The following is a 142965-nucleotide window of genomic DNA, read 5'->3' as shown; positions in this document are numbered from 1 at the left end:
GATTCTGTCAGTTTGTGGAATTACACACACACACACACACACACACACACACACACAGCCCAATTTTCTGTTATAAGCAGGGGAGGTGAGTCCTGAAAGAGATTTGCAGATGATATAAATGCATAAGAGAACATTGAGACTTTTCTTTCCCTTTGGCCTTATTGTTCAAGAATATATTTTTAGATTAAGTCCAAATGCCAGATTTTTTTTTTTTTTTTTTTTTTTTTTGAGACCGAGTCTCACTCTGCCGCCCAGGCTGGAATGCAGTGGCACAATCTCAGCTCGCTGCAACCCCTGCCTCCCAGAATCAAGCAATTCTTGTGCCTCAGCCTCTCAAGTAGCTGGGGCCACAGGCGCACACCACCACATCTGGCTAATTTTTGTATTTTTGTAGAGATGGGATTTCACCATGTTGACCAGGTGGGTCTTGAAATCCTGACCTCAAGGGATCCACCTGCCTCGGCCTTCTAAAGTACTGGGATTACAGGCGTGAGCCACCATGCTTGGCCTGGATGCCAGAAGAATTATTTGCAAAACAATTTTTAAATACTCTGAGAAATTATTGTTGTAGCATCTTTGTAAAGAAGCCAAAGTTTTATTATTGTTATTTTCCGTCTAGTGCCTTGAAGTTGCCATACATTTTGGAGATTCTATTAAAGCTATAAGCTCGTTTTGTTCTGATGAACATTCATTTGTTTTTATGATCAAGCAAACAGAGAGTGCTTTAACTGACTTAAGAAGGACCACACGGAAAGCCGAAATCCAGGACCAGCATCAAGATGCCAGCATGGAGACCCTGTGTGGTGGCTCATCCCAGAATTCTGGGAGGCCGAGGATTGCTTGAGGCCAGGAGTTCCAGACCAGCCTGCACAGTGTAGCGAGATCCCATCTCTACAAAAACTTCTAAAAATTAGCTGGGCGTTGTGGTGCATACCTGTAGTCCTAGCTATTGGGCAGGCTAAGTCCGGAGGATGCCCTGAGCCCATGAATTTGAGGCTGCAGTGAGGTGTGACTGAGCCACTGCCACTCCAGCCTGATGGACAGAATGAGATCTCAAAAAATTAAAATTAAAATTAAAAGATGCCCATAGGAATCTAATCTCCAATTCTGTGTGCAGACTACTAAAATGTCTCTCTTGCTAAAAGGAAGCCCTAAGAATGGCTACACAGGGTTTTTAAAGATTTAGCATGTCTTAGGACTCACTATGTGTGACACCTTCAGGCAGCCATAACAAAAAACTAGAGGTTTTCTGTAAATATATGAATAAAAATAAGGAATTTAGATTCCCTGGCAACTATGACCTTAAACTTTGTTTTCAAGGTGAAAAATATTCACATAAAATTAAGCTTTATGAGAACATTTCTATGATGATTTAATTTCTTCTCTCTTCCCCAGTTCCACTTAAACACTAATCCTAGCATCCTAAAACTGTTCTTCCTGTAGATGTCATGGTAAGTACCACACTTTTTATATGCTTTTCCATGAGCAGAGAACAATAGTAGCTGAGTGATCAGACAGTACAGAGATTAGCAGAGGAGTTAGTAAGAAGCTTTAGAGGTTTATATCTGTGGCTCTACTTGTCTAAATTTAAGCCTTTTTGGAGACAGAAACCCAGTTAACCAATTTAAGGCAACGACCATAACAGTTTCTTGATAATTGGTGATCTCAGTAGAAAGGGTACGTTGTAAATAAACAAAGCAATGAAACCCAGATTTCATTCATCCATGTATCCCCTACAGACCAGTTTAATGGAGATAAATTACCTTGTAGATAATGACAATGCAAACTTAACACACATCAGATCGATTGAGACAAACTGCTGTGTGTGTATCTGTGGCGGCCTTTACTTTGTTATCACAGATTTAGTTATTCTAAAACCCTTATTAAGTGCTCTGTGGGTTCATGGTGGCACTTCTCTAAAAATCTAAACGTCAATATAGTCTTTTAAATTACAGAGTTGGTGCCCTTTGTCTTATGAAGGGAAGGAGAACATAAACTCACTGCCTCTAGAAGATATGGGTAGAGGTGTTTAGTAAATAGTTAATGGGGCCAGGTGTGGTGGCTCATGCCTGTAATTCCAGCACTTTGGGAGTCCGAGGCGGGCAGATCACCTGAGGTCAGGAGTTCAAGACCAACTTGGTCTTGACCCACCACGCCTGGCTAATTTTTGTATTTTTAGTAGAGACGGGGAGGCAGAGGTTGCAGTGAGCCAAGATTGCACCACTGAACTCCAGCCTGGGCAACAAGAGCGAAATTCCATCTCAAAAAAAAAAAGGATCTTTTTTTCTTTTTGAGATGGAGTCTCACTCTTCCGCCCAGGCTGGAGTGAAGTGGCCCTATCTCGGCTCACTAAAACCTCCACCCACCAGATTCAAGCTATTCTCCTGCCTCAGCCTCCCAAATAGCTGGGATTACAGCCACCTGCCACCACGCCTGGCTAATTTTTGTATTTTTAGTAGAGATGGGGTCTTGCTATGTTGGCCAGGCTGGTCTCGAACTCCTGACCTCATGTGACCTATCCGCCTCAGCCTCCCAAAGTGGTAATACTACAGAAGTGAGCCACCGCGCCCGACCACAAGAATGGGTCTTTTTCATACATTGTACTGAGCTCTCCGCAGGCCCTTCCAGTGCTTCAGCTGTGGGAAGTTTTCCTGTGTTGTTTCATTGATATTCTCTGCCCTTTCTTTGTTCTGTCTGGAATTCCTTGAAATTGCTGGTTTGATTTTAACTCCCTTCCCTCCCTCCCTTCCTTCCTTCCTTTCCTTTTTTTTTTTTTTTTTTTTTCGACAGGGTCTTGCTTTGTTGCCCAGACTGGAGTACAGTTGTGCAGTCATATCTCACTGTAGCCTCAAGCTCCTGGGCTCAAGCCATCCTCTCACCTCAGCCTCCTGAGCAGCCAGGATTACAGGAGTGCCACCACACCCGGCTAATATTTTTTTAATGTTTTGTAGAGACAGGGTCTCATTATGTTGCCCAGGCTGGTCTCAAACTCCTGGGCTCCAGTGATCCTCCTGCCTTGGCCTTCCAAAGTGTTAGGATGACCAGTGTGAGCCACCATGCGTGGCCTATTATTTTTCATCTCTCTCTGTTTGTTCTAGTTCCTGGGAAATTTCCTCAACTTCATCTTCCAATCCACTTACTGATTTTTCCCCTCACATTAAAAACAGAGATTTTTCTTGTGTTTGTTTTATTTTATTTTTCCTTATCGCTGGGAATATCTGGAGATTTTTTTGGTTTTGAATATTCATTTATCCAATAGCATTTCAAGAGTGTAATTGCCTCTTGTCTCTGAAACTATTACAATATTCGTTTGTTCTTTTTTTTTTTTTTTTTTTTTTTGAGACAGAGTCTTGCCCTGTTGCCAAGGCTGGAGTGCAGTGCAGCAATCTTGGCTCACTGCAACCTCCGCCTTCCAAGTTCAAGTGATTATCCTGCCTCAGTCTCCTGAGTATCTGGGATTACAGGCATGTACCACCACACCCGGCTAATTTTTGTTGTGTGTGTGTGTTTTTTTTTTTTTTTTTTCCGAGACGTAGTCTTGCACTGTCACCTGGGCTGGAGTGCAATGGCGCAATCTTGGCTCACTGCAACCTCTGCCTCCCAGGTTCATGCAATTCTCCTGCCTTAGCCTCCCAAGTAGCTGGAATTACAGGCACACACCACCAGCCCAGCTAACTTTTTGTATTTTTAGTAGAGACGGGTTTTCTCCACGTTGGCCAGGCTGGTCTCAAACCCCTGACCTCAGGTGATCCTCTCGCCTCAGCCTCCCAAAATGCTAGGATTACAGGTGTGAGCCACACACCCAGCTCGTTCTTTCCTTTTTTTATTTCTTCCTTTCTTTCTTTCCCTAGATGTCTATTTTGTCTCTTTTTTCCTGCTTATTTTATTTTGGTCTCACTTTTACGTTAGAGACAAACTGTGGGATTATCCTTGGCTTTCTGTTCATATTTAAGATGAGACACTAACAGTCGGTCGGACCTGTATGTGGGGGTGGCGCTGGTGACTGGAGGACTTTGCTGTAGGGTGATGGACCGGGACCTTGGAGCACTCATTGGAGGATCCTCATTGTCAGTTTTATTAGTTCCTTTCTCCAGAGCTGATCTGTTTCCCCAGAAGTGAATCGCCCCATCTCCTGCCGCATCATCAGCTGTAACCCTGGCTGCCAATGTTCGGAGACCTCAGAGCGGGCAGACGGCCAGAGGTCTCAGTGTTCGGAGTGAGTTTCGCGTCATCCCTGGGTTTCAGGTGTGGTGCTTCCTCAGCTCCCACCTCTGGGCCAGGTGTTCTGAAATCCAGATTCCTGAACACCTTTTGTCTACTGTTCTGTTCCTTTTCTATTCTCTTTACCCTTGTGGATTTTTACTTTTTAAATCCTTTACAATCATTTCATTTGGGTTCAGGAAGGGATGGAAATGAATGCAAAGATTCCGTCTTCAACTAGAAGTCCTATACATTAATATTTTACTTCAAGAGGTTTAGTTCAAAGCACATCTAGATTAGGAGTAAAAATTGTTCTGTAAGCCCCAGTGAGCCAAACTAGGGAGACTAAAGGAACCTATTTAGCAAAAAGATTCTATATTCCACTTAAAGGGATCAAATAGCAATTCTAAGTAGACTGTCAAAAGCTAAATATATATATTGTAATTCCTACAGCAATTTTAAAACTTTCTTTGTAGAATTTCTTTTTTGTATAGGAGAGAGAGAAATTTTTTGTAAAGAACTAAAATTAGTATGCTATAGTATATTTCTTTGTATAGAATCACTATATAAAGAAATATATACCTAGAAAATCCTGAAGACAAGGAAAACAAGTTAAAACAATTTTAAAATAAGAAATATAATCAAAACCCAATAGATAAATTAAAATGGTATACTAAAAGTATTCAAATAATCTGCCCGGGCACGGTGGCTCACTCCTGTAATCCCAGCACTTTGAGAAGATGAGGTGGGTGGATCACCTGAGGTCAGGAGTTCGAGACCAGCCTGGCCAACATGGTGAAACCCTGTCACTACTAAAAATACAAAAATTAGCTGGGCATGGTGGTGCATGCCTGTAATCCCAGCTACCTGGAAGGCCAGGGCAGGAGAATCACTTGAACCCAAGAGGCAGAGGTTGCAGTGAGCTGACACCATGGCACTGCACTCCAGCCTGGGTGACAGAACGAGAATCCATCTCAAAATAAAATCAAATAGTATTCAAATTATCTAAGAGAGGATAAGAAGGGGCAAACAGAAACAACAAATAGAAGGAACAAACAGAAAACAATTCAATGGTGAACCCAAATTCAAGCATATTAATAATCACGTTAAGTGTAAATAGTCTAAATACACCAATTAAAAGACAGAATGTTTAATTTTAATTTTTAATTTTGTTTATTTATTTTTGAGACAAAGTCTCGCTCTGTCACCCAGGTTGGAGTGCAATGGCACGATCTCGGCTCACTGCAACCTCCACCTCCCAGGTTCAAGCGATTCTCCTGTCTCAGCCTCCTGAGTAGCCGGGATTACAGGCACACGCCACCATACCCAGCTAATTTTTTGTATTTTTAGTAGAGATGGGGTTTCACCATGTTGGCCAGGCTGGTCTCGAACTCCTGACCTGAAGTGATCTGCCCGCCTTGGCCTCCCAAAGTGTTGGGATTACAGGTGTGAGCCACCGCATGTGGCCTTAATTTTTATTTATTATTTTTTGAGACTGGGTCTCATTCTGTCACCCAGGCTGGAGTGCAGTGGTGTGATCATGGCTCAATGTAGCCTCGACTTCCCAGGCTCCAGCAATCCTCCCATCTCAGCCTCCTGAGGAGCTGGGACCACAGGTGCACACCATCATGCCCAGCTAATTTTTGTATTTTTAGTAGAGATGGGGTTTCACCGTGTTGCTCAGGCTGGTCTCAAACTCTTGAGTTCAAGTGATTCACCTGCCTCACCCTCCCAAAGTGCTGGGATTGCAGGCATGAGTCACCATGCCCAGCCGGAAATTGTTAAATGGAATTTTTTTAAAAACTCAACTCTGTGATGTCTATAAGAAAATCCACTTTATATATAATGATATAGGTATGTTAAAAGTAGAAAGATGGGGCCAGGTGCAGTGGCTCATGCCCATAATCTCAGCACTTTGGGAGACTGAGGCAGGCAGATCACTTCAGGTCAGGAGTTCGAGACCAGCCTGGCCAACATGGCAAAACCCCATCTCTACTAAAAGTACAAAAATTAGCCAGGCATGGTGGCACGCACCTGTAGTCCTAGCTACTGAGGCAGGAGAATCACTTGAACCTGGGAGGTGGAGGTTGCAGTAAGCTGAGATCATGCCACTGCACTCCAGCCTGGGTGACAGAGCAAGACTCTGTCTCAAAAAAAAAAAAAAGAAAAAAGAAAATTACCACAGATATAAACGTGAGCAACACCATCAACCAACTGGATCTAATTGACATTCCTGGAATATTCTACCCGAGAACAACAGAATATACATTCTTTTCAAGTGCCCTGGGTCATAAACCAAACCTCAACAAATTTAAAAGAAATTAAATCATATAAAGTTATTCCCTGACCACAGAGGAATTAAACTAGAAATCAACAGAAAAGTATCTGGAAAATCCCCAAGTGCTTGAAAGTTACACAACACACTTCTAAATAATCTGTGAATCAAAGTGGCTCACACCTGTAATCCCAGCACTTCGGGAGGTCAAGGTAGGAGAATCATTTGAGGCTTGGAGTTTGAGATGAGCCTGGGCAACACAGCAAGATGCCATCTCTACAAAGAATAAAAATTAAAAACAAAATTTAAAAGGTGAAAGGGGTTCCCCGCCCCCTTCTATTTTTCTTTTCTCTCTTTTTTTTTTTTTTTTTTTTTAAAGACATGGTCTTGCTCTGTCGCCCAGGCTGGAGTGCAATGGTGTGATCTTAACTCACTGCAACCTCTGCCTCCCAGGATCAAGTGATTCTCATGCCTCAGCCTCCCGAGTAGCTGGGATTACAGGCATGCTCCACCACACCCGGCTAATTTTTGTATTTTTAGTGGAAATGGGATTTCACCACATTGGCCAGGCTGGTCTCAAACTCTGGGCCTCATGTGATCTGCCTACCTCGGCCTCTCAAAGTGTTGGAATTACAGGCATGAGCCACCGCACCTGGCCAAAAAGTGAAAGTTTGGATGGAAATAGGAAAATATACAAACTGAATGAAAACAAATGTACAACATATAAAAATTTGTGAGATGCAGGTAAAAAGTACTTATCAAATGCTTATCTTAGCAGAGAAAAAAAGCTAAATTTCCACCCTAAGAAACGATCATAAGAACAAAATAAATTCAAAGCAAGCAGAGGCAAAGAAATTATAACTTTAAGAGCAGAACTTGACCAGGTGTGGTGACTCAGGCCTGTAATCCTAGCACTGTGGGAGGCCAAGGCGGGTGGATCACTTGAGGTCAGGAGTTCAAGACCAGCCTGGCCAACATAGCGAAACCATGTCTCTACTAAAAATACAAAAATTAGCTCAATGTGGCGGCACACACCTATAGTCCCAGCTACCAGGGAGGCTGAGGCAGGAGAATCACTTGAACCCGGGAGGCAGAGGTTGCAGTGAGCTGAGATCATGCCACTGCACTCCAGCCTGGGTGACAGAGCGAGATTCCATCTCAAAACAAAACAAAACAAAAACAAACAAAAAACAAAAGCAAAAACACAAACTCTCAATACTTTCTATAGCTCACTAATTCACAAACATACCTTTTTTTAACCATCCCCTCCCTTAACAAATTTAAATTTACATAATTGAGGCTGGGTGCAGTGGCTCACACCTGTCATCCCAGAACTTTGGGAGACTGAGGTGGACGGATCACTTGAGGTCAGGAGTTCAAGACCAGCCTAGCCAACACAGTGAAACCCTGTTTCTACTAAAAATACAAAAAAAAAAAAAAAAAATTAGCTGGGCATGGTGGCACATGCCTGTAATCTCAGCTACTCAGGAGGCTGAGGCACGAGAATAGCTTGAACCTGGGAAGTCAAGGCTGCAGTGAGCTGAGATCACACCACTGTACTCCAGCCTGGGCGACAGAGTGAGACTGTCTTAAAAAATAAAAAAAGAAAATACATAATTGAATTCACAAAACAAATTTAATTTCTATGTATATGAAGACAGACAAATGCAAAGAAAAATATTCTATGAAGTATTCTTTGGTTTTATAACAAAAAAGGCAAACAGATACTTTTTACATTCTTCTTGTCTTAATGTAATACATAGGACCATACCCACCTCTTTATTTGAGAAAGTATTTGAACAGTTTCTATTCTGGAGGATTAGAGATTTCCTTGAAGCCATGACTACCCTACAACTTTACACTGTGGTGGGCAGCAAAAATAATATTATGCCTGATCCCAAAGAGGAGACACAAGCCTTTCCAGAAATGTCTACACCAAAGATACACACCAAAAATAGTTTACTAATGTATATTCTCAGCTTGAGTATGTTGCCTGCTTCCACTTCTAGACTTAAGAAAAGGCCGCGTTCCTCACCCTCCTTCCTCCAGCATTTGCTTCATGCAGTTAAAATGGAATGAATGACTTTAGTTAAAGCATAAAAAGAGTCTCACTAAGGAGATACTAATTATAGCTGTTTTCACGAAGCTCTCAGAAACTCCAGCAGGGGGCTCATTCATTCCTGCTGAGCTGCTACAGACCCTGAGATTATGTTGGCTACATCAGCCTTAGAAATTTCTCACAGGCAACACTTCTCCCACACCCGCGGAAGTCATACACCAGTTACAGTGGGAGGGCAACTGTGTAGGTCACTACAAACGGAACCATTAGTTTCATCTCCATGTTCCCCACAAACATTTAAAATAAAATCAAGGCCAAATGCAGTGACTCACACTTGTAATCCCAGCACTTTGGAAGGCTGAGGCAGGCAGACCACTTGAGGTCAGGAGTTGGAGACCAGCCTGGCCAACATGGTGAAACCTTGTCTCTACTAAAAATACAAAAATTAGCCAGGTGTGGTGGTGCATGCCTGTAGTCCCAGCTACTCAGGAGGCTGAGGAGGAAGGATGGCTTGAACCCAGGAGGCAGAGGTTGCAGTGAGCTGAGACTGTGCCACTGCACTCCAGCCTGGGCAACAGAGTGAGACTCTGTCTCAAAAATGAAATAAAATAAAAACAAGCGGGGCAGGTGGAGCTCCCTTAATTCCTCCCTAGGAAATTCTATAAAGGCAGAGTAAAATTTAGAAAATCAAACTGGGGCAGTGGCTCACACCTGTAATTCTAGCACTTTGGGAAGCAGAGGCAGGTGGATAACCTGAAGTCAGGAGTTCAAGACCAGCCTGACCAACGTGGCGAAACCCCATCTCTACTGAAAATACAAAATTAGCTGGGCATGGTGACATATGCCTGTAATCCCAGCTATTCAGGAGGCTGAGGCAGGAGAATCGCTTGAACCTGGGAGGAGGAGGTTGCAGTGAGCCAAAGATCATGCATTGTACTCCAGCCTGGGCAACAAGAGTGAAACTCTGTCTCAAAAATTTTTAAAAATTTAAAAAAAGAAAATCAAACTGGACATCCAAATGATAATTAAATTACATATGTTCATTCATTACCATTGCTGTTACCAGAAAATGGGTCTTGTCCCAGACTCTAAGAGTGGACTCTTAGATCTCACTTTCTCGGGAAAGAATTCAGGGCAAGTTGCAGAGTACAGCAAAGTTAAGATAGTTTGTTAGAGACTATTATGGAGTAGGGCTTCCTCAGAAAGCAAAAGGAGGAATGCCCCTACTTTAAAATTTTTATTTATTTATTTATTTATTTAGATACAAGATCTCACTCTGTCACCGAGGCTGGAGTACAGTGGCACTATCATGGCTTACTATAGCCTCAATTTCCTAGGCTCAATCAATCCTTCCACCTCTGCCTCCCAAGTAGCTGAGCTACAGGTACACACCACCATGGCTGGCTAACTTTTGTATCTTTTGTAAAGATAAGGTTTTTTCATGTTGGCCAGGCTGGTCTTCAACTCCTGAGCTGAAGAGATCCATCCATCTCAGCCTCCCAAAGTGCTGGGATTACAGGCGTGAGCCACCATGCCTGGCCAAGAATGCCTCACCTTAAACATAGTGCTTGCTTATATAGGTTGTTAAGAATAGCATACTTCATTACAAAGACTTTTGATCAGCTTGTGACGGGCTATTAGTATTGTTATTTTCCTATATTACTACTGATTTCCACAAGAATTTATGTGTGTACTATTATCTTTAAAGTAAAATCTATTCTTAAACTAAGAATACTTTTTGTTCTTGAAATATTGGGACGTTTCCATAAGTTCTGGGTCTTTATTTGGTAAGTTAGCATCATTAACTCATCCCCTCAACCACAAATATCTTGTGACCAACAGTGTCAACCCCCTGGGAATGCTGCCCAGCAGGATTGGCTTTACTTAGCCTTTATTCAAGATGGAGTCTCTCTGGTCAGGACATCTCTGACACTATTAACCTTCTATCTCAATGTCTTTCCCTCTCTCACCACGCAACCTTAGATAATTAATTTGTTAATTACCAGTCTCATAAATGAAACAATGCTGACCAGGGCAAATGGCTGGTCTGGATGTTCCCAAGGATGTATTGCAGGCGGCAGGAAGGACGATGGACCCAGCATCCACTTTACCCGGGGACGATCATAAAACAATTTGCACCATGGTACTGAGGGCCAGAAGGCCAGAAGAGAGCCATGTGATCAAAATAATCTTTCCTAGGCCAGGCGCGGTAGCTCACACCTGTAATCCCAGCACTATGGGAGGCCAAGGCAGGTGGATCACTTGTGGCCAGGAGTTCAAGACCGGCCTAACCAACACGGCAAAACCCTGTCTCTACTAAAAATACAAAAATCAGCCGGGCGTGATGGTGTGCACCTGTAATCCCAGCTACTTGGGAGGCTGTGGCACGAGAATCACTTGAACCTGGGAGGTGGAGGTTGCAGTGAGGCAGGATTGTGCCACTGCACTCCAGCCTGGGCAACAGAGTGAAACTCTGCCTCAAAATAATAAAAATAATAACAATAATGTTTCCCACAGGTAAAATATTTTCAAGCGGAAGGAGTGGAAGTACTAGCCAGTCATATATAGAGATCATCAAGGAATAAGGATGAGCTTCCGGAAGCGAATTCTGGCAGCTGGGCTTACCTGCTACTCCCTGGGAGCTTTTTGGCGCCTTTATTATTATTATTATTGTTCTTTAATTTTCTGTCCTGAATAGCTGGGACTACAGGTGCACACCACCACATATGGCTAATTTTTTTTTTTCTTTTAGTACAGACAGGGTCTTGCCCAGGCTGGTCTCAAACTCCTGAGCTCAAATGATCCTCCCGCCTCAGTCTCTCAAAGTGCTGGGATTACAGGTGTGAGCCACCGTGCCTGGCTGAGATTTCATCAAGCTACTTAGAACATCATGCAACTTAGAATTTATGAATTGTTTATTTCTGGAATTTTCCATTTAATATTTTTGGACCTTGGGGCCTAACCAACACGGCAAACCCTGTCTCTACTAAAAATACAAAAATCAGCCAGGCGTGATGGTGCGCACCTGTAATCCCAGCTACTTGGGAGGCTGTGGCACGAGAATCACTTGAACCTGGGAGGTAGAGGTTGCAGTGAGGCAAGAGGGCTACTGAAACCTCAGAAAGCAAAACTGTGGATAAGAGAGGATTACTATACTGCCATAAATTTGCATTTTTAAAATAATTTCAAACATTGTATCCAAGTAATATGTGTATTCAATTAAAATTTCATCCCTTCAGTGTTTTATAAGTAATTCAAATACCAGAGTGGTAACCATCTTCTAAGAATATTAGCTACAATCCCAATCACTGTTTTTCAAAAAGATGTTGTCAGTCCTGCTCCTGAAATGTCTCTCCAACAGGTCTCCTCCTCCCATTCCCACTGCCCCAACCCAGCCAGGCCCTTACCTCGCACTGCTCCGGGACGCCAGCCTCCAATCTGAGGCTTTCCTGGTGTCTGGGCTTCCATGCAGCTGTCAGAGTGTTCTTCCTGAAAAGAAACTCCATCCATGCCATTTTCCGAGCAATACGCTTTACTGGGTTGTCCTGTAGCCTTCAGGATAAAGTACAGATTCCTAAGCATGACACCTCGGATGAAGTATTTTCCAGTCTGTTCCCTCCTTCCCAGATTACCACCTGCCCCTTTGACCCTGCCCTTTGGTCATTAGCTACAATCAGCTGCTCTCTCCAGCAAGCCTCACTAGCTCTCCAAGCCTTCCCCCATGATGCTCTCTGCCTGGACTGCCCTTCCTCCTGTTCCTCTGCCTACAAGATCCGATGTGCCCTTCAGCCTCCAATGTTAGTTCACCAAAATCTTCCCTTTGAATTACGAATGCAGCTGGCTGCAAACTCCTCCAAGTGACCAGAGTGTCCTATAATCACCTCTATGATAGCATCTTTGATTTAGGGGGTGATTTTTCTTTTTTTCTTTTTTCTTTTTTCTTTTTTTTTTTTTTTTTGCATTTCTGAATTTCCTAAGAGAATGTGAATTCCTAGAATCCTAGGAATTCTCATCTGATTTTTATTCCCAACATAGCACCATGCAAAGCAAAAAGTAGGTACCCAATAACTGCTTTTGGAATGAATGAATGAATCAATGAATGGTACCATGCAGCTGCCAAAGTGCTTTCTGCAAAGCAACTCTGACCTTGTTGCTCTCTGAGCTGTGCTCCTTCCTGGGTGATGAGGTAACACTGGAAGCTATTAACAGATAAGAGAGAAAAAAAAAGGAGGGGAGAGATCTCTGGGGCTCTGACAAATTACTTATTTTCACTGAGTTTCTGTTTCCTCATTTGTAAAACAAAAGTGCTGCCCGGATGAGCTCTGAAGGCATCTTCCAGTTCTCAAATTCCAGCCTGCTTGGCTCCCAAACAACTTTCCTGGAGTCTCTGGCAGCTATAACCCAAGTCTTAGCACCATCTAGTGATAAACAGGCACACAGCTGGGAGGGAAGGCCGGGGAGTGGGGAGGGTGGATAAGAGAAGGAATGCCAACCTTAATTATATTATGAGCTGGCAAGGAATTAGGTCAAACCTGCAAATACGAAGTTAAAACTAAGAGGCCTAACTTTATCCTGGGGATGGAATAACTAATTAGCTTCAGAACATGGATGAAGTAGACAATTATAGAATGCCTGAGACATGGAAAAGACAATAAAACAATTCCTGTGTACCCTGGCCCTCTGGTTATTTTATCAATTTACTGCTTGTTACTGTAATTAAATAGTTTTCTTGGGAGGACATGTGCTTTTGAAGGGCCTATGGCATGGGACTCTAATAACTCAATAAAACCACAAATTTATTAAGAATATATATGTATTTTTCAAATTTCTTCTTATTTATTTATTTATTTGAGACAGGGTCTTGCTCTGTTGTCCAGGCCGGAGTGCAGTGCCATGATCATGGCTCACTGCAACCTCGAACCCCTGGGCTCAAGCAATTCTCCCACCTCAGCCTCCTGAGTAGTGAGGACTACAGGGATGTGCCACCATGCCCAGCTAATTTTAAAATTTTCAGCCAGGCACGGTGGCTCACGCCTGTAAATCTCAGCATTTTTGGAGGCCGAGGCAGGTAGCTCACGCAGTCAGGAGTTTGAGACCAGCCTGGGCAGCATGGTGAAACCCCATCTCTACTAAAAATACAAAAATTGGCTAGACATGGTGGTGTGTGCCTGTAATCCCAGCTACTCAGGAGGCTGAGGTAGGAGACTCTTACCCCGGGAAATGGAGGTTGCAGTGAGCCGAGATCCTGCCACTGCACTCCAGCCTGGGTGACAAAGCGAGACTCTGTCTCAAAAAAAAAAAAAAAAAAAAATTCTTTTTTTCAATAGAGATTGGGGTGGGGAAGGTCTCACCATGTTTTGCCCAGGCTGGTCTTGAACTCCTGGCCTCAAGCGATTCTCCCACCTTGGCCTCCCAAAGTGCTAGAATTACAGGTGTGAGCCCCAAGTTCAACCTCTTTACCTTTATTGGAGTATAATAAGACCAAAATATGACTAATTAACACTATAGGAAATAAGGATAATTCTGAGAGAAGCAGCAAAACAGTAATAAGATACTAGTGTCCACATTCTTTTCTTTAAAACCTACGGACCTACACATTTTTATTAACCTAATATTTGCTAAATGACTTTCTAGTTGCCAAAAAACAAGAATCAACAAATCAACTGAACAAATGACAAAAGATAAAGAAACAATTGAGCATTGAGTAACAGAAACTATGTTGAGATTTTGCTATAATCTGTCCCCAGGGCTGTCCTGAGACCATTTTCTGGACAAAGCACACATGTAAAGGGGTAGGTACTTTATAGATACATTGAGCAATAAGGGTCCTTAGGCCAGGTATGGTGGCTCACGCCTGTAATCCCAGAACTTTGAGAGGCTCAGGTGGGAGGATCACTTGAAGCCAGGAATTTGAGACCAGCCTGGACAACAAAGCAAGACCACATTTCCATAATTTTTTTTTTTTTTTTATTAGCCAGGCATGGTGGCATGCGCCTGTAGTTCCAGCTACTCAGAAGGCTGAGGTGGGAATATCGCTTCAGCGCAGGAGGGTGAGGCTGTAGTGAGCTATGATTGCACCACTGCACTCCAGGCTTGGTGACAGAATAAGACACTATCTCAAAATAATAATAATAAAATAGGCTGGTGCGGTGGCTCACGCCTGTAATCCCAGCACTTTAGGAGGCCAAGGTGGGTGGGTCACCTGAGATCAGGAGTTCGAGACCAGACTGACCAATATGATGAAACCCCATCTCTACTAAAAATACAAAAATTAGCTGGGCGCAGTGGCACATGCCTGTTGTCCCAGCTACTAGGGAGGCTGAGACAGGAGAATCGCTTGAACCCGGGAGGCAGAGGTTGCAGTGAGCCGAGATTATGCCACTGCACTCCAGCCTGAGCGACAGAGCGAGACTCCGTCTCAAATAATAATAACAATAATAATAATAATAAATAAGGACCTGTGAGTGGGGAGCAAGTGAAATCAGTCCTACATTTAGGCCATTTCTAAAGTGAGATTCCATTGTAATGCATAATTACATTTGCAAGTCGTAATAACCTATGTCTGCATGTACATTACCTTATAAACCTGTTCTTATCATACCTCTTTGGAGTCTGATGGAATCTGTGTAACCATTTATTGACTGATACATTATATATGCAGTAATGATTATTGCATAACCCCAAGAACACAGAGAGTATAAACCTGAAAATGGACCATTTTACTGCAGTGCCATATTTTCCAAACCCAAAATAAGGCCACTTGTACTGACAAGGATGTGCATACAACAAAAGGAAAACGAGGTCTGATAACACACAGCGCCTCCAGGCCATTTCTCTCTTGGCACATTTATCACCTAGAAGTGTTTGAAAGAGGAAGAAACTGCAGAGGGAAAAAGCAAGTCAGCAATTTTTCTTTTTTTTTTTTTTGCCTGGAGTCAGAATCCAATGGTTGGGTTTTGGAGACTTTGAAGGAAAGTCTCCAAAGCTTTGAAGGAAAACGATGACTTGCTGGGCAGGTGCGTTTCAGACACTAACAAACATGAAAAAATGTAGGGAGTTACGGGTGATAGACTCATGAGACAGGTCTGTGCCTGATTTTTCTATTTTACCTGCTATTAACTATATGCCTCAACCTGTAAGCTTACAGATGCATCTCTTTTATGGCTGATACAGTTACATAAAGAATGATATGTTTCATTTGGATAAACTCAATTTTATCTGAAAAATTCAAAAGCATTTCAAACATACAGAGCTGAAAAACAAACTTTTTTTTTTTTTTTTTTGAGACAGGGTTTTACTCTGTTACCCAGGCTGGAGTATAGTGTCGTGATCGCAGCTCACTACAGCCTCTACCTCCCAGGCTCAAGGGCTCAAGATATCCTCCTAGCTCAGCCTTCTGAGTAGCTGGGACTACAGGTGTGTGCCAACAAGCCTGGCTAATTTTTGTATGTTTTGTAGAGATGGAGCCTCAGTACATGTTGCCCAGGCTGGTCTCAAACTTGTGGGCTCAAGCAATCCTGCCCTCCCAAAGTGTTGGGATTACAGGCATGAGCCATCACACCTGGCCAAAAAACAAATTTTAAACAAATAATAATTTTTAGTTATAATAATGCTTAAATAGGTAACCAAAGTACTTCAGGAGGTGATCCATTAGCCCAGCGCAAAGCCATCAGCTTCATCATAAAACCTTGGCAAAGAAAACACCTGCAATTCATTTCATGCCTCGTGATTTAAAATATATTACATTAACGTGAAAAATTATCTTCTGAACTCGCACTCATTGAAATGTAAATGTGCCCTCCTTTCCCCACGCCCCCGCCACTTCCCCATTTCATCCTGAAATTCCCATTTGTAAATTCTGTACATCCAGAGATGCTGTAGTCATTACCTCGTTTTTTGTTGATAAGTCTTCTCTGCCTAGAGGTTTTTATAAGAGTTATTTTTCCTGTAATGAATACTCAGCAATTCAGGCCCGTCTTTTCAGCTGGCTGGATGCTAGTGTCCCTTGATTAATGGACCTGCCAACTCGATGAGGTGATACCACACCAACAAAAGCTCATCCTAGAAAATGTCACCTCTTATCCTGGTTGCCCAAGCACTTCTGTTTTATGAGCTTTGTGTGCCTCCCAGATGTGCCTAGTATTTCATTTTTGGCTTTGTTAATAAGAAGACAAGTTAGATGGAAGCAGGTAATTGGATTATTTAATGCAGTAGAAAGAATTTCTTTTGTTCAAATGATGTGCTTCATATGATAGACTATTTTTTTTCTATTTTTCATTCCTGTCAGCTAAACTGCTAGTTAACCATTTAAATCAATGTATAGGTCAATACAAACAACATTCTTTTTTCTGCCTGGAGATAAAGCCTTACAGTAAGAATTGTTTGAGAAGAAAAAAAAAAAAGTCCTCAAATAAAAATATTTTGCTTTTTAAAAAATTTGCTTTAATAAGACAAAGACATGGAAACCCTAGTTAAAAGTTAAAGTTGTATACTTTGGTAGCAAATTTGGCTTCTACTTTTTTTTATAGAGACAGGGCCTTACTATGTCGCCCAGGCTAGAGTGCAGTGGCGTGATCTCGGCTCACTGCAACCTCCACCTCCCAGGTTCAATCGATTCTCCTGCCTCAGCTTCCCGAGTAACTGGGATTACAGGTGCCTGCCACCATGCCTGGCTCAAATTTTTGTATTTTTAGTAGAGATGGGAGGGTCTCAGTATGTTGCCAAGGCTGGTCTCGAACTTGTGGGCTCAAGCAATTCACCCATCTTGGCCTGGCAAAGTGCTGGGATTACAGGCATGAGCCACTGCACCCGGCCTAAAAAATATATATTTTGCTTTAATAAGATAAAGACATGGAATCCCTAGTTAAAAGTTAAAGTTATGCCTGGGCATGGTGGCTCACCCCTGTAATCCCAGAACTTTGGGAGACCGAGGCAGGCGGATCACCTGAGGTCGGGAGTTCGAGACCAGCCTGACCAACATGGAGAAACCCTGTTTCTACTAAAAACACAAAAATTAGATGGGCGTGGTGGCAGGTGCCCATAATCCCAGCTACTCTGGAGGCTGAGGCAGGAGAATCGCTTGAACCTGGGAGGTGGAGGTTGCAGTGAGCCGAGATCGTGCCATTGCACTCCAGCCTGGGCAACAAGAGTGAAACTCCATCTTAAAAAAAAAAAAAAAAAAAAAAAAGTTGTGTACTTTGGTTTTTGTTTGTTTGTTTGTTTTGTTTGTTTGTTTTGTTTGTTTATTTGGAGACAGGGTCTCACTATGTTGCCCAGGCTGGAGCGCAGTGGCTATTGATGGGCATGCTCAGGACACACTGTACCCTTGAACTCCTAGGCTCAAGTGATCCACCTCAGCCTCCCAAGTAACTGGGGCTACAAGTACAGGCTCCAGGTCCAGGTGCATGCGCTTTTTATTTATCATTATTATGGCCTAAGATGGTTACTGAATGTACTTTTTATGTTGTTGATAAGATTCCATTTCTTTTTTTTTTTTTCTTTTGAGACAGAGTTTCACTCTGTTGCCCAGGCTGGAGTGCAATGGTACGATCTCCACTCACTGTAACCTCCGCCTCCCAGGTCCAAGCAATTCTCCTGCCTCAGCCTCCAGAGTAGCTGGGATTATGGGCACCTGCCACCACACCTGGCTAATTTTTGTGTTTTTTAGTAGAAACGGGGTTTCCCCATGTTGGTCAGGCTGGTCTCAAACTCCTGACCTCAGGTGATCCACCCACCTTGGCCTCCTAAAGTGCTGGGATTACAGGCATGAGCCACCGTGCCCGGCCAGATTCCATTTCAGTAGAAGAATCCTAACTCTCAGATTGTAAATAGGCAAAATTATGTGCTACTCCAAGCTTCTGAATAAAACATTCTTAAGAAATTACTCAGGGCCAGGCGCAGTGGTTCACACCTGCAATCCCAGCACCTTGGGAGGCCAAGGCCAGAGGATTGCTTAAGTCCAGAAGTTCGAGCCCAGCCTGGGCAACATAAGGAGACCCCTGTCTCTACCAAAATTTTAAATATTAGCCAGGCATGGTGAAACGCGTGTCTATAGTCCCAGCCAATTGGAAGACCGAAGTGATCGTTTGAGCCTGGGAGGTCAAGGTTGCAGTGAGCCATGATTGTGCCACTGCGCTCCAGCCTGGGTGACAGAGCAAGACCCTGTCTCTAAAATAAATAAATACATAAATAAAGTAACCATGGAGCAGAATAAATTTCAAGGGGATTATGAAGACTAATGATCCCAAAGTTATAAAACAATGGACTGCTCCCAAAAAGGTATTCCACAATTTGAATAAAGGAAAGTACTTATGTAAGCACAAAATACCACGCTGGGGCCCTAATAAAAGAAGGAAACTTTAAAAAAAAAAAAAAAAAACCACTTCTTTCAACGCCTGGGGGGATATATGCAAAATATAGGCCTCAAAAGAAACAAAGAGTAGAGCATGAGTACATAATTTCCATAACCATACAAATCTAAAATGTAATAACATTTTTAAGAAAGGGTGGGCCAAGCGAGGTGGCTCACACCTGTAATCCCAGCACTTTGGGAGGCAGAGGCAGACAGATCACTTGAGGGCAGGAGTTCGAGACCAGCCTGGTCACCATGGTGGAACCCCATGTCTACTAAAAATATAAGAATTAGCCAGGTGTGGTAGTGCAAGCTTGTAATGCCAGCTATTCAAGAGGCTGAGACAGGAGAATCGCTTGAACCTGGAAGGCAGAGGCAGAGGTTGCAGTGAGCTGAGATTGTGCCATTGCACTCCAGCCTAGGCGACCAAGTGAGAGCTTGTCTCAAAAAAATAAAAAATAAAAAAAGGAAAGAAAGAAATAAAAGAAAGAGAACAGAAGCCCAGAACCAAGACAGCTAGACACAGCGTCCAATGGAGAGGAGGCTCTGAGCTCTTCCAGGGCTGGCAGAGGTGCATCAGCGTGGCCAAACACAAGGACCAGAAGGCTAAGAGAGAAGCAAGGACATCCAGGTCCCATACATACCAAACTTGACCAACATCAAGACTAAATGTCCAAAACCCAATTTAAAAAACCAGTGGGCTGGGTGTGGCGGCTCACGTCTGTAATCCCAGCATTCAGCAGTTTGGAAGGCTGAGGTTGGTGGATCACCCAAGGTCAGGAGTTTGAGACCAGCCTGGCCAACATGGTGAAACCCTAGCTCTACTAAACATACAAAAAATTAGCTAGCTGAGTGTGGTGGCAGGCACCTGTAATCCCGTCTACTCGGGAGGCTGAAGTAGGAGAATCACTTGAATCCAGGAGGCAGAGGTTGCAGTGAGCCAAGATCACGCCACTGCATTCCAGCCTGGGCAACAAGAGTGAAACTCCACCTCAAAACAAAACAAAACAATGACTAAGATAAATTACTAGAGGGAGTTATAAAAAAAAAAAAAAAAAAAGACAACATATGAGGTGTTGACAATATCATTCACAAACATTCCAATGGTAATGAGAACAACAGTATGCAGAAAGCATAAGTAATAAGACACTCAATTGAATGTAGTATGAGAAAACCATACTTCAAACCATGTTGAAGACATCACAGAATGCAGCTTCCTAATGCATGGAATATAGGAATATAGGATTTAAGCCAGCTGGGCTTGTTGGCTCATGCCTGTAATCCCAGCACTTTGGGAGGCAGAGATAGGCAGATCACTTGAGCCTAGGAGTTTGAGACCAGTCTGAGCAACATAGTGAGACCCCATCACTACAAAAAAATACAAAAATTAGCCAGGCGTTAATTAGGTGGCGCGCGCTTATAGTTCCAGCTATTTGGGAGGTGGGTGGTGGAGGGATCACTTGAGCTCGGGAGTCAGAAGTTGTAGTGAGCTGAGATCACCCCACTGCACTCCAGCTTGGACAACAGAGTGAGACTCTATCCCAAAAAAAGGAAAAAAAGAAAGAAAAAAAGATTTAGGCAAGCCGTCAGAAGAAACCAAAGTTTATAATACAACAAAACATTGAAGAAATGCAGTCTCTATAGCTGACCACTGCCTTGTTTTGTTATATTGTCCTAAAAGAGTAATTGTCTCTAACTGTTCTACAGTGAATCTTCTGCTAGGTGTTATACAAACACTATAAAGAAATTGCTAACGAAATCTGTCAATAGAACTAAGAAAAAAAAGAAAGACATTGCTAAGTAGAACAATTCTAAATCCTCAAGCATGCATAACTCTGAGCGCTGTTAGTTGTCTCCCTCAATGTCATATCAATTTGCTGACAAATTAATAAGATAGCCTCATTTTTTTTCATATTAACAATCTCATGCAGATATTTTTAGGGTCCTGCTCATTAGAACTGGGTAGATGCCCTTTCACTTCCTTCTAAGCAAATCTGAGAAATTCTGTGATTCAACAAGCATTATTCTTTGTTTCAGTTTATTGTGTTTAGAGGCATTACTCATATCTGGAGGAATTATCCCAGATTGCAATGGATAATTCAAATCTGAATCATACCAAGGTTCTAATCCCCTTTTCTAGTCTTCAAATAGTGCTTTTCTTTTTTCTTTTTCTTTTCTTTTCTTTTTATTTTTTCTTTTCTTTTCTTTCTTTTTCTTTTTTTTTTTTTTTTTTTTTTTTTGAGACAGAGTCTTACTCTGTCTCTCAGGCTGGAGTGCGGTGATGCGATCTTGGCTCACTGCAACCTCCGCCTCCCGGGTTCAAGTGATTCTGCTACCACAACTTCCGGAGTAGCTGGGACTATAGGTGCGTGCCACCATGCCCGGCTAAAAGTAGAGACAGGGTTTCACCATGTTGGCCAGGCTGGTCTCAAACTCCTGACCTCATGTGATCCACCCGCCTCAGCCTCCCAAAGTGCTGAGATTACAGGTGTGAGCCACCACACCCAGCCCAAAAAGTGCTTTTCCATGGTCATCGTGCAATGCTCCTGTGGAGTAATTAGAAATAAAAGACCTACAAACACATTCAGTTGTATCCTTTCAAGTAAATTTAGATTCAGATGGAATGCAAAGTATTATCACTGGTGCAAACTTTTGTGGCTCATACTTCCTCCTGGCAGCTTTGTTTGTTTGTTTGTTCGTTCGTTTGTCTTTTGTGGGTGCTGTTCATGACTAATTTGCCAAAAGTCATCCAATATATTATCATATTATCCTTCATTGAATTGAGGCCAATCTAATTTTTTTTTTTTTTTTTTTGAGACAGGGTCTGTCTCTGTCCCCCAAACTGGAATGCAGTGGTGCCATCACAGCTCACTGCAGCCTCGACTTCCTGGGCTCAAGCAATCCTCCCACCTCAGCCTCCTGACTAGCTGGGACTATAAGCATGTGCCACCACCCCTGGCTAATTTTTGTTGTGTATATATTTGGTGGAGATGGGTTTTCGCCATGTTACCTATACTGGCATCGAACTCCTGGGCTCAAGTGATCCTGCCACCTCGGCCTCCCCAAAGTGCTGTGGTTACAGGCATGAGCCAGCACGCCTGGCCCTGATTTTAAAACTTATTACTTATATTTTACTTATACATGGAAGTTTTCCATGGTATCTGAATTATTCTTTTGAACCTGTCTGGAAACACTTCATGTCACCCCCTCCTCTACCCACTTTTCATTAAGGAACAAAACACTTGATTTCAGAAATTTGGAAATGTGGCCGAGCACGGTGGCTCACGCCTGTAACCCCAGCACTTTGGGAGGCTGAGGCGGGTGGATCATTTGAGGTAAGGAGTTCAAGACCAGCCTGGCCAACATAGTGAAACCCCATCTCCACTAAAAATACAAAAATTAGCCCGGCGGTAGTGGCGCGCGCCTGTATTCCTAGGTACTCTGGAGGCTGAGGCAGGACAATTGCTTTTGTCTGGGAAGCTTAAGTTGTGGTGAGCTAAGATGGTGCCACTACACTCCAGCCTGGGCGACAGAATGAGACTGTCAAAAAAAAAAAAAAAAAGAAAGGAAGGGAGGGAAGGGAGGGAGGGAGGGAGAGAGAGAGGGAGGGAGGGAGGGAGGGAGGAAGGAAGGAAGGAAGGAAGGGAGGGAGGGAGGGAGGGAGGGAGGGAGGAAAAAAAAGAAATTGGAAATGTGAAAGGTGGGGGCCCAGTCTCCCGAGACTCTTGATAACGCCTTCTGGAGCCATTTGTCTAGTTAACTGCCTTCATCAGAAAGGATCCTAAAGCTTCTCTCGCCTCCCTCCGGGAGAGGGCCAAATGGCCACAGCCGGGCCTAGGTCTCTAGGCTAGCTCCAAAGTGCGGGGAAGACTCCGGCACTGTCTCCCTAGGTATTTACATGTCAAAGTGAGGAAACCCCAGAACTTGAAGACCCCTCCAGGTGGTTAAAGCTGAGACACCCGGGGCTATCTAGTTCTGGGTGAGGCTTTATTTACATATCAAAGAGCTGGGGTTAGGTTTCGGGCCCATTAAGTTTCCAAGGAGACCCTTTCAAAAAGGGAGGGGAATAGCTACCTCCTTCGCCTTTATAAGCAGGGAAACCTTGTCCTTCATCTATGGAGTGTCCGGCTACTTGCATGGGACGTTTCCTGGCCAGGAGTAAGGCTTAAGGGGAGGCTGGGAGTGGGGGCTATGTACTTATTATTTGCTAAAAGGTAATTAATATGAAATCTGTCTCTGATCCCAAACACCTGTGTGTGTGCATTCAGGATAGAATTAATAAAGATAAATATTTAAAAACCATTGGCAGGCCAGACATGGTGGCTCACATCTGTAATCTCAACACTTTGGGAGGTCAAGATGAAAGGATTGTTTGAGTCACGGAGTTCGAGACCAGACCCCCCCCCCGACTTGTCCCCACCACCCCCCATCCCCCCATCTCTACAAATAATTAAAAAAAAAAAAAAAAAATTAGCCAGGTGTGGTGGTGCGTGCCTGTGGCAGGAGGATCACCTGAGCTCTGGAGTTCGAGGCTGCGATGAGCTGTGATTGAACCATCGTACTCCAGCGTGGGTGACAGAGCAAGACCCTGTCTCAAAAACAAAAATAATGAAACACTGACAGGCTGGACGTGGTGGTACATGCCTCTAATCCCAGCAAGGAGGCAGAAGGATTGCTTGAGGCATGGAGTTCTAGACCAGTCTGGGCAACATAATGATACCCCATCTCTATAAAAAACAGAAACCACTAACAGCAGCCTGGGGTGGGTGCTTTCCCTCTTCCTCCACCAATCATGATTGACTCTGGAGGAGGGGGTGCCAGGATAGCTCTGGCCCAAGGTTGGCCCTAGAGGCTGTAGCCCTAATTGCTCCGGGCACAAGACATTCATCCTCACCTTGCAGAATTGCCAGATAAAATACCGGGCACCAAGTTGGATTTGAATTTTGGATAAATAACATTTTTTTTTAGCCTAAGTATATCCCAAGTATTGCATAAGACATACTTAGGCTTTTAAAAAACACACACACACACACACACACACTTAATTTTTTATCTGAAATTCGAATTTACGTGGGCTTTCTGTATTTTTACTTGCTAAATCTGGCACTCAACCATGGTGACCAGGGAAGAGGACCCCCTGGAGATGCCAACACCTTATGCCCATTGAAAGAATAATATAAGGGCTGGGAGGAGTGGCTCACGCCTGTAATCCCAGTACTCTGGGAGCCCAAGGTGGCTGGATCACTTGAGGTCAGGAGTTCGAGACCAGCCTGGCCATCATGGTGAAACCGCATTTCTATTAAAAATACAAAAACTAGCTGGAAATCACTTGAACTCAGGAGGCAGAGGTTGTAGTGAGCTGAGATCACGCCACTGCACTCCAGCATGGACAACAGAGCAAGACTCCATCTCAAAACATAAATCAATAAAATAAGGGCACTCAGGCCTTCTTTCTCTTCATTTCGGAAGAGATATTGAAGGAGATAGTGCTCAGGATGTTGAATCTAGGAAATGTTACTCTACAATTTTTTGGTTACGGTGAGTTTATTAAACATCCTTTGAATCTTCTTTTTTTTTTTTTTTTTCTTTTTTGTTTTTGACAGAGTCTTGCTCTGTCACCCAGGCTGGAGTGCAGTGGCATGATCTCAGCTTACCACAGCCTCCACCTCCTGAGTTCAAGCAATTCTCCTGCCTCAGCCTCCCAAGTAGCTGGGACCACACACGCGTGCCACCATGCCCAGCTACTTTTTGTATTTTTAGTAGAGATGGGGTGTCAGCATCTTGGCCAGGCTGGTCTTGAACTCCTGACCTCATGATCCACCCATCTCAGCCTCCCAAAGTGCTGGGATTACAGGCATGAGCCACTGCACCCGGCCCTGAATCTTCTCATAACAACCTGGAAAGATTATTTTCTTCCTCCCAACTTAGAGATGAAACACCTGAGGCCAGAAAGCAACTAGAACAGTGCTTGGCACAAAGAAAGAATTTTTTAAAAAAATATTTATTCAATGAATGAAAGTTAGCCAGGTACGACTGCACTGCAGGTTGGTGGCAGAAGCAGAACAGTGGCCTTCGGGGTCTTTTCTCATGAGACTGTTTCTGTCTCTAGCCAAGGTGCTGATTCCCTGAGAATAAATCCCTTTGCCTGTCTTAAGTATGAATTTCCTCATCTATTATTTGGGTCTGATCATTTGCTTCATGATCACGCAGCAGCGTGGACAAGACTAACCGAATGGGAAAAAGGTTTCTAAAGCCCTAAAGCACCATCACCTTTGTTCTCGGTCCAGTAGTAAAAGGCAGCCGTGAGGCAGGGTGTCCAAAGGGTTGTTGATGAGGAGGGTTCTGTCCCAGGGCGCTTCGCTGTGGTGTCAGGACAGGGAGGGAGCCGGGGAGTACCTAGGGGGCATGAGGCTTGGTGCTCCAGTTCTCCTTGCTGGTGAATTACTCTCTCACATTGGGCTGGCCATCCACAGACAGGTGTTTGAATTTCATCGTGGTCAAAACAGCCCCCTCAGCCGGGCATGGGGGCCCATGCCTGTGATCCCAGCACTTTAGGAGGCCAAAGTGGGTGCATCACCTGAGGTCAGGAGTTCGAGACTAGCTGGCCAACATGGTGAACCTCTACTACAAATACAAAAATTAGATGGGAGTGGTGGCAGACGCCTGTAATCCCAGCTACTCAGGCGACTGAGGCAGAAGAATCGCTTGAACCTGGGAGGCGGAGGTTTCAGTGAGCTGAGACCGCGCCACTGCACTCCAGCCTGGGTGACAAAGCGAGACTCTGTCTCACAAAACAAAACAAAACAAAAAACCAACCACACAAACAAAAAACAGCCCCCCCTCTCCTCTAATCCCTTTTCTGAGGGGATCTTCCGAGGTCGGGATTTAGAAACCACAAGTACCTATGCTAGAGCAAAAGTCACACCCAGAATGGGTGGCCTAGATCTTGAGTTTTAAATAATCAGGAAATTCCCAGAAGTACTTTTGTCTGCATCGGTTAGGTTTCTTTCATTGTGAACGACAGAAACCAACTCTGACCAACTTAAGCAGAAGGAAGATATACAGGGTAGCTTGTGTCATTGAAGGAAAGTCGACTAGGCCAGGAAGGGCAAGAACATAGGAGTAACAAGAACCTGAGCAGCAGGAACTCACGTCCAGTGTGATCAGGGGACTGAAGTTTTGAAGTTGTGATGCATCTGCTCCCATTTTCTTTTCTTTTCTTTTTCTTTTTATTTTATTTTATTTTATTTTATTTTATTTTATTTTATTTTATTTTTTGAGACAGGGTCTCATTCTGTCACCCAGACTAGAGTGCAGTGGCACAATCTTAGCTCCCTGCAACCTCTGCTTCCTGGGTTCTACCAATTCTCATGCCTCAGCCTCCCGAGTAGATGGGATTACAAGTGTGAGATACCACATCTGGCTAATTTTTGTATTTTAAGTAGAGACGAGCTGGGCATGATGGCTCATGCCTGTAATCCCAGCACTTTGGGAGGCCGAGGCGGGCAGATCATCTGAGGTCGAGAGTTCGAGACCAGCCTGACCAACATGGAGAAAACCTGTCTCTATTAAAATACAAAATATTAGCCAGGCATGGTGGCGCATGCCTGTAATCCCAGCTACTCGGGAGGCTGAGGCAGGAGAATCGCTTGAACCCAGGAAGTGGAGGTTTCGGTGAGCCGAGATCACGCCACTGTACTCCAGCCTGGGCAATAGGAGCGAAACTCTGTCTAAAAAAAAAAAACAAACTAACTAAAAACAAAGTAGAGACGAGTTTTCACCACGTTAGCCAGGCTGATCTCAAACTCCTGACCTCAATTAATTAGGAGTTCAAGACCAACCTCAGCCTCCCAAAGCACTAGAATTACAGGCACGAGCCACTGCACCCGGCCTCATTTTCTTCCTTTCCTTCTCCATCTCATTGCTGCTTTTACATTTTTAAAAATAATTATTTTTAAAATTGTTTTTAATGTATTTATGTTTGAGAGAGGGTCTCACTCTGTCACCCAAGCTGGAGTGCAGTGACACACTTATGGCTCATGGCTCACTGCAGCTCTATCTCTTTGGGTCAAGCAATCCTCTCAACTCACCCTCCCTAGTAACTGGGAGCACCACAAAGTCTGGCTAATTTTTGTATTTTTTGTAGAGACAGGGTTTCGCCTTGTTGCCTAGGCTGGTGTTGAACTGCTGGGCTCAAGTAATCTGTCCACCTTGGCCTCCCAAAGTGTCGGAATTACAGGTGTGAGCCAACACACCTGGTCTCTTTTTTTTTTTGGACAGAGTCTTGCTCTGTCGCCAGGCTGGAGTGCAGTGGTACCATCTCTGCTCACTGCAACCTCTGCCTCCCAGGTTCAGGTGATTCCCCTGCCTCAGCCTCTCGAGCAGCTGGGACTACAGACACGCACCACCATGCCCGGCTAATTTTTTTTTTTTGTATTTTAGTAGAGATGGGGTTTCACCATGTTGGTCAGGATGGTCTCAATGTCCTGACCTTGTGATCTGCCTGTCTTAGCCTCCCAAAGTGCTGGGATTACAGGCGTAAGCTACTACGCCCAGCCGCACCTGGCCTTTTTTTAGAGACAGGGTCTGACTCTGTCACCTAGGCTGGAGTACAGTGGCACAATCATAGTTCACTACAGCCTCAAACTCCTGAGCTGGAGTGGTTCTCCTGCCTCAGCCTCCCAAGTAACTGGGACTAGAAGAGTGCACTACCACGCCCAGCTATTTTTTGATTTTTTATTTTTTTGTAGAGACGGGGTCTTGGTATGTTACCCAGGCTGGCCTCAAACTCCTGGGCTCAAGTGATCCTTTTGCCTCAGCCTCCCAAAGTGCTGAAATTATAGGTGTGAGCCACCATGCCTAGCCCATTTCACTGCTCCTACATCAGGATGTTTTCAGCTGCAGGTAACAGAGACGATATGAATGGCTTTAAATAATAAAGATATTTCATTCTCTCATATAATGAGTAGTCTGAACACGCGTGGTTTCAAGGTTGATTTGGCAGCTCACACATATCACAGGCTGCATCTCTCCAATTTTTGGCTGTTCAGTCATGAGATGGCTGCTGCAGCTCCAAATACATTCTCACTTCAGTATCCCAGGCAGGAGAAGGACAACAGCAACAGAGCGCTTTCCATACTTGATCAATTCACGGGTTGGAACTGGGTCACACCTAGCTACAAAAAAGTCTGGAAAGGCAAGAATTAGGCAAAAAAGAACAGAGAGCAGTGATTGGCTTATACCAGGGGCTTCATCTTCTGGGGATGGGCATGCTGCTCTCCAAAGCTAAATCAGGGCTCTGTTAGCAAGGGAGGAGTGGGCCATCCTTCTTAAGATTCACCTTCCCAGGAAAGAGAGCCAACGGGCCTGGCTTAGGTCATTGTGTTGGAGTCACTACACATGACTGAAAGGTAATCTTCCAAAAGGGGAAGCAGAATTCTGGGGCTAGAAGAAGAGAGACGGAAGCTGAGTGCACAAAAGACATCTTTACCTCCTTCAACCACTGACCATTTCAGATACTGCGTAGTATCGCGACCCGGCCAGGACAGGCTATATCACCTGTGGGAACCAGTGCAAATAAAATGCAGGACCCATGGCTCAAAACTTATTCAGAATTTCAAGCACAGAGCGCTTCTGGACACAGAGTCCTATGTGACTGCACAGGACACAAGCCCACGAAGCCAGCCCTGGGCCTAGCCCAGAACTGGAGTGATTGCCCCAAGGAGAGTAAGCCTTGCTGGGGTGTTTTAGGGTCTGTTTTGTTATAAAATTGGGTTAAATCATTAATTGATGGTAGGGAAATCTGCGATTTATATTGTTATAATTAACATGTGTCCAGCCCTTTGTACAAACACTGTTAAAGAGTCAAGAAAAGAGGTGATCAAAGCCCTCTGTGTGTATAACCCTAGGCAGAGTCAGAGTTCCGAGAAGACAGAGCTATTCAGAGGCTTCCAGTCTATACCAGCTATCAGAGTAAGAGGGATGGTGCGTTGCTTTTATTCCTCATGCCCACTCAAACTTGGCAATTTCAGTCTATTACTTAATCATCACGGTGGCCCTGTGTGACTCAAAGTATTATATCCATCTTATAGATGAGATCATTGGGGCTCAGAGAGGTCCATGGTGTATGATCAAACTGGGATTGGAAGCCAGGCAGTCTGAATCCTTGCGTCCATGTTTATCAGCACTGTGCGTCATTGAACAAATCTAATGGGCTGGGGAAATTGTAAGTTGTCTTATAATAGATGAGATGGCACAGACATAAAGGGGCTTTTAACTTGAAGGGCTTAGAGTCCTAGAGGCCATGAAGTCTTTTGGGTTTTTTGTTGTTGGTGGTGGTTTTTTTTGAGACTGAGTCTCACTCTGTTGCCCAGGCTGGAGTGCAATGGCACGATCTCAGCTCACTACAACCTCTGCCTCCTGGGTTCAAGTAATTCTCATGCCTCAGTCTCCAGAGTAGCTGGGACTACAGGCGTGAGCCACCATACCTGGCTAATTTTTGTATTTTTAGTAGTGATGGGGTTTCATCATGTTGACCAGGCTGGTCTCGAATTCCTGACCTCAGGTGATCCACCCACCTCAGCTTCCCAAAGTGCTGGGATTACAGGCATGAGTCACCACACCTGGCCCTATTTTTTCTTTTCTTTTTCTTTCTTTTTTTTTTTTTTTGAAACGGAGTCTTGCTCTGTCACCCAGGTTGGAGTGCAATGACACGATCTCGGCTCACTGCAGCCTCCGCCTCCCAGTTTCCAGTGATTCTCCTGCCTCAGCCTCACAAGTAGCTGGGATTACAGACACCCGCCACCACACCCGGCTAATTTTTTTGTATTTTTTTAGTAGAGATGGGGTTTCACCATGTTGGCCAGGCTGGTCTCGAACTCCTGACCTCAGGTGATCCGCCTGCCTCAGCCTCCCAAAATGCTGGGATTACAGGCATGAGCCACTGTACCCAGCCTGTTTTTTCTTTTAATAGAGTTGGAGTCTTACTATGTTGCCCAGGCTGGTCTTGAACTCCTGGGCTCAAGCAATCCTCCCACCTCAGCTTCTCAAAGTGGCCATAGAGGTTTGATAAGAATATCATTCCAGCAATAGGAATGCAGGATGGATTAGAACCAGAAGGATGTCCGTAGGACATTTGCTGGAGTGCCTGGGCCAGGAAATTTACATAGTTTTTCTCACAAAGGTGTCTGTCACCCATGGCTGATTTCTGAAATGAATCCTCAAGCCAGGAACGTTTGTCTAAATACTTTAATTAAATGCATTGTAATATGAAAGGCAGAGTGTAAATAAAGTGTTCATGTTTACTAAGAAAACAGACTAAAATATTCCAGGTAGCTGAACACACTTTGATAATAAAATTTGAAACAGCTTCTTGGTTTTCATTCTATTTAAAATATTTATGTAGTTAAAAAAATATTGGCTATTTGTTTTCCATCTAAATGCAGGAACTGCTGAGACATTTTAAATAAGTAGAGATTGAACATACATAAATAAGGGTCCTGTTTCAGCTACAGAATTAAAATGCTTCTGAGCTGTTCCATTCATACCTCAGCAAACAACCAGTCCAATTCAATTTGGGGAAGAATGCCAGCCTCAAATTCAATTTATGTAATAACTAAGTTTTGTGAAAGTACTGCGTTAAAGGAGTTATCTCAGCGAAATTAAAACACTGCGAATCTCATTTCAAAATCAATTTTCTTTCCAGGACAATTCTTGGGAACCTCAAGAATCTCTTGCTTTATATCATAAGGAGTACACATTCAAGAACTGATATCTAAAAGAATAAGTACATTCGTATAAAAAAGATTCCTTATAAAATAGGATCTCACAGGGAAGGTGCTGTTGAAGCATTTTGCCATTTACTGAAAAGCAATGTGTTTGTTAGCACATCTGAAACACTTGCTAATGGTGGAAGCATTCTCTGTGCTTCGATCTTAGACTATGTGGTACAAATATACAAATAGTAAATGGAGACGAAGGAAAAATAACTGCCTAAACTCGCAGAGTTCCCCATTTAAAAGATATTTACCAGTGAAATTATGTCTGCACAAGATTGTTTTATTGCAGCATTATTTTTAACAGTGTAAGATTGGAAACAACGCAAATGCCCATCAATGGGAGAGTGGTTTAAATGTTATCATACATTCATACAACAAACTAGATTGCTGTCACCAAAAAAACAAGCATGCTCTTTAAGGATAGGGAACCATCTCCAAAGTACATTAAGTGAAAAATAACGGTGGCTCTAATATGTGTTACCACTTCTGTTAAAATTAAAAAGGAAGGGAAGAAGCAGTTACATATTTCCTTGTATAAGCATAAAATAACTCTGAAATGATACAGGAGAAACTGTTAACAGTGGTTGCTTCCAGAGAGGGAACCAAGGAAGCTGGGTACCAGGGCAGGATGAAGAATTTTTATTGGATATCTTTTTGTACCCATGTAAATATGTTATTGTCTATTAAAATACATTTTAAAAGCTTTTTTTTTAAAAAAAAAAAAGGTAAAATAATAAGGTCAATCACTATATTCAATGTGATGATTACCCGGATCATGTGACAAGCCATCAACTAGACAAATCTGTTTGTGACTCTGGGATTTGGAAATGCTTAGACCAGCCTGGGGACTCCCACATTCTTTCAATTTTCTGCAATGGAAATGAATGTTGTTTTTAGTGGATGGACAAATACATATAGACATTTGCAAACCTTAAAGGCCTCTGAGCAGCTCACGTTTTCCTGTAATTTTATATAAAATGGGCAGGACCTATTGGAATTCCAGGTCCTTTATGTTCACTGTTGCAGGTGGAAACAAATGGCCTAATACTAGAATGCTAGATTTTATTTTTAATCACTCACTCCCCCAAGAGCCATTCAGTATGCAAATAAAATCCTCTCGATAAATATTCATTCCCTGAATGATCCTTTTTTCTTTTTTTTTTTTCTTTTTGTCTGAATCATAAAAGCAACATGACATGATCTGGAAAGCTTTAGGGAATGTAAGTGCTGTCATCAGCTGGGAGATTTCATTTTCTAGGATTAATTGAAGTTGCTGCCACCATCTCTACAGCGAGAGTGTCAAAAGTGAGTAACGGACTGATCCCTGCTGGCGAATGGGGTTTCTCAGGATGATAGGCAGAGGATGCTCCTACCGGGCTGTCCCTCCTGGCAGAGGCAGAAACGCTAGCAGTCCCTGGCCAGTAAGTCCATTTCCCTTCTATCTGTTCTGAGATAATGGCATTGCACTGGAATTGAATAGAGTCTGAGGAAGATAAGCACTAACTACCCTAATGGGCATCCAGCCCCCTAGTGTGATTGCCCGCAAAGGAAAACAGTGTCCCAAGCTCAGCTCAGAACCAGGCAATTCTCAGCTGAACAGCTCGGCTGCCCTCCCTTCTTTGTTTCTTTGTTTGTGTACGTTGTTGTTTGCTTTTGTTTCTGCTGCTGTTTTGTAGAGATGGGGTCTCAACACGTTGCCCAGGCTGATCTTGAACTCCTGGTCTCAAACAATCCTCCCATCTCAGCTTCCCAACGTGCTGGGATTGCAGATGTGAACCACTGTGCCTGGCTATCTTTTAGTTCTTTGAGACAAGGTCTCACTGTGTCCAGCTCACCACAGCCAGAAACTCCTGGGCTCAAGCCATCCTCCTGCCTCAACCTCTCCAGTAGCTGGGACTACAGGTGCACACCACCACACCTGGCTATTTTGTTTTGTTTTGTTTTTGTTTGAGATGGGGTCTCGCTATGTTGCCCAGTCTGCTCTCCAACTCTTGGCCTCCAGTGATCCTCCTCCTTCGACTTCCCAAAGCACTGGGATTATAGGCATGAGCCACCATGCCCGGCGGTGAAGTATTTTCTATCCTTGAAATGTGTTAGACAAATTCCTGAGGGGAAACCCCACACATTCATTAACCCTTTACTTTTTCAACAAAGCTTCCCATATATTGGAGCCTCATTTTATCCCCCACCCATGAACTTTAAAAGTGGAACATCATTTTGTTCTTAAAAAAAGGAACAGTCAGGAAAAGGCAGGGCTCTCAACTGATACTGAGAGCTCAGGGACTGGAACACTTGATGAAATGTGTCGAGCTCAGGCCCAGCCCGCGAGGAGCTGAGTCGGGGCTGGCGTGCTGGCAGGGCGGTCAGAGCTGCAGCCACTGAGTCCACGACTGCGGAAAAGCATCTCCTCTTGGGCCGTGGGGGAAGCTGGGGCGCAGGGGCGCAGCGGGCATTGGGGGCACACCTGCCAGAACTGCGCGTGGGAGCCGCCTCACCACACCTTACTCCACCTTCTCCTCCTTTTCCTCCGGCATCTCCACCGACAGGATCTGCTCGCCGGGCTCCGGGCCTGGGCTCATGCGGATCCTCACCGAGTGCTCCTCAGGCTGGGCCGCCCCCTCCTCTTCTCCCTCGGGCCTCCCAAGGGAGGCAGGCGGTGGAGAGCGCGGTGGAGACCCCAGGGGTTCGAGGGGCGTCTGGGGCGCGGGTGGGTCGGGGGTGGCCTCCTTTGGGGGCGTGGGCTGGTCTAGGGCGGCCGAGCCTTCCTCTCCCGTGGCGTCTTGCGAGCTCTTGGCCTGGAATCCAGAAAGGGTGGCTCCTGAGGCACAGACTCTGGGAGGGGTCTTGGAAGGGTCTTGGACACCTCCCTGTTCCAGCCTTTTTGGGCCCCCAAAGAGGACAGCGGAACACACAGCGGGTGAAATCTAGTGGGTGGGGTGGAGCCGCATGGGGGTTATTTAGGAGAAACAAAGTACATTATGGGGAAGTGTACAGATTAAAAGTCCCGGTTGGATTTCATGAAAAGTCTTGGCATGTCTTAGATCTAGGCTGTGGGGCTGGAAGCTGGGATGAGGCTGTTGTTTCAAGCGCAGGGCCCCTCCCCCGAGCTGCTGAAGCAAGCCAGGCAGTGACTCTGAGGGAGTACCCACAAGGCCTCTGCAAAGGCTCAACCATCTGTTACCAGGGATGGGCACTCCTGGAGTGGATGAAAAAAACTCCAAGCAAACAGGGTAAAAAGTGATGAGGGGAGAGGCTGCTGGGGCTGGGCCCCCTTTCTGGAAGGTCTCAAAGGTTGAGATCTTCAGGGATAGCCTAGGACTGGGTACCCCTGGTATTGGGCTGCGCTGACCCTGTATGTGGAGACTTGATGGATACCTCCAGCCTCCAGCCTGTGCTGCCTCCCACAAGCGATGGCCATGGGCTTCGCATCAGTAGGGGACTGGGTAATTAAACCAAGCCTTTGTGGATACCTGTGGCCCCTCCCACTCTGCCTGATCCGATCTCTGCAAGGAAGGAAACTGGAGAGGGAGCAGCCCCCAGAGGAGGACGGAATGATCCTCAGCTGCCCAAGACCCGTGTGAAGTGGTGCTTGTGAGTTTCAAGTGAGAGCAGTCAACGTGCTTGTGCGGAGAGACCTGCGCCATTTGCTCAAGTCATAGGATATTGAAAGAAAAAAATGGAGAGGGGGCAGCCAAAATGCTCCGAGAGCCCAAGGCCTCTCTTGGGATATGCTTGCCCTTCTGTCTCAGTATTTCTGTATGTTTTGGTGCCCCTGTCCCACCCTTCCCTGTTACCCTAAACTCTATTCCTTTCCTTTCCTTTCCTTTCCTCCTTCCTTCCTCTCTCCCTCCCTCCCTCTCTCTCTCTTTTTTCCTTCCTTCCTTCTTTCTTTCCTTTCCTTTTCTTTTCTTTTCTTTTCTTTTCTTTCTTTCTTCTAAGACCGAGTCTTGCTCTGCCACCTAGGATGGAGCGCAGTGGTGTGATCTCAGTTCAGTGCAACCTCTGCCTTTGATCAAGCAATTCTCCTGCCTCAGCCTCCCAAGTAGCTGGGATCACAGGTGCATGACACCATGCCTGGCTAAGTTTTTGTATCTTTAGTAGAGACCGGGTTTTACCATGTTGGCCAGGGTGGTCTTGAACTCCTGACCTCAAGTGATCTGCCCGCCTCGGCCTCCCAAAGTGCTAGGATTACAGGGGTGAGCCACCTGCGACCAGCCCACCCTAAACTCTTGACGACGCATTTCCAGGGCAGGATGCTCAGATGGTGAGCACTGTGGGACTTCCTGAAGCATGGTGCTCTGGCTGGAACCAGCAGCATCATGGGAAGTCAGAAAAGTGCTTTGCTGTGTTCAACATGCTTTTCTAGAAGGCCTCCAAGGTATCCTGCTTGATCTTTACGACCTCCTGAGGCAACCCTCAGTAATTCAAGTCTCAAAAAGCTTGAGGGGCTTCCTGGGTCATGGAGCTAGTGGTGACAGAGCTTGGATTTGGACTTGTGTCTCTGGATGTCTAGTTAAGAGCTCCCTGCACTCTGCCATTCTGCCCTGGTTGTTCTGATTTGGAAAGGAAGTGCCTTTTAATGGAACACTCATGCAAGTTTAATTCCCATCTTAAAGCTGCCTTGTTGAAGAGCTACCACTTAGGAGCCACAAGCCCGCCCCAGCTGAAGCTCTCAGTGTGCTGAGGGCACCCTTGGAGTTCCTGTCTAGTCAGTCCTCACAGCAGCCAGCGCTGAAGACCCCCATTTGCCAGCTCCACCTTGACCTTGACAGTTTGTGAGCCAGGCGATCACATCTTTCCTCAGTCTGGGGCCATTGGTGGCTGTATCTGGAGAATGTCTTGGTACCCCAGATGGCTTTGATGTCACTCACCAGACTTCTACTGTCAAACAACCTCTGGATGGGTCTCCTGGACTCTGATACCAGGCTGGATTGAGACTGAGTTCACTGGGCTCCTTTGAACTCAGCTGTGTAGACTGTTAACCCCAGTCTGCCTAACCCCAGTCCCTCTCCAGTTCCCCAGCAGCCTTCCTAAGGGACAGCCATGAACAAACATAATTAGCGTAATTGTTCTACTTGGTATTCTTGGCTTTGGTCACAGAAAAAAGTCCCAGAACTAATTTTAATGTCCCCCATAGATTTATGGGGGTAGGAACATTAGGCACTGTGCCTGTGTGAGAGGATTTTACTTTCAAAGTTTTATTTTTCATTTTTTGAGACAGGGTCTCACTCTGTCACCCAGGCTGGAGTGCAATGGTGCAATCATAGCTCACTGCAGTCTTGACTTCCTGGAATCAAGTGATGCTCCCAACTCAGCCTCCCAAGTAGCTAGGACCACAGGCATGTGCCACTAAGCCTGGCTAATTAAAAACAAAAAAGAAAAAATTTGTAGAGACAAGTTCTCGCTATGTTGTTCAGGCTGGTCTTGAACTCCAGGCCTGAAGAGATCCTCTGCCTTGGCCTCTCAAAGTGCTGAGATTACAAGTGTGAGCTACCATGCCTGACCCAAATATCTTAAATTGCCACAGATACAGTATTAAATATGAGAACACACTGTCTTCTGGGGAGGGACATTTGCTTCTCACACCCTCTCCTCTAACCTCTGCAACAGTATCAAGACTGTCTTTTAGAGATCCTGCTCCCAGCCTACTCTCAGTCCAGGGGTGGGTATGTGACCCAGGCCTCTTTAGAACACCACAGTGCCCTGGTCACAGCGAATGGCTCAAGAATTGGCATGTGACCCCATTCTGTCCAATGACAGTGAGTCCCGGAACTTTTGCTAGAATGCCTGGGAAAAAGGTGCTTTCTTTCTGTTGGAGTTGCTATGCCAGGAGGATGTCATCCTAGAACTCTTGAGAACCTGCCTGGAGATAAAACCGTCGCTGAATAAAGCAGAGATGATACAATGGGAAAACTCATCCTGTTGGGATCATTCAGGCTTTTGGATCCAGGCTTTCCTGAACTTTTCGATTACTTGACCCCTAATTCCCCTTTTTCTCAAGCTGATTTGAGCTTGCACTCTGTCACTGGTAACCAAATGAGTCCTGACTGATAGAAAAAGGACGGGGAAGACCCTAAAACTAAATGTGTGGCTCACTCTTGGAGACCCCTCGGCCTTCTCCCTGGCACATATCCAAAATGGATGTGGTGGCTGGGTTCCCAACCACATTACCTGTTCCAGCAACTCTTGCTGCTTTGCAGCCACCTCCAGCGCAGCCAGTTCTTTGAGCCGGGCCCGGAGGTGAGCAAGTTTGCCGCCTTTTGCCCCCTTGTCGCCCATCTTTCCTGTCATAGCGAGGGCAGCGCTGAAGAGCTTCGGGGTGCGCGCCCGGGGCGGAAGGATCAGCACGCTCTTCTCCTCCTTGGGCTTGTTGTTGTTTCTCAGCATACGCCTGGAAGAAAGCAGCATCCACTTACATCACAGACGCACGCTGGGGGAAAAGAAAGGCTCGCTTGTGTAGCCTCCTTTAAGCTGGAGCGGTGTGGTGGTGGTGATTTTGGCTGGTGATTGTAGAGAGCCAAGTGTCGTGTTTAGTACTTTATGCACTGCATCTCATTGAAGAATCAGAACAACTGTAATGAGGTGGGTCTTACTGTCTGTTGTACCTTAGAGATGAGGAAAGTGATGCTCAGAGAGGTTCAAGAATAACTTGTCTGAGGTCACACAGCTAGGAAATTCTCTTTCTTTCCTTTCTGTCTCTCTCTCTCGCCTCTCTCCTCTCTCTTCTGAATCCTCTCCTCTCCTCTCCTCTCCTCTCCTCTCCTCTCCTCTCTCTCTCTCTCTCTCTCTCTCTCTCTCTCTCTCAGGGTCTGGCTCTGTCACCCAGGCAGGAGTGCAGTGGTGTGATCATGGCTTACTGCAGCCTTGACCTCCATGGCTCAAGCAATCCTCCCACCCAAGTAGCTGGAACTACAGATATGCACCACCACAACCACAATTTTTTATTTTTTTTTGTAGAGACAGGGTTTTGCCATGTTGCTCAGGCTGGTCTCAAACTCCTGGGCTCAAGCAATCCGCCTGCCTTGGCCTCCCAAAGTGTTGCAATTATAGGTGTGAGCCACCATGCCTGGCCTCTTTCTTTTTTTTAACCAGCAGAAGAGTTAGGAAATCCTGAAGGACACTTTCACATAGGGAATTGGGAATAAGATGCCCAGGTGGAAAAGGAACCAAAGCTCTTTCCTTCTCCTTCTGCTTCACCGTCACCTCCCCATCGTTACCATCACAATTATCAGCATGTATTGAGTGTCTATATGTGCCAGGCCCTCTGCTCCATCCTTTACAGGCACCCTTCAGTGGCCCCTATTACCCCCTTCCTGGTGTTCACGCCTCTGTGTGGTCCCCTTCCCTTGAGGATGAGTGGGGTATGTGTCTTGCTTTTAACCAATAGAATACAACAAGGGCTATCACTGGTGGAATATATCACACAGGATTGTGATAGAGCTCTGTCTTGCAAGGGGACTCTCCCTTGCTGACTTTATTTATTTTTTATTTGATTTTTATTTTAAGTAATAGAGACGGGGTCTCCCTGTGTTGCTCACGCTGGTCTTGAACTCCTGGGCTCAAGCGATCCTCCTGCCATGGCCTCGCAAAGTGTTGGGATTACAGACATGAGCGGCGGTGCCTGGCCTCCCTTGATGACTTTGATGTAGGGAGCAGCCGGCTGTGTTGGAGAAGGTCCACATGGCAAGCACCTGAGGCCAGCCACTGGCCAATTGCTAGTGGGAACTGGAGCCCCAGTCCTACAACCCCAAGGAACTGAATTACACCAACAGCCATGTGATCCTGGAAGTGGGTCCTTCCCCTATCCAGACTTGAGATGAGAGCCTGCTTGGAAGACACCTTGATGACAATCTTACAGAGGACCTAGCTAAGCCATGTCCAGACTTCTGACCCACAGAAACTGAGATCGCGAATGTGTGTGATTTTAAACGGTTAAATTTGTGGTAATACTGTTATGCTAATACATACTCTCTCATTTAAGTCTCACAACAATCCCCATAAGTAGGTCTTATTATTCATCCTCATTTCCAAATGAGGGTATAGAAGTTCAGAGGGGGTGAGTAACTTTCCCAAGGCCACACAGCTAAGAAGCAGCAAAGCGAGAATTCAAAGCCACACTTCTGACCCCGGTGCCCCAGATATTAATGATTACAAAGCGACATTACATCATTATCTTCCTGGACACTGACAAATACTCCTGTGATATGGGAAGGGCTGAGATGACTGTGCCTCCGACAGTTGGGGAAATTGAGACTCAGAACAGGGGGAGTGATGTGCCCAAGGTTACCAGGAAGTGGCAGAAGCAGAATTGCCACCCACGTCTAATGGTATGTACCCCCCTGTTTCTCTAGATAAGGGTAGATTTTTCCATCAAAGAGAGCCCTACCTTTTTACCGGGAATTTTTCACACTACAAACGTGTGGTAAGCAGTTTGTCTCAAGAACAAATGAATTCTGCCTGCAACCAGCGGGCCTAGACAATGAATTGGCAAATTCATTCATCAGGGCTCCAGCAAAACTTGTTTGTTTAAAAATGAGGCCATTACTGGCTGCTTATCTAATCAGAGGCAATGGGTTTAAATGGTGCATATTGATATTAATTGCTCAAGATTTGCATTTCTAGCTGGAGATCCCCCAGGAGAACACAAACATGATAATTCACCAGACGCCTCTGACACGCGCCAGCTCGGCACCGTCCCCCATGTTATTTGAGTCCATAATTCACGATGTGACAGCCCACAGGAAGGCTGAGGGTGCTGTGAAAATGAACTATCTTTTTCTTTCTAACAAAATAACTATTTATAGGACCTTTGCTGATTGCTAATAGCTGTCTCTGTTTGGAAACATTGAGCTGGCTTCTGGGGCATTTCCAGATTAGGGAAATTTGTCCTCATTTTCTGATAATGTATGCTTCCCTATAACTGAGATTGAGCAATCAGCCTGGAGCAAGTGACCCACATAAGACCTCTTCATTCTCTTTCTTGGAGTGGTCAAGCCAGAGATCTGAGCACTTCACTTCTTTGGGGACTCGGGTCCCCCATCTGCAAAGCAGGGAGCTTGGACAGAATCCCACACGTGGCCCTCACCAACTCAGATGTCCCCAGAACTATGGTTCTCAGATAGTGTATCTCCCCTGATGAGCAGAGCTCACACACAATCCCCTGCCTCTCTGGTCAAGCTGGCCTGGCCAGCAAACAGCCACTCTGATGACTCATGGCTGGGCCCCCCATCCCACGCCCCACCATGTTGCTGTGAGGCCTGTTAGCTCCACTCCTTCGCCTGGCTGCCTCCCACCCACACCTCAGCCTTCTCAGTATGGACACAGGTGCACAAGCACTGTCAGGAATGGGGGCCTCTGCACGGCTCTTGGGAGGGCCTTTGGGGTCCCATCTGATTTACCAAACTCTTGCCTAACCCACCCAGGAGGATGGGATAACAGCTAAAAGCATGGCTTTCCTGAGCTTTGTTCCTCCTGGTGGGGGCAGGGGCAAGAAGAGAGGGTGGGGAGACCTGGCACCAGTTTTCACTCACAAGCAGAGTTGAATCTCATGATTTGTAGTAATTATATCCTATGAGATCTCTGCAAACACCAAATTAGCAAATACGGAAACATTGTTGCTAGGGGAAATACAAGGCTAGATTCCTACAAATCTCTCATCACAACATTCGTCAACCATAATACATAAACTTGGCCAGGCGTGGTGGCTCACACACAGTCCCAGAACACTGGGAGGCCAAGGCGGGAGAGCTCTTGAGCCCAGGAGTTCGAGGTTGCAGTGAGCTATGATCATGTCACTGTACTCCAGCCTGGGTGAAAGAGTGTAACCCTGTCTCTAAAATTAATAATAATAAACTTGTCTTATGTGTGTTTCTTTTTAAAGACATTATTATATTATTATTACTATTATTATTATTATTTTGAGACAGAGTCTCACTCTGTCACCCAGGCTGCAGTACAGTGGCATGATCTCAGCTCACTGCAAACTCTGCCTCCCAGGTTCAAGCCATTCTCCTGCCTCAGCCTCCCGGGTAGCTGGGATTATAGGTGCCCACCACCACACCTTGCCAATTTTTGTAGTTTTAGTAGAGATGGGGTTTCACCATGTTGGCCAGGCTGGTCTCGAACTCCTGACCTCAGGTGATACGCCTGCCTCAGCCTCCCAAAGTTCTGGGATTACAGGCGTGAGCCACTGTGCCGGCTAAAGACATCTTATTAAATATAGATTGTTGTTTTATTAACATTGAACACACAGCCAACAGCACTGTAATTCATGCCTGAATGAAACTTATCTAACACTCATATTTACTGCATAAGGGACATTGCAGACTTCTTGTGCTTAGGAACACGAGACGGCACTTCAACACTATGCTTGGGGGCCATTTTAAACAGTGCAATCGCCAACAAAAAGCACAAAAATGAAAAAAAAAGTGGCATTAAATGGACCATAAAAATATACCTGTTTGCAGTACAAGAACTGAAACCAGAAGGCAGAACTGGGACTTCAGTGGGGAGCGTGCACTTGGGGTGACTCAAGTATTTTGCTGCTCTGGGCATGTCCTTGAATTACCACAAAAGCCTGTTAGTATTGATCTTGGCATTACGAGTCCATTTCAGTGAGGAGGCGAATTTGCAAATATGGAGTCCATGAATCACAAGGGTCCACTCTACCTCCCTGTCCCTCAGGAGAGGAGGCGCTGGCACGCACCACTGATGTGGTGGGGAACGTGGGGAGATTTGGTGGGAGAAATTCAGATAGACCCGGGTTTTGGAAGGGCCCAGTGGGTTCCTTGAGAGCAACCAGGTGAGTTTTGGGGCAGCTTCCTTCCCCAGGGGACCTCAGTGTCTTGTGTGCATGATGCTTGGACATCAAAACTACCTCCTTTTACCTTGAAGCTGCTAGAGGGCTCCTGTGAAAACCTAAGGAACTTCAAGTCACTCCTCTGTGTAAAACTCGCCGTGGCTCCCATCTCTCTCTGAGGTCCGACCCAATCTCTTCCCCTACACTCCTCTGATCCCACACCAAGCTATGCTAATTTTCTCACTGTTGTGCCACCCACACACTAAGCCTGCTCCTCCTCAGAGCCTCTGCACATGCTGTTCCCTCTGCCCAGAATGCTGTTCCCAGCCATCAGTCCGCCAGCTCACTCCTTTGCTTTGTACAGGTCTTGTTGAAATGCCACCTGCTCAGAGCAGCTTCCCCAACCAGCTTATCTCAGGCAACACTCCGTCACTTCCCGCTCCTCCCGTGGCTTTGTTTCCTCATAGCCAGACACATCATATCATCACTCATCTTTCCATTGTTGGTTCCCTGACTAGAATGTGAGTTTTGTTTGGTCCTTGCTGTGTCCCCAGAACTCAGCACTGTGTACTCGATACATCACTGTGCTGTAGGAATGGATGCTGGTGAGTTTCTTCCCTTTATTATGGCAACTCTCTGTGCAGTTTATTTCTGGTGTCATTGTATAGAATGAAGGGGAAGATAAGAATATGTGATATAAGACAAGGAGGAAAACCCAGATATGTGGATTAAAAAGGTTTTAGCCAATTGAAAAATTATAAGGTGAATTTGATGGCTACAGAGGAACAATTGCTTATTTATTTTAGACACAAGGTCTTGCTCTGTCACCCAGGCTGGAGTGCAGTGGCACGATCATAATTCACTTTAACCTTAAATTTCTGGGCTGAAGTGATCCTCCCGCCTCAGCCTCCTAAAGTGCTGCGATTACAATCATGCGCCACTGCACCTGGCCTGAAGTGATCGTTATTAACATGCACTGAGCTCTCTGACATGACAGGCACCCCACCGGAGACGTTCCCGCACACTATTTGATTTTCACAGCAGCAGGCCAAGCACAGTGGCTCACACCTGTAATCTCAGCACTTTGGGAGGCCGAGGTGGGCGGATCACCTGAGGTCAGGAGTCCCAGACCAGCCTGGTCAACATGGTGAAACCCCGTTTCTACTTAAAATACAAAAATTAGCCGGGTGTGATGGCACATGCCTGTAGTCCCAGCTACTGGGGAGGCTGAGGCAGGAGAATTGAATCGCTTAAACCCAGAAGGCGGAGGTTACGGTGAGCCAGGATTGTGCCACTGCACTCCAGCCTGGGCAACAGAGCAAGAGTCCATCTCAAAAAAAAAAAAAAAAAAAAAAAAAAAAATTACAGCAGCAAAGTAGGGGTTATGACCTTTATTTTACATAGGAGACAACTGAGACCAGAAAAGTTAAACAACTTCCTCAAAGTCACACAGCCAGCACCTCACATGGAAGGGACCTGAGCCCCACCAGCATCCCAGACCTACTGTGGGGTTCCTGCCACACCACGATGCCTGTCGCTCAATTTGAAACCTGATCTTAAGGGTTTGAAAACAAAAACTGGCTTTTCTAAAAAGAATGACGTGTTCCCCAACAATGCAAAATACAGATGCACACAGTTATTCATTGCACCACTGTTTGTAATTGCAAAATTTTGGAAATACCCTAAATGCCCATTTACAGGAATGTTCTGCCACTGTGGAAAGGAATGAGGAAACTGACTCTGCACTGATAGACGATGATTTCCGGGTTTTGTCGTCATGTGGAAACAAAGTAAAGTACAACAAGAATCTACAGTATGCCACATTTTGTGTAAGAAAGAAGAAATAAGAAAATGTTTGGGCTGGGCGTGATGGCTCACACTTGTAATGCCAGAATTTTGGGAGGCAGAGGCAGGCAGATCACCTGAGGTCAGGAGTTCGAGACAAGCCTGGACAACATGGCAAAACTCCATCTCTACTAAAAATACAAAAATTAGCCAGGCATGGTGGTGGATGCCTGTAATCCCAGCTACTCAGGAGGCTGAGGCAGGAGAATCGCTTGAAATCTGGGAGGTGGAGGTTGCAGTGAGCCAAGATCAAACCACTGCACTCCAGCCTGGGCTACAGAACGAGACTTGATCTCAAAAAAGAAAAAAGAAAATGTTTGTGGATCTGTCTATTTTTGCAAAAGTAAGCAGAGGAAAGAAAAGGCAGAAATTGATGCAACGAATCACGTAATAATGAGGGTTGCAGTCAGGGGGCAATGGGGACAGGGAGAGTTGGGACGCTTTTCTGAGTGCCCCATTTTGCAGAGTGTTGACCTTCAGGAACATGTTAATGTTCTACATACTTAAAACAAGAAAAAGTCAACAAAGATCAGGGTGGCAGGAGCCCTAAATGGAATGTAAACTGAAATAAGTGAACCTACCTGTATTTCAGATGAATAAAGTAACCACATTAAAGGGTGGGGGAGGAAGAGAAGGACTCCAGATAACTTTGAACATAACACTTACATCATATATACTCGGGCTAAAGACAGAAGAGCTGCATCCAGTACTGAACTCTACCTAGAAGCCTTACTCTTTGTTTTTACAGTGACATGGGCTGGAAATTCTGAAATGAACTTCTCTGTACTGCTCAGTGTTGGAGAAGAGATTTACAAGTATGAAAAGGGAGAATATTAGAATGAATTATAATATGTGGTAGCAGGGCATGGTGGCTCACACCTATAATCCCAGCAACTTTGGGAGGCCGAGGCAGGCAGATCACCTGAGGTCAGGAATTCGAGACCAGTCTAGCCAACATGGTGAAACCCCATCTCTGCTGAAAATACAAAAATTAGGCAGGTGTGGTGGCACATGCCTTTAATCCCAGCAGAGGTTGCAATGAGCTGAGATGGTGCCACTGCCACTGCACTCCAGCCTGGGTGACAAGAGTGAAACTCTGTCTCAAAAAATAAAATTAAATTAAAATTAAAAAATAATTAATTCTGTAGTGCTGGATTGAAATTGTTTTATAGATAGATCAATCAGTAGAAAAACAGAAAAATTGAAGTTGGCATATATATGTATATGTGTGTGTATGTATTTTATATATAGATATTATATATGTATTTTATATAAATATATTTGTATTTACACATCCTGGTGTGTACGTGGGTGTGTTTCTTGGTTCCGTCTGCTGCAGAGGCCTGTAGCACTCCAGTAGCAATGAGTGCTCCTACGACTCAGATCTTGGTTTCTAAAAACCATCCCGCAGTAAAAGGAATCAAGGCTCCTTGGAGAAAACTGCCATTTCCAGGATACCACAAGGGATGTACAAGATGAACCAGGGCATCTGGTTGTGGCTTACTGTTACTTGAGTAAGCAAGGAAGTGCTCAAATATGACAGGGATATCACAAAGGTCACAAATGAGCCACCTTGAAAAAGTGCCCAGGGCCAAATTGGACCAATTTGAGCATCAAAATAATAATTGTTAACAGAGTGTTCATGGAATCAAGTGAATCCATGCCGATATACGTTGAGAAATGAATAAACAAGTGGGAGAGAAGAAAAAGCCCTTCCATACAGCTGACCGCGAGTTAATAATCAAGGAAGGAGTGGAGTTACAAAATTACCATTTTACAACTATCATAGCAATCTCTTTGTAACTATCATAGACAGGAACCATCAAAGGATGCTAAAAGTGGTGGGTAAAAGTTTGATGGGGAACAGGATATCCTCATAGTCTGAAGGTGACTCCCCACTAATTACTTAGGAATTAGGTTTAAGGGAAAATAGGTTCATAGTACAGAAACCTTAACCAAGTAATCAAAGTGAAAATAATCGATATTGGGAGTAATCGGCATCATGTGCCTCTCAATACATTTGCTGCAGAAGCGACATCACTTCCGAGTTCTTCCTGCCAAAAATGCAGACTCTAATGGTAATCACGAGAAAACCATCAGACAAACCCCAACTGAGGGGCATTCTATAAAATAACTGGCCTGTATGGGCCAGGTGTGGTGGCTCATGCCTGTAATCACAGCACTTTGGGAGGCTGAGGTGGGTGGATCACGAGGTCAGGAGTTTGAGACCAGCCTGACCAACATGGTGAAACCCCGTCTCTACTAAAAGTACAAAAATCAGCCAGGCGTGGTGGCATGTGCCTGTAATCCCAGCTACTCAGGAGGCTGAGGCAGGAGAATTGCTTGAATCCAGGAGGCAGAGGTTACACTGAGCTGAGATTGTGCCACGGCACTCCAGCCTGGGCAACAGAGCAAGACTCTGTCTCAAAAAAAATAAATAAACAAATAAAAAATAACTGGCCTGTATGCTCAAAAGACATCCAAGTCACTAAAGGTTGGAAAAGCCTGAAGAACTATCCCAGATCAAGGAAGACTAAGAATACTCTGCACCTTAATTACAATATGTGATCCTAGACTTGATTCAGGCATGGAAAAGAAGAAAAGGTACAAAGGATATTCTTGAAGAATTAGCAAAATCTGAAGATGGATTATGAATGAGATAATAGTGTTGTTTCAATACGAAATTTCCTTATTTTAATGGCGCAGTGGCTCACACCTGTAATCCCAGCACTTTGGGAGGTCAGAGCAGATCATGTGAGCCCAGGAGTTTGATACCAGCCTGGGCAATATAGTGAGACCCCAGCTCTAGAAAAAATTTTAAAAATTAGCAGGGCATGGTGGTATGTGCCTATAGTCCCAGCTACATGGGAAGCTGAGGCAGGAGGATCATTTGAACCCAGGAGGTTGAGGCTGTAGTGAGTCATCATCACTCCAATGTACTCCAGCCTGGGTGACAGAGCAAGATGTCATCTCAAAAAATAAATAAATAAAAAATAAAGGTACTGTGGTTACGTAAGAGAAATTCATTGTCCTTAGCAATTTTCTATTAAATGAAAGAAAAGTTACATACCTGGCTTTCTTCCGGAGTAACTTCTGAGACTCAGGATAATGCACCAAAATCTCATTCAGGTCCTTCTTATCCAGGATGAAGAGGTTGGTAAACCCATGGGCCACCACGTTGGCCGTGCGCCGGTTCCCACCCCCAACAGCCAGCAAGCTGGGGCAGAAAAGGGAGGAAGGAGACCCTTCAGAGACTGTGGTTTTGGTCACATTCAGATCTTTCTCTCCCATGTGTGGAGCACAGTGGTGGCCCCACACAGATGAGAGCCTTCCCCCACCCCCATCCCCGCATACATCAGCAGGTGCCAGTGCTGCATCTGCCAAGCCATAGACACTCTCACTGCCCGCTGGCCGCCTCCTTTCCCAGCGCTTGCCACAGGCCCCTCACTTTACCCCAGCTGCCTCTGACCTTATTTCTCCAAACACAGATCCAGCTTTCAGCGTCACCAGCACAGATTTCCCATCAGGGCCGCCCAAGACCTGCACTTGCCCTGCCTGGATGATGTACATCTCACGGCCGATCTCCCCCTGAAACAGAAAAGGGACAAGTCCCTCTGTTCATCCTCCAATGTCACCAGAGAAGAGCCAGGGTTGGATCCAGAGGCTGGAGGTCCCGCAAGGAGGAACCTAGGCACTGGTGTCCAGCCCTGCCACCACAACTTGGTGTGTTGTATGGGGGCAGTCACTTCCCGCTTGGGCCTCAGTCTCCTCATCTGTAGACTTGGAGGAGTGACTACCCTATGTCCTGCATAACTGATAGGGTTGCAGTGGGGGAGTTAGTGATGTCCTGGAATGGGAAGTGCCAGCTAACCTGGGAGGTGCAGGTATAACGGAATTCTGCAAATTTCCAGTTAGACTCACTGATGGAGGCAGGGTAAATCAGATAGCAGTTCCCACCATCAAATGATATCTACACCTGGCATATTTCAGGGGCTCAGGAAGCATTTGCTAACTGCAACAGGAATGGGAATAACAATAATGATAGTATTCAAATTGCCTTTTTTTTTTTTTCCTGAGATGGAATCACTCTGTCGCCCAGGTTGGAGCGCAGTGGCATGATCTCAGCTCACTGCAACCTCCGCCTCCTGGGTTCAAGCAATTCTCGTGCTTCAGCCTCCCAAGTAGCTGTGATTACAGGCATCATACTTCGGCCTCCCAAGTAGCTGAGATTACAGGCATGTGCCACCGCGCCCGGCTAATTTTTGTATTTTTTAGTAGAGACAGGGTTTTGCCACGTTGGCCAGGCTGGTCTCGAACTCCTGGCCTCAAGTGATCTGCCTGCCTTAGCCTCCCAAAGTGCTGGGATTACAGGCGTGAGCCACCATGCCCAGCCCCAGATTGCTTTATGCGGTGTACTACTTAACCTCAACAACCCTCGGAGGTGAGAGCACTCTTTGCCCAAGAGCTGGGATCTGGTTCCAGAGTTCATGGTTGTTGTGGGTTGAATTCTGTACCCCTCCTAAATTCTATGTTGAAATCCTCATCCCCAGCGTCTCAGCATGTGACCTTATTTGGGAATAGGGTCATTGCAGATGTAATTCCTAAAGATGAGGTCCTTCTAGACCTAATCCAATAGGACTGGTGTACTAATGGAAATGTGGACACAAAGACAGGCATAGAGACAAGAGGATGTGAGGAGCACACACACAAAAAAACCGAGATGGCCACCTACAAGCCGAGGAGAGAGGCCACCCAGCTTGTAGTGTTGTGCAGTGTCCCGTGGCAGCCTGGCAAATGCATACAATGGCCTTAATCCCAAGACAAACCAAATGCATGCATGAATGAATAGCTTGCTTTGGACTATAATTAGAAACACCTAGTCTGCCACGCGCCTTCCAATCCTCATGCCTTCACGGGCCTTGTCCTGGCCAGCTACCTGTGAGTCACATGTGTTTAAAAGGGGAAGAGGAGGTCTATAGAAAATAATAATAATAATAATTAAAAAGGGGGCCGGGTGCGGTGGCTCACGCCTGTAATCCCAGCACTTTGGGAGGCCGAGGTGGGCACATCACCTGAAGTCAGGAGTTCGAAACCAGCCTGGCCAACATGGTGAAACCCTGTGTTTACTAAAACTAAAAAAATGAGCCGGGTGTGGTGGCACATGCCTGTAATCCCAGCTACTTGGGAGGCTGAGGTAGGAGAATTGCTTGAACCCGGGAGGTGGAAGTTGCAGTGAGCTGAGACAGTGCCACTGCACTCCACCCTGGGCGAAAGAGTGGGACTTGGTCTCAAATAAACAAACAAATAAATAAATAAATAAGGGGTCCGGGAAGTGACCAAGGGCAGTAACTGTCACACTTTTGACTTATTTGACAGAAAATTCCTGCGCATTTCACACGTGCATGACCTCCTTAACAAAAAGGAAGGGAGGTTTGCCTCCCTGTTTCTGTTTAGTTTGACAAGAGTGAAAGGGTGAGGGGACCTTCACCTCACTAACCAGCGCCCAGGGTGTCTCAGAGAGATCGCTGCAGAGCAAAACCAGACAGCAGAGGGCGCCCTTCACACGTGCTCACCAAGTGCTCAATTTAATTTGCAATCACAGACTTTAGATTCACTTTTTCTCATTTGAAGCAAACTCTGCATCACCCACGAAGATAACAGCAACAGCACTGGCACCTGCTGTGTGGCAGGCACAGTGTTAAGCTCTGTATGCACATCTTATTCAGCCCTCACAACCACCCCATGAGGGAGGTACTATCAACATCCCCCACTTTATCCACGAGATGAGCAGGACTCAGAGAGGGCAAGCCACTTGCCCAAGGCTGCACAGCCAGAAAGTGACTCCAATGTCAGGCAAGTCACTCTATTGTTCCCAGACCCCTCTTGGCCCCTAAGGTTGCAGCTTTAAATCCTCAGCCCTCTGAAGCATCCTTTTCCCCTCTTCACCCTGGCTCTCTGCTTCCAGAAATTTCACTGCTGCACAGCATATAACCTGGAGACAGGGACCTTCTTGGGGACAGGGGTGCCCAAGTCTTGCAGAGCCTGCTTGGGTAATGTTTTCCCCCCGTACGCACACCCAGGCTTATTAACAGCTCTGGGCAAGAGGACTGAAACCTGGGTTCCTGATCCCTCCCCTCACTCACCAAGTACCTTGATCTCACCTTGAACCCCAAGGACAGGGAGCAGAAAGGGCTCTAGACATTGTTAGACCCCAGGATTCAACCCCAGACGTTTTCTGGGATCAGAGGGTGAAGCTGAGCAGGGAGGGGGTTCTAGGGTGGGGCAGTGGGGAGCGGTGGGAGCTGTGGCATCAGGAAGGGACACAATGTCCCCCTTTGGGGCAACCTTACCTCCACCCCAGCTGGCTCTTGCCATTTGGGAAGTGGATCCAGTGCTGGCAGATTGACTCTTTTCAGCCAGAAATCTGAATTTTTATATGAAATCTTCAAATTTTTAAAGGTTGGGGACCAATTCTACATTTTCTTAAAATTAGAAAGAAAAAAAACCCCACAGAATACCTGTGTGCTGGATCTTACCCAAAGGCCACCAGTTTGCAACCTCTGACCTAAGCCCACCCCTTCTCCTGCCCCATTTTCCTGATGGGAAGACGGAGACCGCAGAAGCAGTTCCAGCTACACAGTCAAGGCCCTGCCCCTCTTCAGGCTCCGCGGCTTCTCTTTCTGTAGGGCGCGGGGGTCTTTGTCCTGGACCCCATGGTCCTGTGTCAATGGAGCTGAGGAAATGCTTTAAAAAGCCAGAGGCACATGTGTGCTGATTGCATAGAACTGGCAAAGCCTCCTAATCCGCTCCTGCTCTTGGATCTGGTCAGGTCACTGCAGCACAAAGCCGCAGACACTCCTCTCCCTCCCCAACAATCTCACTCTGCCCTGGGCTGGCAGGTTCCCCTCCAGCTCAGCTCCTTGAAAGCCAGGGGGATCGTGAACCCCAGATCCAGCAGTGGCTGCCGGGCCAGCTCACCTTCTTGCACACATAGTCATTGGGCAGGTAGACAACAGAGCGAAGCCTCTTCAGCATGTCAAAGATCATCTGCCGGTCACAGCCCTGTCTCAGTGAGGAAGGGAAAGGAACGCTATTTAGTGAAGATTGGGTTTGGAGCCTCCCACAGCCCTGAGGGTGAGGGCACCAAAGGGTGTACCTGAAAGAGTGCGACTTTGCTAACGATGTTGTAGTTCACGTCGATGGCGAGGTCCAGCCGCATCTTGTCTGGAAGCTGCACCATCAGCTCTGACTCATCTGTGAACAAGGCCTGGCAAGGGTTAGAGGCAAGGCCAGGCCCCACCCCAGGCACACGTACGGGCCAAGTGCCCACCTACCAGCTTATCAGGGCACACCGTTGCCCTGCCGTACAGAACCACTCTAGATTTGTAGAGCGCCCTCTCTCAATTCCAGCCTTTGCCAATACTGTTTCTTCTGCCAGGAGCACCCCTGTGCATTTCCCAAACGCCTACTCATTCTTCAGAACCCAGCACTAATGTCACCTCCTCCTGGAAGCCTTCCCTTGACATCCCCCACTCAGTTACTATGTTAGTAGCCCCTGCACTGTTGCAATTATCGGTCACCTGTGTTCCCAGTGCCCTGTAAGGACAACATCAGCAAGAACTAAAGTCTCTGGAGCACTTCTATGAGCCAGTGAGCCAGGCACTTTTTTTCTTTTTTTTTTTTTTTTTTAAGACAGAGTCTCTCTCTGTCGCCCAGGCTGGAGTACAGTGGCATGATCTCAGTTCACTACAACCTCCACCTCCCTAGTTCAAGCAATTCTCCTGCCTCAGCCTCCCAAGTTGCTGGGACTACAGGTGCCCACCACCAGGCTGGCTAATTTTTTGTATTTTTAGTAGAAACGGGGTTTCGCCAGGTTGGCCAGGCTGGTCTCCAACTCCTGACCTCAGGTGATCCACCCACCTGAGCCTCCCAAAGTGCTGGGATTATAGGAGTGAGCCACCACACCCAGCCAAGCCAGGCACTTTTTAATAGAGTGTTTTATAAAGATTATCTTAGTTTTTAGTTTTTATTAAAATAAAATGTTTTCAATACTTTGAACCCTGAGAAGCTAAAAAAAATTTTTTTCTTTTAGAAACAAGGTCTCACTATGTTCCTCAAGTTGGTCTAAAAACTCCTGGGCTCAAGCAATCCACCCGCCTCAGCCTCCCAAAGCACTGGGATTACAGGCATGAGCCACCGCACATGGACTTATTTTTATTTTTCTGAGACAGGGCCTTGCTCTGTCACTTAGGCTAGAGTGAGTGCAGTGCAGTGGCACAGTCACAACTCAGTGCAGCCTCAATTTCCTCAGACTCAAGCGACCCTCCAGCCTCAGCCTCCTGAGTAGCTGGGACTACAGGGATACACCAACACGCCCAGCTAAATTTTTTGACTTTTTGTAGAGATGGGGTATTGTCATGTAGCCCAGGCTGTTCTTGAACTCATGGGCTCAAGTGATCCTCCCACCTCAGCCTCCCAAAGTGCTGGGATTAAAGGCAAAATTATTTTACTAAATCCCCTAGGCAACCCAAGAGTTGCCCCACTATAATCTCGACTTTACAGATGAGGAAATGGCAGTGACATGCCCGTAGTCTTGTAGCTCAGGGGATGAACTCAGGACCCCAACCTGGCTGTGTAGCTCTAGAGCTGCCCCAGGATATCCAGGGCTAAGCCTGCTGCGCCCGTCATGGGGCGTGCAATGTCCTTGAGAGAAAGAGAGGACAGAGGAGGAAGAGAGAGGGAGGGAGGGAGAGAGAGGAAGGGAGGGAGGAAGGGACAGAGAGTCCTTCTTCTTCTTCTTCTTCTTTTTTTTTTTTTAAATTTAAACTGCACTTCGGCCTCACACCTGTAATCCTAGCACTTTGGGAGCCTGAGGCTGGTGAATCACCTGAGGTCAGGAGTTCGAGACCAGCCTGGCCAACATGGTGAAAGCCCGTCTCTATTAATAATATAAAAATGAGCTGGGCATGGTGGCACATGCCTGTAATCCCAGCTACTTGGGAGGCTGAGATAGGAGAATCGCTTGAACCTGGGAGATGGAGGTTGCAGTGAGCCGAGATTGCTCCACTACACTCCAGCCTGGGTGACAGAATGAGGCTCCATGTCAAATAAATAAATAAACACACACACAAACACACACACACACACACACACTGCATTTCACTCTTTTTTTTTTTTTTCACCCAGGCTGGAGTGCAGTAGCTGGATCTCAGCTCACTGCAAGCTCCGCCTCCTGGGTTTACGCCATTCTCCTGCCTCAGCCTCCCGAGTAGCTGGGACTACAGGTGCCTGCCGCCTCGCCCAGCTAGTTTTTTGTATTTTTTAGTAGAGACAGGGTTTCACCGGGTTAGCCAGGATGGTCTCGATCTCCTGACCTTGTGATCCGCCCGTCTCGGCCTCCCAAAGTGCTGGGATTACAGGCTTGAGCCACCGCGCCCGGCCTGCACTTCACTCTTGCATGGGGATGCATTTCAAGATGGGTGAAGCGAGGGGGGCAGGCACACAGAAGACAAGCCCCCCAAGTCTCCAGGGATCTCATGACAGCCCTGCTAGAGGCATTTCAGGGGACCCACTGGGCCCCTCTCACACCAAGGTTGGGGACACAGCCAAAAGAGGCCCCAGTACTCAGGGCCTCAGAGACACAGAGGACAAGGGAGGTGCCCCGAAGGCAGGGCACCGGGCACCAGGCAACAGGAGTTGGCTGGGAGCTGGTGGCTGTCAGGGTGTGACCATCTTACCCAGCATGCCTTGCGAGTGCCAGGTGTACTCGTACCAGGTCTTGACGCGGTTCTGCACGGCCTTGGGGATCTTGTAGAAGTTCATGTACTTCACCGTGCTGTCCATGCAGCTGCGGTAGTAGGTCTGTCCCGCGGTGGCGGCCCCTACCACATCTCTCATCTAGGGGGAAAGGTTAGGGGAGGTCAAGGAAGCCACTGGGTCATGGGAGTGGGGGCTATTCCATGGGTTTGGGATGTGTCACTTCACACAGACCAGGGGCATGTGCTCCTGGCGGGGCACTGGGAGCAGGGAAAGCAGATGTCCTCATACGGAGAAAGTTTTACTGACGGGAAGTTCTGCCTCCAGCATGGATGTGGGGAAGAGGAAGGGAGGGAGACTGCCAGCCCCTTTGTGGCCTCAGGTCCCTGGGACCACACCAGTGGGGAAAGCTCCTTGGGCTGGGCTGATTCTGGTACAACACAGTCGCTCGGTGACGGCGGCCACTTTGACTCCATGTTGGAGGAAATAGGAAGCCAGTGTGCTGTTCCTTCGGGGCGGGGCTCTTTAAAGGTAACGTTGAGGACCTCTGACTGTCACCTCGTGTCTCGACCAGAATGTAAGATGCCGCCCCGGCACACACCAGCTACACCAGGGGTTTCTCCCTCAGTCTCTGTAGAAGACCATTCGGCCCAGTGCACCCAGAGGAACGGACATTTCAAATGAGAACAACCTCAGAGAGGGAATAGGGCCGAGTTCACCACCACCCCCTCCACTGCACAGAGCACAGTGCTCCAGGCCCCTGACTCTCAGTCCAGTGCTCTTTCCCAGGCTTAATCCAAAAGGAACGGGCGCAGAGGGTGACATTTCTCGCAACAGTGGGAGGGGGCCCTGCAGTCAGGTGGGGTGGGAAGCCGGGCTGGTGCCCCGATACCTGTCCAATCATCACAGAGAAAGCAAAGACGCCCGTGAAATAATTCAGCAGCTGGAAGACAATTTCAAAGAGTGTCTTGGGGTCAGGCAGCCCCCCGATGGTGATGAGGGTCTTCACAGCAAAGTAGTAACAGCGAATATAACTGGAGAGAGAGGAGAAAGGGAACATGGGTCATCATAGGCCCCACTCTGCCACCCCTGAGTGGTCTGGCTCAGATGCCTCTGATAGATACACGTTGTGCAAAAGACAGAAACCCGTTACAGCTCATCTATGCAAGAAAAACCACCTCCTGCACGTGTAGAGCACGTTGCCATTTGCAGAGCAGGTTCACGAATACTATTAGGTGCGGTTGTGTCTCTAGGGATATGTTGCCATCCCCATTTACAGATGTGGAAACTGAGGCTCTAGGGGATTTCCAGGAAGAGTTGGCGGGAGGCCAGACCAGGGTCTTCCAACTCCTAATGACTGCGCTCCCTTAATTTCCTTCAGTGTTCCTCCAATTTCCAGTCTTTTCGTTTGCTGTCACCTGCCATGTTGGCTTATGAAAAGCAAAAGCAACATCAAGTTTGGAAGATATCTTGAGGATGACTTTTTCTGACCCACCCCTCCCCAGCCCATCCATTCTCCAGATAGTGAAACTGAGGCCCCCAAAGGGAAAGGGCACACCCATGGTCACTAGTTGGTAAGTGCAAGAGCTAGGCGCTGTCTGCTTCTCTGAGATGTCATCCACCAGCAGTTAACCCTCTGACACAGGCTTGTGAACCTTCTGGAAGGGAGGTATGGGGGAGGCGGTCCTACTGTGTGGTAAAAAGCATAGGAAATGCCCTGAGTGCTCTAGTCTGAATGTGTCCCCCGAAATTCAGGTACTGGAAACTTAATTCCCAGTGCAATGGTGTCGGGAGGTAGGGCCTTTGGGCGCTGTTTAGGCCGCGAGGGCTTTGCCCTCATGAATAGATTAAAGCTGTTACAAAAGGTTCTGGTGGAAGATTTCCACGTCCTTTGGCCCTTCTGCCTTCTGCCATATGAGGACAGTGTTCCTCTCCTCTAGTGGACACTGTGGCATTCAAGACACTGTCTTAGAAGCAGAGAGCAGCCCTCACCAGACACCAGAACCTTGATCTTGGACTTCCCAGCTTCCAGAGCAGTGAAAAGTAAGTTTCTGTTCTTTATAAGTTACCCAGTCTCATGTATTTTACTATAGCGGCTCAAAAGGCATGAAGCCACCAAGCTTGTGTGTGATTATCACAGGGCAGCAAGGGTCCCTCTGACACCTGTCCACCCCTCAGGCTGAGCCCTCCCCTGGGTCAGCAAAGGTGAGGTCAGAAGGGCCTAGAGACCAGGCAGTCCCCGCAGGCTTTCCTGCACCAGCTATTTATGCAGCATCCTAGATAGAACACGGGCTCCGGACCAGACTGGCTGGGCTCAGCCACCTTCTAGCTGCATAACTTGGACAAATTTCTCTCTCTCCAAGCCTCGGTTTCCTTCTCCATAAGATGGGGATGGCAATAGAATGTCCCTCACAGAAGACCATGAGGACAAAATGAGATGCTAGAAGACAGCCTGGCACATGATGGACTCTCAACAAGGGAGCTGTCAAAGCCTTCACAGCCACTGTTGCCTGCTGTGGGCAACTGAACAGACTCGCCCATATCCTCAAGAAGCTTGTGGTCCACTGGGGGGACAGGCAGGTAACGTGCAATGCGTGCAGGAAGGAGGAAGCAGAGGTTGCTGGGGAGTGTGGTAGAGGCTCTGCCTGTGATAGCTGCGGGGCCTTGGGCAGGGCTGCGGGCCGCCCTGCATCTCCACATCACCTGTTGCCTGCAAGTTTCAGAACCCAAAACGGGCCGATCAAACCCCCGTCATACTGGTTCTGGCCATCAGAGGGCGCGCGAAGCAGCGTTTAGCGGGACGGAGCAGCACCCCCAACTCTGCAGACCCCTGGGCTGTCCGGGAGCTGGGTACTTATGCCGCTGGGCCACCAACAGAAAGAGGACATAGGCGCGATGTCCACAAAACTCTGGCTTTACCCCAAACCGTTCCCGGCTGGAGGAATCTTCCAACGACATGGCACATAGTCTCCTTGTCTTCCACGCTGTTGGGTCTGTGGGGACCCTCTGTGCTTCAGGCTGGGCAGAACGGGGCAGGAGAGCACTGGGGCAGGATGCAGGGCCTAGCATTTGTAGGAGCTCGGGACCCTGAGCCCCTGGCACCCAGCAAGCACTCCACAAATCCTCGCTTTGTGAAAGTTGTTATTCTTCATGCTACTGGAATTTCTAAGGAATCCTCCTTCATTACGCGTACTTGGCTCACATGTTGCGGTTCCCTGCAGGATGTCATTTGGGAAGGAGTATTGCTGCCAAGGAAGCGTGCCCTTCCCACTGCTGGGCAGCTGGAGCTCCTCCGGCAGAGGGCCCTGCAGAAGGAGGTCCCAGACAGCTGTCCCCCTGCCCCGCCCCCGCCCTGCTCTGCTTACCCTCCCTTCCCCGAGCTGCCCAGTGACGGATGTGCCAGTCTTAGCCCCAGGGAGGACAGTTCTTAGTTTATTGGGGCACAAGCCCCTTTGAGAATCTAGAGAAAGTCAGCTCTGTTTCCCTAGAAAAGCCAACATATGCTCAAATTTTAGCTCCGATGTCTGAGGGGTTTGTGACCCCCGAAAAGCTCTATACCCCAGGTTATTAACTCCTTTCCTGCCATGCTAGCTTCCCCCCTAACAATAGCCATAGCTAGGCACAGGGGTCACTGACACCTGTTCAGGCCCAAGCTAGACATGCCACACATATTTATTTATTATTTCTCATAAGAAATCTGGATGTAAGATACCCGCATTGTGCCTGTGGGAACACTGGGTCTCAGAAAGGATAAGGTCACAGAGCTCAATTCCGTGCAGAAATTGTGTTCTCCCCTTTGCAGAGAAAGAGCCTTCAAGTCCCTCTCTGCCTCCTTGTGATGGGTTAAATGAATGAGGAAGTGAATGAATGCATGGCCTAATCAAGGCTCAGGAGCGGGGCTGTGAATGGGAACGGGTAACAGGGCCACTGGTGACGTGGGGAAGCGTTAGATCTTGACCCCATCCCTGATATTCTCCACCCCACAGTGGCTCTCAGGGACTCCCCTCCTGCCTGCCTGGGCTGCCCTGGCCTCTGGCACATCTCTTTCGAGACAAAGTCTCGCTCTGCCGCCCAGGCTGGAGTGCAGCGATCTCAGCTCACTGCAACCTCCAACTCCCGGGTTCGAGCGATCTTCCCATCTCAGCCTCTTGAGTAGCTGGAATTACAAGCATATACCACCATGCCCAGCTAACTTTTGTATTTTTTTGTAGAGGGGAAGTTTCGCCATATTGCCCAGGCTGGTCTCGAACTTGTGAGCTCAAGCAGTCTGCCTGCCTCAGCCTCCAAAAGTGCTGGGATTAGACATGAGCCACCAAAATCAGCCTGGGACATCTCTGTAAAGGTGTGGTTCCCCCTCAGGGCAGGGCTCACGGCAGAAGGCGACGGCTGTAGCCATGGTGGCTGAGGTTAGGGCATCTATACTGGGAGGAGACATTCAGTACAATTAACCACTCTACGAAGCCGCCACCTTGGATGCAAGCGACCCACCTGTTCCCAACTGGGAGCAAGGGCCTGGGGGTGGACAGCTGGACCACGGGCATTTTGTGTCACTAGTGGGCACAGCCCAGGGTGAGGTGGGACACCCTTCGGTGAGTAACTCCCCACTGGACCTTTCCTTCTTCCACCTTCTCATCCTCACTGTGGCTGACTGAGCGCCCACCGTGCCCAGGCACTGGGGCAGGGGCTCAGAGGCATCTACTCCTCAGTCACCTCTTTAGGGTGGGACTCCCATTTGCAGCCCCATTTTGCAGGTGAGGGAACCGAGGCCCAGAAAAGAGAACTGGCCTGTCTCTGCTGCCAGGGGGCAGCTCTAGGAGTCACGCTTGGGATTCCTCATCCCTCATCCCTCAAGCCTCCCTTCTGACTCTGCAGGCCCAGCCCCCATCCTGTGCGCATCCCTCCTGCCCACATCCCTCCTGCCCACCCTGACCTCCGTCCCCTAGGTCAAGCCACCTGTTGGTCTGGAGGGTTTGCAGCTCTCTCTGACACAGCAGCGCCCCTTGCTGGCTGTCTGCTGCCTGCTCTCACTCCCGGTGCGCTCTCCCATCAGCGCCAGGGTGGGCTTTCCAAGACCCCTCCCTCTGCTCACTCTCCTGCTTAAGGCTTTTGACAGGGCAGGGGAGAGAGTGTCATCTTTAACACCATCCAGTCTTAAAATGAGGCGCACACCTGTAACCCTAGCACTTTGGGAGGCCAATCGCAGGCAGATAGCTTGAACTCAGGAAGCCGAGACCAGCCTGGGCAACACGGTAGAACTCCATATATCCAAAAAATACAAAATTAGCTAGGTGCAGTGGCATGTGCCTGTGGTCCCAGCTACTCGGGAGGCTGAGGTGGGGGGATCACTTGAGCCCAGGAGGCGTAGGTTGCAATGAGCCGAGATCATGCCACTGCACTCCAGTCTGAGCAACAGAGAGCAGACCCTGTCTCAAAAAATAATAACAATAATAATAATGGAGGTGGCATATATGTGGGAACTGTCTACTTTCCAATGGACCTCTCTATAAACTTCAAGCCACTTTTAAAAAAATTAAGTCTGTTCATTAAAATAATTTTTAAACTTTTTTTTTTTTTTTAAGACGGAGTCTTGCTCTCTGTTGCCCAGGCTGGAGTACAGTGACATAATTTTGGCTCACTGCAATCTCCCCGATCCAGGTTCCAGTGATTCTTCTCCTGCCTCAGCCTCCCAAGTAGCTGGGATTACAGGCGTGCACCACCATGCCTGGCTAATTTTTGTATTTTTAGTAGAAATGTGGTTTCGTCATGTCAACTAGGCTACTCTCAAATTCTTGGCCTCAAGTGATCTGCCCACCTCGGCCTCCCAAAGTGCTGACATTACAGGCATGAGTCACTGTACCTGGCTAAAAAAACTTTTTTAAATGTTTGTAACTTTTGATGACTTTTGGTGAAATTGACAGTGCTCATGCCCACCTCCCCGCTCCCTCTGGCCACCAGATTGGCACTTTTCCTTTTCATTGAGGCAGTTAGGACTCTGTGGCCATGACACCTGGGTTCAAATCCCAACTCTGTAACTCATGAACCGTGTGACTCGCATCTGCTACCTCATCTGTAAAATGGGGATGGTGCAGTACCTATCTGATGTGATAGTTGTGAGTTACTGTGTTCAGTGCTTTAAACAGGGCTGGCATGAAATAGGTATCCTACAAGCCTTGCTGCTATTATCATCATCATTGTCACCATCATCACCATTGTAAACCAAAAATAAATTATAAGGCCCCCAACCATCGGAACAGACCCCTCCTCTTGGCCAAGGGCTTTCCAGAGTTATCTGAAAACCTAATTCAGGCCGTGAAGGAAGAGGGGGTCGGACATGCCTCATTATACTCCTCCAGCATTAACATCAACACAGACCTTAAGTCCGGTAAGAAACATTACAGTCTCTTCTCTAAAGCCCACTACTTAGAGGCTTCATCTGCATGAAAATACCTAGCTCACCACAACCCCTTATCATAACCCAGACATTTCTTTCTACTGATAACTCTTTCAACCAATTGCTAAGCGGGGAATTTTTATTTATTATTATTATTATTATTATTATTATTTTGAGACAGAGTCTTGCTCTGTCACCCAGGCTGGAGTGCAATGATGCAATGTCATCTCACCACAACCTCCACCTCCCAGGTTCAAGCAATTCTTGTGCCTCCGCCTCCCGAGTAACTGAGACTACAGGTGCTGCTACAACGCCTGGCTAATTTTTGTATTTTTAGTAGAGATGGGATTTCGCTGTGTGGGCCAGGCTGGTCTCAAACTCTTGATCTCAGGTGATCTGCCTGCCTTGGCCTCCCAAAGTGTTGGGATTACAGGTGTGAGCCACCAAGCCTGGCCTTTTTTGTTTGTTTGTTTTGTTTTGTTTTGTTTTTTTCAAGCAGAGACTTTTAAAATCTACGTATGCCCTGGAAGCCACTCCTCCCTTTGAGTTGTCCCGCCCTTCCAGATCTAACCAATATAAACCTTACATGTATTGATCGATGTATTCTGTCCCCCTAAAATGTATAAAAGCAAGCTGCATCCCGACCACCTTGGACACATGTCATCAGAACGGCTGAGGCTGTACCATGGGTGTGTCCTTAACTTTGGTAAAATACACTTTCTAAATTGATTGAAACTTGTGCCAGATACTTTTTGGTTCACATGTCATCATCATCCCTTTGGCAAGTCTCATAATGAATGGCGGCTCTCTGATTGGCAAGTGGGTCTCACCTTGTCTGCCAGTGCCTCCATGGTAGCAGTGCCTGGGGAGCTGTGCTGGGGAGTATTCTCTGGCCTTGTTCCCTCTTGGCCGTGCCCGGGGAAGCAGGAGTAGACACACACATACAATGTATTTGCACACCCTACTAGAATTTGGATGCGGAAAGGTTCTGTCTAGCAAGTCTTGTTCACACCAGTACCTCCGGTCTGACACATGTAGTTGCTCAGGAAACCTTAGCTTAGGGAAGACGTGGTAACCTGGCTCTTTTTCCATTTGTTTGTTTGTTTGTTTGTTTGTTTATGGTTTTTTTTTTTTTTTTTTTTGAGACAGAGTTTTGCTTTTGTCGCTCAGGCTGGAATGCAATGGCATGATCTCGGCTCATTGCAACCTCCGCCTCCTAGGTTCAAGAGATTATCCTGCCTCAGCCTTCCCAGTAGCTGGGATTACAGGCATGCATCACCACACCCAGCTAATTTTTGTATTTTTAGTAGAGATGGGGTTTTACCATGTTGGCCAGGCTGGTCTCTAACTCCTGGTATCAGGTGATCCACCTGCCTCAGCCTCCCAAAGTTTTGTGAGCCACCGCAACCGGCCCAAGACGTGGCTCTTGAGCCTTGTCATGCCAGTGATTGCTTAGGAGCAAAGTGGCCTTGGCAATACAGCAGCAATAAGACTCCTTCCCGGAGTCTCTGTGCTGTGAATTATAAAGAACAGGAAGGTCCCCCAGGCATGGCCCTTGGGGGATGACTGTGGCTCACCTGTTTCCCACGCCATCGTAAACCCAGTGAGTGGAACCGAGGCCCTCATAGGCCGATGCCCAGTAATAAAGACAGGAATTCAAGTGCAGGCTGTAGAGAAGGTAGGCTGTGGTCCTGATGACCCTGCAGAAGGAACGTAGCATGTTAACACAGTGGTGGAAGAGGGTGGTGAGGGATAGACACCTGGCCAGAGGAAGCCAACCCATGGGTGGGCTGGCCCAACTGGATGCTTTTTTGAGATTGTGCCAGTTAGGAAGGGTGGTGCTTGAATGGGGCGTTGTAACGACCTGGGGCTAGAATTGGCACAGAGGTAGCAGAGCTGACTGTGCACTGGGGGAGTGGAGGGGCCAGAGGGGAAATGTGTGTTGGGGGAGTAGCAGGGAGGGACTGATGTGTGCAGAGAAGTTGAGTTGAAGATGGGGCCATGTCGCGCCAGGAGAGATGTGGACAGGAGCCTTGCTCCCTAGCACGGCCTGGCTGGTCTTGCGCCTCATCCTCAGACGTCTGTGAAATAGCCACCGCCGCCTTACAGCTGTTCCCATTCTGTTAGAGCTGGCTGCGGGCTCCAGTTCCCTGAGCTGAGGCCAAAATGAGGCCTAGCTCACTGCAACGCTGGTAAGCCCCTCGTGCCAGCCGATGCGTGCCCTCATCACAATGAGGGGTATGGGATATGCCTGGTTCTCTAAATAACAAACATTTCTCTGGGAAAGAGGAGGCGGGACCAGAAAGACGCCTGGCTTCCAGTGGAGATGGGGCCTGGAGGTCAGTGGGGGTAGACAATGCCTTGCTGCCTGTTCTCTAGGTACAAACTTCCTCTGTTGTGTGTGTGTGTGTGCATTGTGTGTGTCATTTGTGTCGTGTGTGTGCATTGTGTGTGTTGTGTGTATGTGCACTGTATGTGTTGTGTCATGTATGTTGTTTGTGTTGTGTTGTGTGTGTCATATATCTGTTGTGTGTGTGTTGTGCGTGTATGTATGTGTTGTGTGTTATGTGTATTGTGTGTGTGCGTTGTGTGTTGTGTTGTGTGTGTTGTGTGCCTGTGTGTGTTGTGTGTGTGTTTATGTGTGTCATGTGTGTTGTGTTGTGTGTGTTGTGCGTGTGTCGTGTGTGCTGTCGTGTGTGCTGTCGTGTGGTTGTGTGTGTTTGTGAGTGTTGTGTGTGTGCATGCACACACACACAGGGGGAGTCTCACCTGTACACGTAGGCTTTGCTGAGGATGGATTCCAGGCGGTTGTTAAACTCGAAGAAGGCCATGTACTGGAGGGAGAGCAGGGCATGAGAGCAGCCCACCGCCTGCGGGTAGCATGCTGCTCCCACGCCCACGGGCGCCAGGACTCAGGGCTCTTCCTGCAGCCCACGGGAGGAGGGAACAGGACGGTGAGCATTCAAAATCAGAAATCCTCCACCCCTTGACAGGTAGGGGCCAGAAACTCCACTTAGGAATCTGAAGAAAGTCATAGCCCGTCTTCCCTTGCAAATGACATGTAATCTTGTTCTCACAATTTGCATATAATTTCAGGGGACTCCCGGATGCTCTGAGCCCTATCATGAGACTTTTAGGGGTATATGCATCCAGGTTAAAGATGCTGTTTTTAATGTTTCTTATAAAGAAAACAATTTAATAAAGAGACAGCATCCCTAACACCCCACTCTTATATCCTTCAAAGGTTTATTTATAATAATAGAAGTATATTAATAACTACTTTTCTTTATTGAGCACCTACTATATGACTGGCATATGCCTTTTTTATTTTTTTATTTTTAGAGACAGAGTCTCACTCTGTCATTCAGGCTGGAGTGCAGTGGTGCGATCATAGATAACTGCAGCCTCGAACTTCTGGGCTCAAGCGATTTTTCAGCCTCAGCCTCCTAAGTAGCTGGGACTACAGGGCACACATCACCACTCTTGGGTAATTTTTAAATTTTTTGTAGAGACAGGGTCTCACTGTGTTACCCAGGTTGGTCTCAAATTTCTAGGCTCAAGTGATCCTCCTGCCTCAGCCTCCTAAAATGCTGATATTACGAGCATGAGCCACCGCACCCAGCCAGCATATACAATTATATACATTACCTCATTCCTTATTTACATATGAAGGATGTATTATCATTCTACTTTGACAGAAGTTGGTGCTCAGGGAAGTCCAATAACTTGTCCAAAGCACACAGCTGGTATGTGAGAGAGTCAGCATTCAAACCCAGGCCACACTCAAAGCTGCAAGCTCTTTCCTTATGCTATACCATCTCTAGATCTTTGCATTTATTTTTTGATATTTGAAAACAGTATTTATGAAGATTCCCTAAGGGATATTCCAATTATCATCCATGTGTTCATTCTAATTCCAGCCACAGTTTAAGCTGGAGGCAGAAAGAACAGGGGCTTGGATGGCTCACGCAAAGAGTTTTGTCCACTGAGGGGTGTTCAATGTTAGGCCTGTGAGTTATGCCCCCTCACTGGGGCCACCATGTGAACCAAGATATGGATCTCACCTCTACATCTGGGGTGAAACTTGGCCTGTGGACCCAACCTTCCTCACTCTGATGTTTGGCTCTAAAGCAACCTCTGCAGTCCCTGGAAGGCTGGTATGTGTCAAATAAGAATGGTGCCAATTCCACTTTCCCCCTTCCTCTTGGCAGCCAGGAAGCTCAGAGGCAGTTTCCATGCTCGATTCCACATAGATGTGCTTTCTTTTCATCAGGGCACTTGCATGCCCCCTAGTTTTCTCTGCCCTGTTTCTCTGAGTTGTTCATGGTATTGCATTTGCCTTTTTAAGGTAAATTCCCTCAGTACTGTTTTCAGAAAAAGGCACCAAGCATCATTTCAGGAGAGAGATGAATGTGATTGGTTGGCTACCAAAATCCATTTGGGGGATCCTGAATGTTCTGAGTGGCTATCCACCCTGGTCACATGACAGGACCATGGCCAGCTGTGGCAGCCAGACCATCCTGGAGACTTTGGCTCTGTTCAGTGAGTGGCAGAAGGAATGGCTGGAATGACACTGAGGCCTGGCCAATGATGAAACAGGTGTCTGGCTGTGCATTCAAATCCATCCCTGGCACTTCCTTGCTCCTGCGACCTAGGGCAAGTGTCCCCGCCTCTCCAAGCACCAATGCCCCCATTTGTTAGACAGAGACCATCATAAAGCAGAAACCCCCTCTTGAGAGTATCTGTAATCACTGAGAGCATAAACAGTGGAGTCGGATGACCTGCATTCGAATTCGGGCTCCACTCCCTCCTGGCTCTGTGACTTTGGGCCAATTACTTAATCTCTCTGTGCCCCAGTCCCTTCATTTGCAAAACGCTGGCAATAACACTACCTAACATGCAGCACCACCAAGCACTAGCAATTGTAATGAACTTTCCACTGAGACACACATGGAATAAACGCATCTCCCCTCGGGCCATCCCTCAAGGACGCTCCCTCCCCAGTGCTGCTGGGGGCAGACAGGAAGATGCCAGTGCCGGTGCACAGCAGGGATGAGCTGAAGGCCTGGGGTGGGGGGCCCAGCAGTCCTACCTTTAAACAGCGGGGCAGGCGGAGGAGGGGGTTCACGCCGACTTTCAAATAGAGAAAATCCAAGGGCAGGAGGCTGAGCAGGTCCATCTGAAATCCCCATGGGACACCACGGGGGTAAAACCGGGTGACCCCAGGGTTGAGGGTGAGGGGAGAGGCGGAGTCTCTCCCTTCCGTGGAAAGGTGAGGTTAGAATGCCCCAGGAGAGCTTCAAACTAGAGGGCAGAAGGTGTCCCACCAACAAGCCTTCGTTTGCTTCAAAGCCCATGTTGCCAGCCCCAAAGGCAGTTTCATTATCCCCGATAGTGGCTGCTGTGCCATACAGTAGGAGCGGGAGTGGTATAGACACAATGAAAGGTGGCTTCTGGCCAGGTGCGATGGCTTATGCCTGTAATCCCAGCACTTTGGGAGGCCAAGGCGGGCAGATCACTTGAGATCAGGAGTTTGAGACCAAACTGCCCAACACAGTGAAACTCTGTCTCTTCTAAAAATACAAAAATTAGCTGGGTGTGGTGGTGCACACCTGTAATCCCAGAACCTAGGGAGGCTGAGGCAGGAGGAGCGCTTGAACCAGGAGGCAGAGGTTGCAGTGAGCTGAGATCACACCACTGAACTCTAGCCTGGGAGACAGAGTTAGACTCTGTCTCAAAAAAAAAAAAAGAAAAAGAAAAAAGAAAGGTAGCTTCTGGGGCCACCCAGCCCGTGCTGGTCTCCTGGGGCTTGTGGCTTGGAGGACACTCCCACAGGGACCAGCATCTCTCCGTGTGGCAGAAACCACATCTCATGAGCCCCCCAGGGCCCTCTGAGGCTCCCCCTTCTGAAACTTGCGTTCCCGGCACTCACCTTGAAGCGGCGAGACTTCAGGTAGTTATTTCGCATGTCCTTTTTGTCCGTCTGAAAGAAAGGGAATAATGATGGTGAAATGGCCTTAGAGCTTAATCCCTCACCCTGTGGGGAGCAATTGTGAAATTTCCCGAAGAACCCCACCCTCAAATGAGCATAACAGCTCGAGGACCCTCTGAGCCTTGGTGAAAGCCTTGAGTTTTATAGGTGGAGAGGCCCGGCCCTCAGGGAGGAGAGATTTGTTCTGGTCACCTAGCTAGATCCTGATTTCTTGGGTGGAAATCGAGGACATTAAGCTTATTCTCTCTGTCTACTGGTCTTACCTGGGCCATTTGCACATCTGTTTTCTGAGGAATTGGTAACCACTTTGATCAGGCCAGAAAAGAAGTTCTCCAAGGAAGTCTCTTTACTTTTTACTTTACTCCCTTTAAATCTCTCCAAGGAAAATTGTTGAGAGGCAAAACCTCAGCTCGTCTGCACACAGCAAAACAGGCATTGCCGGGGTGGAATTTTGGAAAGTGACCCACACTGGAGACAGGGACTGTGTCTCCTGTTCCTGAGAAGTCACAGTCAGGGCCTCAGTTTCCTCCCTAGTAAGGCGGGGGTGGTGCGCGGGGCTGGACCAGAGGCCAGGGTCTCAAACTGGCCCAAGTAGGAGAGCATCAGTGTGTTCTTTGCAGGACCCTTGGGAGAAGTCAATTGCCAGCAGTTACCTGTGCTGAGCGCCCTGCATGCATCGTTTCAACCAATCCTCATGGCAACACTGGGAGGTGGAAGCTATTACTATCCCCATTCTACAGATGAGGAAACAGACGCGATTCAGCTAGCTGTGGTGGAGGTGGGATTCAAACCAGGTACATCGTCACTAAAGACCATTCTCTGGACCACTTCTCTATCTTTGATTCCGTCAAGTGGTCCAGGAACTATTTCACCTATGAGCAATATGTGATGTGTGTAATTTGAACATATCAAAGGCGTGCAAAATAAACAACCATGCTGTTGAACAAGCACTGCAGCCGTTCTTGAGATTTCGTTATTTACTTATTTTGTCATCTATGACAGCATCAGGGGTCAGTGCCCTGAAGGCTCTGGCTGAGCGGTCTGCCCGCGGTCATCCCAACACCACCTGCCTGTGACTCACAATGATGTCCCCGCCTCTGACAAACTGCAGGCGTATCTGGAACACGGTGATGTCCAGGAAGTAGATGAGGTCACACAGGTAATCCATCAGCAGCCAGAGGTGGATGTTGTCCGGGGTCTGGTAGGGGAAGGCCCAGCGCACGGGAATCAGCCAACAGTTCCAATTCCAGGCCATCACCACGAAGAACAGCCACAGGATATACATCAGGTCTGTGGGGAAGATGGACGGGGCCGCTGGAGTATCAGCCAGGCAAGGTTCTTCACCAGTTGAATCAGGTGGGGCTTTGTTCTTTCTACATTTCCACACTTTCCGTCAACTACTACATGTGGCACTTTTGTAAGAGTGTGTGTGTGTATATGTGTGTATATATATACATGTATATGTGTGTATATATGAATATATGTATATATGTGGGTATATATATGTGTGTATATATATGTGTGTGTATATATATGTGCGTATATATATGTATATATAACTTTCTGCTTTAGGAGCCAGGCACAGTGGCTCATGCCTGTAATCCCAGCACTTTGGGAGGCCCAGGTGGGAGGATTGCTTGAGCCCAGGAGTTTAAGACCAGCCTGGACAACATAGCAAGACCCTATCTCTACTTTAAAAAAAAAAAACAACTATCTGCTTTAAAAATAAATCACTGATAAGCCCTAATAAATCAAATACTCTCAGGAGGGAATATGCTGGTATTATAAGATAATAGGCAGCCAACTAGAAAACTTTCATTCTTCTTTAATTGTTTTCATTCTCCTTTAATTTTTTCCCAAAATGTATTTTCTGCCTTAGTAAATACAGAATAATAAATAATGCATGAAGGATGGACAGACAGGTGAATGCATGCATGGATGGATGGGTATTCCAGATCATTTGGTTGGCTATTTGTTTATTTGTTTATTATTTTTGTAGAGATGAGGTCTCACTATGTTGCCCAGGCTGATCTTGAACTCCTGGGCTCAAGCAATTCTTTCACTACAGCCTCTCACAGTGCCAGGATTACAGGTTTGAGCCACTGCACGCAGCTCACCAGGTCATTTGAGAAATCCAGTGGACACCAGGGTTGAAGTCCTGTCCCCCAAATGTGTGACCTTGAGAAAGTCCCTCTCTGGCACCTGCCCTCTTCTGAGAAATCACAGGAAAAGATCAGATAAGAAAGGCAGGGAGTCCGCTGTGAACTCTAAAGTGCTACGCACGTATGAAGTGGTGTTATTTCTGAGGAATATGAAGTGGGCTTAAAGGGAAGCAATAGGAATTCACACTCCTGCCCTTTTTCTGTTCAGAGCAGGAAAAGGCCAGCATGACTAGAGTGAAAAAAGGACTTGGCCAAGAGTCAGGAGTCCTGGGTCTGCACTAAGTAGTTGCATCTTTACCCTTGCTGACTTCTTTGTGCCTTAGTTTCCTCATCTGTAAGATGGGTGTGATCTTATGTTCCTATTCCAGGGACTTTTGTTGTTGTTGTTTTTAAGACAGAGTCTCACTCTTTCACCTAGGTTGGAGTGCAATGGTGTGATCTTGGCTCAGTGCAATCTCCACCTCCTCGGTTCAAATGATTCTCCTGCTTCAGCCTCCTGAGTAGCTGGGATTACAGGTGTGCACCACCACACCCAGCTAATTTTTGTGTCTTTAATAGAGGCAGGGTTTCATCATGTTGGCCAGGCTGGGTTTATTTTGAGAATCAGGCAAGAAACTGTGGAATGGTTTTGAAAAGTATGAAAGGTCATGAACCCAGGTCGTTTGTGACTTCCCATCCCACCTCTTGAATCCCCTGACCCTCTTCCCATCCCGCTCCCACTCTCCTGCCCTCTCATGTTACACAGTGGGAACACCCATTCCCCAGGACTCACTGGTCAGTGGGTCAATGCTCTGGGGAAACTGGTACTTCTTCCAGGGGCGGCGTTTGAACTTGCAGCAGAGCATGTCGCAATAGTGCTCCTCTTCCACTGGCTCGGCTTCTGCGGGCTTCGTGGCTGGAGCTGACTCTGGGGCTTTCTTGGCTGGGGCTGTGGGATGACATTGGTGACTATCTGAACCAACCCTGAGGCCCACATAGAGGATGCAGAGAGAAGGATCCCAACTGCAGACCCTGGATCCAGAGCTGAGGGGACCCTGGCACCATTATGCAAGCTGCTGCAAGCTCTGTGTGCAGAATCCAAGTCGCTCTCCTGGAGTGAACTCCACAACTCCCTCCTCAACAGTAACAGCAACCCGGGTGGCCACCCAGAAACTCTTACCAACTACCAAGCTGGAACTGCTTCTCAGAAGCTGACCCAAACGAGTTGTTTCTGGGCCAGTTGGATGTTTCAGTGTCTGCTTGTGTGTCTATGCATAGACCCCCTTAGTTCCCTCTGATGAGATGGAGGCATTTTGTACCCAGTGTTTCCAGTACCCATGGTTGGAATGCTGAAGGGCCTAACAAAATCAGGGAAGTATTGCTCCAGGTTTCTGAGATGGAATCTCAGCTCCTTCATCTCTAAAAACAGAGACCAGATGGGATCACAGCCTCCCTGTGTATCTATGATGATACTTTTGGTGACCCAGGGATTGGCTCTTATAGGTTCAATATGGCTATGTTTTCTAGCTTCAAGACTGTGACATCAGGCTCTGCATGGCCTGTTGTGGGCACCATGATTTCCAAGATACAGCCTTCCTCTGGAAAGATCTAAAATATCTCCCTGACAAGAGATCATGTGTCTTACTTCCTCCCAATACCTTGAAAGAAAAGAAACATTCGGATAGCGTCAATAAGAACTTTCAAGGCACTGACATCTCTGAAAAATAAGACTGCCTAGTTCCAGAGCAGGCTGTGCACACAATCTGAGTGTAAGACCATAAGATACATTTTGGGCGGCACCACCCACCTACCAGTAGGAAAGGGATGGAAGGGTCAAGGAAGGCACTTCCCCATGGGAGAGAGGGCCGAGTGCAAGTGGATTGTTGGCCAGAACTTTGATCTTCCCACTCTTGGGTACCTATCTCAACCTACGGACCCCAAATCCAGAGAGTGGGGATCTGGGCTTCTCTCATGGACCTCAACCATTTTCTTGGGGCCACCCTCGCCATGAGTTGACAGGGGATTTTGGAGGCCCCACCCCATCCCCGGCCAAGTAGGCCCCCTCCAGCTCCAGACTCACAGGGCTTGGGGCTCTCCTCATCAGAGGTGACGTCAGGGTCGATGAGTTTCTCCTTCACTTTCTCTGTCCGCTCCTTGAAGAGCTTCACCAGCTCCTGGAGCCGGTCGTTGATGATGGCGCTATTTGTGCTGGCCGCGGAGGCCACACGGTCCTGGCCGCTGTGGGAACATCACCCAAAGCTGAGCAGGCTGAGCCGGGAGGGACCCCTGCGCCCCCAGGCCAGAGCTGTGCAGCGTCTGTGTCCCACCTTCTGGCAGAGCCTGAAGGAGGTAAGTCCTGCCCCCGTCTCCTTCTGACATCAGAAACCACAGACCCACTGTAATCTCCTAGGAGGAAATTCAGTCCGGGAATAATGCCCAGGTGTTCTGGCCCAGCTTTTGGAAAATGTACCATGTAGGCTCTGATTCAGATGGGCAGTTCTGGAAAACGCGTGACTCCACTTGTAATTTAGGAGAAGACTCTTGGAACTCAGTTTAGAGTTCAGCAAAATTGGGCTGTTCATCCCAGTGCAGGGTTCACATGAGATACGTGTCCAGGGGCAGAACAGAGAGGGAGCAGGCCTACTTTTTTAGGCTTAGGATATAACTGCTGGAAAAAGCAGTGCAGATACATTCTATATCCCTTTAACTTACAGGAATTAAAGTTTCTGCACTGTCAGCAAGAGAGAGAGTGAGAAACAGAGAGAGACAGAGAATGAATGAGTCTGCCTAGCATTCAGCTTAGTGTGGGGTGTGTGCCCTGGGTGCACTGAAGCAGGCCTGTGAATGTGCTTTCTTTCCTCTGAGTGGCCTCACTGAGATCATCTTGCTGAGATATCTTTTTTATCTTTTTTTTTTCATACATTAAGACACAGAAACTGCAGTCGACTACTCTTTTTGAGCTCAACTGAGGAAGCAGGGCTGGAGAAAACAAGTGTGTGGCTCTTTTTTTTTTTTTTTTTTTGAGATGAAGTTTCATTCTTGTCACCCAGCTGGAGTGCAATGGTACGATCTCGGCTCATTCAACATTCACCTCCTGGGTTCAAGCAATTCTCTTGCCTCAACCTCCTGAGTAGCTGGGATTACAGGCACAAGCCACCATGTCTGGCTAATTTTTGTAGTTTTAGTAGAGACGGGGTTTCACCATGTTGGCCAGGCTGGTCTCGAACTCCCGACCTCAGGTGATCCACCTGCCTCGGCCTCCCAAAGTGCTGGGATTACAGGCATGAGCTACTGTGCCCGGCCAAGTGTGGGGCTTCTAATGAGAGCTGGCATACAGGTGTGGTGGGGACATGAGCTGCTCCCCTACACTCATTCTCTCCTGTGGTGCACACTCACTGGGATACAGCCACCCAGCCAGGGACCACGTGCCAGGCTCTCACTATTGGAATGTGAGCTCTCAGGCACAATACATGCAACTAGGGGCCTCCTTGCTGAAGACAGGCCTGGAGTTCTCCCTTTCTAGTGGTGACCAGTGGGATATGGGAAGGTACATGGAGAAAGTGGCAGAGCACTGTCATCTGGGTCCCTAAATGATTGCATGGAGCAGAACCTTCTGCAGACCTGATGCATGCAACTAGTGAGATGACGATGGCATATATGATACATCGTGTTCCTTAAGCCACTGAGCCTTTGAGGTCCATTTGTTACAGCAGCCTAGCCTGCCTAGCTAATACATGGGTCTCCAAGTTGACCTCCTTAAGACTTTTCAAGAATAGGTTTTCTCATTTTACCTCATTTCTGCCTTCGTTTCTGATATTAAACCCTACCTCTACCCCTACCCTACCTCATAAAATGTGAGTCCACTGCATGCTACAGTGGGCAACTGGACTGAGGTTGGGGTTGGGACTTCTTCTTGCTTATCTTTTCTAACTTTCCACAGCTCTGTTAAGCACAAACTGCATAAAATTGTAGATAGAAAAAAAGACTGGAAGGAGGAAGGAATGCCTGCTGTCTCCTGTGGCTCATCCAGGAGTCATGGCCAAGGACTGTGATGGGGATTCCAGGCAGAGCCCAGGGCTGGGGCATTCGCCATCCATCAGAGCTTCTCAGATCCTTCAGGAAGACACCTCCCACTGGCCCAGCCCTGGGGACAGTTCGATCTCTGAGACCCAGGTCCCAGTGCCATCGCAGTGCTTTCTGTCTTTCTTTATTTTTCTTTTCTTTTTTTTTTTTTTTTATGGAGTCTCGCTCTTGTCACCCAGGCTGGAGTGCAGAAGTGAGATCTCAACTCACTGCAACCTCTACCTCCTGGGTTCAAGCAATTCTCCTGTCTTAGCCTCCCAAGTAGCTGGGACTACAGGCACGTGCCACCACGCTTGGCTAATTTTTGTATTTTTAGTAGAGACAGGGTTTCACCATATTGGTCAGGCTAGTCTCGAACTCCTGACATCAGGTGATCTGCCCACCTCAGCCTCCCAAAGTGCTGAGATTATAGGCGTGAGCTACCGCGCCCGGCTGTCATCACAGTGGTTTCTAAACATTGTTCTGCAGGCCAGCCGCACCACATCCCCTGGGGAGTTCGGAAAATGTGGACTGATCCAGTGCAGCCAGATAGGGCCAGGGAATCTTTTTGTTTGTTTGTTTTTTCACAAACTCCCCAGGGCAGAACCCACTGGAGATCCTGGTGGTCCTCCCTGTCCCCACTGACCTTTCACAATTCAGCAGCAGGAGCCCTGCTGGCAGCTCCCCTCAGCCTCTCCTTCACAAGGGGACCTCTGCCTAGAGATCCCTCCCTCTCTGAGCGCTGCTGGCCGTGGACACAGCTGGGCCCAGAGGTTGAGCCCACTGGATTTTACAGGACTCCTGGGCCAGCCAGAAGCAGCCTGGGCAGGAGATCGATCCTGACTTACTGCTGGGAAGCCACTGGCAAAGTCTGCCTTATAGTGGAAGGTTCTAAAAGCATCCACACTAGCCCCCCCACATCCCCCACCCTCCCCCAAGTCTTTCAACTTTCTGAGACCCCAGAGGGGTCTCACTCAGTGTCCTTTGGGGTGGTGGGGTCCGACCAGGCAACCACTGGGGACTCGGCTGGTGACAACGCCTTAAGCTCTTCAGCCTCATCATCCTCAGAGGGCAGCTTCTTCCTGCAAAGACACAGATGTAGAAGGGGCCTTCAGCAAGGGCAGAGGCCCCAGGGAGAAGTGTCATGACTTTGATCCCTAAAGATCACCTAGAGCCAATTCCCAGATAGAGGATGGGGGTGGAGCATGAACTTCTGAGTCCTCATTTCTCTGGAGGGAGGGAAAAAGGCAGAAGAGAGGGGCATAGCCACTCTCTAAACCTCAGTCTTCCCATCTGTTAAATGGCTTGGCCTAAAGGTAACATCATTGACTTGGTATTGCACCCCAGTCCTGCCTCTTACCAGTGTGTGGCCTCAGCAAATTACTAAAATACTCTGAGTTACCTCAGTTTCCCCCTCTGTAAAATGGGATTAAATCTACCCAAGTAAATGAGATTCTTACCACTTAGTTCTCAGCTTAAACTTCCTTCCCCCATCCTGCTCCCAGTCTAAAGTCACCCACCTCATTCCCCTCTACTCTCTATCACACCACCTTTTCAGCTATCAGAGAAGCCGTGGAATCCAGTCTCCAGCTTACGGTGTGACCTTGGGTAAGTCCCATCCCCTCCTGAGCCCCAGGCTCCCTATCTGAAGAATGAGGACTAAATGATCCCAGGGTTCTCCATCAGTCAGGAAGTCCAAGTCTGCCATGGAGTGCTGCATTCTGGAGCCATTAGTGTCTTGGTTAGTGGTGTCCAGATCTGTCCTGAATTTCAGAGACAAGAAGGTTCTCACACAACCTGCCTCTTACCTGACATCAGCAGGTTTGAGCCTGGGCGTCTGACTAGGTGGAAGAGGTGCCTCTGATACTATTTTACATTGGCATCTTAGGGGCCAACTCTCTGGATTTTCCCACCCTCTACCCCAGCAGTGAGAATGAATTGGTTTCCTGAGGAACGCAAAAGCCTGGGAAAGAGGAAAAAAGATCAAGAGAGACAAATTCCTTAATACCACCAAGAAAGCAAGCTCCACTGTTAGAGAAAGAATCCTGTTTAAGATAGAGTAGAACTAGCTGATGTAGAAACACAAAGATTGCGTCTGGAGGACGCTGCCCAGGCCAATATCTACCAATAGGAAGAGCATTTCCTACGTCCATGAATGAAGTCCTGGTAGAGAAGAATGGTCATTCTTAATGACTTCCGTTCGCATTTAAAACACAGAAGGCTGAGTGTTAGCACACAAAACCAAGAGTCTGGGGACATGGGTATGCATGTCACACATGAAAGCATATGTGTTGTTGACTCATCAGGATGAGCATCAGTCAGTCAGTAGCATGAAGATGAGAGTTCAGGACTTGATATGGTCTGGCTTTGTGACCCCACCAAATCTCATGTTGAATTGTAACCCCCAGTGTTGGAGGTAGGGCTTGGCGGAGGTGATTAGATCATAGGGGTGGAGTTCTCGTGAATGGTTTAGCACCATCCCCCCTTGGTACTGTATAGTGAGTGAATTCTCACGAGATCTGATTGTTAAAAAGTGTGTGGCACCTCTCTACTCTCTCAGTCCTGCTTCTGCCATGTGAGAGCCTGTTCCTTTTGCCTTCCACCATGAGTGCAAGCTCCCTGAGGCCTCCCCAGAAGTAGATACTGCCATGCTGCCTGTACGCTCTGCGGAACAATGAGCCAATTAAACCTCTTTTATTTATTTATTTATTTACTTACTTACTTACTTATTTATTTGAGACAGAGTCTTGCTCTGTCAACCAGGCTGGAGTGCAGTGGTGCGATCTCGGCTCACTGCAACCTCCGCCTCTGCCTCCCGGGTTCAAGCAATTCTCCTGCCTCAGCCTCTCGAGTAGCTGAGATTACAGGCACGCACCACCACGTCCAGCTAATTTTGTATTTTTAGTAGAGACGGGGTTTCACCATGTTGGCCAGACTGGTCTCAAACTCCTGACCTCAGGTGATCCGCCTGCCTTGGCCTCCCAAACTGCTGGGATTACAGGCATGAGCTACTGCGCCCGGCCATGATTACTTGACCAGGGCCTTCACTTCCGTGAGGTTTGATCAGAAATGGAATCCACAGGCAAGGAGCTTCACCTTGGGACCAAGCCTGACAAGGATCTTCAGTGATTAATCTGCAATTCCCAGCAGAAGCTGAAAACTCCAGCCAGTCCCCAAATTCCACCCTTTCCCCAGCTGGAGTCAGAGGAAGCCGCCCTCGGGTTCCTTCTCTGGGAACACAGCCTGGGGCCAAGCCCTGAGCTGCCCAAACCTGCTGACATCTGCACATCTTCCCAAGAAGCTCACGTCAGCAGAGGTTCCTACTCCAGCCCCTGAGGGCCAATCACAGAGTTGGGCAGGAGGACACTGGGGACAGGGGTCACTGAAGCCATCACCGGGCAGACGCAACACTCCACTGGGACCCAAACCTGAGTCTGCCAGGGATCCAGGCCAGCGCTCTTCCCCAGCCTCACCACCTTGACTCCGGATTCCACCACTAGGGTTTCTACGGGGATACAGAGGGAGGGATGTGTGGCATCCACCTTGATTCCAGAAGGCTCTGAAATGATCCTGTTGCTTTCTGCCAACTCACCTAGGATGGCAAAACTCATGGATTCACTTTTTTCACACTGTAATTAACAAGAACAGCCCCACACAAGAAGACTGGGGCCAAAAATCCCATTGCTGGGACCCAACGTCAGTCCTCCTGTGCCCAGCACAGGGCATTCTCCTGAGCCTAGAAAGTGCACACTGCCACCGGACACTGCGGCTTATGCCCGTAATCCCAACTTTGGGAGGCCGAGGCGGGCTGATCACCTGAGGTCAGGAGTTCAAGACCAGCCTGGCCAACATGGTGAAACCCTGTCTCTACTAAAAATACAAAAATTAGCCAGGCATGGTGGTGGGCACCTATAATCCCAGCTACTTGGGAGGCTGAGGTAGGAGAATCACTTAAATTCGAGAGTCAGAGATTATAGTGAGCTGAGAACATGCCATTGCATTCCCGCCTGGGCAACAGGCAACAAGAGCGAAACTCCATCGAAAAAAAACAAAACAAAACAAAAAAAACCACGAAAGTGCAAGCTGCCCCAGAGAAGCCAGAATGAGGGCCTAAGCTGGCAGCTCCTGGTCCCCCAGCACTGCCTGTGTCTGGCCCTGTGCTCAGTACCTTAGGGTGCAGTAGCCTGTTAAATTCTCACAATTCTAGTAACCAGGTGGTATTTCTTTCCTCATCTTACATGAGGAAAGTGGAGGCCTAGGGAGGTTAAATGACCTGCCTTAAGACCCACTTACAAGTGGTGCTCTGGGATTCATTCCAAGCGATGGCCTGAAGCTGGAAAGAGGGCCTTGCCCAAGCTCCTCTGTGGCTTTTTGGCCCTCGTCAGTTGCTCCCAATGTTCATTCTGTCCCCGCTCAGAGTCAGCCCCACTGGCCTCGGCCTCCACAGAGAGGCAGGCCTCAGAACTCTCACCTCTCAGGGGTGGGCTCAGGCAGAGGTTTCCCGCCCCGTTTCTCATAGTCACATTCAACCTGGCACTTGCTTGTTTATTTGGTTACTTGTTCATTGTCTATCTTGGCCCCTCTAGAATGTCAGCCCCATGAGGGCAGGCCCCTGCCAGGCTTCTCCCTCATGTATTCCCAGCATCCAGGGCAGAGTTCAGCACATACAGATGTTCAGTACGTGCTTGTGAATGCACGAATGACAGGGACAAGAGGAGCCTCACAGACTCAGCTCACAAGCAGAAGTACAGAGGCTTGGATTTCAGCCCCACATGATCTTGGTCCCTTCTCTCCCCTAAATATGCCACCCCCTACCCAACCCAGCCTGCGTCGTTTCCCTGCCCACATAAAGGGAACAGGGGTAAATAGAGCAGACGTCTACAAGTGGAGCCATTTCTGGATTCCCTAATGGGCTTTGTACATAATTCAGTGAACTAAACATAAGAACTGATGAAGTTGTGAGCTGTACTCCCAGGCCCAGTGAAACTGTGTCTCTTTTCTCTACGTTAAGACCTCACAGCCCTCAGTTTGCTACACCTAGCCATCTCCATTCTGACAGGCTTCTGACCTCAGCTGAGCAATTACTCAGGAGCTCATGGATGAGAGCAAAAGTTAGCTAAGAAGAAAGAACCATCGCTCCATCCAGCCAGTGCAGAAGAGGTGCAGACAGCCCCCCTTAGCTTAAAAATCACTGTCCTGCCCTTGGCAGTTTGCCTCCAGCTGCACACAGAGCCTTCTCCCAGGCACCTGGCTTGAGTTGTTCGAAAGCAGCTCTAACCACTCAGCAACAAATTTATCTGAAGAGGTGTCAAAATGTGGACCACCTTGACTAGGAGTGTCACTCTTGAGAAAGGAACCCAAGGGTAGAGAGCAGAAGACCAAACACGTGATCATGGTACCATTATGGATAGGGCCCAACAAGAGCAGATTTGTTAAGTTCATTCCAGCCCATGGAGCTGGAGGAATACCCAGCAGCCATCATAACTGAGCATTAAGGAGACAGCCCAGCAATATGGAAAAGGGTTCATGGAATGAGACAGCACCGTAAACTGGATCCCTCCTCCAATTAAAACCTTTCAAGACCATGGGCCTAACCAAGGCATAGAGGAGAATGCAGAGCAGTAAAAACACCATCTTGGGTGGTGGGATTTAGATGATTATTTTTCTAGTGTTCTGTGGTGTTTCCATTATACTATCTATTATCTTTTTTTTTTTTTTTCTTGATGGCATGATCTTGGCTCACTGCAACTGCTGCCTCCCAGGTTCAAGCAATTATCCTGCCTCAGCCTCCTTAGTAGCTGGGACTACAGGCATGAGCCACCATGCCCAGCTAATTTTTGTATTTTTTAGTAGAGATGGGGTTTTGCCATGTTGACCAGGCTGGTCTCAAACTCCTGACCTCAGGTGATCCATCTGCCACCGCCTCCCAAAGTGCTGGGATTATAGGCATGAGCCACTGTGCCCAGCCCACATTATATTATCTAATAATACAATGGGTGGATGACACTGAAAGCACAGGTAACAAAAGCAAAATATAGACAAGTGGGATTATCTCCATCTAAAAAGCTTCTGCATAGAAAGAAACAACAGAGTGAAAAGAAAGCCTGCAGAATGGGAGAAAATCTTTGAAAATTATATATTTGATAAATAAAAGAAACTCCTATACCTTAATATGAAAACAAACAAACACATTACCTAACTAAAAAATAGACAAAGAACTCAAATAGACATTTCTCCAAAGAAGACATACAAAGGGCCAGCAGGAATATGAAAAGCTACTCAACATCACTAATCGTTGGGTGTATTAGTCCATTTTCACACTGCTACAAAGGACTACCTGAGCCTGGATAATTTACAAAGGAAAGAAGTTTAAGTGACTTACAGTTCCACGTGGCTGGGGAGGCCTCAGGAAACTTACAATCATGGAGGAAGGCAAAGGGGAAGCAAGGCACATCTTACACGGCAGAGAGAGAGAGAGAGAGAGAGAGAGGGAGAGAGAGAGAGAGACTTTTTCTTTTAAATTTATAAAGAAAAGAGGTTTAATTGACTCCCAGTACTGTAGGCTTAACAGGAAATATAACTGGGAGGCCTCAGGAAACAAACAATCATGGCAGAAGGCAGAGGGGAAACAGGTACATCTTCCCATGACAGAGCAGGAGAGAGAGAGCGAGCAAATGGGGAGGAGCCACACATTTTTAAATGCCAGAAGTACCACAGTTTTAAACCATTGGATCTCGTGAGAACTCACTATCATGAGAACAGCATGGGGAAAACCATGCTGTTCATGATCCATTCACCTCCCTCCAGGTCCCTCCCTCGACACATGGGGATCACATTTCGAGAGGAGATTTGGGTGGGGACACAGAGCCAAACCATATAATCAGGGAAATACAAATCAAAACCATAATGAGATACCATCTCACATCTGTTAAGATATCCGTGATCAAAAAAAGAAAAAAAAAAAAAAAAACAGAAAATAACAAGCATTCACAAGTATGTAGAGAAATAGGAAAAATGGTATAGTCACCGTGGAAAACAGCATGGTGGTTCCTGAAAATATTATAAATAGGACTGCCATATAATCCAGCAATCCCTCTTCTGGGTGTTTATCCAAAATAATCAAAATCAGGATCTCAAAGAGATATTTGCACTCCCATGTTCATTGTAACACTATTCACAATGGCCAAGAGATGGAAACAATATAAATGTCCATCAACAGATAAAGAAAGAAAATGTGGGCTGGGTTGTAATTCCAGCACTTTGGGAGGCTAAGGCAGGTGGATTGCTTGAGCTCAGGAGTTTGAGACCAGCCTTTGTCAACATACTAGGACCCCATCTCTACAAAAAATAAAAAATTAGTTGGGTGGTGGCACGTGCCTGTAGTCCCAGCTACTTGAGAGGCTGAGAAGGGGGAAATGCTTGAGCCTAGGAGGTTGAGGCTGCAGTGGGCCAATATCATACCACTGCACTCCAACCTGGGTGACAGAGGGAGATCTTGTCTGAAAGGAAGAAAGCAGGGGACAGGAGGGAAAGGAGAGGAAGGGAGGGGAGGGGAGAGAGACGGGGAGGAGGAGGGGGAGGGGGAGGGGGAAGGAAGGAGAAAAGAAAAGAAGAAAGAAAAGAAAATGTGGTATATCCATACAATGGGATATTACTCAGCCTTAAAAAGGAAGAAAATCCTGTCACATGCTACAATGTGGATGAATCTTTTTTTTTTTTTTTTTTTTTTTTTTTTGAGACGGAGTCTCGCTCTGTCACCCAGGCTGGAGTGCAGTGGCCGGATCTCAGCTCACTGCAAGCTCCGCCTCCCGGGTTTACGCCATTCTCCTGCCTCAGCCTCCCGAGTAGCTGGGACTACAGGCGCCTGCCACCGCGCCCGGCTAATTTTTTGTATTTTTAGTAGAGACGGGGTTTCACCGTGTTAGCCCGGATGGTCTTGATCTCCTGACCTCGTGATCCACCCGTCTCGGCCTCCCAAAGTGCTGGGATTACAGGCTTGAGCCACCGCGCCCGGCCAATGTGGATGAATCTTAAGGACATTGTGCCAAGAGAAATAAGCTAGTCCCAAAAAGATAAATACTGCATGATTCCACATATATGAGATATCTAAAGTAGTCAAGCTCATAGAAACAGAAAGTAAAATGAAAAAGTAGAATGGTGGCTGCCAGGGGCTGGGGTGGGGGTGAAGGGAAGAATGGGGAGTTGCTGTTCAATGGGTATAGAGTTTCAGTCATGCAAGATGAAAAATTCTAGAGATCTGCTGTAAAATAATGTGCATATAGGTAACAATACTGTACTGTACACTTAAAATTTAAGAGTTTTTTTTTTTTAAAGACTTGGTGAGTTATAATCATATGCAAGTTTTAATAGCATCCTGTTGAAGATGAAATAAAATAAAATGAGGAGGTAGAAATCAATTATGTAACATTTATTATATATTACTATGTTATTTATTTATTTATTTTAAAAAATTTTTTAAATTATTTTTTGAGACAGATTCTTGCTCTGTTGCCCAGGCTGCAGTGCAATGGCACCATCCCAGTTCACTGCAACCTCTGCATCCCAGGCTCAAGCAATTCTCATGCCTCAGCCTCCCGAGTAGCTGGGATTACAAGAGTGTGCCACTATGCCTAGCTACTTTTTTTGCATTTTTAGGAAAGACAGGGTTTCGCTATGTTGGCCAGGCTGGTCTTAAACTCCTGGCCTCAAACAATCCACCTACCTCAGTCTCGCAAAGTGCTGGCACTACAGGCAGGAGCCACCATGTCCCGCTATTACTATATTATTTATTATATTATTCCTTCTAACTTATAGCTGAGGGCATTTGGGACAGGGCCTCCCATGAGAGCTTTTATAAGAGCCCTAAGCCAGGAGTAAGGAAAACCAGGAAGGGGCATCATAGTCCCACTTCTGACACCAACTCGCTGTGTGTGATTTTAGTCCAGCTGCTTCTCCCTCTGGCCTCAGTCTCTTCATCTGCCAGATAAACAGGTGGCATAGTGCCGAGAAAAGCCCAAGAGAAGCATAAAAGGTAACCTGTGTGTCCCCAAGGCTGAGCTTGGGACTGCGAGGGTGTCGGATTTGGCAGGAGATGGTGGCGGCAACACGGGTGAGGGTGGATTCTTTTCTGCCAAGAGGGGGCAGCTATCAGCATCCGTATCTTCCACCTGCACTTCCGGGTGCTCTTTCGTGGCAGGCACTGGGGGAGAGGAAGGAGAGGAGAAAGTCAGAGAGAGACAAAAGCCAGGTCCCAGTAGCCTGGCTGTGTTCTTGAAGAAAACCACAGAAAGCATGTTTGGAGGGGGGCTCTGATAGCTTCACTTCCCAATGGGGCACACAGAAAAGCTCCATGCAGGGGGTACAAGAACGTGGTGCCTGGGGTCCTCTAAGGGTCACAGCCACCAGCCCAGGAGCCATGAAAGAAGCCACAGAAGCCATAGGAGCTCCCCTACACAGCCTGGAGCCCAGCTCTCCTAGCTCTCAAAGCCCAGTTTGGTTTCCCTGCACTTGAGCAAGCTCCAAGAGCTGAGGCAGTGGCAGCCTCCGGAGAGGGTATGGGGAGCCAGAGTCCTGGCACCTGGCCTAGCACAGCCTGAGTCAGCTGCTTCCCCCACTCTGAGCTTCAGTTTCCCCACCCCAAGTTAGGGTGACCATGCCTTCCCAGGCATGTGGGGAGGAGCCAGAAGGCATAAGTCCTCACATTCTTAAAGTTTTTTTTTTTTTTTTTTTGAGTCGGAGTCTCGCTCTGTCTCCCAGGCTGGAGTGCAGTGGCGCAATCTCAGTTCACTGCAAGCTCCGCCTCCTGAGTTCATGTCATTCTCCTGTCTCAGCCTCCCAAGTAGCTGGGCTCGGCTCACTGCAAGCTCCACCTCCCAGGTTCATGCCATTCTCCTGCCTCAGCCTCCCAAGTAGCTGGGAATACAGGCACATGCCACCACACCCGGCTAATTTTTTGTATTTTTAGTAGAGATGGGGTTTCATCATGTTAGCCAGGATGGTCTTGATCTCCTGACCTCTTGATCCGCCCACTTTGGCCCCCCAAAGTTGCTGGGATTACAGGCGTGAGCACCCGGCAAAGTCCTCACATTCTTTTTAAAAACTATTTTATTTATTTGTTTGTTTTTGAGACAGGGGGTCTCACTCTGTCACCCAGGCTGGAGTGCAGTGGCACAATCGCAGCTCACTGCAACCTCTGTCTCCCAGGATCAAGTGATCCTCCCAGCAGCCTCCCGAGTAGCTGGGACCACAGACGCACACCACCATGCTCAGCTAATTTTTGTATTTTTTGTAGAGATGAGGTCTTACCATGTTGCCCAGGTTGGTCTTGAACTCCTGAGCTCAGGTGATCAGCTCAGGCTGGTCTCGAACTCCTGAGCTCTTCCTAAAGTGCTGGGATTATAGGCGCGAGTCACTGGGCCCGGCTGGCCTCACATTCTTGAAGAGCATCAAATGGAGACATTGGCGGGGTCCCTCCAATCAAGGGTAACAGACTGCGTAGTGTGTGCTACTCCCTATTTGGATACCTGCTTGGGTATGTCCTTGTTCTTGTACATGCCAGGGGCCCCCAAATTCATCAGCTAGCCTGACTCTGGACCTCTGAGAGGCCCTGTACTATGTCCCACATTCTGAGAATCGGGTCCTCTCCAGGGAGCCTGGACATGGCCCTACCTTGGGCTCCATCACCCACCTCAGGGACTGCAGGGACAGGTCTGCCCCACGTCCAAGGTCAGAGGATACTGAGAGGCTGGGCTGCTATTCCTCCTTCTCCCCCACACCTAGGGGGTCTACCCAGTAGTAGCTGGGCACAGGTGTGGGCACCAGCAAGGCAGGCAGGGATACACCCCCAAAAGAGGGAAGCGGGGGGATTTTGAAATAATTATATATGCGCTTTTTCTTTTCTTTCTTTTCTTTTTTTTTTTTCCTGAGATGGAGTCTCACCCTGTCACCCAGGCTGGAGTACAGTGGTGTGATCTTGTCTCACTGCAACCTCTGCCTCCCAGGTTCAAGCCATTCTCCTTTCTCAGCCTCCTGAGTAGCTAGGATTACAGGCCCCTGCCACCACACCTGGCTAATTTTTGTATTTTTAGTAGAGACGGGGTTTCACTATGTTGGCCAGGCTGGTCTCGAACACCTGATCTCAGGATATCTGCTGGCCTTGACCTCCCAAAGTGCTGGGATTACAGGCATGAGCCACCACACCCAGCCAATATGTGCTTTTTTTCAAATGGCCTTTATGAGAAAATACAGCACTCTGTTAAATTGCTTACACGTACTCTATAGTTTGATGAATCGAACCCTAAATCCTCTGGAGAAGAGGATGAGCAGGACTGGAGAAGTTGTTAAAAATGTAAGGGGAGCCAGGCACAGTTGCTCATGCCTGTAATCCCAGCACTTTGGAAGACTGAGGTGGAAGGATCCCTTAAGTTCAAGAGCAGCCTGAGCAACATAGCAAAATCCCACCTCTACAAAAATACGAAACTCAGCTGGTCACAGTGTTCCACCCACTTGGGAGGCTGAGGTTGGAGGATAGCTTGAATCTGGGAGGTCGAGCCTATAGTGAGTCAAGATCGCGCCTACTACACTCCAGCCTCGGCGACAGAGCGAGACCCTGTCTCACAAAATAATAAAAAATAAAATAAAATGGAAGTAAAATCCAGCTTCTTATTACCTTGTCTGTAGCATCTAGAATAATCATATGCTCTAGCACAGCTGGGTCAGCCCCCTGTGTCAACGCGTCCCCGGAAACATTTCCCCAAGTGTGGGGCTCCCAGAGACTGGGGAGGACAGGAGATGTTCTTTGATGGTACAGACAAAGCAAAAGATAACCTAGAATAAGAATGTTACTCCCAGTCAGGCGTGGCGGCTCACGCCTGTAATTCCTGCACTTTGGGAGGCTGAGGCAGGAGGATCACCTGAAGTCAGAAGTTCAAGGCCAGCTTGGCCAACATGGCAAAACTCCATCTCTACTAAAAATATAAAAATTCCCCAGGTGTGGTGGCATGTGCCTATAATCCCAGCTACTCGGGAAGCTGAGGCAGGAGAATGGTGTGAACCCAGGAGGTGGAGCTTGCAGTGAGCCAAGATTGCACCACTTCACTTCAGCCTGGGCAATAGAGCAAGACTTCGTCTCAAAAAAAAAAAAAAAAGTTACCCCTCTTTTAGTGAATAGCCAAAGAGGAAGTCTCAGGTCGGTGCCTCTGTGGCCTTAGAACCTCTCTTACACAGCCTAATCCCACTTGCAGCTAAGAGAGCAGGCCCCAGATTTGCACCTTCAGTGGGCCCATCCGTCTCATTAGAAAACAGCAATACCATTGTGTTTTCATTTTATTTGAGGTTATTTTTATTTATGCCTCTGTTTATGGCAAGCAATGCTGGTTTTCCATTTGAATAGTAATAAGAAGTTTTCCTATTTAAATATACTTAGTTAAATAAAAAAGAGAATCCACTGAAAGAAAAATAGTAAGCAAATAAAATTAGAGTTGGGGGTGGGCACGGTGGCTCATGCCTGTAATCCCAGCACTTTGGGAGGCTGAGCCAGGCAAATCACCTGAGGTCAGGAGTTCAAGACCAGCCTGGCCAACATGGTGAAACCCTGTCTTTACTAAAAATACAAAAATTAGCCCGGCAAGCTAGCGCACACCTGTGGTCCCAGCTACTTGGGAGGCAGAGGTTGCAGTGAGCTGAGATGGTACCACTGCACTCCAGCCCGAGCAACAGAGCAAGACTCCGTCCCCCTCCCCGTCCAAAAAAAATAATAGAATTGGTACAGATTTAGCAGTTATCAGGGAGTGGCCTGTGGAGGTGGGAACTGGGGAATGCTTTGAGGTCTTTTTATTTTGTTTCCTTTCTTTTCTTCTTCTTTTTTTTCTTTTTTTTTTTTGCAATTCAGTATCCTCAATGATAGGGGTAGGCTGCTTTGGCATAGTAGATTCAAGGCTTGCCTAGAAGGTGGAGGCCGGGGTGGCACCCCTTACTGTTGGATGATCTGTGTGCCACCTCACCTCCTCTCTGTGCCCACCTCAAGCCAGGGAGAGGAGAGAAGGACAACAGTGGATGTCTTCCCATGAAATGTTCTGTCCTGCCTGACTGGACGGATCTCAGAGGCAGCCCTGCACCGTGTCAACCACAGATAAACAAGCCAATCAAAAGGGAAAGCAGGCATGTCTGGCTTGGGTTAAGTCAGAAAGTGGCAGGAGTTAGTCCGGGGTGCCAGTATGTCCCTGAGCTCTTTGTCTTCAGGCAGTGAGCAGTGGCAGCCCAAAGGCCACTACGGGGACCTTGTCACAATCAATGGATCCAGACAGCCCTCGCTCCACCCTAGCCTCTGAGGATGCCTGTCTGCACCTGGAGCTTCTTTCCTGAAATGGAATTTGCTGAGCGGCAAACTTAAGGTCAATGGGTTCTATCTGCAATCAGCACCCACATTCCTCTTCTATTCCATTTCCCTCCTTTCATTCCCCTCCAGTCTGATCCCAGACTCCCTGTCCGAGCCTCTTGGCCTAGAGATCTGAGCAAGTGACTTGTTTAAACTAAGGTGTGAATGATTACCTATATAAAAATGATGTGCCTAAAGAAAGAAATGTATGTTTAACCTGAAAAAATGAATTGCTGGCCAGGCACGGTGGCTTATGCCTGTAATCCCAACACTTCGGGAGGCCGAGGTGGGCAGATCACTTGATATCAGGAGTTTGAGACCACCCTGGCCAACATGGCAAAACCCCGTCTCTACTAAAACACAAAAAGTAGCCAGGTGTGATGGCATGTGCCTGTAATCCCAGCTACTCGGGAGGCTGAGGCACAAGAATTGCTAGGAGGCAGAGGTTGCAGTGAACTGAGATCACGTCACTGCACTCCAGCCTGGGTGACAGAGAGAGACTGTCTCAAAAAAAAAAAAAAAGAAAAGAAAAAGAAAAAGAAAAGAAAGAGAGAAAGAGGAAGAGAGAGAGAGAAAAAATAAATGAATTGCTAATTGTAGTGGAATTTTAGGCATGAAGAGAAGGGGGCTAAAACCTCTCAAGTCACTACCACAAAGCAGGATGAAGGTATTGATCGGCAGAGGAAGAGGAGATGGTTTTCCATAAGCACAACTAGTGGTCCACACCATGACCACAGCACCCAGGGAAGAAGACAGCCCCAGCCATGCAGAAGCACATGCCACAGATATGAGCATGCTGGGTGGGGCAGGATCGTGCTACCTAGTCGGCGGATGGAGCTCCTGGTCTCCTTGGCGAAGCTGGAGTTGGACAAGCTGGTTCTCCGGGAGGTGAGGACAGGGATGCGGGTGACTGGGACACGGTAGCTGGGCACATTAGGGAGATGCTCTACCAGGTTTTGGAGCGCAGAGGCAGGGGCCACCTGGCCAGGTAGCTGGTCCTGGACTAGGCAATTCAGCTCCATGTTCTGGCCTGGTGTAGCCATGGTGCTGGGGCCAGAGGGTCTCAGGCAGAGGTGCGACCCTGGGGACTGCAATTAGGAGCACAGAGTTGAGGGAGATGATATGTGGGGGTCCTCCCACCAGCCTAACACGACCAGCCTGGTGCCTACCTGCATTTTCAGCAGTGCTACCCAAAGCCAGAAGCATGACTCTTGTCCCTGGAGTTCAATGTCTAATGTGTCATCAGGTCCTGTGGCTGGCCACCCAAGAGCACCAAGGGACAGCCCAGGAGGCCCCCAACTTCTCATGCCCCCTCCACTTACCAACCACCAGCAGCGTTTCCCAAAAATATTAGAATCAAAGAACCCAGAACTCACAGACTCTCAGATTCCTAGACCCAAAGAACCCAGGACTCAGACATTCTTAGCCTGGTAGAATTTTCCAGTCCAAAACAGCCCTGGAGGTCAATTAATTTCACTTCCAACCAGAAGCAGTAACTCTTCCTATGGCCCTGGTTCCCCAGCTGGGCTATGCATTGGAATCACCTGGGAAGGTCTGACGATTTCTGTTACCCAGGCCCATTCCCAGAGATTCTGATTCAATGACTGGGATGAGGCCTGGCAGCAGGAATTGTTAAATCTCCCCAGGTGATTCCAATGGGCTGTCAGGTTTGAGAACCAGGGCTCAAGGCTATTGCCCCTCAAACACACACGTGCAGACAAATCACCAGATCTTATTCCCATGAGGAGTCTGATTCAGCAGGTCTGGACTGGGACCCAAGTTTCTCATTTCTAACCAGCGCCCGGGTTAAGCCAAAGCTGCTGGGTCTAGGTCCATACTTTTTTTTTTTTTTCCTTGAGATGGAGTCTCGCTCTGTCACAAAGGCTGGAGTGCAGTGGTGCGATCTGGGCTCACTGCAAGCTCCGCCTCTTGGGTTCACGCCATTCTCCTGCCTCAGCCTCCCAAGTAGCTGGCACTACAGGTGCCCACCAGCACGCCCAGCTAATGTTTTCTGTATTTAGCAGAGATGGGGTTTCACCATGTTAGCCAGGATGGTCTCGATCTCCTGACTTCGTGATCCGCCCACCTCGGCCTCCCAAAGTGCTGGGACTACAGGTGTGAGCCACTGTGCCTGGCCAGGCCCATACTTTTGAGTGCAAATGGCTATGCCTCAGCGTTTCTCAGATGTGGGTCCCAGACCACCTGCTTCCAAATCACCTGGGGAAGGGGCAGAACCAGCCGCACCGAACCAAGCCTGCATCTGTTTGCTCCTGGTCTTTTTCATCCATGTGGGGACCCAGCCCTAGGCCTGGACTTAGTAGGAATTCCTATAGATATGTGTTGAAGTTAACAAAGAACCCTTTTCAAAGACCAAGTAGGGAGCAAGCTCAGGACACTCAGGGTTAGGACACCCAGGGTTAGGACACCTGGGTCCAGTCCCATTTCAACCGCTCGCTGGCTGAGACACATCCTTGTCCCAATATTGACTCCTCCCTCAGTGCCAGCCACAGTTTGGGATGCCTTTGACACATTGTCTCCCCTACTCTGCCCAGCAACCTGTGACCTAGGTACTATTATTGCTCCATTTTTCTTGATTTGGAAGTCATGGTTCAGAGAGGTCACAGAACTGGCTCTGGGTCACACAGCAAGGAAGAGAGAGAGGAGCCAGGAGTGAAATGTAGGTCTGTGCCTTGACCTCTTGGCCAAATCCGCACACACAGAACCTCAGCTTTCTCATCTGTAAAATGGCCTGTCTGCCTCACAGAGCGGCTGAAGACCCATGGCGTGGGGAAGGTGGAGTGTAAGGCATGCAATACCCGCCAGCCTGGGGTTGGGGCCCGCCTGTCCCGGCTCCAGGGCCCAGCTGTTGCTGGACTCCTTGGGGCTTTTTCTCCGCCATTGCTTGAGTTCTCAGGATTGAGGGCAGGGTGGTAAATCACAGCAAAATATATGTGCTGGGTACAGCTGGAGATCAGGAAAAGCTCAGAAAGAGACGTGGAGTCCAGGACACTCTGTTAGCAAGTTCTGGTTCCAGTTTTCACTCCACATGTGATGTCTGAGCCAAACCCTCACTGGGCAGTAGCCCAAGCGCTGCATCCTCATTGAGCAGAAATGGCAAGAGAGGCTGGCAGGAGGGACTGGCTGGGAGGGGCTGGTTAGGAGGGGCCTGCAGGAGGGGCTGGCAGAGAGAGGTTGGCAGGAAGGAGTTGGCTGGGATCGGGATTTCCCCGGCCCCACTGGGAGTCCTGGGCCTCAGTGCAATTCCTTAGAGCCTTTGAGATATATCAGTAGGCTCTGATAATGTGGCCCCAAGACACCAAGGATGGGATTTTCCTGAAGACAGGGTGGCTGAGGGGGCAATGGGGGGGAGGAGATGGAGGGAGAGGAGGAGGGGTTGACCCTGCACGGAGGCTGCCTCCAGCCTGAAAGGACCTCAGATATTCTTGTGCAAACCACCACCACCATCACCACACCTACCTCCTGAACTGGCAGCCTTGGCCTCAGCCTCAGGCTCCTCCTTGGTCTCCGCGTGGTCCTGGTGTTCCTTTTCAGTCTCCTCTTCAGCCTCCTCCTTGGCCTTCTCTTCAGCCTCCTTCTCGGCCTCCTCCCCAGCTTCCTCCCACAGCTTCTGCAAAGATAAAGTGGAAACAGGAACTGTAACCATCAGCCCCCAGCCCTAGTCTCAGCAGCTCCTGTTAGATCTGCCTTCAGGAGTCCACACGGGCCCAGTTCTGCTTCTTGCCCTGTCCAGCCAGTCACGTCCTGCCAGCCCACCTTCTGGGCATCCCGGGAGTAGCCTACAACCTGTAGAGGGCAGTGCACCCAGGACCTACGGGTCCTAATAGCTGGACGTGTCACCTGTGATGAGGGACACTCTCTTGCAGCCTGGCACATGGGGGAACAAAGCATCCACAGCACCACACTTCACAGCGTGCGAGCCCTTTTGGGTCCTCCTACAGGCCCCAGGGAGGTGTCTGTAGCCCCGTCGCACACAGGTGGCCACTGGGACCCAGAGTTGGGAGGTGACTTGCCCTAAGCTAGACACCCACAGGAGGACTCGAGCTGGGTCCACCCGACTCCCAACGCATGGCCTAGGCCACTATCTGACCCCTGCCAAGAAGGGGTCTCACAGGACCTGCCACCCTGCCCCCTCTGTCCTGTGGGCATCTTACCAGCCAAAACTCCCCCTGCAAGCAAAGTGGACAAGGTCCCCATCCTTCCACTGATGCCAAGCCAGGCCTCAGAGGTGCCGGTGCCTGGTGCTTCTCATACCTGGTCTGAAGCGCTCTGGGGCCAGGTCCTGTCTTCTTCGCTCTGGTCCACGCCCACCTGCGACGCCACACAGCTATCCAGCAGCACCCTGTGACCCGGGACGGGGTGGGGGTAGGGGGCAGGAGAAAAGGACTGGGTTACGGGTGTTAAAGGTTTCACCAGCCCTGCTGAGGGCCACACTCTGTGTCAAGAGTGGAGGGCACAGAGATGCCCAAGAACAGGTCTCACCCTCAGGAGCCTCCAGGGCAGTGTCCTGCTAACAATCTTCCCATCTGAGACATGCACTCAGCAAGGCACTGTGAAGGACATGCCACAACTCTGCTAGGAAGGAGGGCTTCCTGGAAGAGGTGGCCTGTCAGCTGAGCCTCCAGGATGATGATTTTACCACAGAGAATGGCGGGGAGGAAGAGGTTGTCCAGGAAACGGGAGCAGCATGTGTGAGAAATGCATGGAAGATGGTTGGAGGAGCTGTCATCTGGGGTCTCCCAGTCTCCAGGCAGTCTTGATGATGGGTAGAGCATGACAAAAGTGAGGCCCAGAGAGGTGAAGTGACCTGGCGAAGTCACACAGCAAATTGTCCCAAACCACACAAATCTCAAACCCAAGCCCTGGTTCTTCTCATGCCATGAGATCAGAGCCACTGCAACTGCTGAAGATTTCATGGGTGCCGGGCCCAGGCAGCAGGCACATAGTGATAGGACCAGGGGTGAGGCTGCAGTGGGCAGGGAGGGCTGTGGCAAATTGGAGAACCCATGTCCATTTGAAGGCAGCAACGCCCACTCCACTGGAAAAGGGGGCCAGGTGGCCAGATCATTCACAGAGCCTGAAATAGATGTTTCTAAGGTGAAGTTGTCTGATGTTTAGATGCTGATAATTCAAATTAATATATCTTTATTAATATGCTGTAGCCAAAAGAATCTGTCTCCTGGCTAAATTAGATGTCCGTGTGCAACCTCTGGGTTAAAATGATGACTCAGGACTAGGAACTAATGTGATTTTTGTAGTTAGGATTAGTTCCTGCTTCCTAACAGTCCCTCCCCACCCCTCAGACTCCTGTCATCCAGGGGTTCACAGAGGATGCTCTGGGTGTCTGCCACTCAGGAAACCTGAATGCATCATTCTCTACCCAGAGGGTCAAGTCTCAGCCCTCCCGAGCAAGGACGGTGGGGTAGGAAGGTGGGGACGGGATTGTTGCCTAGTCAGTCTGGAGCCAGCTGCTTGGCAGCAGAAATCAGTCGGTAATCACACTGCCACAGCGGCTCCTGGGCTGTGTGCCAGGCACTCTGCATGCAAAGTCTCCCCAGATCCTCCTCCAAATTACCCTGAGAAATCTATAAATGCGGTACACCACAGCAACAAAATCATATGATCATCTCAACAGATGCAGAAAAAGCAATTGACAAAATTCAGCATCGTTCCATGATCAAATCTTTCAACAAATTACGTATAGAAGGAATGGACCGCAATACAACAAAGGCCATGTATGACAAACCTACAGCTGACATCATACTCAATGGTGAAAAGCTGAAAGCTTTTCCTTTAAGATCAAGAACAAGACAAGCATGCCTACTCTCACCAGTTCTTTCTTTTTCTTTTTCTTTTTTTTTGTTTTGTTTTTTGTTTGTTTGTTTGTTTTTGAGACAGGGTCTTACTCTGTCACCAAGGCTGAAGTGCAGTGGCATGATCATGGCTCACTACAGCCTCAACCTCCCGGGCTCAAGTCATCCTCCTGCCTCAGTCTCCTGAGTAGCTGGGACTACAGGCATGCGCCACCACTCCTGGCTATTTTTGGTTTTGTTTTGTTTTGTTTTGGGTTTTTGGTATTTTTAGTAGAGACAGGGTCTTGCTACATTGCCCAGGCTGGTGTCAAACTCCTGGCCTCAAGTGATCCTCCCACCTTGGTCTCCCAAAGTGCTGGGATTATAGATGTGACCCACCACGCCTGACCCACTCTCACTTCTATTCAATGTAGTATAAGAGGTCCTGGCTAGTGCAATTAGGCAAGAAGAAGAAATTAAAGGCATCCAAATTGGAAGGGAAGAAATTAAATTGTTCCTCTTTGCAGATAACTTGATCTTATATATAAAAAAACCCTAAAGATTCGACCACAAAAACTATTAGAACTAATAAACCAATTCAGTAAAGTTGCAGGACATAAAATCAACATAGAAAATTCAGTAGCATTTCAATATGCTAACAATGAACTATCTGAAAAAGAAATGAAACAACGCTATTTACAATAGCTATAAAGTAAAATAAAAAGCTTAGGAATAAATTTAATCAAGAAGGTGACAGAACCGTATGCTGAAAACTATAAAACATCAATGAAAGAAACTCAAGAAGATTGCTGGGTGTGGTGGCTCATGCCTGTAATCTCAGCATTTTGGGAGGCTGAGACAGGAGGATTGCTTGAGCTCAGGAGTTCGAGACCAACCTGAACAACAAGGCAAAATCCTATCTCTGTAAGATACAAAAACTAGCTGGGTGTGGTGGCATGTGCCTGTGGTCTAAGCTACTTGGAAAGCTGAGGTGGGAGGATTGCTTAAGCCTGGGAGGTGGAGGCTGCAATGAGCTGTGATTGCACCACTGTACTCCAGCCTGGGCAACACAGCAAGACCCTGTCTCAAAAAAAACACAAAAAACACAACAACAACAACAACAAAAAACCCTACCCACATTGATTGAACACTACTTAAACATAAAATCTGAAACTATAAAACCACTTGAAGAAAATATAGGGGAAAATCTCTATGACATCGGTCTAAGCAGTGATTTTTAAAAATATGAACCCAAGAGCACAGGCAATGAAAGCAAAAATATACAAAATGGGATTACATCAAACTAAAAAGCTTCTGCACAGCCAAGGAAACCATCAACAGACTGAAGAGACAACCTACAGAACAGGAGAAAATACTTGCGAACCATAAGTTGAATAAGGGGTTAATATCCAAAATATATAAGAAACTCAACTCAATTGTAAGAAAAAACTGATTTAAAAAAATGGGCAGAGAATCTGAATAGACATGTCTCAGTGTCTCAAAAGGTGACATACAAATGGCCAACAGGTATATGAAAAGATGCTTAACATCATGAATCATCAGAGAAATGCAAATCAAAACCACAATGAAATATCAACTTCTCACCTGTTAGAATGGCAATTATCAAAAAGACAAGATAGGCCGGGTGCAGTGGCTCACACCTGTAATCCAAGCACTTTGGGAGGCTGAGGCGGGCAGATCATGAGGTCAGGAGTTCGAGACCAACCTGGCCAACATAGTGAAACCCTGTCTCTACTAAAAATACAAAAATTATGCAGGCGTGGCAGCACGCTCCTGTAATCCCAGCTACTTGGGAGGCTGAGGCAGGAGAATTGCTTGAACCCAGGACGCGGAGGTTACAGTGAACTGAGATTGCGCCATTGTACTCCAGCTGGGGCAACACAGTGAGACTCTGTCCCCCGCCCCTGCCCAAAAAAAGACAAGCTAGCAAGTGTTGGTGAGGATGCAGTGGAAAGGGAACACTTATACGCTGTTGGTGGGATTGTAAATTAACACAAGCATTATAGAAAAGAATACGAAGTTCCTCAAAAAGTTAAAAATGGAACTACCATATGATTCAGCTGTTGGGTACAGATCCAAGGGAAATGAAAACAGTATGTTGAAGAGATGTCTGCACTCCTATCATTGCAGCATTAATTTTTTTTTTTTTTCAAGACAGAGTCTCGCTGTGTCGCCCAGGCTGCAGTGCAATGATGTGATCTCGGCTCACTGCAACCTCAGCCTCCCGGGTTCAAGTGATTCTTCTGCCTCAGCCTCCCTAGTAGCTGGGAGTACAGGCCCATGCTACCACACCCGGCTAATTTTTGTATTTTTAGTAGAGTCAGGGTTTCACCATGTTGGCCAGGCTGGTCTCGAACTCCTGACCTCAAGTGATCCACCTGCCTCGGCCTCCCAAGTGTCTATCAACAGATGAATGGATCAAGGAAATGTCCTATATATACACAAAAGAATTCAGCCTTAAGATGAAGGAAACTTTGTCATTTGTGAACCTTGAGGACATTATGTTAAGTGAAATAAGCTAAACACAGAAAGACACATACCATATGATCTCACTTATATGTGTAGTATAAAAAGGTTGAACCCACAGAAGGAGATAATAAAATGATAGTTACCGGGGCTGTGGAGGGGCGAGGGTTGGAGAGATGTTGGTTAAAGGGTACAAAGGTTCTGCTAGATAGAAAGCATAAATGTGAGAGATCTATTATACAGCATGTGACTCTAGTTAATAGCAATGTATTGTATTTGTAAAAATTGCTAAGAGTAGATCTAAACTGTTCTCACCACAAAAAATGATGAACATATGAGGAAATCTGTATGTTAATTAGCTCGATTTAGCCATTCCACAATGTATACATATTTTAAAACAACAATTATACACAAAAATATATACAATTTTTGTCAATTGAAAAAATAATTAGGCTGGACACGGTGGCTCATGCCTGTGATCCCAGCACTTTGGGAGGCCGAGGCGGGCAGATCACTTGAGGTCAGGAGTTTGAGACCAGCCTGGCCAATATGGTGAAACCCGCCTCTATTAAAAATACAAAAATTAGCCAGGCATGGTGGTGCATGCCTGTAATCCCAGCTACTCAGGAGACTGAGGTAGTAGAATCGTTTGAACCCAGGAGGCAGAGATTGCAGTGAGCCAGGATTGTGCCACTTGACTCCCTGGGCAACAGAGCGAGACTCTGTCTTTAAAAAAAAATAAGCAAGAAAAGAAAAAATAATTAACTTTTTAAAAGAGCCTAGGAAAAAAAAAAAAACAACAACCAAATCTCACATAACCCTGACAGATCGGAACTGTTACTGCTCACATGCAAGCTGAGAAAACAGAGGCTCAGAGAGTTTGGATGGCCGATCCACGGTCATACCGCCTGTGCAAGGTGGGCCTAGATAAGATACTGCATCCCTGACCCCAAGGCCACGTGCTTAATGCTCTGTTTCACTGCCTGCCTCTGAAGTATTTTGGAGACTGTGCCTTCTACACTAAGAAGTCAGCCTTGCACAAATGGGTTAAAGACAGGTCTCCGGCTGCAAGGGGGATGACTGGATGACTTTCCTGAAATAGATACAGGGTCTGTCTCAGCTCTCTGCCTACAGCACAAAGGCTCAGAAAATGAACTGCCCACAGGCCCAGCCAGAGGCTTCCTGGGGTCCTGCTTATTCCAGTATCAGACCAGAAGCCACTGTATGGCCTTGGGCAAGTCACCTCAAAGCCCTTGGGCTGCCTCTGTCTGCTCATCTGTCAAACGGGTAGGATTTGCCTGGCCTGTGCAGCCTGACTTATTTGAGTAAGATCAGAAGGGCCAATGAGAATCTCATAGAAAAGTCAAAAAAAGGACTGCCAGGTGTTGTTCTGGTGATTCTTCCGGATTCGTCATCACTAAACATTGGGAGCAGCTTTCCTTGTAATGCCAAGAATCCCAGCTCTACACTTCAGAGACAGGGCCCTGTCTCTGAACCTCAGTTCTCTCATCTGTGAAATGGGATGAGAGAAGAATAGAATCTGCCATGCAGGCTGCCTTAGCCATGAGTCGCATGGAAAAAAATTGTAAGTCAAATGGAAGCCATTATTATTGTTCTTGTCATTATTATTATTAATGCCAGAGGAGGCAGCGATCTGCAGGGTTATGAAATCACCCACGTGGACTGAGGAACCTTTTGCACAAACATCTCCAGCTATCAAAACAACTCAACAGCCCAGTAGTGGCGCTGTCAGCATCACCAGGGGCTGTCTAGGGACGATGTACCAAAGCCACATGGCCCCTGCTTGACAGGGTGCCCAGTGCCTGCCAAGGTCCCCTCTTGCGCAGCCCAGAAGCAGCAAGCTATCAACTTCCAGAAAGTTCCCAAGTCCCAGGGATTTCCAAGCAGAGAAACAGACAGATTGGCTGAGGTGGGTTTCTTGGAGGCGCCCCCCCCGCCCACACTTTCCAAGTTTAAGATCCAGGGAGCAGCAGTGGCAGCCAGCTCTCAAAAGCTTCCTGTCCACTCCTCCTCCCCTGTGCCATCCCGCAGGCCGTGCCCCAATGCTACAGTCCTCACTGTCACCTTCAGCAGACTCTCCACCTGAAATCCCAGCCCCAAAAGCACGAAGGAGGGAAGACTTAGGGAGGGGCAGCCACCTACTTGGGTCTCTCGGTCAGGGCCAGTCAGGATACCCATGGTCCAGGGGTTCAGCTGAGGGCTGTGACATTCATCCCAAGCCTGGGTGGGTGCATGCAAGTGGGAGCCCAGCTCCTGAGCCAGCGTGGCTCCAGTGGCAGAGGAGCCAGCAATCCTTCCTGCTTCTAATCAGATTGAGGAGATGTGCAGGGAACGGCAGAAGCATCCCCAGGGGGGCCAGGTGGAACCAAAAGGCCGTGGTTGCTAGGGAAAGCTGAGCTGTTGCCTGTAGAGACCAGGTCTCTAGGCGACCGGGTCTCATCTGCCCGTTACCGGGCCCTCACGTCATCAGTAACCTGTGTCTCTGCAAAGCTGGCCAAGAGCATCCTTCCCCAGCCAGTGACAGCCCAGTTTTGCTTGCCCTGGGCCTCACACCCTCTGACCCTGGCCCTGTGATCACCCACTCTGTCACTCCCTTGCCCCTCCCTGGGCTTGGAGCCCAAAAGTTTCCTGAGTTCAAAACTCTGGGTGAACATTTGTATGAAGACGTGCACGTCTGCAGCATCTGCGGGTGACTCCGATGCATGTGCATGTGTGCAAGGCTGTCGCGTGCATGTGTGCAAGTGTGTACATGTGTGCCTGTGTGCACACACATGTATGAACATGTATGAGTGTGCTGCCTGTGCTTGTGCATATATGCAGGATGTGTGTGGGTATAAATGTATGCATGCCTGTACATGTAACTGTGTGTATAACCCAGTATATATGTCTGTGTCGGTGTGCTGGTATATACGGGTATAGTGTAGATACGCGTGTGTGTGCCCATGTGTGCACATGCATGTATGTGAGCATAGTTGATCAGGGGCCTTCAGATCCAGAGCAGTGGCAAATACAGGGGTTTTCCAGCCTGGGTGTTAGGTGTGTAAGTTCAGCAAGGGAGCCACTTAGCTATGCACTCCACACAGAAGCATAGCTCCATAGAAGGCAGAGGGCAAACAAGCTGCTCTAATGAAACCAGGCAGCAGCTAAGTTCTTCACCTTGCTGGGACTGCAGGGTGGCTCAGAAGGCAGACTTAGGACAGGTCAGGAAGGGATAGAAGCCACAGGAAAGCAGGCTTAGTTTTGGTGTAAGAAATAATTTCACAAGTCAGAGGGGAATATGGATGTAATGGACAGCCTTTGAGAGGTTGTGAGCTCCCTGTCACTGGTGGTAAGCAAGTCGAGGCTGTGTGGCCTCCTGTCAAGGATGGAAAGAGTCTATGTGAACTAAGGATGGACTAAAAGCAGATGACACTGAACAGGCCTCCAGCTCTGAAATCCTGTTTAACTATTTCCTGACTGGAACAAAAAGAGGCCATCAGCGGGGACGAGAACAACAGTGGCCATCAATGGGGCACTTACTCCAGGCCTGGTCCTACCACTTCCATCATCACCGCTGGCCCTGATGACCCCCTGCAGGAGGCTTGTATTATCCCCCATTTTACAGATGTGGAGACAGAAGCTCTGAGCGGGTACACCACTGGCCCTGGTCATTTCACTAACAGAAGCAAAGTGGTATTGGTGTTTCGGATGCCAAAGCCTGTGCTCCTAACACTCACAGTGCTATCATGTCTCAGGCCGTGGCCAGAGAGACAGGTCAGGGAGAAAGGATGCGGGTCATGAGGTACCTACGGTGGGCAGAGAGACAGGGACATAATGCCAGGGGACTGGAGCAAGGACAGAGTAACTTACTATCACCTGGCCCACCATAACAGTCTCCTCATCATTCTCCCTGCCTCAATCTTTCTCCAACACAGCTGCCGGATCATGCTAGTCTCCTGCTTATGAACCTTCAATGGCTCCCTATTGCCTTTGGAAAAACTAGTTCAAGGCTTTACAACCTGCTTTTGAGGCAGTTCTTCTTTCTTCTTCTTTTTTTTTTCTTTTTTTTAAATAGAGATGGGGTTTTGCTACATTGGCTAGGCTGGTCTTGAACTCCTGGGTTCAAGTGATCCACCCGCCTCGGCCTCCCAGAGTGCTGGGATTACAGGTGTGAGCCACCATGACTGGCCGACCTTCTGGAAACACTAACTTGGCTTCTAGGCCCCACACTCTTCTTGTCTCTTCCCTGCTCACGGGTGCCTCCTCCTCAGTCCTTTTTGGTTCCTCATCTCCCCAACCTCTGGTCTTGTCCATGAGCCTCTCCTCTATCCACACTTGCTTCCTGGGCATTTCCTTGAACCCCATAGCTTTCAATGCCACTCACATGCCCAGAATCCCAATGTCACATCTCCAGCCCCACCTCTCCCGCTCCTAACTCCAGGCACAGGTGTCCAACTGCCTGCTCTTCCCCATGGGTATCCCCCTGTCCAGCCATTCTTCCACTCACCCTCCATAGTGTTTCCTGATCTCCAGTGTTTAACTTTTATTTTAACTGAACTCTTCTGTGTGTTTAGCGTTGAAATCTATGGATGTGGGTGGACGATCGACCATTACTGGGCAGTAGAGTAGAACCCAGGACAGCCCTAGAAGGCATCAAAGGCAACCAAGGTGGGTGGATATGGAGGGGAGGCAGACTTGGCTTTGTGAATAATGGGAGAACTGGGAGTCCACTGCATATGCCCTTGCAGTCAACTAACATTTATTTGGTGCTCACTGTGTACCAGGCACCGTTCTAGGCTCTAGGGACATGGCAATGAAAGCAACAGATAAAAGTCCCAGGCCTCTTGGAGGCTGCATTCTAGTGTGTGTGGAGAGGGATGTGGAGTGGTGGGTAATATGATTCCCAGGTCATGATGAGCACAGCAGGGGAACCCCAGCTTCTCCCAGCCTCTCTGGTCAAAGCCCAGCCTCACATAGCACAGAACAAGAGAAAGGAGCTCCCATGAGCAGCAAAGAGTGCCCAGACCCCAGGAGCTCAGCCAACCCCAGCCCCAGGACCATTCCCAGCCAGGTGAGCAAACGACTTACTCAGTCACCTCCTCCTCCTCTTCCTCCTCCTCCTCTTCCTCTTCCTCCTCCTCATCTTCTTTCTCCTCTTCAATCCTGGACAGCTCTCTAAGTTGGGGTTAGAGGCAGGAGGTGAGTCCACCTGAAGCTGCCCTGCTGAGTCTACCTCTTGCCCCCATTTTCTGTAGGATGTCCCATGACTCCTGAGCCCAGACCTGGACTTTCCAACCAAGGCTCAACCTGGGGAGCCCCACCTGAGCAACCCTGGACTCTCTCTGGCAACAAACCCTCTCCTCTGCATGAGGGGACTGTCCCAGCCACTGTCCTGGTGGTGACCCTAGGTCAGCCTCCGATCCTCTCTGGGCCTCAGGTTCCCCATCTTAGCTATGTAAGTTATGGACTTCAGAACCCGAGACCTCCCGCTGTCACCAAGCATCTCTAGTACGAACAAAGATTGCGATATCCCTATGGAAAATGACTTGGCGGTCACGACCACAAATCCACATTCTCACGACCAATGACCCACAATTCCCCTCTAGAAATCTCCTGCAGATGTATTCACACACGTGCAAAGACATGCATATAAGAGTGCCTGTTGCAGAATTGTTCATAATAACAAAAATTTGGAACCAACCTAAATGTCCATCAATAGTGAATAATAAATTATGGTACAGCCATATGATGGAATACTATGCAGCAGTGAAAAATGAAGATGCTCTCTATATCCTGAATGTGGAAAGACCTCAAGGTATGTCGTTGAATAAATATAGCAAGGTGCAGATAGGTATGTGTGCTATGCTACCTTCTGTACAGAAAGAAAAAAGGAGGGAGATGTTAGCTTGCATATGCCCAGACTGTCTCTAGAGAGGCACATAAGAACCTGGTAGCCGTTGTACCCATGGGAGAAGGATGGCTGTATGAAGGCAGGGGGAAGCAGGTTTGGTTCCTGCTCTGTGCCTTTTTATACCTTTGGGATAAGGTACTGCATGCTTGGTACCTTCTCAAACAATAACTAATCTTTTAGGGTCTTCTCAGACTCCGCACCTCGGCATCTTTTCCATGGCTCTGTTCTCCTCTTCATAAGCTGGAACCACCTCTGTACCCTGCGAGCTGGTACTGACATCCTGGTGGGCATCCTCCCAGTGCGGTTCAACCTCTTCTAGGACGAGGTCAGGCTCCACTTGCCCTCCAGGAAGGATGCTGACTGCAGGGAACACAGGAAGAGCCATTTATGGGATGTGCAAGGGAGTGGTCTTGGGCCTCCGAGTCCCAGGGACCCCGCAGGGAGCCCTGGCTGTGGCCAGCAGTGCCTCAGTGCTTAGTCAGGCAGTGGGGAAATGGCACTTTCCATTTTCAGCGGGACCAGATTGGTGTTCCGGTGATGGGCTGAAGCCTGTGCTCATTCACTCTGTCTCCATCATCTTCCCCCCTTTTCCTCTTGAGACAGAGCTTTGATTATGGTTGAACCTGTTTCTCACTGGGGCCTCCTTCTTAAAGGTTTGTGCAGAGGCAGAAACAATGTTTCCAGTCACAGTATCACAGGGATGCTAAAAGGCCCAGGTTCAGGGTCCACCTGGCCACATCCAGGTGCAGGTAGCCTGGATTGTCCTGAGGGATGCAGAGAGAGCTTCCTGCTCTGTAGATGTCACCCCCTGGTGACAGCAAGCCCATATGCTCGGCATTTGCTTCTGAGAGTCCTTCCCTCCCTCCTGGGTCTAGAGGCTCCACCCTCCAGGGAAACTCCACTTCCTCATGGGGGTGGTCCCGCCTTCAGATGGGAGTCTAATTTTCAACATTTCTTCACGTATCCTGGTCCTTGACAACGAAAACACCCTGGGCCTGTGAGCTTGGCAGATGCTCAAAGGGAGTGCAGAGCAGTCCATCAGGAACCTACGCCTATCCCCAGGCTGGTGTCAGCGACAAAGGACAACGCCTGGACACCAGGTGTCCCCCAAAAGCTCCAGGGATCTTGGTGGCCTTCAGCCAAACATAAATTAGTAATAGTGACTTTTTTGTGGTTGAGACAGGGTCTTGTTCTGTCGCTCAGGCTGGAGTGCATGAGTGCAATTATGGCTCACTGCAGCCTCGACCTCCTGGGCTTCAGCATTCCTCCCACCTCAGCCTTCTGAGTAACTGGGACTACAGGCATGCACCACCATACCCGGGTAGTAGTAACGATGACTTTAAATGGAAGCTGGCCTCAAGTCTTATCCTGAGACTTTGGCTGTTATTGTTCATAATGTTGCATAACAACAATAATAGTAAGAGCAGCTGCATTTTTGAGCACTTCCTATGTGCCAGGACCTGTGCTGAGTGATTTACGTGGAATAACTCGATTAGTCCTCACATCAACATTTCGAGGTTATAATTAGCATCCCCATTTTATTTTCCCTCTTTTATATTTTTCTCCCCATTTTACAGATGAGCAAACTGAGACAGAGATAAATACCTTATTTTATGGGGTGCTTCCTATTGCCAGGCACGTAGCTCCCCACTTCTCGGTACAGATATTATCCCTGTCTCACAGATGAGGTGCTGCCTGCCCTCTAGGGAAGACCCAAGCGCATCCCGAACTAGCTGTTTCCAGGTTGCTTCCGGCTCCTCTGGCCCTGCAAATGCCACTGGGGTTTGGTCAGGGAGGCTCCTCCAAGTGTGACCCTGAATCCGGTGGTGGGACGCATTGTCCAGGTCAGTCTATGCTGCTGTCCAGCAATGGTGCAGTGTCTCCACTCTAAGCAGCCCCTTGGGGTGCCAGTTCCTGCCTGGGCATAGCGGGGAACATGCAGGGAACAGAACATCTTGCCTGACAGCACGTGAGCTTTCACAGCAGCCCCAAAGGGCAGGAACGGCACTTTCCCCCTCTTAAAGAGAGCCAGCTCAGAGAGGCTGAGTGTCTTGTCCCAGGCTACACAGGAAGGTGGAGGCAGAGCCAGGTGCCCTGACTCCCGTTTTCCCAGTGCACTATCCCAGGTGACAAATGTGTCCCATGAGCCTCATGGCATCAGCGGCCACTCCTTAAGGGGTGCCGTCCTTAAGAATTGATGCTGTCCTTGCTTCCACACTGCCTTTCCTTTCCATTAACCTTTTCTTTTTAGGTCCTATTTAGTGCATGGGTGTTTTATAAGCATTTCTTTTTTTTTTTTTTTTTTTTGAGACAGAGTCTCGCTGTGACACCCAGGCTTGAGCGCAGTGGTGCGATCTCGGCTCACTGCAACCTCCACCTCCCGTTCAAGCGATTCTCATGCCTCAGCCTCCTGAGTAGCTGGGATTACAGGCTCTTGTAACCACATCTGGCTAATTTTTGTATTTTTAGTAGAGACAGGGTTTCACCATATTGGCCAGACTGGTCTCGAACTCCTGACCTCAGGTGATCCACCCACGTTGACCTCCCAAAGTGCTGGGATTACAGGCAAGAGCCACTGTGCTCGGCCTCATTTCCTCCTTTCATCTCTGCAGCAGGCCTGCAAGATGTGTCCTATACTGTTCCCATTTTACAGCTAAAGATTCTGCAGCTCTGAGAGGAGGACAGTACCCAAGATTACCAATCTGGAAGGGGAGGGATGGGGTATGCTGCTACACAGCCCCCAGGGCAGGCCCCCAGGAGGCCTGGTGCAGGAGCTCCTGGCCCACCCCTGGAACTCTGACCACCCCTCTCTACAGGTGTCTGAGTCATAGCTCGCCCAGCTTCTCTGCGGCCCTACCGAGGTGTTCAGGAGCTATGAGTGCTACAGTTCCCATAGAAACTGCCACCCCACCCTGGCATGCCACCTCTTGGTCAGTGGCCTCTCTGCCCTCAGGGCCGTCAAATGAGGTTCTGACCCTGGCCGGTGAAAGTCAACAGTCTTGGTCGGACGCAGTGGCTCACGCCTGTAATCCCAGCACTTTGGGAGGCTGAGACGGGCAGATCATGAGGTCGAGAGATCAAGACCATCCTGGCCAACACGGTGAAACCCCTTCTCTACTAAAAATGCAAAAATTAGCCGGGCGTCGTGGCATGCGCCTGTAGTCCTAGCTACTCGGGAGGCTGAGGCAGGAGCATTGCTTGAACCCGGGAGGTGGAGGTTGCAGTGAGCCGAGATCGCACCACTGCACTCCAGCCTGGTGACAGAGCAAGACTCCATCTCAAAAAAAAAAAGAACGAAAGTCAACAGCTTCATGTGGGAAGGAGCGCCTGCTTCCAGGATCAGCAGGCAGGAACCTGGGCACATGAATTCTAGGCTAAGGCACCCACCTGGACCCCTGGGTCTCTGTCAAAGCCTGAGCCCTAACTCCAAACCTCCACCCTTTCTGGCAGGCCTGGGTCATGATACCTCCTTCCTCTGCCTCTCCCTGGCCCAGGCTCACATCTCCTCCCACCTGGCCCCAAAGCACTAACCTCTCACTGGGTGTTTCTCAAAGTATGGTCCCAGCCTCTCCCCGTCATCAGAATCATCTGAGAAAGCAGGTGCTTCTCAATAAAGCAGATTCTTCCATAAACATTACTTGGTCATGAAAGAGGAGAGGAGAGGGGAGGGGAGGGAAGGGGAGGGGAGGAGAGGAAAGGGGAGGGGAGGAGAGGAGAGGGGAGGGGAGGGGAGGGGAGGGGAGGGAAAAAAACAGAACCAGATTCCCAGTTCCCAGTACTCTTGAATCACAAAGTCTGGGGTAAGACGTTCTTCATAGTTGGCCCCAGATGCCTTGGAAGGGTCCCTGCTTTGATTGCTTTCCCTGTCTTCAAAGCTTGTTCAGCCTCAGAGTAATCTTTCTGAAGTTACTCCCCTGCTCAATCACCTTCAATGGCTCCCCATTGCCTACAGCCTAGTCTCCTAGAGTCAGGCTCCAACTTCTCTAGTTTTATCTTCTGCATTAAGGATGCTGGGCTCCACATTAGCTGAAGTCCCACTACTCTCCTGTATACCACACTTTATTTCCTCTACTGGGATTGCCCCACCTCATCACCAGTTTGAGACCTCAGGGATCTCGAATCCAAAGGCCTGCCCAGCCAGTGTGATGATGTATACAAATGAAGGGGCAGGTGCCACCTGCCTTCAGGTGCCAGCAGCTGCCCAGACTGTCCTCATAAGCACCGTGTGGGCCCATTACAGCCAGGTCTACCCAGTTTTCGAGAGAAGCCGGATTTTTTCATGTAAAGCTACCTGATTTTTAAATGTTGGCAATCAATTCTAATTTTTAAAATCACTCCATGGCCCAAACAGACACGTGTGGGCCAGCTGGGAGCCAGGACCCCCGGCTCAGGACCCCTGGCTAATTCCTCCCCTCCTGCAACTCAATACCCCAAGCCCAGGGCTATTCAGTCCACCCACTTTTAAAATCTAAACCCTTCTTTTAGCTTTATCCTAAGCAATAATATCATGCAATCACAGGTTTGATGTGCTCATTTACGCTCTTTTAATGTTAATGAAAACGTTTGTTGCTGCTCACTGGCGTCCCCAAGCCTTGGAAGGAGAGAGTGTGGCCAAGCCTAGGGAGAACCTCTTCTGGAAAAAACTGTATCTTGTCGAGGTGCTGACTGTGCCAGGTACCACACTTGGAGCTGTGCACGCGTCCTCTTAAAGAGATGCTCAATACTGAGTCATCCATCCATGGGGCTTTCTAATTTATTAATTAAAAAAAGGTTTTTTAGAGACAGGGTCTCAGTGTGTTGCCCACGGTGGTCTCGAACTTTCGGGCTCAAGCAATCCTCCTGCCTCAGCCTCCCAAAGTGCTGGGATTACAGGCGTGAGCCACCACGCCCGGCTATGGGGCTTTTCCACAGCCCTCTGGGGGTAAGTCCTGCTGTCTAGCCTAAATCTTGCAGGCTGCGCATGGCTGGCCTTCCCCTTGTTCTGGTCTGGGAGGCTCTGGGGCTGGTGCAGGTGACGCTGGCTCCCCTTGTCCTGCCTGGGAGTGTGTGGACAGGGAGGGGTTCGCTGTTCAAATAGGGTGGGGTGTCAGTGGCCACCTCCCCCCGGAAGGTCTTCTCTTCAGGGCATCCTTCTTTCCTTCCATCCGTGTGTCCATCTGAGCTCTCCCAGATTCCCTTCTCCCTTATTTCAGAGACCTCCAGCTCCCATCACCCCTGAAACAAAGGAGAAGACAGGGTGGGTGGCTGGGTGGACAGGCGGAAGGAGTGAGTGAGTGAGTGAGTGAGTGAGTGGATGAGTGAATGAATGGGGAGGGTAGGGGACAGATAACCCCCAGCCCCTCAGAGTCTCCCCATGACATGGGACGTGAGTGGAATAGTGTCTCCCAAAAAGATAATTCCGAGTCCTAACCCCATTACCTGTGAATGTGACCTTATTTGGAAATAGCTTCTTTGCAAGTGTGATTAAGTTAAGGATCTCAAAGTGAGATCATCCCGGATTTAGGGTGGGCCCTAAATCCAATGACTGATGTCCTTTTAAAAGAACGGAGAGGGAGGCTTGACACACACAGACACAGAGATAAAGGCTGTGTAGAGACGGAGGCAGGGACTGGAGGACAGCCAGAAGCCAAGGTTCGCCAAGGACCACGAGCAGCCAGCAGGAGCAAGGAGAGCGGCACGGGCATGTCTCGCTCAGAGTCCCAGGAGGAGCCGACCCTGCCAAAGCCTTGACCCTGGACTTCTGGCTCCTGCACTGTGGGAGAATCAGTGTCTGTTGTTCTAAGCTGCCCAGTGTGTGCACATCTGTTATGGCAGCCCTAGAAAAGGAAACCAAGCCAGCTCCCCACCCTGTCCCCATGAGCCTGCCCACATGGCCACCCAGCATCCACCCATAACCCACATGCTCCAGACATTGCAGGGAGGCCCTGGCCACAGCTGGCGGAGAATCCCGCCTCCTTCCAGAGGGGAAGAGAAGAGGGTTCTGGTTCCTCAGATGCAGACCCTCTGGAGGCTCTCTGCCCCCAAGGAAATGTTTTTAGTTCCTTTAAGCGGAGGCTGCCAGGCCAGGTGGACTCGATTTGCTCTGTGACCTTGGGCAGGTGCTTTTGGTTCTCTGAGCTCTGCCCCCTGCGTGCCCCAACAGCCATGAGGGTCTCTGCTCTGTTGCCCCAGGTTGGCCATGAGCTTTCATGAGAGACTGCGTATGCCCTGCTTTGAGACAGGCCAGCTCTCCTCATGTCATCACCATGATTACCATCAACCCTAACGCCCCCCATGCCTCTCCATCAGACCTGAGCTCCACAGTGCACTGGCCAGTGTGTGCTACAGGCCACAGCGGCCACCCCCAGCTTCAGGGCACTCATGGAGACCACCATCGGCCTAGTGGGGCTGGGGCTGGACACAGCCTTGCAGACACAGGGCAGAACTCAGAGCCCTGGGACACCCTGAGGCCTGTGGTTGGAGGGCTTGTGTCCAGGATGGAACAGGGGACGCCACCACCCACAGTCCCTGAGCTCTGCTCACAACTAGAACCCATCACAGGCCTGGCACATAGTAGGCTATCCTTAACTATGTACTGAATGAATGAATGGATGGATGGATGAATGAATGCCTGTTCACCGCATGCCTCTCTGGAGGCCATGAAGTGAAGAAAGAACAGACCCTGCCTCCAGCCCCTTCCTGGTCTCAGTCCTCTGTCCCCGATTCCTGGCTCAGGACTGGTCTCAGTCCTCTGTCCCCGATTCCTGGCTCAGGGCTGGGATAAAGGGCATCACATGCCTCCCCAACCCAGCCGCAGGTGACAGGGACCCCTCCAGCTCAAGGGAGCTGGAGGCTGTGGGGCCTGATTCCTCCAGTGAGACCCCACCCCTCTCCATTCAGCTTGGCCAAACCCATTTGCCCAGCTGCCAGGGGATGGGAGCTCTCTGGGCATTACCAGCAGGAAGGAGAGCTCATCTGACTTAGCCCTGGGACTGTTTGCTCCGGAGAGAAGCTGGACATCAGGCTCCTGGGGCCTCCAGCCACCATCTGGCTCTGGGCCAGGCTCTGGCTACCTGGCCAGGCTGAACAGAGGTAGGGCCTGCAGAGCACAGCGCTCTCTCAGCTCCAGCTCAGGAGACCCTAACTGCCCCCTGTGTGAGTCCAGGTCTGGCCAGGGACAGCCCCCTTGCCCACATACAGTCAGACCCAAGGACACCAAGCAACCCTTCCTAATATGCACATGGGGACCCAGTAATGTGTCACTTACTGGTCTGCACATCACATATCCCAGGGGAGTCAGGCTCCTGCATGGAGAGAGAAAAAAGGGAAAATCCTGCCATGGCCTCTTCACCAGCCTCCCTGTTTCGGCCACCCCTTCCAGCACATGACCTTGACCCACGTCTCCAGGCCTTAGTTGTCCCATGGGATGGAGAAGACAGTCCCTCTGTGCCCAGGGCCAGTGAAGGATTTGAGGTGGAGGGAGGGGTCTTTGAGAGCTCGAGCCTTGGCTCAAGTGAATCAAGGTGGGGGCGACCCCAGACAGCCACAGCAGCGGCACCTGCTCAGAAGAGCCAGGCCGAGCCCTTGAGTGACACAAAGACCCAGGACCTGGCCAGGCCTTCCTGTCTCTGGGGCCTAGACAGCTTTGTTTACAGAACTCTTTACCTCCATTCTCACAGCCCTGGGTATGAAAATGCAGGTAAAGAGTTCTGTAAACAACTGACCATTGGTCAGCTGGGACAACTGAGGTTCTGAGAGGGGCCAGGGCCGAGGCCACACAGCCAGGAGAGAGATTAGGCTTCCCACTTCCCAGTTCCAGGTGCTTCTATAAAGACGTTCAATTGCACCCAAGAAAAAAGGGCCAGGTTCCTGGTTCATGAGGAAGGAGAGGAACGGGTGACGGGGTGCATGAGTGCTCTCCCTGGCCACTCATGTTGGAGCCCTAGGCTATCAGGAGTGCACATAGGGCCTGCCGGCTCCTGTGAGCCTTACTTCTTCCCAGAATCTGGGTATCTCCGGACCTTTGCAAATGCTTGGAGGCCACCTCCACTGGGAAGCCTTCCTTGATGCTCCCAGGAGGCTCCATTTCTGTGCCCCATGTCCTCTCTGCTCCCCCATGGAAGGACCTCCCCCACTGACTGTGAACCCCTGGCAGGAGGGGCTGGGCCACCACATCTCAGGCCTGTGGCCACTGTGCCTCAGAGCGGGTGGAATGAGCGTGGGCCATGCAGACAGGAAGGCTGGGGGAGCTGGGCTCCTACCCAGGGTCCCTTCTTCCTGCTGTGCCTTCACACCCCAGGGACACAGGCCAACCATCCTGCTCCTTACCCAAGTTCCCAAGACCCCTCCTACCACCACCAAGGCCCCCACTTCATGCGCCCAGCACTGACCTGTTCCCCTATCTTCCCATGTAGCACTGGCTGCGGCAAAGCCATCTCCAGCCTGTGCAGGACCCACGCCACCAGCCTGCGGGTGGAAGAGAGTGTGCTGTGTCCAGGTGGGAAGGGTCGTGGGGAAACTGAGGCCAAAGTCAACTCATTCACAAGGCAGAAAACAAGCCTGCCAAAAGGCAGAGCCTGCCAGGAGCCAGAGCCCAGGTTTCCAGCCTGAAAACCATTTCCCCCGCCCTCCACCCTCCCTAAGTGAGCTTCTGGCTACTGTTCAGGCCCCAGCAGGTAGCTCAGGCTCCCCCAACCCTCCCACCCATCCCCGGAAGGGAGTGCATATTGGGCATCTCACACATGGAAAGTGGCAACACCTGTCCTGATTTCCTTCCCTCCTTCCTTCCTTCCCTTCTCTTTTTCTTCCTTCTTTCTTTCTTGACTTGGTGGCCCAGGCTGGTGTGATCATAGCTCACTCCCATCTCAGCCTCCTGAGCAGCTGGGACTACAGGCACATGCCATCACGCCCGGCTGTTTTTTGTTTTTGTTTTTGTTTTTGTTTTTAATTTTTTTGTAGAGATGGAGTCTTGCTAGGTTGCCCAGGCTGGTCTCAAACTCCTGCTCCCACAGCTTCGCAAAGTACTCGGATTACAGGCATGAGCCACTGCACCCAGCCTGTATCCCATTTTAAATACATGTATCCTCTGGCCCAGGAACTCCATTTCCACTGATTTATCCTCCAGATTTACTTGTGCGTGAACCCAGTGACGCATGCACGGGCTATTGATTGTGGCAAAAGAGTGAAAACAAATGTAAATGTCCACTGAGTGGTTAAATAAAAACTGGTGCATCCATTTCATGCAGCTGTCAAAGAAAGGATGCAGTAAGACCTGTGTGGATAAAACAGCTTCTAAGACACATTTTTCAAGTTAAGAAAAAAAAAGAAGCAAGCCAGACGGGGTGGCTCATGCCTGTAATCTCAGCACTTTGGGAGGCCGAGGTGATCAGACTACTTGAGGTCCGGAGTTCTAGACCAGCCTGGCCAACACAGTGAAACCCCCATCTCTACTAAAAATACAAAAGTTAGCCGGGTGTGGTGGCCTGCACCTGTAATCCCAGCTACTCAGGAGGCTGAGGCAGGAGAATCGCTTGAACCTGGGAGACAGAAGTTGCAGTGAGCCGAGATTGTGCCACTGCATTCCAGCCTGGGAGACAGAGCAAGACTCTGTCTCAAAAAAAAAAAGTAAAGTGCAGAAGAGTCGGTATAGTTTGCTCCTGTCAGGTGTGTGTTGAAGAAAAAAGAAAACAAAAACAAAAACAAAAAAAACACGTACCCAAAGCTTGAAAGCTTGGACATGCATAGAAACGTGGGAAAGGGCACGAAGCTGATGTGGCTGCCTTGGGAAGGGGTCTGCACACATCCAGTAGAATTTTCTTCCAGGTTTCCTGGAGGTTAGGTGTTGGGCAGGGACTAGGTACTCATCCTGCTCCCTGGTGGGAGGCGCAGCATTGAGGGTGGCTCACCTGGCAGTGTCCCTGGGTGGTGGCAGGGAGGAGGCCTGGGCCTGGGAGCTAGGCTGGGGCTCTGGAGCTGGCACCTCCTTGAGTTCCTCCTTGGGCTGCAGGGGGATGGCAGTGGGCAGGGGGGTACTCTCCCGGGCCTGCAGCTTGGGCTCTGTTTCCTGGGGGCGTCCTGGAGGCACTAAACAGCGGGGAAAGCAGGAGCTAGAGACGCCGTCCCTTGAGGGCTTCCTTCAACCCCTCAAGGGCACAGGGGCCAGATTCAAGGCACTAACAGGACTGAATGGGGAGCCCTTTGGGACCACTTCACCCATTCCTATCCTCAAACAGACCAGACAGACAAGAGAACTGAGGCCCAGGGAGGGGAAGGGACTTATCCAAGACCCACACGTCTCTTCCAGGACTCTGGCTTCCCAGTCTGGACTGGGGAGGGGATTCTGGTGTCCCCTACAGCAGCCTGCTCCTGGCAAGCCCTGAACCCCATCCTAGTCTGGGTGGGGGCTAAGGGCCTCCGGGGGATTCTCCAGGGCCCAGTTGACCCCTGAGCCCAGCCCGTGACCATCCCAGGCAGCCCCCTCCTGAGCTCCCCTCCCGAGCTCCCCTCCCTGTACCTGGGTCCGAGGCAGCACCTGTAGCAACTGCAGGCTCATCTCTCCAGACCTGGGTGACAAACAGGGCACAAGGTCATGGGCCATAGCAAGCTCTGTGCACTTCCCCAACCCCTACTACCAGCTGTGCACTGGCCCAAGGCTGGTGAGTGGGGGGGGTTGGGGGGTCTCTCCTTCTGAATCCCCGCCACCTCTCACAGTCACTCCTCCCCATCAAGGACTCTCCAAGGGGGGCATCACCCTCTCCTGAGTTCCAGGGGGGTGGGGACAGCCTGCTGGAGGAGGCAGGCCCTCCTGGGGCCCCAGAAACCCCCCCATATACTCAACTCCCTGCCCCTCCCTTCCTTGGCTCACCTCGGAGGATCTGGGGGGCTGAGGAAGCACTCTCTCCAGATTCTGCTCCAGCCACAGGAGCAGCCGTGACCCGGGCCTGCAGAGGGGCCAGTGGTCAGCAGAGCGCCCTGAGGGAACAGGTCAGTGCACTACCTAACAGCCCACCGCGGGGCCAGCCCCCGACCAGCCCTTCCGTGGCCTCCACCACTGCTCTGCGTAGTGGTGGCCTTGTCCTGGAAACTCTCAAAGGGCCCCAAGGCGGTGGGGAAATCCTGCCAGACTCCAATTCTGAGCCAGGGCTGGACCAGGCTCCGGAACCACAGCTGTGGCTTCCTGAGGCATCAGAGGAGAGGCAAGAGCCGCCTGAGGACCTGAGTGCACCCCTGGGGGCTCCCTGTGCTGGAACAGACAGGGCTGGCTGGCTGCACGGGAGTGTGACCTGTGCCATCACACAAGGCCTTAGACTTAGAAGGACCTGGTTTTGGTTTCATACTCTGCTGTCACAGTCTGAAAACATTTTTAAAAAAATTTTAAGGGGCCTGCATTTGCATTTGCCTGGGGCCCCGCAAATTAATTATGTGGCTGGTCCTAAGGTCAAGCATTGGATCCCAAATCCATCTGGCCTCTGGGAAGCCCCACTCTCTTCAGGGAGGCACCATGTTCCCAGGACAACCGGTTCCCCTAAGTATGGCCCAAAAGAAGGCTGGTGAGTCCTCTAGGTGCCCTCATCCTAAATTGCTTTCATGGTCTCAGGAATCAGCAGCGCACGTCTCAGAAGGAAGTAGGGGACCAAAAGACACAGAGAGCAAGCTGCAGCAAGGAATGAATGAATGAATGAATGAAGTGTGTGATTATATACAAGTATGTTCATTCATGCATGCATTTGTCCTATGTGTGCTGAGTCCTCACTCTGGTAGGTGCTGTGCCGGGCACCAAGGGTTCAGTAGTGACCAGGACAAAAGCCCCTGCCCTCAAGGAGCCAGCAGTCTAATGAATGAATGAGTGAAGGAATGAATGAATGGGGTGAATGGGGTGAATGGAGATGAATGCATGTCTCTGGATTTCCAGCAGAAATTACAAACTGGGAGCTTCAAGCTTACTTTGGAAGTCTACAGTGTCCTGAAAACTTCTTGATTAAAATTTGAGGGTTTTACATAAAAAGCTAGATTTCTAGCTTCTCTTGAAAACCTGGAGGACCTGGCCACACAGGGCCTAAACACCTGCAAGGAAGAGGCAGTTGAAACTGAGCAGGGCCCCTTCTCGGAGCTCCCTGGCTCCCCTCTTTGCCAGAGTCCCCCCGCCAGCCTGCCACCCTTACTGATGGGGCAGCCACCCCTCCCTGAGTCAGCTCTGAGAGGTCAGACACTGAGGCCAGCCTGGGCACCCTGATGTCCCCCACAGTGAGCCAAGCCCTGCTTCCAGGCTCCACACGGAGCCTACTTACATGAAGCCCACCTGTGAGGAGCTCATCCCTGCCCCTCCCCATTCTCAGAGGGTGGCCCCACCCAGGGGCCTCTCAGTCATCCCTGGGTGCACCTAGGGACTTTCTGCCACAAACTATGAGCAGCACACGGTCCACTGTCCCCATTCTATGGCTGGAAACAGGCATAGAGGAGACGGGAGGCACATCCAAGGTCATACCCTGAGGTGGTAACAGACCCTGCTCCTGAACCCAAGGCCCTGTTACTCCTACCACATACATAGAGATGACAGTGACACTCAGGGACAGGGACTCACCTCATGTATTGGGCCTTGAGGGCCTCATTGGGTTCATCTGTGCACCCTGCAGGGTCAGAAAATACAGAAAGGCAGTCAGTAGCAGACCTGCCCCAGCCCCCTGGGCAGCCTGGAGTGGGCACCGAGAGCCCAACTCAATCCCAGGCTCGAACTCAGGGTCGATCAGATGAGAAGATCTGGCCTGGGCAGAGGCTCCCAAGGGGCAGGGCCCATCCCAGCAACCCCTCAGCCCCTCAGCCCCGCCGCTGAAAAGCTATCCTGCCCCTTGGTCTTACCTGTGTCCCCAGTGCTGCCGTGCCCCAGGATCTGCCAGGGACAGACAGATAGACATGGGCGGGGAGCCCAAGGGCAGCCTCCCCACAGCCCCTCTCCGACCCAGCCCCTTCAGCCTCCAGCCCCAGCAGTACCTGAGCCGGGTCCTCCGTGACGCTATGGACAGGCTGTGGGATCACCTTCTCCACGCCCTTCATGAGCCAGGTCAGCACCCTGCGGCTGGGACTGCGATGGACAGAGACACCAGCCTGCCGCCAACTTCCCCTAGCTCAATGAGGCCCTCGAGGCCCAAGACACTAGGTGAGTTCCCGTCTCTGAGTGTCACTGTCATCTGTATGTGTGTGGTGTGGTTATTGGAAAGTACCTACATGTACCACTGGCCCAAGGCAAGTCCAGTGTCCGAAAGAACTTGGCTTGAATCCTAAACCACTGTCTCCCCACTGGGAGATTCAGACCCATCTCCTCCCCAAGAAACTCCATGTGCTTCTCTGGAAAATGGGGGATGCTGCTGCTTCGTGAGGCCAGGCAGACCGGGTGCCATTCGGAGTCTACCCCCATGGATGCTTAGGACAGAGCAGCTGACTTTCCTCTCCTCCTGCCTCCCACTGTCCTGCTCTGAGCACACATCATGCTCCCAAAGGGCCAAGGTTTGCTGCCGGTGTAATGCTGTTGCAGAGGCTGAGCAGCCTAAATGTGAAGGTCACAGCCTCCCTGCCTGAGGCCAGCCCAGCCCCAGCCATGCTCAGGAACCAACTGGGAGATTCCATGCAAAAGCCTGGATTTCTGGCTTCTCTGGGAAAAGCAGAAGTTCTGACCCCATTGGGCCTGCATCTCACCCGAGCACTGAGAAACGTCCGGCCCCCTGTACAGGGGCGCTCACTAGGCAGCTCTGACCCACTGTTTCTTTTGGTCACATTGCCCTGCCCTCAAGGAGCCAGCAGTCTAATGAATGAATGAGTGAAGGAATGAATGAATGGGCTGAATGGAGATGAATGCATGACTCTGGATTTCCAGCAGAAATTACAAACTGGGAGCTTCAGGCTTACTTTGGGAGAGCCCACCCTCCACCTGAAGCTCACTTCAGCCAATTCCCAGGATGTCCCAGGGCTTTCCCCAGAATGACAGCAGAGCTGAGGGCAGTACTCATCCACCCCCCATCCCTAGGGCTCCCTAGCTGGGAGGGGAGTCGGGGGCAGGTTGGCCCTGAAGAGAGGGGAGGGTGGTAAAGTACCTGTTCATTTCAGAACTCTCAGCGCCCTGGGCCTGGAGGGATATGGCGGAAGTAAGGGCAGCCTCCTTGGTCTCTGGAAAAGAATCTCTCATCCTTCAGATCTAGGGCCTCAGAGAGGCCCATTTCTACCCTGCTTGGGGAGATCAAGTCAGGGAAGCAGAGAGAGCCCCCAAGGGGTCAGAAAGCCAGGCTCCAGCTCAGATCAACTGAAGTCTCCAGGAGCCCACCCTTAGCTTCTCTGAGCCTCAGTTTCCTTATCTGCGAAATGGGTCTGCCAACCTCGTGGGCTCTGCGAGACTCCAGGGGGAGAATGCCAGCCCCCCTGCCCTGCCAGCCTGGGCTTCTGCACTCTCACTCACCCTGAGGACTTGGGTCCGCCACAGCCACTTCCTCCTCCTTGAGTGACTCTTCGGGGGGCTAGAGGGTTCGAACACGGCCAGGTAAGCCCTAGGTGAGACCAGCCTGGTTTGGACAGGGGCAGCCCCTGATTCTCCCTCAAGGGATCCCTGCCCCACAAAAGACCCAAACAGCTCTTTCCTCAGCATCGTCTCTGTAAATCCTGGTGGCCTTACCTTCCACCTGGGATACTCCCTTCCTCCTAGCCCCAGGGACCCCTCATCTGGGGCTGGGGGCCCTCACAGCCCCCAAGGTCCAAGGTGGCCTCCCAGCCTCCCAGGCCTACAATATCCCCAGGAGGCTGCCCCACTTTAGTGGCCTGAGAGGGGAGAGGACCATTTAGAGATAGTTATGAAGTCTTGAGGCAGGCTGAGGGGAAGAGGGAGATGGGAGGAGTCCACACCCCTCCTCCCCTACCAGGGCGCTCCCTCTCCTGGCCCAAACTTTCCATTCCTCCCTAGTAGCCAGCTGGAGTTTGGCCTCTGCTATCTGCCTTTCACCTGCCTCTGCAGCCACACCTCCTGCTACGACATGCACATATGTGTATGTACAAACAAACATACATGCACACACATGCACACAAATGTGTGCATACTCACTCTCATTCACATACATACATGAACAGACATACAATATGAGCGTATGTACACATACATATGCATACATACAGTGACACACAAATACCAACATGCATATATACACACATGTGCAGACACAAAAATAAGTGCATGTGCACACATGTACAGGCAAAAACATATGTACATATACATGTGTATGTACATATGCATACATGCCCCAACACACATATATGTGCATACAGTCATATGCAAACGTGCATATACACACATGCATGCATACAGATACACACATGCATATGCCTGCCGGTGTAGAGACACACAACATGCACATATGCATAGGTACATTGCATATGATTACAAGTGCAGAAATATGTGTATACACACATATGCTCAGTCACACACTTGCATATTTGCAAATACACACAAGTATGTGCATATGGATATGCACATACACACAGATTTCTGCATCTAAACATACGTGAACATCCATGCACAGACACAAAATGTGTATATATACACATGTGGAGACAACTATGTGTATATACACATACACATGACACAGTCACAGACACACAAACATGCATACACATAGAAATACATGAGTACACTCACATACTCAGAAATATGTAGACACATACATACACACTAGCATGTCACACAAACACATGGAACCACAGACATACTAATACATGTGCACATAAACATATGTGCAAACACATACACATGCATTCATGTACATATATGCTCACATACATTGTCATGCACACCCAATTTGCAAATACATATGTGCAGACACAGACATACCAAGAGCACACTACACATATATGACATATACATGTATATACATGCAACATATACACATGCATACACACACGCTGTATCTGTTTCCTAAACACACCCTGCCCTTCTCTAGTAACAGCCTTTCCTCTGCCAGGAATGCCCAGCATCTCCATCTCCCTGGGTTAAAATTCTGCTCCATCCTCTGCGTCTAAAAAGCCCTTCCCCATCAGCCGCCAATCTCCAAAGTGAAGATGACTCTCCCTCTTCTGAGCTCCCACTGTTTGATCTGACACACTTTGCTGGCTCCCCAAGAAGGGGAGAGCTGAGGCCAATGTTGGGGCTCACCACGTCCCCTCCTCCCCACCTGTGTCTCTTGGCAGAATGAACTGGCTGAGCTCTTGTCTGCTGACCCCCCGGGGCAATGCCTACTCATCTTTATGCTTTCAGCACTGACCACAGGGCCTGGCATCAATTAGAAGCTCAATCACATCTGTCGAATTGAGCTGCTGAATTAGTTGCCATCCACCTCCTGAATGGATGGGTTGCAGAGGAAAAGTTCTGGAGAAATACTCCACAGTGTGGCCTATGGATCCATGCCAGTCTGCAAATTGTTAATGGTCCATGATGATTAAGCAGTTTGCACCAGAATGTTTATCAATGCACTGCTTCCTTCACTGAGAAAGTCTTGGTACAAAATAAATAGCAACTAAACTAATCAGTGTACTTAGCTACAGAGTAGATTGACATTCTGGTACAAACTGCTTAATCATCATGGACTAGTAATAAACAGTTCATGGACTGGCTCCTGTGAGTAGCTCTGTTCTGAACTCCAGAGGTTAGCAAAATACGGCCTGTGGGCCAAATCTAGGCTATTGCTCGTTTTTATAAATAAAATTGTATTGGAACCCAGCTATGCTCATTCATTCATGCACTACCTATAACTGTTTTCACACTATAATCGCAGAATTGAGTAATTAACAGAGATAGCATCACCCACAAAGCCTAAAATATTTACTATCTAGCCTTTTACAGAAAATGTTAGTCTTGGGCCAGCCCTATCCACTGTCTGAACCTGAGTTTTCTCATTTGAACAAGTGTGGGACCCTGTGACCCCCACTTTTCCTTCTGATGCTAACCTTTTCTGCTGTAGAAGGTCCCTGGAGAGCAGGTGGCCCAAACTGGGAAGACCCTGAGCAGCGAGGCCGGCCTGCCCCTCCTCCCCCTCCCCCTCTCACCATGGACTCGGACTCTGTCTCAGCCTCCTCAGGGTTTGGCTCTGGTTCCACCTCCGCCTCCAGCTCTGGCTCTGGTTCCACTTTCTCTTCCTCCTGCATCTTGGTCTTCCGAGGGGTTCCTGGGGGCTGAGGCAGCACCCTCTGGACCCAGCCCAACATCCTGACACCTGTAGGAGACAGTGTCCTTAGCCCTCCCTGGAGCACTCACAGTTGCTCCCGCCACTTATGGACCACTCTTGTGAGTTGTACATTTCCTTTTCCTTCATCAACTTTAAAAATATTTCGACTGCATGCGGTGGCTCACACCTGTAATCCCAGCAATGTGGGAGGCTGAGGTGGACCGATTGCTTGAACCCAGGAGTTTGAGATCAGCCTGGGCAAGATAGCGAGACCCTCGTCTCTACAAAATATTTTTTAAATTAGCCAGGTGTAGTGGCTCACCTCTGTAGTCCCAGCTACTCAGGAGGCTAAGGTGGGAGGATCATTTGAGCCTAGGAGGTAGAGGCAGCAGTGAGTCATAATGCACCACTGTACTCCAGCCTGTGCAACAGAGTGAGACCCTGTCTCAAAAAATATAAAAATATATACACACATATATATTTGATATACATATACATAGACACATATATATTACATATATACACAGATATATGTGTGCATATATATTTCTGCAATTTTATCTCTAGGTATTTACCTTATAGAATTACTCAAGGCCATAAATATATGTGTACAAAGAAGCTGGTTGTTATAGCAAAAATGAAAAACACCCAAATATTCATCAAGAGGAGATTGGTTATTGGAAAGTACTTACATGTACCTAAATGTTCATCTGTAAGAAAGGCATGTACTAAGTAAGTTACACTATATCCAATAATGGACTATTACGGGGGCATTAAAAAGAAAGAAACAGTCTAACCGAGCTAGCAAGAAGATGTGCCTGCTCTGAAGTCAAGTCATGAGCAGATCACTTAATGTCTCTGTGCCTCAGTTTGCTTGTCGGTAAAATAGGGATATTAATTGTACCTACCTCATGGGTTAATTGTGAGGATAAAATGAATTGATAAGTGTAACATACTTAGGCCAAGCGCAGTGGCTCACGCCTATAATCCCAGCACTTTGGAAGGCCAAAGTGGGCGGATCACTTGTGGCCAGGAGTTCCAGACCAGCTTAGCCAACATGGGGAAGCCTCATGTCTACTAAAAATACAAAAATTAGTTGGGCATGATGGTGGGCACCTGTAATCCCAGCTACTCAGTAGGCGGAGGCACAAGAATCACTTGAACCCAGGAGGTGGAGGTTGCAGTGAGCCAAGATCGTGCCACTGCACTCCAGCCCGGGTGACAGAGTGAGATCCTGTCTCAATAATAATAATAATAATAAGTGGAACATACTCAGAACAGTGATTGGCACATGCCAAGGGCTTAATAAATGTTGGCTATGACTATTACATGGTATCAAATGAAAACATTAATTGTGTAATATGCATGTACTGCATAATCTCATTATAAGTAAAAATATTCATTATAAGTAATACATGAGTGGAAAATCTGTTTTAAGATAAAATTAACCTATGTTCATCATTTTTAAGGTAAAATGGGCTGGGTGCAGTGGCTTATGCCTGTGATCCCAGCACTTTGGCAGGCCAAGATGAGAGGATCACTTGAGCTCAGGAGTTCAAGACCACCGTGGGCAACATAGCAAGACCCTATCTCTATTTAAAAAAAAAAAAAAAATCTTGCTGTGGTGGTGTGCACCTGTAGTCCCAGCTACTCAGGAGGCTGAGGCAGGGGGTCGAGGCTTCAGTGACCATGCCACTGCACTTCTGACTGGGTGACAAAGCAAGATCCTGTCTCAAAAAAAAAAAAAGAAAAAAAAAAAGTGGGCCTGGCATGGTGGCTCACTCCTGTAATCCCAGAACTTTGGGAGGCCAAGGCAGGCAGATCACCTGAGGTCAGGAGTTTGAGACCAGCCTAGTCAACATGGTGAAACCCAATCTCCACTAAAAATACAAAAATTAGCTGGGTACAGTGGTGCGTGCCTGTAATCCCAGCTACTCCGGAGGCTGAGGCAGGAGAATCGCTTGAACCCGGGAGGTAGAGGTTGCAGTGAGCAGAGATTGCGCCACTGCACTCCAGCCTGGGTGACAGAGTGAGACTCCTCCAAAAAAAGAAAAAGGTTGGGCGTGGTGACACACACCTGTAATCCCAGCACTTTAGGAGACTGAGGCAGGCAGATGGCTTGAACTCAGGAGTTCAAGACCAGCCTGGGCAACATGATGAAACCCTATCTCTACCAAAAATACAAAAAGTTAGCCCAGCATGGTAGCACGCGCCTGTAATACCAGTTACTCAGGAGGCTGAGGCACGAGAATCACTGGAGCCCAAAAGCTGGAGGTTGCAGTCAGCCGAGATCTCGCCATTGCACTCCAGCCTGGCTGACAGAGTGAGACCCTGTCTCAAAAATAAAAGAAAATGCTTATAGTGCTATATTTTAAAAAAAGAAAGAAAAAGATAAAATGCCAGGTAAGCTTTTTTCATGGTTTACTGTGTTATTTCAGTCCTACCTTATACAGGTTGTTTCTGGTTGATTTCTGTTTGGGGAATGGGGAGCCCCAGCCCTTATGACTGAACCCCTGCAGGATGGCCTGGCCAGTGGGCAGTGTGCAGGTCAGTGTGTGCTAACTCCTAGCCCTAGACGTGCTCTTGTCCCACATGAGTGTGCCCCACCCCTCTCCCAGCCATGGGCAACCCAGGCTTTGGCAGAGTGTCTGTATGCCCCTTTCTGCCAGGGACCCTGGCCCCAGCTGAAGAGGGCAGCCCAGGCCAAGCCCAGCTCCCCAGAGCCCGCGGCTATGCTGCCTGCGCTCTACTTACAGCCCTGACCTCTGTTCCCGCTCTGGCATCAGCAGCGCAGCCTCTCCCATGAGAGGCTGTGGTGGGAACAGAGCTCTAAGTGTCAGATCCCTGGCTGAGCCTCCCAAAAAGTGAACTTGGGGCAGACATGACCCCTCCGGTCTTCCATTTCCCTGAAGGTGGGGGCGCAGACACAATGTTTTCCCAAGTCTGGACTGCCAGAGCTCACACGTTGGGATGGCAGATTTCACTGACCCCAGTCAGCCACAGGCAGCCCTGAGAGCCAGGGCTGAGCTAAGTGCATTCTACTCACGATCATACTCATCCTCACTCTCACCACCACGCCCCGCCCCTGCACTCAGTAAAATAAGAATTTTCATTATGCAGCACAGAAAGGTCAACAGAATCGCCTGAAGCAGCACAGCCAGCAGTGGCCAAGCTGAGTTTACACTCAGGTCTGCCCGATTCCAGCTGCCCCACATCTATTCCCAGGTGGTCGTGGCGTTTGCCGAGTGTTGGCCTCCTCTGCGGGCCAGGCCTGTAGACCCTTCCCAGCAGGCAGCAATTCTGGCTTGCATTTCTAAACCTTCTGGAAATGACTAAGGAAGCCTCCCTGATCCCCCATTTTTCTTTTTCCTCCTAAATGAGAATTTTTGCAGGTACCTCCCATCTTTCCCCCGTGTCCCTGCTGACCGCACTTTGATGAGGGAGGCTCAGGAGGGAAGGGGGCCCACGAGTGGCAGCTTGGGGAGCTATGGTGTTGCACCACCAGTATTTCCAGAATCTTCTGGAGAGCTGGTGAAAATACAGATTCCTAGGTCCCTCAAGCCCTCCTGGGGGGCCTAGGAATTTACATTGCACAAGCTGTCCTGAAAATTCTGCTGCACGCTAAAGTCTGAGCTCCACCAGAGAGAGGGAAGCCGCAGGTTTCCCACCATGCCAGTTTGGTCCTGCCTAAATGCCTTTCTAGAGGGAGAACATGGGGATCCCCTCGGGGTCCCACCGAGCCTCCACCTCATCCTGAGTTACCTGCTCAGATGCCAACCGCCAGCCAGGAATTGCCTTCTCGCTGCCACTAGTAGCTGGCCCCTCAGACACAAGGAAGATTAATTGGCAGTAGCTGGGCCGTGTGCAAAGGATTAGCAGGCGCTGAATGGGGGCAGGGGAGAAAAGAGGCTGTTGATGCCCAGGAAACCAGCAGCACCCCCCAACTCCCAGGGCCCAGCAAGGATGTGGGCCCCAGGGAAGGGCCCTTGCATGGCCCAGGTTTGGAGCACCATGGGTTGCCAGGGAACTGGCCCGGGTTACCAGGGGCCTGGCTTCCCACACACCTTGGCCAAGACAGGGAGTGGCTGATGGGAGAATAACAGCTTGGAGTTCCCAGGTGATACCTGGAGACTCTTCAAGGTGGCAGGGGCTTGTCAGCTCCCACTCAGCCGTGGCAAGAGGCGTATCCCAACTCTCCAGTCCCCAGGCCAGGACGCAGGCAGATTCTTTCTGGCTCCCCTGCCTTGGGCTCTGCCAGAAAGGCTATGTCCCAGGGCTAGGCCTTGAGGATGAATCCAAGGCCTGGCAGATGACTGAGGCATCTGACCTGCACTGTGAACTGAGGCTGGACACTAGAAGGGATACAGAGATCTAGGAGGAGAGGGCACAAGGGGACAGGGCCCAAGGAAGAGGGGCTCAGTGTGGTGGCTCTGAGGGATATTTGGCAAAGGGGCAGGACTTGATTTAATTACCTGAACCATTTCTAGAGTTCCTCTTTTCCTTTCTTTCTTCTTCTTTTTTTTTTTTTTTTTTTTGAGACGGAGTCTCGCTCTGTCGCCCAGGCTGGAGTGCAGTGGCCGGATCTCAGCTCACTGCAAGCTCCGCCTCCTGGGTTCACGCCATTCTTCTGCCTCAGCCTCCCCAGTAGCTGGGACTACAGGCGCCCACCACCTCGCCCAGCTAGTTTTTTGTACTTTTTTAGTAGAGACGGGGTTTCACCGTGTTAGCCAGGATGGTCTCGATCTCCCGACCTCGTGATCCGCCCATCTCGGCCTCCCAAAGTGCTGGGATTACAGGCTTGAGCCACCGCGCCCGGCCTCTTCTTCTTTTTTTTTTTTTTTTTAAGCCACGGTCTCTCTCTGTCACTCAGGCTAAGTGCAGTGGTGGGATCATGGCTCATTGCAGTCTCAACCTCTGAGGCTTAAGTGATCCTCCCACCTCAGCCTCCTGAGTAGCAGACGACTCATGTGTGCTGCCATGCCAGGCTAATTTTTATTTTGTTTTAGAGACAAGGGTCTCGCTATGTTGCCCAGGCTGGTCTCAAACTCCTGAATGCAAGCAATCCTCCTGCCTCAGCCTCTCATAGTATTGGGATTACAGATGTGAGCCACTGCACCTGGCCTAGAGCTCTTCCTTTGTGCCTGGCAGTGTGTCAGCCTTGGCACACTGAGCAAGACAGACATAGGCTCTGTCCTCATGGAGCTTACATTCCAATGGAGGAGATTACTGACAAATAAAGAATATTGCAAATTATGCTAAGTGCCATAAAAGAAACAGGGCAGAAGCGTGTGTTGTGGAGGGCAGTGGGGGTAGGTAGGCAGGCCCCTATGATGAGGTAGATGTATATTTGAGCTGAGACATGAAAAGCAAGAAAGACTCAGCTGTGAAAAGAGCTGGGTGAACGGTGCTCCAGACCAGGGACACTGTAGCGAGAAAGGTTCTGAGGCTGGAATGAGCCTTGAGGAGCAGAATGGGGCCCTGGGAGCCTGGAGCTTAGTGGGTGCAGGGGAGAGTGGTGGGAGATGAGGTTGACAGGTGGCAGGGGCAGATGTTGTGAGGCCTGTAGGCCACAGGAAGGAGAGTAGTTTTAGGTGATGGTTTTGAACAGGGGCTGGGCATGATCTGTGTGGCTCCATGTAGCAGACAAGCATGGAAACAGGAAACTAGTCAGGAGGCTGCGGAGGGACAAGCTGATTGGCGACTGGATGCACCCTGGATTCCCCTCCAGTGCTGGGCTTCAAGACCTCTGATAATGCAACCTCCACAAGACAAGTGATGCAGAAGAAAGTTCTTTCTGCCAGCAAGGCCAGACCCCAGTGGTAAAGCTCAAGGTACTCCCTGACCCTTCCCTACAAATATGCCAGGCTGCAGGGGTCAGAGCTCCTTCCCAGGGAACAGCAGCAAGCCCTTCTGCTCTGCCTGGGCCTGTGAGTAGCACAGGTGACATTCGCCCTTGCCTGCAGCCTGACGGGAAGGATGATGGGGCTTCAACTATGCTGGTGGGAGTACAGATAGGAGAAGAGAAAGGGGAGGAAAATGGGGAGCATTGAGGGGCTCACCCTGGGCAACTGGGTGGCTGGTTTAGTGGGTGAACCAGTAAACCACCCCAGGCTGGTTTACACATGTACTGAAAAGAAGCAGCCTGGGGCTGGAAGTTTGGAGGAAGAATTTTGGGGGGAAAATAATGAGCACTACTTTGTTAAGATGTCTGAGAGAGGCTGGGTGCAGTGACTCATGCCTATAATCCTAGTACTTTGGGAGGCCGAGGCAGGTGGATCACCTGAGGTCACGAGTTCGAGATCAGCCGGGCCAACATGGCAAAACTCTGTCTCTACTAAAAATACAAAAATTAGTCAGGCATGGTGGCAGGTGCCTATAATCCCAGCTACTCTGGAGGCTGTGGCAGGAGAATTGCCTGAACCCGGTGGGTGGAGGTTGCAGTGAGCCAAGATCACACCACTGCACTCTAGCCTAAGGAAAAAAAAAAATGTCTGAGAGACATCCAGGTTGAAATGTGACTGTGTGTGTGTGTGTGTGACTTATGGAGAGGTCTACTGGAGATAGAAATTTTGGAGGCCTCAGCTTGCAGATGATGCTTAAAGCCACAGGACTGACTGATATCACCTAGGAAACCCAAGGAAACAAAGGGGACCAGAGGTGGCACCTGGAACACTTGGGCTCACTCAGAGGATGCAAAAAGAGCAGGAGCTGGTAAAGGAGCCTTAAGGAGCTGCCAGGGATGGGGATGGAGAAGCAGAAGCATGGGGTGAGGTGAAAGCCAAGAGCAGTGGCTGTGTTGGGGTGAGGGAGTTATCCGAGGGGCCACTGTCTGAGCTGAGACTTGAAATGCGTCTCTGGGATTGGGCAACTTAGCAGCAGTTGGAGAACCTGCAGAGTGGGAAGGAGGGAAAGTTAGATGGGCCTGAGTGAAGAGTAATGGGATCTAGGGTGGGGAAAATGAGCAAAACACAGCCACACAGAGTGGCTAAAGTTTGGATGAATCTCATGTGCATATATGTGGAGGGAAAGAAGCCAGATTCAAAAGAAGACCCCGGTGATCCATGCATACAAAGTTTCCAAAAGGCAAAATCAGCCCGTCCTGTCTATGGCTACAAACATAAGTACATTTGCAGCGTCTCGTTTTCTAGAAAGCCTAGAGTTGTTAAATAACGTTTTCTACAGCTGCCCATAAATAAAAGTACTACAAGGAGGCAGAGTGGTTCCCTCTTGCTGGGTTGGGGATTGTGATTGGGAAGGCATATGTGGAAGCTTCTAGGGACTGGCAGGGCCAATGTCTTGCTTTCTTTTACTAAATTGGCTGGAATCTATTTTTCAAAACAACCTTATGGGAATATATATGCCATAAAATTCACCCATGTTAAGTATACAATTCAATGACTTTTATATTACTTATTATTTATTTATTTATTTAAGACAGGGTCTCACTCTATCACCCAGGCTGGAGTGCAGTGGCGTGATCATAGCTCACCACAGGCTCAACCTTCTTAGCTGAAGTGATTTTCCCACCTCAGCCTGCCAAGTAGCTGTGACCACAGGCACACGCCACCAGGCCCAGCTAATTTTTGTATTTTTTGTAGAGACAGGGTTTCGCCATGTTTCCCAGGCTGGTCTCGAACTCCCGGGCTCAAGCAATCCACCCGCTTGGGCTTCCCAGAGGGCTGGAATTACAGGCATGAGCCACCACCCCCGCCTAACTCAATGATTTTTAACAAATTGACTGAACTGTGCAACTCTCACTACATCTGGTTTTAGAACATTCCCATTGCCCCAGTAAGACCCCTCATGCCAGATGGTAACCACTCTTCATTCGTACACCCCAGTCCCAGGCAACCACACATATGCTTTCTGGGTCTATAGATTTGTCTTTCCTGGACATTTTATATAAATGGGTCATACAATATGTGGGTTTTCACATCTGACTTCTTTGATGTAGCATAAAGTTTTTGAGGTTCATCCACCTCGTAGCATGTATCAGAACTTCATTTCTTTTCATTGCTCAAGAGTATTTCATGGTATGGATGCACCGCAGTTTATCCACTCATCAGTGGACACAGGTTGTTTCCACTTTTTGGTTGTACATCATGTTGCTATGAACATACAAACATTTGTGTGCAAGTCTCTGTGGAGATATATACCTTTTTTTTTTTTTTTTTTTTTTTTTTTTTTTTGAGACAGAGTCTCTTGTTGCCCAGACTGGAGTGCAATGGCACAATCTCGGCTCAGTGCAAGCTCTGCCTCCCGGGTTCATGCCATTCTCCTGCCTCAGCCTCCTGAGTAGCTGGGATTACAGGCGCCGCCACCACGCCCGGCTAATTTTTGTATTTTTAGTAGAGGCAGGGTTTCACCATGTTGTCCAGGCTGGTCTCAAACTCCCAACCTCAAGTGATCTGCCCGCCTCAGCCTCCCAAAGTTCTGGGATTGCAGGTGTGAGCCACCGTGCCTTACAATATACTTTCATTTCTCTTAGGAAGCCTTCTGGGGTAGAATCTTCCAGATGACCCAATCATACGGTACATTTGTTTCACTTTTTAAGAAACTGCTAAACTGTTTTAAAAGTAGTACTCCATGTCTTGCCCAGGGTGGGTAGTAGTTATACGGGGTCTCATTTTGTAAATTATTAGTTACATTAGATATTTATGCACTTTCTGTATTTCTTCTATTTGATAACTTTAAAAGAGTCAAGAAATAAATTGGGGGTGGGGTGGTGAGTGGAGTCAACTCTGGGAAGGATTTCTGTAAGGGGTAGCAGTTTGGGATGCTGTTCTGGGGGCTGTATGGAGCACTGGAGGAGGAGCAACTGGGTAAATAAATCCTACAGGAATTTCACCGGAGGGGCTCCAAGACCCATCAGGCTCAGCCCCTGGGCAGGTATATGCAAAGCACATGCCAATATATGCAAATAAGTTAGGCTGTCTTGGAGTTTCCTCACTTTGGGGGTTTTTGTCTCTAATAGTTGGGACCAGGGCTTTGGGGTGCTAGACTTGGGCACTCACAGACTGGCTTTCCTGGGAGTGGGGAGCCTGCAGTCCTGCAGGGGCTGAGGGTGGAGTATCATCTGCTAATCCCCAGCCTGCTGAGGCCACCACTCTCCCTGATCCCCTCACGCTTACCCTGGATACTGGCCACAGCTAATCTCCACTCCTGGAGACTCAGGGGCTGGCAGACACTGTACTGCCCTCTTCCCTGAGGGTTGCAGGGAGGGGAGATCCCTCTCAGCATCCAGATCCTCCTAATGGCAGGTTCTGGAGTCCTTGCCTAACACAGAGGAGAGCCTTGAGGCCCAGAGAGAGGTGAGAATTAGCCCAGGATTACACAGCCTGCAGTGGGCTGAGTCGCCATTTTTGGCCTGCCTTGGCCTGACTACCTCCAGGGAACCACAGCTCCCCCTCTGACATTTCCCAAGATGCCTGGCCTGTGCTGAGGCCTGGGAGACCACAGCCTTCAGGAAGGCTGGAAGGAAGTGGCCAGAGCACAGGAATTCTGGCACAGGCTCTTCTTAGAGCCTGTAGTTGCCAGGGTTGCTAAGGAGTGGGTGCCTCAGAATCAGGCTGCAATGGGCATTGTCTGTGCACAATGTTCCTTTATTCTGCTGCTGTCCATAATGAGGGACTCATCCACCTCACTTCCTCTTCTGCCCATTAAGCAGTCGAAGAGCTGAAAGTCCTTATAAGCCTGTGCACCTGGGCCTGGGCCTGGGCCCTACAGATAAGGTAGCTGCTATTGGTGAGTCAGAAGCAGGGAGCCCCTTCCTCAGTTCCCCATCTCAGTGATCCCCCTCCCTGTCCCTCCCCAGGCAGTCACGTCCCCTAAGGCAGCTTCCCCATGCCTTGTCACCATGTCCCCTCCCTGCTCCTCCATGATCTAAGGTCCTCTCTCCTCCTGCCACCCTAGCTCCCACCTCCACCTCTCACCTCTAAACCAGGGTCAGGAAGAAAGCAAGCTGCCTCAACAAATTCTCACTAAAGTGTAAATGACTGAAAGGCTCCTGGGACTATCTGCTTTTTAAAGGGAGGCACTGGGTATCCAGTAATGCTTTTCTAGTTCAAATATATCATGTTGCTCCCATTCCTGAAAATATTTCTGAGTCAATCTGTAGAATTTTGGGTAAATACCTTAGCTAAGGCAAGTCCATAATTATCTACCCAGAGGCATACAGCATACTGAACTACATTCTGAACCCACTTGCTGCTGCATTTTCCTGCTCATTATTTAAGAGTAGACTCACCGGGCACGGTGGCTTACACCTGTAATCCCAGGACTTTGCGAGGCTGAGGCAGGTGGATCACTTGAGGTCAGGAGTTCGAGACCATCCTGGCCAACACGGTGAAACCCTGTCTCTACTAAAAATACAAAAACTAGTTGGATGTGGTGGTGGATGCCTGTAATCCCAGTTCCTCAGGAGGCTGAGTCAGGAGAATCACTTGAACCTGGGAGACAGAGGTTGCAGTGACCCAAGATGGTACCACTGCACTTCAGTCTGAGCAAGAGAGTGAGGCTCTGTCTCAAAAAAAAAGAAAAAAAAATACTAATAGACTCAAATATCACCTCTTTTAGACCATTCCTTGAATGTCCCAACCCCAGCCTCCCCAGAAACACACACTCTGTACTGACCTCCCTTCCAGCCATGGCACAATGTGTGTGTGTGTGTGTGCGTGTGTTGAGAGGAGCGTGGGAGGGTTGTCTCTGTTGTCTTCTGTTATCTAATGTTCCTGCCACCTCATGCTGAGCTCCGGAAAAATGGCCTGGCACACAGTAGGTGCTAAATAAATGTTTGCCAAGTAGACATCGGCACTGGCCAAGGTTGTTTTCACGCAGAGAAGGGTGTCTGGCTGGCATGAGCCCAGGGTGAGCCCCTTAGAACCCTCTGCCCCCCAGCTATGGCCCGCATCATCGACCTGGTGCCCTGGGACGATGGTTCCACACATGTGTATGCCTCCCCGGCCATCCTGCTTCCTGTGGAGCGGCGGCGCAACCAGCTGGCGGGCGTGAAGCAGCAGCTCTACCACCCAGCCCTGCCCACCCTGCGCCACATGGACAGGGACACCGTCAAGGCCTGCCTTCCTGATGAGCACTGCCAGTCCACCACCTACTACCGCAAAGGTCAGGCCACCAGTGCAGGATCCCCTTTGGGGAAGGGGCAGGTGGTTTCAAGAAAGAGGGTGACAGATGCAAGGATGAAAGAGGCCAGTCCCAGCTCTGCTGCTCCCTGCCCAGGACACTTCGACCAGGTCTGAGCCCCTGTTTACTGCTCAGTACAATGAGGATAATGACAAGGCCTGCCTTGAAGGGTTGTTGTGGGGTTAAAAGGAGATAAGGTGCAAAAAGCACTGAGAGGCTGGGAGCAGTGGCTCACACCTGCAATCCCAGCACTTTGGGAGGCCAAGGCAGGCAGATGACCTGAGGTCAGGAGTTCGAGGCCAGACTGGCCAACATGGTGAAACCCCGTCTCTACTAAAAATACAAAATTAACCAGGTGTGGTGGCAGGCGCCTATAATCCCAGCTACTCAGGAGGCTGAGGCATGAGAATCGCTTAAACCTGGGAGGCAGAGGTTGCAGTGAGCTGAGATCACGCCACCGCACTCCAACCTGGGCAACAAGAGCGAGTCTCCATCTCGAAAAAATAAGCCCATAGAGTAGTGCCTGACACATAATCTGTGCTCAAAAAGTGTTGCTGATGCCATTGTTGTTATTGTTGTTTTGTTTTGTTTTGTTTTTTGAAGGCAGTGTCTTACTCTGTTGCCCAGGCTGGAGTCAGCGGCATGATCACAGCTCACTGCACCCTCGACCTCCCAGGCTCAAATGATCCTCCCATCTCAGCCTCCTGAGTAACTGGGACCACAGACACATGCCACCATGCCCAGCTAATTTTAAAAAATTATTTGTAGAGACAGGGTCTCCCTATGTTGCCTAGCCTGGTCTCAACTCCTGGGCTCAAACGATGCTCCTGCCTTGGCCTCCCAAAGTGCTGAGATTACATGCGTGAGCCACTGTGCCTAGCCTGTTGTAATGAATGGAGAGAGAACTGGGCAGAGGTTGGCAGGTGCAGTGGTAGGAGTCATAACAGTCTAACAGTAACAACTTCTGCCCAAGCATCTCTGTATGTGGGAAAGAAAGAGAAAGACCCCTCCTCACAGCCCCCATGCAGGAGAGGAGAACATGTGGGCCTTCAGGGCAAAAGTGCCCCACGGGCCCAGTGAATAACCCTGCATGGACTGAGGAGCTTGCGTGTGGAGGGATTTAGAAGGTATTTAGCAGATAAAGTCAACAGGAGTAGGTGCAGGCAGGGCGGGGTAGGAGGCGGAACAGGGGGAGTGCAGGCCCATACCTAGGCTCCAGCTTGGGTGACAGGTGGGCTGAGGGTGTCAGAGACCGCACGGAGACCACCAGAGTTACCACACGGGTCCTGATGGGAAACACAAATGAGGGAAGTGGGTGAGGAGGCCGTGGGGGAAGGAAAATTCCACAGGGAAATGGGACACCCACACCTGCCCTGTTTAAACAGTAGCCATGGGGCTCCCTGCACACTGTGCTATGTTGGAGGGGCCAGCCAGGTTACCAGTTCTTCCAATTTCCTGCTTCTGAGAGAAGCCAGGAATCTAGATTTTTAAAAGAAAGCTCTAATATAGATATGTATTTTGTTGTAAGCATATGCTTTAAATAAAAGTAATAGGCACAACTTCAAAACTCAAAATGCTGTAACAATATGCACAGCAACAAGCCTCACTCCCATCACCCCCCATACAGGTAACCCCCCCACATTCTTAGTTTCTGATGTCTCTCCCTGGTTCCCTAATGGGAATACAAACACATGTTATTTTGCTCCCCAATTTTTCATTACTGTTAACTGAAAAATCAGAAATTTATAAATTTAGGCAGGGCACAGTGGCTCACGCCTGTAATCCCAGCACTTCGGGAGGCCGAGCCAGGCAGATCACTTGAGGTCAGGAGTTCAAGACGAGCCTGGCCAACATGGTGAAACTCCCAGCTTTACTAAAAATACAAAAATTAGCGTGGCAGGGTGGCAGGTGCCTATAATCCCAGCTATTCAGGAGGTTGAGGCAGGAGAATCGCTTGAACCCAGGAGGCAGAGGTTGCAATGAGCCAAGATGGAGCCACTGCACTCCAGCCTGGGTGACAGAGCGAGACTCCATCTTCAAAAAATAAAATAAATGTTTAAGTTTAGAAAAGGAGACTTTATTTCTTATAAGGGGTTATAGCTGCAAGGTGGCCATCCCACAGGCTGGAAAGTGTGCCTCCAGCTGAAGCCCAAAGATGGGCATGTCAAAGGAGGAGGGGCTGGGTAAGAGCTTTATGTTCAAAGGGTTGGCTAAATATACGTATTCAACAGGTTACAGGAGGAGCTATAAATATTCATGAAGATAGTACTGACATGGGCATAATGAACAAACTTGCATGTAATATACAACCCATGTTGGCTTTGAGGTGGAGACTTAACCTTTAAATGTATTACAATTAGGCCCTATATGACAAAAGATGTTTTCAGGATGCAAAGTTCAGCAAGTGAGCAGCCTCTGTCCACGGTTGGTGGTCTTCTCATCTGGAGAAAGTTACTGAAATCAGCCTCATATGCAATCACAGGCATAGCTGTGGCTGGTGGATCAGGGGGTCACTTCGTCAGCATCTGTGAGCTGTATGAGTTGTAATTGTTTTAATATTGCTTATCTCAAGGCCAGTGCTAGAGAAAAAGAAAAACCTCATGGCAATTAAAACATAGCTTATTTATTTTTTGTTTTGTTTTTTAGACAGAGTTTCTCTCCGTCACCCAGGCTAGAGTACAATGTCACAAACATGGCCCATTACAGCCTCGACCTCCCAGGTTCAGGTGATCCTCCCACTTCAGCCTCCTGAGTAACTGGGACTACAGGCACACACCATCACGCCAGGCTATTTTTGTTGTTTTTGTTGTTTGTTTGTTTGGTGTGGAGACAGGGTTACACTATGTTGCCAGGGCTGGTCTCCAACTTCTGCGCTTAAGTGATCCTCCAGCTTCAGCCTCCTAAAGTGTTGGAATTACAGGCATGAGCTATCACAACCAGCCTGTAGTTTATGCTTTAAGTGTAGGGGTGTGTGACTTAACCCTTGCCTTGCATGGCCTTAGGTCCTGTTAATAATCTGGTATCTTGGCCGGGCACGGAGACTCACGCCTGTAATTCCAGCACTTTGGGAGGCTGAGGCAAGTGGATTGCCTGAGGTCAGGAGTTCAAGACCTGCCTGACCAATATGGTAAAACTGCTTCTACTAAAAATACAAAAACTAGCCAGGTGTGGTGGTGTGCGCTTGTAATCCCAGCTACTCGGGAGACTGAGGCAGGAGAATTGCTTGAACCCAGGAGGTGGAGGTTGCAGTGAGCCGAGATCACACCACTGCACTTCAGCCTGGGCAACAGAGTGACACTCTGTCTCAATAATAATAATAATAATAATTATTATTATTATTATTTAGCATCTTGTTGCCACAAACAGTCTGTTCTCTTAGTCTTGTAATCTCTCTTTTGAGACGGAGTCTCGCTCTGTCGCCCAGGCCGGAGTGCGGGGGCATGATCTCGGCTCACTGCAACTTCTGCCTCCCGGGTTCAAGTGATTCTCCTGCCTCAGCCTCCCGAGTAGCTATCTGGGACTACAGGCGTGTGCCACCATGCCCAGCTGATTTTTATATTTTTAGTAGACATGGGGTTTCACCCTGTTGGCCAGGCTGGTCTCAAAATCCTGACCTCAAGTGACTGGCCTCCAAAACCACTGGGATTACAGGCATAGCCACCGCACCTGGCCTTGTGATTGCTAGTTTAACATTAATGCTCATCATTTATTGTGTCTAAACCACAAAAAGGCAGGGGTAGGATGAAGCATGTCTGACCTCCTGTCCCATTATGGCTGGGAACTCAGTTTTTTAAGGTTTTGGGGGGTCCCCTTAGCCAAGAGGGGGTTCCACTCAGTCAATACATTGGGGAGACCTCAGGATTTTCTTTTTAGTTTACATTATAAACATTTTCAAATGGAGAAAAGTTGCAAGAATATTACTATGAGTACCCACCACCTTCCACCTGCTTCAGTTGATTTTTGCCATATTTTTGCTTCTCTCGCCCTCTCTCTCACATTCTTGGACACCCTTTAGCAAGCAGCTCCCAATGACAAAAACATCCTTCTGCATGACACGATACCATTATCACACCTAGGAAACTTAACAATACTTCTACAACATCTAATATCCAGACCATATTAAAATCTCCCCAACTGACCCCAAAGATGTCTTTTATGGCTTTAAAATGATTTTTTGGAACAAGAATTCAATCTAAGATTATGTATTTCAGTTACTTGTTTTGTCTTTCATCTTAGTCTAAAACAGTCCACCCAGTTTCCATTGCCCACCATCATACTGACTTTTTAGAGTCTCCAAGTTGTGTTGCAGACAGTACCATATGGTGAATTTGAGCCACTGTTTCCTTATGGTGTTTCTTACCTTGTTAATCTATTTTCTGTAAACCAGCAGCTAGGTGTAGAGACCTGAATCACCAGGTTAAACACTGCTGGCCAGAATCTTTCACAGGCAACAGATGCTATGTTTGCCATAATGCAGCAGGAGGCACAGAATTTCATTATCACATTATTTGTGATGCTAAGCTTGATGATTTGGTTGAGGTGATGACCTGAATATATATTCTCTGTTTCCAATAGTCTATGTTTAGTCTACTATTTTAAAGCAAACAGTAGGCTGGGCGCGGTGGCTCACGCCTGTGATCCCAGCACTTTGCGAGGCTGAGGTGGACAGATCACAGGTCAGGAGTTGGAGACCAGCCCGGCCAACATGGTGAAACCCCATCTCTACTAAAAATACAAAAATTAGCCAGGCATGGTGGCACGCACCTGTAATCCCAGCTACTCAGGAGGCTGAGGCATGAGAATCGCTTGAACCTGGGAGGCAGAGGTTGCAGTGAGCCGAGACTGCACCACTCCACTCCAGCCTGGGCGACAGAGCGAGACTCCGTCTCAAAAAAAAAATTTTTTTTAAGCAAATGGCAGCATATTGTATATACCCTTCTGCACCTTGGAGTCCTTGTATAGAGAAATTCTTCAACTTGTTAATTTATTTGTTAAAGACAAGGTCTCACTATGCCACCCAGGCTGGAGTGCAGTGGAGTGCGGCCCTCAAACTCCTGGGCCCAAACAATCTTCCTGCCTCAGCTTCCTGAGTAGCTGAGACTACAGGCTTGAGCCACCATACCTGGCATTTTTTGTGTGTCTTGATTTCTAGGCACTCTTTCAGTATTAATTAATATTAATATTAATATCTGTAAAATAAGTGGAAATATTTTTTCAATTTGTTTTTTGACATTTGTTTTTGCCATGTAGAAGTTTATTTTTATATATTTGTTATCAATCTTTTATTTAATGCTTCTGGATTTTTAATTAAAATTATTAAGGCCTTTCCCATCCCAAGGTTATAAAAGAATTTGCCCATGTTCAATTTTTACACTGGAATCTTCGGAGTTTTATTCTGTGGCAAGGGGTGAGATGTGATTACTATTTTATCTTAGATTTTTTTTAAGTTGTCAAATTAAAAAAAAAATGTAAGAGAGTCTCACTCTGTTGCCCATGCTGGAGTGCAGTGGCGCAATCTCAGCTCACTGCAACCTCCACCTCCTGGATTCCAGTGATCCTCGTGCCTTAGCCTCCCTAGTAGCTGGGACTACAGTCGTGTGCCACCACGCTCAACTAATTTTTCGTATTTTTGGTAGAGATAGGGTTTCACCTTGTTACCCAGGCTGGTCTCGAACTCCTGAGCTCAAGTGATCCACCCGCATCAGCCTCCCAAAGTGCTGGGATTACAAGTGTGAGCTACTGCGCCCAGCCTTTTTTCTTTTTTTGAGACAGGATCGTGCTCTGTCACCCAGGTGGAAGTGCAGTGGCATGATCACTGAAGCCTCGACCTCCTGGACTCAAGTGATCCTCCTGCCTCAGCCTCCCGAGTACCCGGGATTACAGGCACTCCACACCATGCCCGGCTAATTTTTGTATTTTCAGTAGAGATGGGGTTTCACCATGTTGGCCAGTCTGGTCTGGAACTCCTGACCTCAAGCGATTCACCCGCCTCGGGCATCCCAAAGTACTGGGATTACAGGTGTGGGCCATCGTGCCTGGCCTCAAAAAATTTTTAAAGTACAGTGTGGGCCAAAGTTCTCTGACCTCTGACCACTGGTGAAGGAGACACCTCTTCTCCCTTTCTCTTGTTTCAACAGATGAGTTTGACAACGCCCATTTTACACTTCTTGGGGTCCCCAACAAACCCCTGCAGTGTTTGGTGAGTGTCCTCTGCCCTGCCCTTGGGTAGCTAAGGGGCACCAGCCCCAAGCACCTCTGGTCCTGGGATCTACTCCCTGAGCACCTCCTCAGGTGCCTGCTTGGGACTCCCCACATCACCCTATCCGGGTTCCCGACTTCGGGCGCCCCCTCGGTCCAATGCACCGGGCCAGTTGTCAGCTGAGGCCTTTGGGATGGACTGGGATGGCTTCTCTAGGCTCCTGCGGCTACTGCTGCGCGGGTCTGACCCCCGTGGCCCTGTCAGGACATCACCGCGACAGGCCAGAAGCTCCGCAACAGGTACCACGAGGGAAAGCTGGCGCCCATCGCGCCGGGCATCAACCGAGTGGACTGGCCCTGCTTCACGCGCGCCATCGAGGATTGGTCCCACTTCGTGTCCTCGGCCGGGGAGTTCAAGCTGCCTTGCCTGAGCAAGCGAGGTCAGTCTACGTACGGGTCGCTAAAGGAACCGCAGGGCAGGTGGGCCGCGGGGCTGGAGCAGGGAGCGTGGACTGCGCACAGGAACGTAGGCGGCGGGACAGGCAGAGACAGGGCTGGACCGCTGGGGTGCAGTGGTGGCACTTGCGGTGGGTGGGGCCGAGACGCGCGCGCGGATCTGGAAGCAGGACTGCCCATGAGGAGGGGGCGGAGCCAGGAGGAGCCGTCGGGGTGGGGGTTTGCCCTGCGGGGTAGCGGAGGCGGGACCTGTTTTCCGAACATGTGTGGGTGGGGCTGGATTGTGGGCGGGGCTTAGGTAAGGAGGCGGGGTTTGTCCTGGGAGGCGGATGAGCGCAGGAGAGGGGGCTCTCCGTTCGCAGTGGAGGGTCTCAGCGGCTACGCGGTGCGGTACTTGAAGCCGGACGTGACCCAGAGCTGGCGGGTAGGGAGCGCTGCGCGCAGACCCGTCCCTGGGCGGGGAGAGGGGGGTCCTGGTGGGGAGCGGCTTAAGCCGGGAGTTGAGGCGGGGAGGAGACCCAGAGCAGTGCCTCCCAGTCTTCAGGACCACGGTCTCTAGCAGGAAGCCCTGTGTGGGGCGTGGGCAGGGCGTCCGTGCTCCCCTGACTCATCGTGCCCCTATCCCTGCTGCCCGCCTCAGTACTGCCTCAACCAGAACCCCAGCCTGGACCGCTACGGACAGAAGCCCCTGCCTTTCGACTCCCTGTAAGTGACGCCACGCGCCCCGGGACCCCATATCCGGAGGAGGGAGGATGAGGTCTGGGCCGTTTTCCTAGCGCACACGCAATGACCCTTGAAAACGTGAGAACTGGGAAAAATTGGCTCCAATACACCAGAAACAAATTACAATTTCAAATGAATACACGTGTAATTCCTACTAAACGGAGCACCTTGGCCTCCCTGACAACTCCACCCTTGCGGAGTGGAGGCGTTTGCATTGGGTGTAGGCGCCCTGGAGCCCTTCAGGAGGGATGGCGGGGAGAGGGGGTGGCTCCCGAGGTCTAGTGAGGCGCCCAGAGAGGGTCGCCCCTTCCCATCTCGGGTTCACCCGCCCCGTTCTTTCCCAGGAACACTTTCCGAAGCTTCGGCTCCAGCTACAGGTAGGGGAACGGTCCTGTCCCGCCCCACAGCCAACCACGTTCCCATCCGACTGCTGGGGACAGCCTCGGGGCTCCCCGACTCTGAGACCCCCCTGCCCCGGCGAGGCCTGGCGAGGAGAAGGTGCCCTCCTGGGGGGGCGCAAGCTGCCTCGCTCTGGAGGGGTCGCCCCCGGGAAAAGGGGCGCCCACGGGGGGGGGGGGAGGGGGGGGGGGGGGGGGGGGGGGGTCCATATCCCACCAGGTTTGACTGGAGGAGGCCAAAAGGATGGGGCGGGGGTGTTACCTGGAAGGAGAGAAAACAGACAAATAAGAAACACGAGGGAGAGCCAAGAATCTGCCTTTTTGGGTGCGGAGAGGCCCTAAGGGAGGGGGCTAAGTGGTGTCCCCGGCAAGGTCGTCGCACAAGTAAAGGCTTGGAGATAAGAACAAGAACGGAGGTTGCAAGATATTCAGACATTTTCATAACTGAGCCATCTCTCACCTTCCTCGCCCCACTTTGTACACTCCAGCAAGACTAGACTCCCCCGAAACCCAGCAGGACAAGCACTCTTCATACCTTTGCCTGTGCTGTTTCAGCGCCTAGATGGTCCTTCCTCCTCTGCCTGAAAAACTTCTTCGTGCCTTTCTTCCCCTCCCCCGCCCAAATCTAGCTCTGTCGCCCAGGCTGGAGTGCAATGGCGCCATCTCAGCTCACTGCAACCTCTGCCTCCCGGGTTCAAGCAATTCTCCTGACTCAGCTTTCTGAGTAGCTGGGATTATAGGCTAGTGCCACGAAGCCCGGCTAATTTTTGTACTTTTAGTAGAGATGAGGTTTCACCATATTGGTCAGGCTGATCTCGTGATCCACCCGCCTTGGCCTCCCAAAGTGCTGGGATTACAGGTGTGAGCCACCGCGCCCGGCCTCTTTCATGCTCTTTAAAGCTCAGCCCAGATGTGCAATCCTCCTTGAAGTTTTCCCCCACCTTCTGCCTCTCCCCACCGGCTCACACTCCGTCCCATTGGTCACTACCTATGTGTCCATATCTTATAGCACCGAGACTATTGCACTGTCATTATTGACAGAAGCTAGCCTTCCCCTCTCCCACACAGGGGAACGTTTCTGGGTTTTGCTACCGTATGATGCCTAACAGAGTAGGTTCACTAAATGATTGAAAAATGGGTGAAGTTTTTCATAGTTAGGAATCAATGGTAGAGAAGGATGAGGCAAAGTCAAAGGAGGGAGGTTAGCTTGACAGCTAAGGAGGACAGCTGAAAATACAGAAAACAGGGAGCCACTGAAGGCTCCTGAGCCACATAGAGGCTGGCTAGAAGCTGTGTTTTCAGAGCCTAGAGGGGGAAAGCCTGATTTTTCCCCTAGGACACCCTGGAAACCCCCACCTCACCCCTACTTCTCTCCACAGTCGTGTCAACTATCTGACCCCCTGGCATTAATCTCTGGAAAGGAGGCTGACTCCCAGGCTGCCGGACAGTGCCACCTCAGGTCTCCTGGCCAGACCGAGGACTTATGGTGGCACCAGCCATCTCCCCAGGAGTTCAGCCTAACTAGAAATAAACCTAATACTTCCTTAGAGAGACATGCAATTGTCTGTGTGTGTGTGTGTGTGTGTGTCTTGCAGAGGCTGGGAGAGGGTCAGGACCACAGGATGACAGTATCTTACCCTTGCCTGTCCCCAGCCAACTCCTGAAGAACTGGTGGGGGGTTGGAGAAAAATGTTTGGTGACCTGGTTCGAGAGTCAGGGTGTAAGCCCTAAGGTCCAGCCAGAATTAAGGTCCAAGAGCAAGAGATGTGTTCCTGCCCCTTGCCGGCAGCCCCACACCCAAACCCCCTCCATTTCAGATCCTGAATTTAAGCCCTAAAGAGAAAGGGAGGGGGTTAGAAAGCTATTTTTAGGTGCCTTTTTGAAGCTCTTGCCATACCGGTGTGCTCTGGGGGGTTTCCCTGTGCCCGGGGTCGCCCTGAAGGTGTGGGAGCAGGCTGGGGCAAGGGGAGCTGGCCAGGCCTATGGTCTTGATTCTTGTGATGCAACAGAATGTAGAGTCTAAACTTGCATGAGATGCACGAAGCCACTCAGAGAAGAAAGTTCCCTGCTCTCCAAAGCACCACCAATAAACATGTCATCTAAGCAAAAAGTCCTCTGCTCTATCCATGAGGCTTCAGAAATAGCCCTTGTCTACCCACCAACCATCCATTCCAAGCTGCTCTTGTGAAAAGAAGGCATGATGTCCCAGGGACAGTGTGGGGACTCCTGGCCCAGGTCTGGAGTAATGCTATCCAGGGGGCTAAGACAGAGCATCTCCAGCAATGGTAAGGGGGTGTATTAGTCTGTTTTCATGCAGCTGATAAAGACACACCCAAGACTGGGAAGAGAAAGAGGTTTAATGGACTCAGTTCCACATGGCTGGGGAGGCCTCATAATCGTGGTGGAAGGCGAAAGGCACTTCTTACATGGTGGCAGCAAGAGAGAATGAGTGCCAGGGGAAATGGTTTCCCTTATAAAACCATCAGATCTCATGAGACTAATTCACTACCACAAGAACAGTATGGGGGAAATCACCCCCATGATTCAATTATCTCCCACCAGCCTCCTCCAACAACATGAAGGAATCACGAGAGCTACAATTCAAGATGAGATTTGGGTGGGGACACAGCCAAACCACATCAGGGGGTTAGGGCTGCTAGCATCTGTGCTTAGCTCCAGGACCTTCCAGATACCCTACCCCCATCCCACCTGTGGGCGGCTGACAAGCATAGACCCAGATCAGGATAAATAGCTACCAAGCTAACAATCTACCTGTATAGGACTTCTGGTCCTGAAACCTGGGGCTTCAGGGACCCACAGACCTCCTGAAATCATGTACAGAATCATGTGTCCACCTTGGGACTGCACTTGGGAAGCCACTGGCAGAGCCGCCTGGAGTGTCAGAGTCACGTTCTGTGCTTCTGTCCCCTCCAAATGACAACTCAGAGAAGAGCTGGACTTGCCCAGGGCTCACAGCAGGGATGCTAGAGTTCTGGCCTGGGAGAGGTGGGCCAGCCAGAGAACCCCAGCAGACATGCTGAAGCCTGCCAGATGGAATCAAGTGACTGCGGTGTTTTTCCTGGCCCTGCTTCCTTGTATGACTGGACAAGTCCCTGCCAGCATACAGCCCAGCGAACACTACAGAGCTTTGCCTGGGCCAGGCCCTTTGCTGGTGCTGGGAGGACACAGACAAGATGCTCTCCCTGCCCTCCCTGCCTTTGAAGTGCTTCCAGCCCAGCAGGCCCAGCCAACGAGAACCTGAAAGTAGAGGTGATCACATGAGTACACACCTAGACCATGTTCTCCCAGCCAAAACCCCATGAATGGCAATCCACACCAGCAATTTAATTAAAGCTTCTTGCCCACTGATTGTACATTTAATCCTGGTTTCAATAATATAAATATATTATAAAATATATAAATATAAATACATGTATATATGTAATTAATATATATTTATATAAAATATAAATATAAAAAAGTGTGCCTAAGAATAAAGGAAATGCAGAGTAGATAAGCATAAATGAGTCTGCTTTTATGTGCAATTTCTATTTTTAAATGGAAGGCAATGCATTAACCATCTTGCAGACCCCATGAGATGGGTCATTTTAGACCCATTTTACAGATGATGAAATGAACTTTGGAAGGTTAAGTGGCTGACCCAAGATCTGGTGATTGACAGAGCTAAGAATTGAAGTTGGCCTGCCTGAGCCCCCCACCCCCATCCCCTGCCTGTGGCCACTAGGTTCTACTGCCTGCCTGCTACGGGACAGATCCAAACTAAGAATGGGGAAGAAACCAAAGGGGGCTTCCTCGGGGTGGGGCCATCTGACTAGGGCTCAGAGGGAGGATAAGATGTCCCATCAGAAAGCTCTCTTGGGGCCGGGCAGGGTGACTCACACCTGTAATCCCAGCACTTTGAGAGGCCAAGGCGGGAGACCACCTGAGGCCAGGAGTTCGAGGCCAGCCCGGCCAACATGGCAAAACCCCATCTCTACTAAAAATACAAAAATTAGCTGGATGTGGTGTGCATATCTGTAATCCCAGCTACTCTAGAGGCTGAAGCAGGAGAATCACTTGAACCCAGGAGGCAGAGGTTGCAGTAAGCCAAGATCGGGCCACTGCACTCCAGCCTGGGAACAGAGCAAGACTCCATCTAAAAACAAACAAACAAAAACGAAAAAGCTCTCTCGGAGTTGCTGGCAGTGGCAGAATCTGCAGGTTGAGAATCCCACCCGGAGGCCAAAGGCCAGAGGCTGAGAGAGGGAAAGCAGCCCATCCCAACCCAGCTGAGGCCACTGTGGCCCAGCATGCTGACACCCCCTCTCAGTCTCCAGGGACTCTTTGCTCATCAAAGAGTGTCAGCGCCACATTCTGTGCCACCCAGGGTCCCCTCCAAATGACAACTCAGAGAAGAGCCGGACTTGCCCAGGGCTCACAGCAGGGATGCTAGAGTCCTAGACCACATCGGAAATCTTCCCAGCAGCCATGGCCTTGGGGACAGTCCAGCCTCCATGGCCTGACCCCAATCCACTACTGTGGCCCTTTATCCCAACATGAACTCCCCTACAGCCTCCTTGCAATTCCAGAGGCTCTGGGCTTCTGTCTGCCTCCAACCTTTGTTCAAAGCCTTCCTTTCACCAGAAATGCTTTTCCCCCACCTCTTCCTACCCAAATCCCACCCTCCATTCCAGGCAGGCTACTCTCAAGTCCTCCCATCTCCCCCCAGCTCTTCTCTCAAATCACAAAAACAGGGACCACAGCTGTCCTCGGGGCTAATTCACACCCTCTGGCCCACCCTGGGCTCATTCACTGGCTCATTTTATTCTAACTGGACCTGGGGCTCAGGAATGGGGCCTGTGGTCTTTTCCAGAACCAACACACCAATCAGGACTAAATTAACTACTACAGAGTTATAGCGGTATCGAGTACAAAATCACCTGAAAAATGATGTCCTAACCCAGGGCCTGGGGCTGGCAATGGGGAGGTTCAGGGATAGGGTGAGGGTCCAAGCTGAACCTTGGAGGGGTGGGGCAGGGGTCAGGCAGAACTCGTGAACATCATATTTTGTACTAGATATCAGCAGTTTTGACATTTTTTTACTGTACCTTTTGATATGCAAAAACCTCAAAACCGGCTCACCTGAAATTCGTGCCTTGTGCCCTGTAGCACCTGCTCAGTGCCTGGCAAACAGTAGGTGCTCAGTAATGCTTGTGGATGAACAAAGGCAGGAAGGCAGACCCAGGGTGGGGACAGAGAGATACACAGGAAAGAAGGAGCCATCCCCTTGACTCCATTTCACAGCCCTGAGGAAGACTGTGTTCTGGCTGGAATCTTTGTAGATGAGAAAATCAATAGTGGCCAAGGCTTTTCTAGGAAGCACCACCTTCAAGAAACCAAGAAGCCACCTGCATGAGGATCAGATGTGGAGCTCGTGGGAGAGCCTGGCCCTCCTTAGGCTGGGGGGCCTAGGGCCTTTGTGGCACTACTTCTGTACATCTGGGAAGATGGAACGCAGTGGCTTTGATTGTTCAAGGAGTTGAGAGAGGGCCAGAGGGGTTGGTCACGCCATCTGCCTGCTGCTGAAGAGCTTTTCTACTGCCCTGGCCAGCCCTGGACTGGTCCTGGCTATTGTTCTCGGCTTGCTGGCCAGCAAAGAGCGAGCAGGAGCTCTACACGGCTCAGACCCCACTGCCTCTCCTTCACCTGTGTGCAGGTACCAGGCTCACCTGGCCAACTCCCACAATTCCAGGCCACTTTCATCACTGCCTGGCTGTGAACAACCCCTGGACTTCCTAAGCATCTGCCCTGCCACCTTATAAGTATGGAATGAGGCTCAGACCTGCTGGCGGATGGGAAAAGGCTTCTGTACGGTGTATGGCAAGGCCGATGGGAGGGCTCTCAGATGGGAGGGCTGGGCTGGCTTGCTCTTGCCTCTGACTTCCCAGCGCTAGTCCTTCTGCGTGGATACTACATGCCAAACATGTCACACAAATCATTCCACTGTGCCCTTACCCTAAACCTCAGAAGACAGCATTATTGACTCCATTTCACAGATGAGGACATTGAGGTTCAGAGAGCTTCAACAGCCTGCCCAAAGCCCTGGAACCAATGAGTGGTGAAGCGGGACTCTAGCCAGGGCTGCTGTGGTGCTCTGAAGCAGGACACCACACTCAGTCTACTATGGTTCATGAGTACAGGTTCCACCCCCAGAAAGCGGCATCCTCTCCCCCGTCCCCTGCAGGGCTAAGCATGGAGCAGAGCCAGCGCATGGTGGGAGTTTAGAAAAGCTGTCAGGATGATGGGCTTCCTAAGAACATCCCCTTTGGTGGCCCAGCCTGCCCTGGCACCAACTTCTAGGACCCAGGAGAATGGCCCCCTCCCCTTCCCACTCCTGGTGTCTCTCACTAGCCAGGGGGAATGACTAACTCCCAAAGAGGAGGCTGTGTCAGTCTCTCCCTCCTCCTTCCTGCTTCCTCCCAGCCCTGGCCCTCATCCAGATGTCACCCTCATCCTAAAACACCACACTTCCCATCCTCCCAGTGGTTGGGCCAAAAGGAATGATTAGCCAGAGACTAAAGATATAGCACTAGTTTATATTCCTAGTCACAACATCTGAAGCTCCCCTTTAAGATGCTATGCTTGGCCGGGTGCAGTGGCCTGTAATCCCAGCACTTTGGGAGGCTGAGGCGGGTGGATCATTTGAGGTCAGGAGTTCAAGACCAGCCTGGCCAACATGGTGAAAACCTGTCTCTACTAAAAATACAAAAATTAGCCAGGCGTGGTGGCATGTGCCTGTAGTCCCAGCTATTCCGGAGGCTGAGGCAGGAGAATCACTTGACCCTGGGAGGCGGAGTTTGAAGTGAGCTGAGATTGCTCCATGCACTTTGACCTGGGTGACAGAGGGAGACTCAGTCTAAAAAAAAAAAAAAAATGCTGTGCTGTAAGAGAAGGAGACACTCATCAGGTTTGGGAAACAGGAAATTGGCAGTCCTGTAGGTCAGCATTCCTGGGCCTATTGGTGGGAGAAGTACCTGTATGGCCAGGTGCAGTGAGCAGCTGCTTAAGCCGGTTTGTGCTGTTTCTGCCACTTACAACCAAGAGAGGCTAGTCGGAGATACCAGAGGGGAACAGGCTGGAGGCCAGGAGGGGCAGGGAAGGGAAAATGGGCCATGGGTTGATCCTGTCGCTTTCCCAGAATCAGAGCACCAGGCCTGCTGGTGGGGCACTGAGATGGGGAACTGAGGCCTGAGAGAGGGACAGACAGAGGCCTCAGGCCATGTGTTACCAAAGGGCCTGGCCTTGAACCCAAACATCTGGGATCCCAGACCAGGGCCCCATTGGCTGCCCTGGTTTAGGCCCAGGCTGGAGCCTAGAGGCTGAGGACCTGGTAGAGGTATAGGAACCCCACTGCTTTGTGAGGCAGGTAGGGGTGGGGACAAAGGAAGAAGAAGCCACTGCAGGCTCCATGTGAGCTCAGCCATGTCCAGCCAGAGCCCCTCCTGCCCTGACCCATGCATGTTGTCACCCACTCAGGAGGGACAACCTGTGGCGGTAATTATAAAGTCTCACACACACGCTAGCACTTTCCAGGGGCCTCTCAGGATAGGTGGGTTTTGCCTAGGTCACATGGCAAGAAAGCAAGCTGGG

At 49.0% G+C, this 142965-nt stretch overlaps 2 protein-coding genes across 3 annotated transcripts; one reads left to right on the top strand and one right to left on the bottom strand.

Moving 5' to 3' along the window:
- Positions 1-32650: 32650 nt before the first annotated feature.
- CNGB1 (cyclic nucleotide gated channel subunit beta 1) lies at positions 32651-116594 on the bottom strand. 2 transcript variants are annotated; one of them, XM_021932041.2, is made up of 32 exons: positions 116283-116594; positions 113653-113710; positions 113294-113366; positions 112197-112287; positions 112065-112095; positions 111790-111835; positions 110074-110149; positions 109723-109771; positions 109115-109292; positions 107600-107675; positions 106477-106513; positions 99431-99590; positions 98408-98494; positions 89295-89382; positions 88500-88650; positions 80684-80846; positions 72622-72729; positions 69666-69823; positions 68379-68534; positions 66526-66734; positions 65385-65435; positions 64545-64631; positions 62222-62286; positions 61030-61152; positions 53954-54095; positions 53043-53202; positions 50462-50559; positions 50284-50367; positions 46775-46893; positions 46376-46522; positions 36834-37053; positions 32651-33457 (listed from the first exon to the last, which is right to left on the bottom strand). In XM_021932041.2, the coding sequence occupies exons 1-32, from the start codon at positions 116439-116441 to the stop codon at positions 33164-33166; spliced, it is 3744 nt and encodes a 1247-aa protein (XP_021787733.2). In that variant the 5' UTR covers positions 116442-116594; the 3' UTR covers positions 32651-33163. The 2 variants fall into 2 exon arrangements, with proteins under 2 accessions (XP_021787733.2, XP_021787734.1); XM_021932042.2 differs by lacking the exons at positions 32651-33457; positions 36834-37053; positions 46376-46522; ... (16 more) ...; positions 98408-98494; positions 99431-99590 and adding an exon at positions 103751-104444.
- A 9381-nt stretch (positions 116595-125975) lies between these two features.
- TEPP (testis, prostate and placenta expressed) lies at positions 125976-136868 on the top strand. Its single transcript, XM_003916958.5, is given in 9 exon segments — positions 125976-126029; positions 126031-126145; positions 127298-127522; positions 133678-133739; positions 134004-134178; positions 134557-134618; positions 134835-134899; positions 135262-135294; positions 136695-136868. Coding segments are annotated over 9 exon segments (822 nt in total). The 3' UTR covers positions 136726-136868.
- Positions 136869-142965: the final 6097 nt, after the last annotated feature.

This window comes from Papio anubis, chromosome 18 (assembly GCF_008728515.1).
Source record: "Papio anubis isolate 15944 chromosome 18, Panubis1.0, whole genome shotgun sequence".
Taxonomy (NCBI): domain Eukaryota; kingdom Metazoa; phylum Chordata; class Mammalia; order Primates; family Cercopithecidae; genus Papio; species Papio anubis.
The sequence above is the reverse complement of the archived record's forward strand: the minus strand, read 5'-3'. Positions and strand labels throughout refer to the sequence as shown.

Bases quoted from the DNA above. Each gene is read 5' to 3' on its own strand.
- CNGB1 (XM_021932041.2), bottom strand. From the start codon at position 116,441: ATGTTGGGCTGGGTCCAGAGGGTGCTGCCTCAGCCCCCAGGAACCCCT. The intron at 72,730-80,683 runs GTTACCTTTTAT...GTGTCTTTGCAG, and splicing joins TCAGCCTTGGGGACACACAG to GAAGAAGCTGCCCTCTGAGG. The intron at 46,894-50,283 runs GTGAGCTGGCCC...TTTCTGTTTCAG, and splicing joins ATGACTATGTGTGCAAGAAG to GGGGAGATCGGCCGTGAGAT.